Source organism: Oncorhynchus masou, chromosome 1, assembly GCF_036934945.1.
Source record: "Oncorhynchus masou masou isolate Uvic2021 chromosome 1, UVic_Omas_1.1, whole genome shotgun sequence".
In the NCBI taxonomy this organism is placed as follows: domain Eukaryota; kingdom Metazoa; phylum Chordata; class Actinopteri; order Salmoniformes; family Salmonidae; genus Oncorhynchus; species Oncorhynchus masou.
The window spans coordinates 28146265-28258109 of NC_088212.1; the positions used below are offsets into that span (position 1 = coordinate 28146265).

Sequence of the window (111845 nt, forward strand, 5' to 3'; positions counted from 1 at the left end):
GAAGCTGCTATTCAGTCTCTCGGTCCCAGCTTTGATGCACCTGTACTGACCTCGCCTTCTGGATGATAGCGGGGTGAACAGGCAGTGGCTCGGGTGGTTGATGTCCTTGATGATCTTTATGGCCTTCCTGTAACATCGGGTGGTGTAGGTGTCCTGGAGGGCAGGTAGTTTGCCCCCGGTGATGCGTTGTGCAGACCTCACTACCCTCTGGAGAGCCTTACGGTTGAGGGCGGAGCAGTTGCCGTACCAGGCGGTGATACAGCCCGCCAGGATGCTCTCGATTGTGCATCTGTAGAAGTTTGTGAGTGCTTTTGGTGACAAGCCGAATTTCTTCAGCCTCCTGAGGTTGAAGAGGCGCTGCTGCGCCTTCTTCACGATGCTGTCTGTGTGAGTGGACCAATTCAGTTTGTCTGTGATGTGTATGCCGAGGAACTTAAAACTTGCTACTCTCTCCACTACTGTTCCATCGGGGTACCGCTTGCCATGCGGTAGCAGAGAGAACAATCTATGACTAGGGTGGCTGTAGTCTTTGACAATTTTTAGGGCCTTCCTCTAGAGGTCCTGGATGGCAGGAAGCTTGGCCCCAGTGATGTACTGGGCCGTTCACACTACCCTCTGTAGTTCCTTGCGGTCGGAGGCCAAGCAGTTGCCATACCAGGCAGGGATGCAACCAGTCAGGATGCTCTCAATGGTGCAGCTGTAGAACCTTTTGAGGATCTGAGGACCAATGCCAAATCTTTTCAGTCTCCTGAGGGGGAATAGGTTTTGTCGTGCCCTCTTCACGACTGTCTTGGACCATGATAGTTTGTTGTTGATGTGGACACCAAGGAACGAAGCTCTCAACCTGCTCCACTGCAGCCCCTAAGATGAGAATGGGGGCGTGCTCGGTCCTCTTTTTCCTGTAGTCCACAATCATCTCCTTGATGATTGCTATGTTAAATGCTGCAAGTTACACATACTTCTCTCTCTCTCTCACACTTTCTCTTTCTCTCCATCTCCCTCTGCCATGCCCAAGTTTATAAGCTGAATATGTCTTGCTGGAGAAAGCATCAGAGGGGGTTAAACAGCACCCCTCTGTCTCAGTACGTGTATTCCATCTATCTGATGATGTCTGGTCAAAAATAGTATGACATTGTTGCCACCAGTAGCATTGAATTCAATAGCAAATAAAATAAACAGTTTTTGTCACATGCGCCAAATACAACAGGTGTAAGGTGTAGACTTTACTGTAAAATACTTACTTATGAGCTCTTTCTCAACAATGCACCGTCAGAAAGTATGAAAAATTACTAAAAACTTTAAAGGAAACAGTAACACAATAAAATAACAATAACGAGTTAATAATAATGGCTGTAATGGAGCGAATGGAAGGGCATCAAACATCAAACATTTGATACCATTCCACTAATTCCGCTCCAGACATTAACACCAGCCCGTCCTCCTCAATTAAGGTGCCACCAATCTCCTGTGATGTAGATAGGGGTAAAAGTAAGGCAAGCATTTGGCCCTTGATATTTAAAAAAATAAAAGAACAACCAATCTTGATAAGCTAAACTGAGTGAGCTCAGAAAGGAGAGAGGAGAGGCCTAACTCAGCAGAAAATCTCCCTCCAGCAGGTGGCGTGTTTTTCATTGTTTCACCCACCAAGCAAGGAGTTTTTGTATGGAGGTCAATGAGACAGTGTCGAATTTGGTCAATATTTTTTTAAGGGCTTATTTGCTCTTTGAGGTTTATTTTATCTAATAGAAGTGTTGTAATGCTTAAGTTGTTACAAGTGTACTGATATAAGTAGTACACGTGAAGTGACATCCTGACAACTTTGTAAAAAAACATTTAAATCGGAGTTGTCTCGAGATGGATATGCATATTCATGGTATGAGGCTGGTAGCATAGCATCTCTCTCCATTTAATACAGGCGGTTGACATCAACAACCCTCATCAAATATTCAAAAAGAGAATACAATAATGAGATGTGAACCGCTTTGTGAACAATGACTCCCAATTGTTAGGGCGGAGAGTCATGTATCGCCTATCCATAATCTTTGGTGAGCTGAACTGTGAATGGTCCTCACACACCAAAAAAAAGAGTCATGGGAAGCCAGTTTGGATTTGGCTTCACACCAATCACATCAAAAGCAAAATGTAATTGAGAGAAAAAAACGTGAATTTTTGCATCTCGTTGTGTTGTTGTCCTCTGTTGGTTAGCTAGCTAAAATCATCCCTTTCCTAAATTAGCTATGGATGGAGATATGGATTTGGACAATGATTATAACAGCGATTTTGATCCTACCATAAATTCCTGCATTGTGCCCCTGGACTAAGAGTATGGAAGTTCAATATGTAGCTAGATGTAGGAAAATAACATTAACTAACTAGCTAGCTGGCTCAAAGTTGCCCATGAAAGTCTACAATAACAAAAACACATAACATGTAGGCTACTGTATGACACAGAGTCATAGACCGTTTTGGCAACATGAAAGCGAGGAGGATGGTATTGGCATTTCTCTATAAGTAGGGTGAGTCAACATGTTTTTTCTACTCTGAGTCATGGCTGAACAAGGACATGGATAATATACATCTATCTGGTTCTTCTATTCATCGGCAGAACAGAACGGCGTGTGTCTCTTTTGTACCAACAGCTTGTTTGCAATCTCTAATATTAAGGAAGTCTCAGGGTTCTGCTCGCCTGAGTTAGAATACCTCATGATAAGCTGTAGACCATAGTATTTACCAAGAGAGTTTTTGTTTGTATTTCTTGTAACTTTCTATTTAACAAAAGATGCTGGCTAAGACCGCACTCAACGAGTTGTATAGTTCCATACGCAAACAAGAAAATGCTCATCCAAGAGGTGGCGTTCTTGGAGGCCAGTGATTTTAATGTAGGAAAACTGAAATGTATTTCATCTCATTTCTATCAGCATGTCACCTGTGCAACTAGAGGGGGAAAAAAACTCTAGATCTCCTTTACTCCACACGAGAGACGCATACAAAAGTTCTCCTTTACCCTCCATTTGGCAAATCTGACGATAACTCTATCCATAACTTAATCCGATGGCATTGAGGAGTACCACATCAGTCACAGGCTTCATTAATAAGTGCATTGGCAATGTCATCCCCACAGTAATTGTACATGCATCTCCCAACCAGAAGCCATAGATTACAGGCTAACATCCGCACTGAGCTAAAGGCTAGAGCTGTCGCTTTCAAGGAGCGGGACACAAATCTGGAAATGTATAAGTAATCCTGCATCGCCCTCTGACGAACCATCAAATAATCAAAGTGTCAATACAGGACTAAAATCGAATTCTACTACACTAGCTCTGATGCTCATCAGATGTGGCAGGGCTTGTAAACTATCACAGATTACAAAGGGAAACCTGCCCAGATGAGCTAAATGTCCTCTATGCTTGCCTCGAGGCAAGGAACACTGAACCATGCATGAGAGCACCAGCTGTTTTCCGGGCGACTGTATGATTACGCTCTCCGTAACCGATGTGCGTAAGACCCTTAAACAGGTTAACATTCACAAGGCCACATGGTCAGATGGATTACCAGGACGCATACCCAGATTATATGCTGACCAGCTAGTAATTGTCTTCCCTGGCATTTTCAAGCTCTAACTGACTCAGTCTGCAATACCTACATGTTTCAAGCAGACCACGATACTCCCTATACCAAAGAACGCCAAGGTAACCTGTCTTAATGACTACTGCCACGTAGCACTCACATCTGTACTCATGATATGCTTTCATGGCTCACATCAACACCATTAGCCCAGAAACCCTGGACCCACAACAATTTGCATCCCATCCCAACAGATCTACAGATGACACAATCTATATTGCACTCCACACTGCCATTTCCCACCTGGACACAAGGACACAACACCAATATGAGAATGCTGTTCATTGACTACAGCTTAGCATTCACCACCATAGAACCCTTCAAGTGCACCACCAAGCTAAGAAACCTGGGACTGAACACCCCCAGGTGGTGCGGATAGGCAACAATACATCCGCCACGCTGACCCTCTACACGGTGGTCCCTCAGGAGTGCAGGCTCAGTCCCCTCCTGTACTCTCTGTTCAACCAAGACTGCGTTGCCGGGCATGACTCCAACACCATCATTAAGTTTACAGACGACACGTGGTGGTAGGCCTGATAAACAACAACAATGGGACAGCCTATAGGGAGGTCAGAGACCTGGTAGTGTGGTGCCAGGACAACAACCTCTCCCTCAATGTGGGCAAGACAATAGGAGCTTATCGTAGACTACAGGAAACAGAGGGCCGAACAGGCTCCCATTAACATCGACAGGGTTGTAGTTGAGTGGGTCGTGATCAACAAAGTTCCTCAGTGCCCACATCACTAAGGACCTATCAACAAACACAATTGTGACAAGGGCACAACAACGTCTCTTCCATTTGGCATGGGCCCTCAGATCCTCAAAACGTTCTACAGCTGCATCAGTCAGAGCATCTCGACTGGCTGCATCACCGCTTGGTATGGCAACTGCTCTGCATCCGACCGCAAGGCACTACATAGGGTAGTGCATACGGCCCAGTAGATCACTGGGGCCGAACACCCTGCCACTGCCATCCAGGACCTCTATACCCGGCGGCATCAGAGGAAGGCCCAAAGAACTGTCAGTCTCCAGCCACGGAAGTCATGGACTGTTCTCTCTGCTACCGCATGGCAAGTGGTAATGGAGTGCCAAGTCTCTGACCAAAAGGCTCCTGAACAGCGTCTACCCCCAAGCCATAAGGCTGCTGAACAGTTAATCAAATGGCTGCCTGGACTATTTACATTGACCCCCTTTATTTATTATTATTTTATTTTTTTCACTGACTCTCTTGCAATTGCTCTATGCACACTCACTTGACTCTACCCACACACTCACACATACTACACTAGCACACACTCACAAAACACACATACACACATGCATATTGACACCACACACACTCACACATAGACACACTTTCACACTCTTCAGATGTTGCTGCTGTTTATTGTCCTGAAGTCCTGATTACCTCGTCAATTTTTACCCCTACCTACAGGTACATACTGTATTACCTCAACTACCTCATTCCCCTGCACATTGACTCGGTACTGGCACTCCTTGTATATAGCCTCATTATTGTTTTTATTGTGATACTATTTCCTTTTTTATTTAGCAAATATTTGTCTTACTTTTAACTCTGGACAGGGCCAATCAGGCAGGATATAACCCCACCCACTTTGCCAAAGCACAGCTCCTTCACCACCAACAGATCACATCCACAATGAAATTAATAACTTCACAATGCTCAAAGGGATATTCAATGTCTGCTTTTTTTTACCCATCTACCCACAGGTGCAGTTCTTTACGAAGCATTGGAAAACCTCCCTGGTCTCTGTGGTTGCAGTGGAAATTCACTGCTCGACTGAGGTTCCTTACGGAATATTGTTTGTGTGGGGTACAGAGTTGGGGTAGTCATTCAAAAATCATAATAACCACTGTTATTGCACAAAGAGTCCATGCAACTTATTATGTGACTTGTTTTGCAAATACTCGTGAATTTATTTAGGCTTGCCATGACAAAGGGGTTGAATACTTATTGACTCTAGACATTTCAGCGTTTCATTTTTTATTAATTTGTAAAAATGACTAAAACATTGTTCCACTTTGACATTATGGGGTATTGTATGTAGGTCAAAATCAGTCTGTAATACAATAAACTGTGAAAAAAGTAACTGTAACTGGGAAGATGGTCTCTGGCTCTTAAATACGCAGAGCTATTCAAAGTCTTGTTGGGCATAATTGTGATGGATGTGCGAGTGGGCCTGGGTGGCAGTGGAGGTGATTGTGTGTGTGTTTGTGCGTGCGTGCATGTATGGGATGTAGGGGTGCCCACAAAGATCCTCAGCCAGTAAGTTATTACTCTGAGCTGACAGACATCTAGATTGTCAGAGTGCTCTCTAGAGCTGACAACCAGGCTAGGACCTATACAGACAGAAAATAAAGAAATCCTGCTCTTGCTAGACACATTCTGAAAACCTCTGTATGGAGGCAAGAGATACAATACATAGTGTCTAATATCAGCATGCCATAGCTGAAAAGTGGAGGCCATATCAACTATCACAGTTCACCACAACCAACACAAGGACAAGCAAACAAAGTCAGGTCAACAACCACCAATCAAAAATATTTATTTTGCAAGGGAACTCATTTTAGGACTACTGTTAAAAGGTCAGCCCTTTGTTAGCAGTTTCTGCAACCCTGAAATAAACTCAGCAAAAAAAGAAACGTCCCCCTTTCAGAACCCTGTCTTTCAAAGATAATTCGTAAAAATGCAAATAACTTCACAGATCTTGTTTCCCATGCTTGTTCAATAAACCATAAACAATAAATGAATATGCACCTGTGAAACGATCGTTAAGATACTAACAGCTTACAGACGGTTGGCAATTAAGGTCACAGTTATGAAAACTTAGGACACTAAAGAGGCCTTTCTACTGACTCTGAAAACACCAAAAGAAAGATGGCAAGGGTCCCTGCTCATCTGCGTGAACGTGCCTTGGGCATGCTGCAAGGAGGCATGAGGACTGCAGACGTGGCAAGGGCAATAAATTGCAATGTCCGTACTGTGAGATGCCTAAGACAGCACTACAGGGAGACAGGACGGACAGCTGATCATCCTCGCAGTGGCAGACCACGTGTAACAACACCTGCACAGGATCAGTACATCCGAACATCACACCTGCGGAACAGGTACAGGATGGCAACAACAATTGCCTGAGTTACACCAGGAATGCACAATCCCTTCATCAGTGCTCAGACTGTCTGCAATAGGCTGAGAGAGGCTGGACTGAGGGCTTGTAGGCCTGTTGTAAGGCAGGTCCTCACCAGACATCACCGGCAACAACGTTGCCTATGGGCACAAACCCCTCCGTCGCTGGACCAGACAGAACTGGCAAAAAGTGTTCTTCACTGACAAGTCGCGGTTTTGTCTCATCAGGGATGATGGTCGGATTCCCGTTCATCGTCGAAGGAATGAGCGTTACACCGAGGCCTGTACTATGGAGCGAGATCGATTTGGAGGTGGAGGGTCCGTCATGGTTTGGGGTGGTGTGTCACAGCATCATCGGACTGAGCTTGTTGTCATTGCAGGCAATCTCAACGCTGTGCGTTACAGGGAAGACATCCTCCTCCCAAATGTGGTACCTCATCCTGACATGACCCTCCAGCATGACAATGCCACCAGCCATAGTGCTCGTTCTGTGCGTGATGTCCTGCAAGACAGGAATGTCAGTGTTCGACCATGGCCAGCGAAGATCCCGGATCTCAATCCCATTGAGCACGTCTGGGATCTGTTGGATCTGAGGGTGAGGGCTAGGGCCATTTCCCCCAGAAATGTCCGGGAACTTACAGGTGCTTTGGTGGAAGAGTGGGGTAACATCTCACAGCAAGAACTGGCAAATCTGATGCAGTCCATGAGGAGGAGATGCACTGCAGTACTTAATGCAGCTGACTGCCACACCAGATACTGACTTTTACTTTTGATTTTGACCCCCTTTGTTCAGGGACACATTATTCCATTTCTGTTAGTCACATGATTGTGGAGCTTGTTCAGTTTATGTTTCAGTTGTTGAATCTTGTTATGTTCATACACATATTTACAGATGTTAAGTTTGCGGAAAATCAACACAGTTGACAGTGAGAGGACGATTATTTTTTTGCGGAGTATATATACTGTATATTTCCCTGTTCCTGATGGTTCCGTTTTACCACTGTTGTTTTCACTATATATTCTACTTCTTGGTGATGTCATTCGGAAACACAATGTCAACTTTCACTGCTATGCAGATTACACACACCTGCACATTTAGATTAAACATGGTGAAGCCCCAAAATTGCCTACCTTGTTAGCCTGTGTTTCAGACAAAAGGAAGTAGAACTCGGATAAAACAGAGATGCTAGTTTTAAGTCCCAAGAAATGAAGAGATCTGCTGTTGGATCTGACAATTCATCTTGATGGTTGTACAGTAGTCGTCTCAAATAAAACTGCGAAGGACGTCTGTGTTACTCTGGAACCCATATCTCTCTTTTGACTAACATTATATTTCAAGGAGAGCTATATTTCAAGGAAAGCTTTTTTTCCATCTTCGTAACATTGCAAAAACCATAAAACTGTTTGTCCAAAAATGATGCAGAAAAGAAAATCCATGCTTTTGTCCCTTCTAGGTTAGACTACTGCAATGCTCTACTCTCCGGCTATCCGGTTAAAGGACTAAATAAACTTAGAATCTTGACTAGAACCCCAAAATGTGATCATATTACTCCAGTGCTAGCCTCTCTACACTAGCTTCCTTTTAAGGCTAGGGCTGATGTAATGGTTTTACTGCTAATCTACAAAGCATTACATGGGCTTGCACCTACCTATCTCTCCGATTTGGTCCTCCTGTACATACCTACACGTACACTATGGTCACAAGACGCAGGTCTCCTTTGAATTTCTAAGCAAACAGCTGGAGGCAGAGTCTTCTCCTATAGAGCTCCATTTTTACGGAATGGTCCATGTGAGAGGCGCAGACTCTGAACGGCAGGTCACTGGAGAGACGAACCGCCATTGCTGTCTCTACCTGTGCTCTTCCATGATGTCCTAGTACTCTTCCAGGGGTGCATCACTTGAGTGGGTTGAGTCACTGACATGAACTTCCTGTCTGGTTTTGCGGTCCCTCGGGCTTGTGCAGTGGAGGAGATCTTTGTGGGCTATACTCAGTGTCATGACGTTGCCCTGTTGATGAGGTTTATGACCCTCATAAATACCTTTCCCCCTTTCCTCTCTACTCTACAGATGTGACTCTTGGAAAGCCCTTTGTTAACATAGAGAGTGTCTGTTAACATCAAAAGGGTGGTGAACAGAACCATATTTCGGTAATCCAACCAGTTGAAAATATGCGTTGGTACTTAAAGAATATGATGTCAGATCAGTTGTCATCTGAGACATTATTACTGATGATAGGATGACATAAACTGTATCTTGGAAATTCTACACATTCTAGTTCATATTCACATGGAATTGTGCAATTTAAATGTTTAAATATTAAACTATTTGTGAGAAGATGAAATGTAGTTTTAGCTTCTAAATGAGAGTATTCTTTCCATAAGGTAAATTCTGGTCACTCCGTGTCCCTGCCCAAGTGAACAGACATTGGTTGTAAACTATGAAACACGCCCTTCTCTCCCCACTACATATACATATAACGAAATTAACATTGGTGTTCCCGAGGACATGAGGACGGCGGTCCATATGTTAAAAGGGCTAATATCAAACTACAGGACTAAGCCAACTTCAGTGTGAGCTTAAAGTATGGCAACTTGGTATGAACTTTGAACTCTTATTCACTAAATAAGGGATACCTCCTAGCCGTTGAGTGAGCAGCAGCAGCTGTAAACGTGGGCTAGGAAAGGACGGACAAAGTATCTCTTCTACCAAACACACAACGCTACCACAACACATTCGTTCTACCAGACATTCTGCAGAGGACAGGAAGATCTCTGTTGGGCAAAACAGCCTTCCATCTACGACCAACCTATTGAAGCACTGCTCAGAGTAAATATTTCTTGCATTTTCGTTTTCCAAATGGGGGGTTATTTAGAATGCATAAGATTCTGTATTTACGATAGCATAGCTTTACAAGGTCTGATCAGAAACCAAATTCCTTTGTTCCTGTCTTTCCACTCTTTCATTCAAAACCTAGCCCCCTTTATTTGTGTAACCAGCCGTCATATCTGTTCCGTCCATTAGGGACGTTTTCTTTTATGACAAAGTTAGTAATCAATGTATGACCCATCCTTTGTATGTGTAATTCTGTGTGATTGTTTAGGTATTTAGTAAATAAATAATTAAACCAAATGTTATATTGCTGATTCAACTTGTTAGCCAGTGTCATGACTTCTGCCGAAGTCGTTGCCTATCCTTGTTCGGGCGGTGCTCGGCGTTCGACGTCACCGGTCTTCTAGCCATCATTGATCCTTTTTTCATTTTCCATTGGTTTTGTCTTGTCTTCCCACACACCTGTTTTCAATCCCATTCATTACCTGTTGTGTATTTAACCCTCTGTTTCCCCTCATGTCTTTGTCAGAGATTGTTTTATTGTCAGTGTAGTGTGATGTTTGTTTGTTTATGCACATTTAGTGTTATGGAGCATACTCCGTGGACTTTATTAAAAGACTCCATTTTACACTCCATTTGACTCTCCTGCGCCTGACTTCCCTGCCACCTACTACACCTATGCATGACAGCCAGGGTTTGTGAAGATAACCAAGAATTCTACGACTTCAGATGAGACTGAATAAGGTGACAATTAAGAATTGACCGCTATTGATGTAAAAGATTACCAGGTCTTGAAGAGTTTATTCGGAAGATAACAGCTCTACAAACATTATTTCGTAGTGCCCCGACTTTCTACTTAATTACATTTACATGATTAGTTCAATCAGGTTATATTAATTACAGAGAAATTATTTTACAGAATAGCATGTCATATCATTTAATCTGGCATAGCAAAGACACGACATCAGCCTTGTCTCAGGATAGTAAGTTGGTGGTCTGTTGATATCCCTCTAGTGGTGTGGAGGCTGTGCTTTGGCAAAGTGGGTGGGGTTATATCCTGTCTGGTTGGCCCTAGGCCAGGGGTATCGCTGGATGGGGCCATAGTCCCCCCCCCCCCCCCCCGTCTAATCCTCCAGTATCTGGAATAGGGTCAGTGTGTTATATCTGGTGTAATTCTCCTGTCTTAGCTGGTGTCCTGTGTGAATTAAGTATGCTCCCCCTAATTCTCTCTCTCCCTCCCGGAGGACCGGAGCCCTAGGACCATGCCGCAGGACCATTCGGCCTGTTGACTCCTGGCTGTCTCCAGTCCACCTGGTTGTGCTGCTGCTCCAGTTTCAACTGTTCTGCTTATGGATACATAACTCAGACCTGTTCACCGGACGTACCACATTGTCCTGGACCTGCTGATTTTGACTCTCTCTCTCTACCGCACCTGCTGTCTAGACCTCTGAATGTTCAGCTATGAAAACTGACATTTACTCCTGAGGTGCTGACCAGCTGCACCCTGAACAACCACTGTGATTATTATTTGACCTTGCTGGTCCTCTATGAATGTTTGAACATCTTGAAGAACAATCTGGCCTTAATGGCCATGTACTCTTATAATCTCTTATCTGTTTGGGGTTTTAAGCTGGGTTTCTGTATAGCGCTTTGTGACATCTGCTGATGTAAAAAGGGCTTTATAAATACATTTGATTGATTGATTGACAGCAGTAGATATATATAGGATAATCCTTGACTAGAACACAGCATATACATAGAGTATAAAGTGGGTAAAACAGTATGCAAAGATGATTAAAGTGACCAGTGTTTGATGACTATGCACACAGGGTAGCAGTCTCTAAGGTGCAGGATAGAGTACCAGCTGGTAGCTGGTGTCATGACTTCCGCAGAAGTCGGTGTCACGGCTTCCCCCGAAGTTGGTCCCTCTTCTTGTTCGGGCGTTCAGCGGTCGACGTCACCGGCCTTCTAGCCATCGCCGATCCACTTTTCATTTTCCATTTGTTTTGTTTCAATTCCCCAATTACTTGTTCATTATTTAACCCTATGTTGCCCCGTTTGTTTGTGAATAATTGTTTGTATGTAATACGGTCCGTTATGTGGTCTCGCTTTATTGTATTGTATTTGTCTATTTTGAGTAAATTATGTTTATTTACTCATATCTGCTGTCCTGCCCCTGACTCCTCTACACAAGCTACACACAGACCTCATTACAGCTGGCTAGTAGCAGTGACTAAGTTCAGAAAAGGGTACTGGGCGGAGGCCGGCTGGTGGTGACTATTTAACAGTCTGATGGCCTGGAGATCGCTGTTTTTTCAGTCTCTCTGTCCCAGCTTTGAGGCAAGTGTACTACTGTCTCTGACTTCTAAAAGGGTAAACAGTCTGTGGCTCGGGTGGCTGAGGTCCTTGATGATCTGCTTGGCCTTCCTGTGACACCGGGTGCTGTAGATGTCCTGGTGGCATGCAGTGGGGCATTAATCATATCATAATTTGCACAATGCTCTTAGCAGAGAGGAGAAGAGGGGTTGTAGCCTATAATCTGTGACCAACATTTGCAATCTATTCCATTCTATAATTAAGATTAACAGTATGTCTGCGAGCTGGCAAAATATGATCGATGGAGATCCTTCTAGTGGTTTCCCTCTATTGTGACTCTGATTAGGTGACCCATGATAGATTCTGAGCCACAAAAAAAAGAAGGGAAAAAATCCTGGATTTCCGCAAGTCATAAATTGCCCTCTGTCAGGGAAATGTAAATCAATGTAGCGAGCTCAGATTGATGGGGCATTTTCTGGCTGAGCACACTTTTATTTCAGGCTCTGGAAATCACATCCAATGCCACAGTTAAAGAAGCAAGAGACCCAGAAGTACAGCATAAAAAAAATAGATGTGTTAAATGTAAATGTTAAATATATGTTAAAGATACAACCATATAGATATGATCTTAATGGCTTTCTTTGTGATTCTTGATTTACAGTGCAGTGTGCAAATTCATGGGTTTCAAGAATCCACATCCACAGTGATTATGTTCTGTTGATGGAGCCTATGTCCCAAACTACCTGGGGGTGAGATTGTAACATTATCCATTTCCTGCATGAAGTTCATTGTGATGCAAGAGCAGCCCTTGGATAACAAACTGTGCCTTGGTAGAAAGGCAGAACAGTGATGTGCCTGCTGCAGGGACATGACATCTACAGTCTTTCCATCCATAAATCCCCTTGACTCCACAGGGCACAGTCACACCTGTGTATTAGCCTGAAAGAGAGACAGCTGAATGAAATCTGTGCCATCTTGAAAAGACAGAGGGTGAACTGGGACAGGGTGAAGCACTGTAGACCTTTATCATCAACAACCTGTTTGTTATGTTTCCTGATTTTAAGAGTGTGAGGGGTGCTGGGGATGGTGGGCTTATACAATATGTGCTATGGTACATGGAGCCCATCTATCTGCCACTAGTGACTAGAACCATCGTTTAAACATTCTGCAACTATTAGTATCATCTGAAATATTTAAGAGAAAACAATGAAGTTACTGTACTACATTTTACCATTAGAAGCACTTTAGCTTCCAAAATGTTTTGGGGGGATATAGAGTAAAAAAAAAAACACAGACCTTTTGTTATTAGTAAAACTATAATTTTTTAACAGTTTACAATGGTTTTTAAAATCCACATTCTTTGTAAACAACAGGTGTAGACTAGCAGTGAAATCATTTTCCAACAATGCAGAGTTAAAAATCAAATAATCAAATCAAATAGTGACACGAGGAATAAATAGACAGTGAATAACGAATAACAATAATGAGTAAAAAATAACATGACTATATACAGGGAGTACCAAGGGTAAGATGTAATTGAGGTAGTTATATACACATAGGTAGGGGAAAAGTGACTAGGCAACAGGATATACACTGAGTGTACAGAACATTAGGAACACTTTCCATGACAGACTGACCAGGTGAATCCAGGTGAAAGCTATGATCCCTTATTGATGTCACTTGTTAAATCCACCTCAATCAGTGTAGATGAACTGTAGGTCCTGGATGTCAGGAAGCTCGGGCCCAGTTATGTTCAGGGCCAAACTCACCACCCTCTCTAGAGCCTTGCGGTCGGGTGCCTTGCAGTTGCCGTACCAAGCGGTAATGTAGCCAATCAAGATGCTCTCAATGGGGCAGCTGTATAACTTTTTGAGGATCTGAGGACTCACGCCAAACCTCCTGAGGGGAAAAAGGCGCTGTCGTACCCTATTCACAACTGTGTAGGTGTGTATGGACCATGTTGACCAGTTGCTCCGCTACAGCCCATTGACATGGATGGGGTTGTGCTCACCCCGGTAGTTTCCTGTAGTCCACGATCAGCTCCTTTGTCTTGCTGACATTGAGGTAGAGGTTGGTGTCCTGGCAACACTCTGCCAGGTCTCTGACCTCCTCCCAATAGGCTGACTCATCGTCACAGTGATCAATCCTACCACCGCCGTGTCGTCAGCAAACTTGATGATGGTGTTGGAATTGTGCGCAGCCACACAGTCGTAGGTGACAAGGAGTACAGCAGGGGAGTGAGCACACACCCCTGAGAGCCACCCATGTTGATGGCAGATGTGGCGGATGTGTTGTTGGCGGATGTGTTGTTGCCTACTTTCACCCCTTGCAGGCAGCCCGTCAGGAAGTCCAGGATCCAGTTGTTCAGTCCCAGAGTCCTGAGCTTGGTGATGAACTTGGATGGGACTATGGTGTTGAATGCTGAGCTGTAGTCATTGAACAGCATTCTTACATAGGTATTAATTTTGTCCAGGGGGGTGAGGGCAGTGTGGAGTGCAATAGAGATTGCATCATCTGTTGGTGCGGTATCCAAATTGGAGTGGGTCCAGTGTGTCTGGGATGATGATGTTGATGTGAGCCATGACCAGCCTTTCAAAGCATTTCATGGCTATGGATATGAGTATTTGTGTAAGGGGACTGGTACTACACTAGGCACTCTGGCCTGAAATTATTATGTGTTTTATAATTAATGGACATGTAGGAGGCGATACATTTTACGCAAGGGAAAATCAAGTCTGAAATTTCAAAGTGGAAATTACAAACTTAAACTTAAATACACTTCAATATTTACATTTCCTAAATTGTAAGAAAGTTATCCTGCAACAGGGGGAACAAATCCTACATCTGTTATTGGGACAATGAGATATCATTGCAGACATGTTTATTTTAATAACATCTATTTATAATCACATTAACAGAACCCATCAGAATATGTACAATTTACATACTGTACCCTGTTATGACCAGTGCTTAATTTGTCAATCGGGAGGTGCCGGAATAAAAAGTGAGCTGGAGAGGGGGTGACCTACTGTAGGGAGCTCCGAGGTACCGGAACGCAGCAGATAAGAAAAACTTAATAATAAAGCATTACATGCATATCATCGCATTTGCGTAGTGACATACATGTGGAACATTTGTAGTAGCTTAGGGTGAGGGAAAAATGTGGCCTTTTAAAAACACATTTCATGCAATTCTGCATCATTTTACATGATTGGAGACTGGCAGAATTTTTTTAACACCGTACAATTGATCGAAATGACAGTCTACTTTGACACTGACAAACTGAGAATCTGAGATCAATAATAATGACCTTGTCTTGAATCAGACATTTCTTAGCCTTGACGTACAGGTCGTGCTCCAACAGTCGACCAAGCACCTTGCGCACCAGGGACACATGCTCGGAGCGTGTAGCGGAGTATATCAGAATGTCGTTGATATACACCACCACACCCTGCCCGTGCAGGTCCCGGAAAATCTTATCTACAAAGGATTGGAAGACTGATGGAGCATTCATCAACCCGTACGGCATGATGAGGTACTCATAGTGTCACGAATCCCGTTTCCTGAGTCTGTTGTTTTGCCTGTGTTCTGTTCTGGAGTGTTTTTTTCCGGCGTCCTGGAACGCACCCTGTCTGGTTGCCGGGCAATGTAGCCAGTTGGGAGTTCTGATTACCCGCACCTGTATCCCATCAGCTATCTGCACACCTGTTCCTGATCATCATCTCTCCTCTTCATAAGCCCGGACCTGACATCCATTCCCTGCCGGATCGTTAGCCATGAACAGTATGTCATGCCATAGTATCAGCCTCAAGTTGGATCGAATTTGTTTTGTTGTTTTTTTACGTATTGCTTGCCTTAACCTCTTACACTTATGGTGGCGCTATTTCATTTTTGGAAGAAAAACGTTCCCGTTTTAAACAAGATATTTTGTCACAAAAAGATGCTCGACTATGCATATAATTGCTACTGTTCGAAAGAAAACACTCTGACGTGTCCAGAAATACAAATATCTTCTCTGTGCGTGCCCTTTAACGTGAGCTTCAGGCAAAACCAAGATGACTTGGCATCCAGGAAATGACAAGGATTTTTGAGGCTCTGTCTTTCATGATCTCCTTATATGGCTGTGAACGCAAGAGGAATGAGTCTGCCCTTTCTGTCGTTTCCCCAAGGTGTCTGCAGCATTGTGACGTATTTGTAGGCAGATCGTTGGAAGATTGACCATAAGAGACCACATTTACCACGTGTCCGCCCGGTGTCCTGCGCCGAAATTGGTGCGCAAAAGTCACCTGCCAGTATTTTTCCATGGGGCACAGAGAGAGAAGCAAGCTTCCACGAACTGCATGTCAATGAAGAGATATGTGAAAAAACACCTTGAGGATTGATTCCAAACAACGTTTGCCATGTTTCGGTCGATATTATGTAGTTAATCCGGAAAAAGTTTCACGTTGTAGGTGACTGCATTTTCGGTTCGTTTCGGTAGCCAGGCGCAATGTAGAAAACGGAACGATTTCTCCTACACACAGACGCTTTCAGGAAACACTGCGCATTTGGTATGTGGCTGGGAGTCTCCTCATTGAAAACATCAGAAGCTCTTCAAAGGTAAATGATTTTATTTATTTGGTTATCTGGCTTTTGTGAAAATGTTGCGTGCTACATGCTACACAAAATGCTATGCTAGCTTTGCATACTCTTACACAAATTAGTCAATTTCTATGGTTCAAAAGCATATTTTGAAAATCTGAGATGACAGTGTTGTTAAGAAAAGGCTAAGCTTGAGAGCAAACGCATTATTTTAATTTTATTTGCGATTTTCAGAAATCGTTAACGTTGCGTTATGCTAATGAGCCTGAGGCTTAGTCACAATCCCGGATCCGGGATGGGGAGTTTCAAGAGGTTAAACTTACCTCCGTTTGTTCTGTCTTCAGTTTCTCACTCGGATCATTTACCCCATTCCCGCCTGGTCGTCGGAGAATTCCGCTACCCCATTGGATCCACCTATTTACTCCGATCAACTCTCCACCGCTGCCCACTACGCCACCTGGATATATCTACCCATTCACATTCACTTGTAAATAAATACTCACCTTCTTCCTACTCTCCTTGTCCTGGTCTGCTTCTGGGTTCGATTTTGAAAGAACGTGACAGAACAATCTGGCCAAGGATGAACCCAGCGGACCTGGACTCCGTTTGCCATGCCATTTCCCAGCAGGGGAAGATATTGGAACAACACAAGACGGCGCTACAGGAGATAGCGGGTTCAATCCAGAACTTATCTGCTAGCTTGACACAAATCCAGGATCAGCTCAGTTTGCCGGCGATTCATTCACCACCTGTTTCACCCATCTCACCTGCCGTGTCTGGTGCGGTTTCCTTCCGTGAACCCAAGGTACCTACGCCTGATAAATATGAAGGGGATTTGGGAAGATGGCGTTCGTTTCTTATGCAGTGTGGGTTAGTGTTTGATCTGCAGCCCCATTCTTACGCCACTGACAAGGCTAGGATAGCCTTTGTTATCGAACTGCTGCGTGGAAGAGCTCTGGAATGGGCTTCAGCCGTTTGGGAACGACAGGAGACCTGCATGGCTTCATACCAGGAGTTCACGGGAGAGATGAGAAAGCTTTTTGACCATCCAGTCCGAGGTAAGGACGCAGCTAAACGTTTGTTCACTCTTCGCCAAGGAGCTCGCAGTGTGGCAGACTTTATGATCGGGTTCAGGACATTGTCTGTGGAGAGTGGTTGGAATGAGGAGTCACTACAAGCGGCTTTTTACCAGGGGTTGTCGGAGCAACTCAAGGACGAGCTGATATCCTATCCAGAGCCTAGTGACCTAGACAGCTTGGTCACTTTATCTATTCGGGTAGATAATAGAGTCCGAGAGAGAAGGAGGGAGAAGCAGTGGGCCCATCCAATCAATCAGCAACTCGGTTACCATTCGGTTCAGGAAGTGAACCAGAACGTATTGATCTTTATTCCCCACACGGGATTAGTGGAGGGGTTTACCACCAGATCCTGAACCAATGCAAGTGGGGCTAAGGAGGAGGAGTGCCAACGTAGACGTGAGACCAACAGCTGTTTCTACTGTGGTAGCTCGGGACATTACATCTCCGCTTGTCCAAAGCGCCCGTTAAACTGCCCGGCTCGCTAGTTTTGGGAGGAATTTTAGCGAGCCAGTTTCAACCTCTCAAAGATCCTGTCAGACCCTGTTTTCCTGCGACCCTTATGAATAAGGATCAGAGCTTAGAGATGAACGCTTTTATCGATTCAGGTGCCGATGGCAGCTTTATTGATGCCGACTTGGTGGAACAGCTGGGGCTTTCCAAGGAGCAACTGCCAGAAGCCATTGAAGCAACCACTCTGAACGGCAGTAGTCTGGCACGGATCACTATGAGGACTGAACCGGTTAAGATGTTGTTGTCGGGGAATCATTCAGAGTTTATCTCCTTCTTCATTCTGTCCTCGCCCCATGTTACTCTGGTTCTTGGTTACCCCTGGCTGAAGGAACACAATCCCTCGTTTGATTGGGTGACGGGTAAGGTAACTAGTTGGAGCATTGATTGTCATGCTAACTGCCTTAGGACTGCCTGTTCTCCTGCCGTTTCCAGTCAGGTCAGTGACTCTGCTCCTCCTGATTTGTCCCTGGTTCCATATCACGAGTTGGGTGAAGTATTCAGTAAACAGAAGGCTCTGTCCCTTCCTCCCCACCGACCTTATGACTGTGCGATTAATCTGTTTCCTGGAGCTGCCTTTCCCAAGGGACGGTTATACAGTATCTCTCGACCTGAACGTGAGGCCTTGGAGACCTACATCAAGGAGTCTCTAGCTGCAGATCTCATTCGGCCCTCGTCATCACCTCTGGGAGCAGGATTTTCTTTGTGAGCAAGAAGGATGGCTCTCTTCGACCGTGTATTGATTATCGGGGTTTGAATGATATTATGGTCAAGAACAAGTATCCCCTGCCCTTGATGAGCTCGGCTTTCGATTCTTTACAGGGTGCTATGGTTTTTACGAAGCTTGATTTACGTAATGCTTATCATTTGGTTCGGATCAAAGAGGGGGACGAGTGGTTGACTGGGTTCAATACTCCAATGGGACATTTCGAGTACCAGGTGATGCCGTTTGGACTGACCAACGCTCCTGCTGTGTTCCAAAGTATGGTGAATGACGTTCTGAGAGATATGATTGGTATTTTTGTGTTCGTTTACCTGGATGATATCCTCATCTTCTCGAAGGAGCTTTCTATGCACTAGATTGTAAGAGCTCCTGAGATCCAATTTTGTGAAGAAGCGCGCCCCGTGCATTGACTCAATCGCACTGGCTATGAGAGGCAGAGGGTAACTGTACCGCACAGTGATCTGATTGATACCTCAATAGTCAATACACGGGCGTAAATCACCGTCCTTCTTTTTCATCACAAAAAATAAACTCGAGGAGGCAGGTGAAATGGAAGGCCGACTGTATCCCTGCCCCAGAGATTCGGAGACATATGTTTCCATAGCCGCCGTCTCCTCCTGTGACATAGGATACACGTGACTCCTGGGAAGTGCTGCATCTACCAGGAGATTTATCACACAATCCAATGGGGTGGTAGTTGAGTCGCCTTCTTCTTACAGAAGGACCTGGTCTGGACTCCCCACTGTAGTAGCACCGATGGAAACACCTACACACCTCCCTAAGCACTTACGTGACCATCCCTTGAGAGCCCTCTGTTGCAACGAAACAGTGGGGTCATGATAGGCCAACCAGGGAAGGCCCAACACCACAGGAAATGAAGGAGAGTCAATCAGGAAGATACTAATTCTCTCCTCATGACCCTCCTGGGTTATCATACATAGTGGAGCAGTGGCCTCCCTAATCAGCCCCGACCCTAAAGGACGACTATCTAAGGCATGTACAGGGAAGGGCACATCAACAGGAACAATAGGGATCACTAATGTAAGTGGAAATGAACGGTCAATAAAGTTCCCAGCTGCGCCTGAATCGACTAGCGCCTTATGCTGTGACTGTGGAGAAAACTCAGGTAATTCTATACACACACATATGTGCGCAACAGGGAGCTCTGGGTGAGTCGTGTGCCTACTCACCTGGGATGATCTACCAGTGCCCTGCCTGCTGCCTCGACTTCCTGGGGAACCTCCCCAGCACCGACCAGCAGTGTGCCCTCTGCGGCCACATGTGGTGCAGGAGATAACCCCCCCTCCGGTCACCCTCAGAACAGCACCACCGAGCTCCATAGGTGTAGGATCGGAGGTGCTGGGGGATGGAATGGACGGGCCCGATCCGGACGTCCGCGGGTGGCCAACAGGTTATCCAGCCGGATGTATAAGTCCATCAGCTAGTCGAGGGTAAGGGTGGTGTCCCTGCATGCCAGCTCCCGACGAACGTCCTCCCGTAGACTACACCGGTAATGGTCGATCAAGGCCCTTTCATTCCATCCCGCGCTGGCGGCCAGGGTCCTGAAGTCCAGTGCAAAGTCTTGTGCTCTCCTCATCCCCTGTCTAAGGTGGAACAAGCGTTCCCCCGCCGCTCTCCCCTCAGGTGGATGATCGAAGACCGCCCGAAAGCGGCATGTGAATTCCTCATAGTGGACCAACCCTGTGCCTTCTCTTCCCCATATGGCGTTGGCCCACTCAAGTGCTTTCCCCGACAGACAGGAGATGAGGACGGACATGCTCTAGGGTCCCGAGGGAGCCGAGTGGACGGTCGGCAGGTAGAGTAGGAATTGGAGTAGGAACTCCTGGCACCCGGCAGTCGTCCCATCATATGCCCTCGGGAGCGAGAGCCGAATCCCACTGGGTCCAGGTGACGGAGGGGTGGACAGCGGTGTGGGTTGGGGTGACGTTGATGGGGGTGTAGGAAAACCCCCTCTCTCCCATCTCTCCATGGTGTGCAGCATGCGATCCATGGATGTGCCAAGATTTTGTAGCATTGTCACGTGCTGCTGGAAGCGCTCCTCCACAGGTAACGGAGGACTGGGTGCACATGCTGACTCCATAATTTGGGTGCGTGTTTCTGTTAAGAGTCCATGTGCAGCAGGTGGGACAGAGTCAGGCGCAAGACACAGAGAATGAGTAATAACGGACTTTACTCAACAAAACAACAAAATATTCCACAAAGGGAAAATATACCAGCTCACAAATATAAGCGACCGCTTAACACAGAACAAACACTCACAAAACCATGGGGGGAACCAGAGGGTAAAATAAGGAACATAATTATGGGAATAGAAACTAGGTGTGACCAATGAAGACAAAACAAATGGAAAATGAAAAGTGGATCGGTGGCGGCTAGAAAACCAGTGACGTCGACCACCGAACGCCGCCCGAACAAGGAGAGGGACCAACTTCGGCGGAAGTCGTGACATGCTGGTGATGGCTGATGTGTTGTTCTTGCCAAAAGCCTATATTTCTCTCTTGTTTACTTAGTAAAACAATATTTGGAAGTTGATCAAATATTTTGGTAGCCTACAGCAGACAGATTAGGGTCCTCCCTTTTAGCAAGAGCCATTTGCTTTCCAACCTGTGTTTTCTTGTGTTTGTATTTGAAATATTGGTTAAGGCCTGTTTTGTATGCATGCTGTTCACTGACAAATTTTCCTTGTGTTCCCGACTGTAGGCTATACCTTGTTATTAGGCTACACACAATCCACAGTTATTTTTTAAAAGAAGCTATTGATCCTATGTGGCTACATTTTAGGCCTTGTCATGGTGTTGTCAGCTATTTCGAATTATTTCTTTTCTTTCTGAACAGACAGCACTAATTCGATGACTTTGGAAAATTGATTCAAATTCATCAGGGGTGTTGCAGCTCCTCCAGAAACCTTTGCGCGGCTATGGTTCTGTAAGGAAAAAAAATATGAAGTGCAATGCTGGAGAGACGAGAGTTGCAGGCTCATAGAAAGTTCATCTCATTCTGTTTCTGTAAGAGATACAGGCGTGCTTCTCACACGGCCACGAAAAATTAACGAAGAGGCAACTCTAATGAACTTTGACCGCTTATATAATTTTTACATTGCAAAAAGTGACAATTATTTTTCATGCCACGAGAAGTATCAGATCTGGCCAAATAGATTCTGGCCAAATAGGTTCTGGAGTGAAACAGTCCAAAATGGAGGTGTGCCGGATCAAATTAAGCATTAGTAATTAGTAATTAAGCATTAGTAATGACCAGGTGTTGGTGGGCTACACTGGTCTTTTCCTCCTGTAAACTATTGTGTGTTGGGTGTAAAGGGAAGAGGTTAATGTGGATACATGAAACAGCTAATTTGTTTCACCCATTGCTTCTGTTTTCCAGTTCACTCTGGCATCGTCGTCCTCTCTGTCTCTCTCCTTCTCTCTCTTGCTCCATTTCTCTCTCTCTCTCCATTTCTCTCTCTTTCAGGATTTTCTCTTTACATCTTATACAATAATTCACTGTTTGAAACTTTTTCTTGGCAATGAGTGTGTTATATTGCCTAGCAATCTCTTTTGCACTACAGATGTCATATCTCTCTATAGCACAACCCAAACGTATCTTGTTTTTAAAATACTAATCCTCTCTTAAATGCATGCATACACCACCATTATAAAATGTAAAATGTTGATAATAGTATCCAGGCTAACAGACCTGACTCACTAAAACAATAGACCTACTTGTGGACGACAGTGCTGTGAGGTCTGAGAAGAAGCTGAATGAAGCATGAAATAATATAAACTATTAATGACAGGTGGATAGGACCTACTCCTCCGACTCCCTGTTTGATAAAAACCAATCAACACCTGCCTCTAACTAGTAGCTAGACAAGTTGCACTGGGAAATCTGCTACCTAGCAGGGAAAAAGCAGAAAATAATCTGTCCAACAAGTGATCCGGCATTATTTAGAGTTTCATTTCCCAGGTTCAGTTCAATGCCAAATTGGATCAAGTTCAATTCTGGTGAATTGGCTTGTGAAAACAAATGGAAGGAATATTTTTCACATTGTTAAACACATACTGAGTCTATTTATTATCATGACAAGGACGTGCCTCTGTTCACATGAGTGCCAAGCAAACCACATGCAGGGCTAAGCAACAACACAATACATGCTTAGCAAAAGAGCTGTTTAACATAATTTATTTGTATTTTCAACACTAAACCTGGCATTAATGAAGATGGATTCAGAAAGCATTTAAATAGCAGCATTAAGTTTGCATTAAGCTGCCTCTTCATGTGTCAGCTTTTTGAGTAAAAATAGCAGCAAAAACGGCTCTGTCCACAGCCTGTAATTTTACATCTGATTGTTTACCAGGGGATGTTACATTGAGAGCCATGTATTTTGAAAATGATTGCTCTCTTCCCACAATCACTGATATCTTTCATTGAAGCATCATGAGTATTGACTTTAATTTTCTTTCAAGAGCCTAGTATCGATCACAGAGAATATGTGCCTACTTTTCCAATGATTCACTTCTTATGGAGCTGTTCTTACTCAGCCCATAAAATTTGCAGATTCAAGGCAAATCTAAAGTTCTTATTGGATTTAGAGATGAACATTTAATCTCATAAATTCAGACGTCCACAGGGCAATTGTTTATAATTATTAGATATATTTTTTAAAGAAAGTATTTTCAATTAGATGCATTTTTTTGCTTCAAGTCTTTAGAGTGCTTACTGTGGGGATATGTCCATGCCTAAATCCACATTGAGCCCAGACAGTGATTGTAATAATATTAAGTATATTTTTGTATATAATGCTGGCAGTTGTGCATCTGCTCTACTTGCAGCCAAATCCCTTTTCATGAGAACTCATAAGGGGTGCTGACTCAAGACGGGTACGTTTTGAAGATGTTTATATACAGTACCAGTCAAAAGTTTGGACACACCTACTCATTCAAGGGTTTTTCTTTATTTTTACTATTTTCTACATTGTAGAATAATAGTGAAGACTTCAAAACTATTAAATAACACATATGGAGTAACCAAAAAAATTGCCTTGATGACAGCATTGCACACTCTTGGCATTCTCTCAACCAGCTTCATGAGGAATGCTTTTCCAACAGTGTTAAAGGAGTTCCCACATATGCTGAGCACTTGTTGGCTGCTTTTCCTTCACTCTGAGGTCCAACTCATCCCAAAACCATCTCAATTGGGTTGAGGTTGGGTGACTGTGGAGGCCAGGTCATCTGATGCAGCATTCCATCACACTCCTTCTTGGTCAAATATCCCTTACACAGCCTGGAGCTGTGTTTTGGGTCATTTTCCTGTTGAAAAACAAATTATTGTCCCAATAAGCGCAACCAAGATATGATGGCCTATCACTGCAGAATGTTGTGGTAGCCATGCTGGTTAAATGTGCCTTGAATTCTAAATAAATCACAGACAGTGTCACCACCAAAGCACCCACACACCATCACACCTCCTCCTCCATGATTTACAGTGGGGAGCACACAAATGCAGAGATCATCCGTTCACCTACTCCTAGTCTCACAAAGACACAGCGGTTGAAACCAAAAATCTAAAAAAAAAGACACAGCGGTTGAAACCAAAAATCTAAAATATGGACTCATCAAAGGACAGATTTCCACAGGTCTAACGTCCATTGCTCATGTTTATTGGCCTAAGCAAGTCTCTTCTTCTTATTGGTGTCCTTTAGTAGTGGTTTCTTTGCAGCAATTAGACCATGAAGGCCTGATTCACGCAATCTCCTCCAAACAGTTGATGATGAGATGCGTCTGTTACGTGAACTCTGTGAAGCATTTATTTGGGCTGCAATTTCTGAGGCTGGTAACTCTAATAAACTCCTCCTCTGCATCAGATGTATCTCTGGGTCTTCCTTTCCTGTGGTGGTTCTCATGAGAGCCAGTTTCTTCGTAGAGCTTGATGGTTTTTGCAACTTTACTTGAAGAAACTTCAATTTTAATTCCAGGTTGTAAGGCAACAAAATAGGAAAAATGCCAAGGGGGGGGGGGTGAATACTTCCACAAGCCACTGTATCACCTTCATTTAACTAGGCAATTCAGTTAAGAACAAATTCTTAATTTACAATGACGGCATACCATGACCAAACCCTACCCTAACCTGAACGACGCTGGGCCAATTGTGACCCACCCTATGGGACTCCTGATCACCACCGGTTGTGATACAGCCCGGGATCGAGTCTATGGTGATGCCTCTTGGACTGAGATGCAGTGCCTTAGACCGCTGCACCACTCTGGAGCCCAAAAGTATATACTATATTCTATTCAACTGTATTTTTGTCAATGCCACAACATTTTTTATCTAATATTTATATATTCCTTAATTCCGTTCTTTTACTTTTAGATTTGTGTGTATTGTTGTGAATTGTTAGATACTACTGCACTGCTGGAACTAGGAACACAAGGATTTCGCTACACCCACAATAACATCTGCTAAATATGTGTATGTGACCAATACGATTTGATTTGTACTTTGCTCCGTTCATCTTTCCTTCGATCCTGACTAGTTTCCCAGTCCCTGCCACTGAAAAACATCTCCACAGCATGATGTTTCCACTACCATGTTTCACCATAGGGATGGTGCCAGGTTTCCTCCAGATGTGACACTTGGCATTCATCAGACCAGAGAATCTTGTTTCTCATGGTCTGAGAGTCCTTTAGGTGCCTTTTGGCAAACTCCAAGCGGGCTGTCATGTGCATTTTACTGAGGAGTGACTTCCGTCTGGCGAATCTACCATTAAGGCCTAATTGTTGGAGTGCTGCAGAGATGGTTGTCCTTCTGGAAGTTCCTCCCATCTCCACAGAGGAGCTCTGGAGCTATGCCAGGGTGACCATCAGGTTCTTGGTCAACTCCCTGACCAAGGCCAATCTCCCCTGATTGCCCAGTTTGGCCAGGCAGCTGAGTCTAGGAAGAGTCTTGGTTGTTCCAAACTTCTTTCATTTAAGAATGATGGCCACTGTGTTCTTGGGGACCATCAATGTTGCAGAGATGTTTTGGTACCCTTCCCCAGATCTGTGCCTCAACACAATCCTGCCTCGGAGCTCTACGGACAATTCCTTCCACCTCATGGCTTGGTTATTGCTCTGACATGTACAGTACTTTCAACTGTTGGACCTTATATAGACAGGTGTGTATCTTTCCAAATCATGTCCAATCAATTGAATTTATCACAGGTGGACTCCAATCAAGTTGTTGTAGAAACATCTTAATGATGATCAATGGAACCAGGATGACCCTGAGCTCAATTTCAGGTCTCATAGCAAAGGGTCTGATAAGTTATATAAATAAGGTGTTTCTGTTTTATCATTCTAATAAATTTGCTAAAATTTCTAAAAACCTGTTTTTGCTTTGTCATTATGAGGTATTATTTTTGTTTTGTTTTAATCCATTTTATAAGGCTGTAGTGTAACACAATATGAAAAAAGGGAAGGGGTCTGCATACGCACTGTCTATGGATGTGTTCTCTTTTGAGAAAGACTGCAGCTCTATGTTTCCTCAGCCTTCAGCAAGGGCAATGAGGTGGGATCTGCGCCATACTTTACATAGGCATTATACGCCACTCCTGACAAATGCATTTCATCAGTCAGCTTTGCTAATTTCACATAGATCATGCTACAGTTCATTTACAGTACAAATCTCAAATTATGAAATAGTGTGGCTTTTTGGGGGCAGTTCTATGACCTGACAACATGTCCTGTTTATATTCCCTTATTTTATCGTCCAAACTGCCCATGAGTGTGTGGTGAGGCAACTCTGAGGACATGAGGCTGTAATTCAGAATAAGAACTCTGTCGTGGGCTTGCCTTGAGCTGCTACTCTTTTAATGGTGCAGACAAAAAAAAACTCATTTAGAACCTCCAGTCTTGCTGAGCACACAATCTAACTTAGAGTTGCCTAAGGAGGATGCTTGTCGTCAACAGAGGTACAAAAAAACTAATTTAGGTACAAAATAACTAATTTAGAACCTCCAGTCTTGCTGAGCACACAATCTAACTTACAATTGCCTAAGGAGGATGCTTGTCATCAACAGAGGAACAATATCCAATACTTGCTAAAAAAGCTTTGATTAAACAATCTCTTCCCCCCTAAGTTTGAATCCTTCAATTTATTTAGCTTTTTTTTTAAACTTCATTTAACTAGGTGTAGTAACTTGACAAGGAATGCCCACACACATTTCTATATTACTTTCCTTTCTTTTTAGTTAAACCTAAGAAATAAAAGGTGTACAGCCATGTACAAACAGTACCAATACAGAAAAATGATACAGTCCACTCAACATGTGATAGAGTTGCCTTGTACAGATCCGACTCTGGGTGATAACCTCATCAAAGGGGAAAGGTCACAGTCAATGAGAATGCCAATAATAACCATGCACACATGAATAGCAATCATACTATACTACAGGTAAGTACAATACATATTCAATGTGTTAGGTTCTTATTTTTCTGAGTAACTAACCCACCGACACTAGAGCAGCTTTAACCAAGTTTATTCTTCCCAAAGGTTCTGTACAGCTGAAAACAGACAGCTAAAGATTTCAGGCTTCACAGTTTATATGCATCCTACTTAAGACACTCCCCCTTTCTCTCCAATCCTTACATTTTATGGCTCTACAGGAAGCTAATAAAGAGGGTAACAGGATTCCAAACATTTATTACTCTCTTAAAAGAATCTGTCCTCACCTCAACACCTCAACCCCTCTTTCATCTAATACACAGATGTCCATCTGTCTCCCCTGTATCAACACATCGCTCTCCTCTCCTCCATCAAACACATTCCAAAGACTTCTTCTTTCGTCTGAGAACCATTAACTTCGAACATAACCCAGTCTCTTTCATTTCCTATCTTTCATTTAATATCTCAATGTTCAAAGTTTAGCACATTCCAACAAATGTAATTATTTAAATAGTGTCCACTCTATGACACTTCTCCCCCTTAATTTCAATCCCCCATGTAAGGAAAGAACACACGCTTAACCAGTCAACCACATCAGTGTTTCCTTTTCTCTTCTTCACAACACTTGAGAACTTCTGCTATTGTTACTGTAAATGTAAACAAAAAATATGACAATCCTTATTTCTTTTCAACTAGGTCTGCTGCTCCAAACAAACACTAACACCACAAGACTCTCAGTCTCAACTACAGAGCTAGTCTTTCAGGAGGCTTGTGACTAGACTAATCTGCGCAGTACTCCTCATGTGCCACAAGACACAGGTAAGGCGTGTCCCAGTGGAGCTGCGTCTGAGGGCATAGGAGCGAGAAATTCCATAACCATTTGCAGGAACCACTGAATGTCCCTGTTCCTCAGATAGTGTTTCCTGTGGGGTTTCAACTTGTATACTAAACCACACGGAGATGTTCTGTCTGAAAACATGCTATTTTCTTCGTCATAACGCAGGCGAATGTGGTCCTGGTGTCTGCGCATGACTCGACCATCAGTCAGTTTGACCATAAAGGAGACTGGGCCACTCTGACTCAGAATGTTACCTGGCAACCAGCGCTGGCTGCTTGTGAAGTTGCGGATGTAGACGGTGTCATTGGGTTTTAACTGACTTTCCCTCACGTGGTGGTCCTGTCTCTCTTAGTGTTTCTCCTGCTTCCGTTCCACTAGTGCTTTGATGTCCGGATGCAGTAGATCCATGTGAGCTTTAGGCTTTCTGCCCATCAACACCTCAGCTGGAGCCTGTCCTGTTGTTGTTTGTGGCGTGTTGCGATACTGGAAAAAGAACCGAGAGAGCTTATTTGTGATGGTTCCCCAGTCATCCTTTTGAGCCCCTCATTCATTGTCTGCACAGCCCGCTCCGCTAAACCGTTTGAAGCCGGGTTAAACGGCGCACTGCGGACATAGCGAATCACGTTTCTCCGCATTAATTCTTGGAAAGTTAAAGGTTGTTGCGTTGTCGGACACAACATAGTCAGGCAGACCATGGGTTGCAAACACCTGCCGAAGATTTTTGATGGTTGTGGTCGCTGTGATGTTGCTCATGTAACGAATGTGAAATGGCTAGCTAGTTAGCGGTGTTCGCGCTAAATAGCGTTTCAATCGGTGACGTCACTTGCTCTGAGACCTTGAAGTAGTAGTTCCCCTTGCTCTGCAAGAGCCGCGGCTTTTGTGGAGCGATGGGTAACGATGCTTCGAGGGATGACTGTTGTTGATGTGTGCAGAGGGTCCCTGGTTTGCGCCCGGGTATGGGCGAGGGGACGGTCTAAAGTTATACTGTTACACTCATGATGTGAGCCTCCAGCCACTTGGAGTGCGCGTCCACCATGACAAGGAACACGTGGCCCACGAAAGGGCCAGCAAAGTCTATGTGCAGCCTGGCCCATGGGCGGTCAGGCCACTCCCACAGATGTAGTGGTGTGGGTGGCCCATCTTCTGGTTGATCTGACACTCAGAACATGATTTAACTTTGTTTTCTACATCCTGATCCTTGTTAACCCAACATATGTAAGATCTGGCTAAACTCTTCATCTGGGAGGCACCCGGGTGAGCCTCGTGGTCCTCATCCATGACTTGTGAACGGCCAGGGGACGGAACAACCACTCTGGACCCCTAGAGTATGCAGCCATCCTGCACACTCAGCTCAGATTTGCACTTTGCATAAGGTCTCAGTCCATCATCCTCTATGACAGGAGGCCGACCCTACATGAGGAATCTTTTCACTTGGGCCAGGATAGGATCCCGGTCTATCCACTGTTTGATCTGTTTGGCATTCACAGGTCAGTTTAACAATCTCTCCATTAGGAAAATTGTCTTGGGAGGCACCTCAGTTGTGGCGGGGATCTCTGGTAGCGGGAGACTGCTGAGTGCGTCTGAATTTGAATTGTCCTTCCCCTCTCTGTACACAATAGTTTACTGGTAAGCTGACAGTGTGAGGGACCAGCACTGTATCCTTGCTGAAGCCATGGGAGGAATGCATCTTCATTCACTGAAAAGGCTCATCAGTGGTTTGTGGTCAGTGCATATGGTGAATGACGACCGTAGAGGTACTGATAAAAGCGTTTCACAGCAAAGACTATGGCCAGATCTTCCTTGTCTAACTGTGAATAAGAACTCTCAGCACTCGTCAGCATGCATGATGCGAATCCAATGGGTTTCTCTGACCCGTCCTCCATCTGATGAGAGAGTACTACCCCAACGCAATAGGGCAAGGCATCACATGACAGAATGATCTCTTTATATTGGTCAAAATGAACCAGCAGTTGTGCTGATTGTAGTAGTGCTTTCACTTCCTTGAAAGCTTTCTTTTGTGCTGGCCCCCACTTCCATTTACAGTCTTTGTGGAGCAGCTGAAACAGTGGAGCCATCCCTGTTGACAGCTCAGTGAGGGACTTACCATAGTATTTCACCCTGCCAAGGAACGACCTGAGCTCGGACATGTTCTTGGGGTTTGGAGCATCCTTGATTGCCCTGACTTTGAACTCCACAGGACACAGACACTGCACTGTGATCTTGTGACCTGGGTATGTCACACTCTGTGCTTGGAATGTGCACTTGCTACGCTTCAGGCACAGCCCTGCCTCAGAGAATCTCTTTTACATCTGGTACAAATGGTGGAGGTGCTCCTCCTCCGTCTCCCCTGTAACCAGGCTGCTACATGAGGCTGGACTGGATGCCACTCCGAAAACCAAGTGGTTGTACCTGAATAAGACTTTGTGCGTGTTGACTGGGACGTACTCTTTTGAGTCTTCGTCCAGGAGGAGCTGTTGCTAGACGTGACTCAAGTCAAGCTTTGAGAACATCTTGCCCCCTGCAAGCATCGCAAACAGGTCCTGCGCGTCCAGCTTAGAGGCTCTGTTGATGGTGAGTTTGTAGTCCCCGCATGTACGCACAGTTCTGTCACTTTTCATAACGAGAATGATTTGAGCTGTCCAGCGTGAGATCTGAATGGGAGTAATGATGTTTGTTACTTGCAGCCGCTCCAACTCATCCTCCACTTTCTTTTTCATGCCGTAAGGCACTGTCCTGGGCTTGAAAAAGCAAGGCTCGGCCTGAGGATCCACAAACAGCTTAACTGCAGTGCCCTGCAGTGTTCCCAGTTCATCTTTGAAAATCTCAGGGTACTTTTGAATGGCATCCTCAGTCACTCGTGTGTGTGATTTATCTCACCCCAGTTTAGTTGTATTTTGGTGAGCCAATCATGCCCTAGTAAACTAGGCCCATTCCTTTTCACCACCAGGAGCCATGTTGTATGCAATGTCCACCTCTAGAGCACCCAGCAATGGTATGCTCTCCCTGCTGTACGTACCCAGTCTGATCCCTGCCGGTGTGAATGCAGAAGCCTTTTTTGAGCCTCACATTTGTTTGTAGGTCTCCTCACTGATAACAGAGTCAGAAGCCCCGTGTCCATCTCCATCCTCAACTGTTTTCCATCTACCTCCACTGTAGCATAGATAGGCTCTGCGTGGGGCTCACTCACATTAAACATGTTGAAGAAACAATGCTCTTCCTCCTCTTCTGTGCTCTCTAGGTAATGTGCTGGTGACAGTGACTTCTTTGCTGTGAAATTTCCCTGTCCAGTCTGCCCACCCTCTGGCTTGCTCCCAGGACCCCTGCATTTTTTAGCTAAGTGTCCCTTTTTCTTGCAATTGTGACAGACCGTATCCGGGTACTTGCAGTTTGCGTAATGTGTTCCCCCACATCTGAAACATTCCACTGCTTTTCCACTGCCGCCTCTTTTGTCACCTGATGCACTGTACCACTTCCACTGTTGGGGCTATGTCCTCTTACATAGCCCCAAACTCAATGTTTTGAGAGTTCACGTAATTCAGCAACAACGTTAGCAACAGACTGACCTGTTTTCCAAAAATGGCAGTTAAACTTGAACCTCTGGACAATCACTGAAGGCTTTGGATTGTGGCGAGTCTGAACGAGAGCAACTAGATCCACAAAAGGAATTTCTCTCCGTCTCCGTGGTGTAGCCAAATTCCTCATTAGATTTTAGGTTTTAGCCCCACACACACTCAAAAGAATAGAGCCCTGCTTAGCCTCATCTGTAATTCCATTTGCCAAAGAAAAGTGTCCCAACCTTTCCACATATTCTGTCCAGTCATCATTCTCTTCCACAAACTCAGTGATAGTCCCAAACATCGCCATTATAACGTCAACTTGTTCTTGGTCCTCGTTAGTGATTTTCACTTGCTGCTGATTGTCACTGTCAGCGTTTCCCTCCAGCGGTGGCTGCTCTCAGTCGCTCATTAAGCTAGCTAGCTAACTGACTACTTCCACTGTTTCTTAGCTAGGTAGTGCATCGCCATGTAGATTTATACGTTTTATCCTTATTGCCAAAAAGATGTAGTAACTTGACAAGGAATGCCCACAAGCATTTTTATATTACTTTCCTTTATTTTCAACCTAAAAAATAAAAGGTGTACAACCATGTACAAACGTTACCAATACAGCAAAACGATACAGCCAACTCAACATATGATAGAGTCGCCTTGTACAGATCGAACGCTGGATGATGACCTCAAAGGGGAAGGTCACGGTCAATGCCAATAATTACCATGCACACATGAATAGCAATCATACTATACTTCAGGTAAGTACAATACATATTCAATGTAATTATGTATATAGTGTCCACGCTATACCACTAGGCAGGTCAGCTAAGAACAAATTATTATGTACAATGACGGCCTACCAAAAGGCTAAAGACCTGCGGGGATGTGGGCTGGGATTTTTTTAAATTAATCAAATATGGGACAAAAAACACATCATGACAAGAGAGACACCACAACACTACATATAAAGAGAGGCCGAAGACAACAAAGACATCACCCAAACAGTCAACAAATAGACATGCTCCATCATTAGAAATTAGTCAGTGCCATGATACACATGGTATTTCCACTGTGTGAAAATAGAACAATATGGGGGGAAACAAGGGACAGGCAGTAAAAAATAGAATCAATGATCTTATCTGCTCTTTCATTGTGTTACACATCTTCTCACACTGCTATTTTGCTTTGAGATTCCATCATTTACAGTTCTTCATTGAACACTGATCCGGTGTATAATATGAGAAATCACCTCATTCTTAGCCTTTGTAGAGAATAAGATTGAATATATAAAACCATGGGATGATGTAGCTTACCCTTGACCCTGCAAACCAAGGCCAAGGCAGAGGACTGCTTTAGAGAAAAAAACACCACCTGCTGAGAGGATAGAGGAGTTTAAAAATAAACTGGGTGCAGGACAGACGCCATACTGGGTGTGTTCTGTCTGGAATGGCAAAGGTAATCTGAAAGTGTTGGCATAGCAGTCCCAAAACATCCCAAGGGAAATCAGGAGCTTTCACAGCTGCCAGCCTGCTTGAAGTCTTAACACAACTCCAAGATGACAATACCCAGTACACAGGAACAAAGAAAGGGGCAAAGAAAAACTGAAGACCACTGTACTGAAGCACTACTTCATCTGTTACTGCTACGTCATCTAATCTCTTTATTTCTAAGAAGTTAGTTATGTCATTTGCATGATACAAAGGACAAACTAAATAAAGGGGATTAAAAATCACAGATGCCACAACTGTAATTCTAAGAAGCACAAGATAAGTAGGCTACTGCAGAGATATACTGGATGGGAATGTGTGTCTTATAATGTAGGCCATGCAACTACCTTCTGTTCTGAGAAAAAAATATTTATTCAAAAATTGTGTAGGATTTTAAGTTGCTTAACAGGAAACAGAGTGTTGGCCTGGATTTCAGATTCTATGTACATTCATGCTGACATGTTTCTAAAATGTTAAACACTTCCACAGGCCTTGTACAAATCTGATCATCTGTGCAAGCCTGCACAAAATGTGTCTATGAATGCATCCTTAATGTTATGCTTTGAATCACCTGTATTGGAGGTCACTCTTGGTTAGTGCACCATTTAAATGTAAAACCTTTTTGTCCCTTTTTCAAAAGGGTCAAGGCCTATTCTTCACCATCAGGAGTGAAGACAGGCTTCTCAGAGATGCCTCTCACACCACTGGACAATTTTCCCGAAGCAGAAACAGAAGAAAAGGACGTCCAAATGATAAAAAGTGCTGTGTGGCCTGGCCTACTTGTAATAGCTCTTAGGAGGAAGTTAAAAAAAACTCTATCCTTCCAAGAAGATAAAAAATCAGGGTGATGAATCTGCCTGGTCTCATAGACTAGAGGTAACATAGTAAATATAAATCCAGGTCACTCAAATTAGTATGATATGTTACATTTGGTATGGTTACATAATACAGAAGGTTACTTAAGGCAAGAAATAAAATAGGGTGGTTGGTCGGGGTGGATGGTCAGAAGTATAACGCGAACGTCTAGCAACCCAAAGATTGCGACTTCAAATCTCATCATCGACAACTTTAGAAATTTACCTAATTAGCAACTACTTAGCATGTCAGCTAACCCTTCCCCAAGCTCTTTAACCTAGCTCCTAAACTTAACCCTATCCTTAACCCTAACCCGTAGTCCAGCCACCTAGCTAACATTAGGAGTTCATACATTTAGCAAAATTTGTAACATATTGTATGAATTGCAGTTAGTAAAATATTGTACAAATTGCAATTCATAGCATATCATACGAATTGGAATTTGTAACATACATTCAAAATGGATGATGGACATCCAAAAATGGATACATACCATAAGAAACGTAACATATCATACTAATTGGAGTGTCATGGATTTACGGTTACTAAGTTACGTCTACCCTTGAGTCCAGGTAGGAAAAATAACCAACTTTTCTTGCTATTGCAGCAAACTTTGCACTTCTAAAAATTAGGTCCACAGTCAGAAAATGGAGCAAATTGAAAATGATTAAGTCTCAGAAAGAAGACAAAGACTGTTATTCTTGCATAGTCGAGAACAAAGACAAACCAGGATGTGGCAGCCTTGAAGAAAGTATTTCAGCCGAATTTAAGACTGAGAGAATCTCATTCTTCTCTCTTGATGATAGCGGTTATGCACTGTCAATGAATATTTCCCTGGGATGGGAATAACACAGAGGGTGAAGAATAATTGGGAAGTAAATGTTCTATGTATGCTATCCTGAGCATGCCACCAGATTGAGCTCAATCAGTGTATTTGATTGCTTTATAAAGTCAATAAATCCTCTTCAATACACTTTGCTTTTCATTATCTGAGTTTGAGTATGATGTGGAAAGTAGTCTCCTTCCTCACCATGCACACGAAAATCTCACAATTTACAAAAGCAAACGATACTGTTTAAAGATGTGACAATTAGGTAAATGGTGTTGCATCAGTTAATAATGATTTTACTTTGTTTAAATTATTCATACATTTTTCAGATCAGTGATGCTTTGATGCAGAACATAAAAATAAAAAAAAGTTATCATCAGCACTGTATTACTGGTGGTCAAGATTATCCCAAAACACCACACTCTCAGACATGATAAGCAGTGTAATTTCATGGTATGAAAATAAAAATTAAATCTCAGTAAATAAATGTTAAAAGTAATTTTAATGTTCACAGGAATATTTTCTTCAATGAGCATAAAAAAACATTTGGTCAGAAAATCTATTGAAATATCATTTTATCGTGTGACGACAGTTCAAGCTGATATTTTATATGGTTTAATTAACAGAAATCAGGATAACATCTTCTTCAAACAGCAAGCCAATATTGCAAGTCCTCGACTTCACAAAATGTCAGTCACACTCTCATACCCAGCCTGCGAACCCAAATCAGGGCATGTTCAAGTTCATCTGAACTTCAGATAAGGCTCCTCCTCTTCATGGGCAAATGGCCGTGTTCATGAACCAGCCGAGACACTTTATTTGAATTGAACAAGTTCATTGGGTTTTTGTTATTACATGTGTCCTTGAAGTGGAGTATGAGTATGAACCACATCCAAATGAGGCTCCTTGATGAAAACTGTAACAGTCACAGTAGACATTGGGGAAAAAGGATACAAAGATCTAATGCGTGACAGCTGGGGAGAGCAGACAGGCATCAATATTAGACAGTCTGGGTTAAGCTGTTACAACAGTTATTTCCACTATGAGTGAATTCACTGCTGATCTCTAGGTGAATGTCATTATCTGAGGTCACAAAGTCAATTAATGGTCACACTAAAATGCTTCCCTTTAAGTAACTACACATGGTATGTGAGAGACAATCCTACAATTCGATTGACGATTGACATGACATAAATATAAAATAAATTGTCATTACATTAATCATGAAAATGCAATGATGATCATGATGAACAAATCCATATCAACACAATAACAAATATGTATTTCTGACAAGATATGTCAGCTGTGGGCTACACTTGACATGAAAACAATTAGTCTATTACGCGTCAACGTTTTACTTTTCATCTTGGGGAAAAAAAAATGGCATTATATTAAATTGAACATAAAAATCACCAAAATAATAAAAATATTCATTAATGTACTTCTTTAAAAGAAATGTAATCTGTACACTTGACATGAAAACGGTGTGCCCATCACTTACCAAGTTTGCCCTTGTCGCTGTGAGTCATTTCATTTGAGTGGCTCACTTCTTGAAATGAAATAGCTACGGGGACTGGAAAATCTGTAAGGCCTCTGACTGGCAGCATTATTAGAAAAAGCAGCATAAAACCTTTCAGCTCTGTTAGTCTTTAATTTGTTCTGCTATTCCATTGCTCACCCTACTGTTTCCCCAGATCTATTATTGCATTTTGTAGATAATTACGTACCTAAAACAGTGAAGGTGCCGAAACTGTGAGCAGCAGAGTCAATAAGTTCAATAAGAGTAATGAATCATGTCATTTTTATATTTCTCCCCATGATGCTGGAGACCATTTTAGAAGCAGAAGGAATGTGATACTGTAACTGGACTATATTCAATTATAATGGATATCAAAGGGGCAGCTATCATGTAATATACTGTAACAGTACACTGCAATTTCCATTAATGAATATTTTCATTTTCATTAGTCAAGGTATATTCAGTGTAAGATACATGTATTCTCTCCATTAATAACAGATTCTCCAGTCAGAATGTTCTTCCTCAGTGCAGATTTGTATCTGTTTCACTCATTATCTGCTGTGGTATACAGTACTGTAACAACACCATGCTCAGTAGCCTAGATGGAGAGGGGAGCACTGGTCTGGTCTCCCCATCTGCACTGGTCACAAGTCACTGTTGGAGGGAATGGGGGTCCGTGCGTATGAGCAAGGTGGTGGGTGCAGAGGGGAGACCAGCTGTATGACCTGTACTGCAGCCCGGTGGTCTCAGACACCCCTGTGCCTGGGAGGGGGGCTCAAAGCCCATGTTGAGGTGCAGCACCCCTTGGGCCTGGCAGTAATCCACTACGGGCTGCTCATACCTGTTCAACGTCAGGGCACTCAACTGCTGTGGTACCTGAGAAAACAAAGGAAAAGTAGAGGGGGATGGAGAGAGAGTAAGATAAAAAAAAAAGAGCGGTTTAAACATTTTCCCTCTCAACTAGAGGATTTCTTTTTACGTTAGGGTGCAAAGTGAAATAGGCTGAAGATTTACAGATAAATTGCATGCAAAAATCTGGTCTCAATGTATTTGGATAGTCCATCTGTAGCAAGGATAAGGGTTAAGGTTAGGGTTAGTAGATAGTTTGTTGAAATGTTAGCCTAGATTTTTGAGGGATGTTAGTCTGTATTTGAGGGACAGGAATGGTTTTGCGCCAACATGTGTGAGAGGAACAGTATGCAGTGTGTGTCAGTTGTATCTTTTAGTGATTGAATTAGGGATGTTGAAATGAACATCTGGCTTTATAAATCTGATCATTGCATGCAATAGTTGTGGTATAATGCATGAAATACATTTAGATCACTGAGCTCATTTGTGAAAGGTAATAACTGAATTATCTCAATCTAAACACAAAAATGACATATGTATGTGCCACATTGCATGCAGAACCAAAAACTTGCATCAATAGTAAGAGAGTACCCACTCAGCTTAACTCAATTATACGCAAGATTAAAGCCTTAAGCAAGAGTGCATACATACTTGCTTTTACTCTTTTAAATGGAATCTTGACTCCATTAAGCAGAGGGCTCTTGTTACATTACAAGCGCTTGCTGATTCAAAGGCCTCTCTCTATGGTCTACAGTGCTTTGAACTATGTACAATTATACAACGGGTGGGTCTAATCCTGAATGCTGATTGGTTAAAACCGCACTCCAGCCAGTGTCTATTCCACAAACTACCACCGGCTAAATCTATAACGTTAAAATGCCTATTTACTCTGTTCCATCTGACTGCGCAATCCACTGTCTCATCAGCCCAGACAGGCAATTTATAAACTTGATCAACTATAAAAAGCATCTAGACATTATCTCACATATCTTTTGCACTAACATTTAGTCTGGACAGACAGACAGGCAGGCAGTGTTTCTCAGTCAGTCGAAATCATGAATCAGGTGCTATCATTTTTAGAAATATATACAAAGAAATGTCAATTGAAAAAAGGTCAAATGAAATGAAGTGCAGCTAGTTTGCAGTCTTTCCAGATTCAATTTGAAGCGATTGTGTTAGCTGTGTTCTTGGCTACCTCCTCTGAACAACAGTGTCCTGACATCAGAAAGAGTACATTTTCTCTGCCAGGTGAAATCGCTGTTATGGATGTATCCAAATAAATGTCAATAGAAAAAAGCTTAAACAAACAAAATGTAGCTATTGTTGTTATTTTGGCTGCACTGTTTGACGTGACTGTCAGTTAGCCGTAGTTGGCTAGCTAGCAAGCAAGGGATAATAACGTTGCCGGGCCTCGACTTTGTCTCATGCCTATAACAACACCTGTGCCAATATATTCTCCAAACATTAGCTTCTCAGGCATTATCACTTCATTAAAACAGATCAAATGATATTAATGTGCCATTAAATATTGAAACTAATATCACAATATTTAACTGATTCTGTTAGTAGTACACACACATGCACACGCACGCATGCACACACACAGACACACACACTGAAATCAAACTTTAGTTGTCACATGCGCCGAATACAAGTGTAGACCTTTTACCGTGAAATGCTTACTTTACAAGCCCTTAACCAACAGTGCAGTTCAAGAAGAGTTAAGAAAATATTTACAAAATAAACTTAAGTAAAAAATAATAAAAAGTAACACAATAACATAACAATAACGAGGATATATACCGTTACCGAGTCTGCGGGGGTACAGGTTAGAGGTCATTTGTACATGTAGGTAGGGGTGAAGTGACTATTCACAGATAATAAACAGCAAATAGCTGCAGTGGACAAAATAAATGAAGGGGGGTCAATGTAATAGTCCGGTGGCCATTTGATTTCACACTGGAAGCACTAACAGGGACTAAACAAAATATGTTAATGTTTAAATATGTTAATCATTCGAAGCAACTATTGTACACTGCTTATTTTTACTTCGGAGGTGGTCAGCCTTCCTTTTTAAAAGAGGCAATCCAGTAGAACTGAGCAGTCTCACAAGGGCCCCACAACTGAATGAATCACATTATTATAGCATTGATTATCTCTACAGCTAAGCTCTCAAAACCATTTCTTTAAAAATCATACACAATTGTAAATCTGGATGTCTGGGTACTGAATATAAATACAATATCGTCTCGATTTTGAATGTTTCCTTGGATTACAATGGGATTTTTTTCCATGAACTGATGGTGAAGGCTTGAGATATCTGTACTCAGAATTAGGTTATGTTGATTAAGCTGCACCTTCTTCAACTAGAAATAAAAGGCCTAAGATATACAGATATACAGTTGAGGTCGGAAGTTTACATACACTTAGGTTGGAGTCATTAAAACTTGTTTTTCAACCACTCCACAAATTGCTTGTTAACAAACTATAGTTGGTTAGAACATCTACTTTGTGCATGACACAAGTAATTTTTCCAACAATTGTTTACAGACAGATTATTTCACTTATAATTCACTGTATCACAATTCCAGTGGGTCAGAGCTTTACATACCCTATGTTGACTGTGCCTTTGAAGAGCTTGGAAAATTCCAGAAAAGGATATCATAGCCTTAGAAACTTCTGATAGGCTAATTGACATCATTTGAGTCAATTGGAGGTGTACCTGTGGATGTATTTCAAGGCCTACCTTCAAACTCAGTGCCTCTTTGCTTGACATCATGGGAAAATCAAAAGAAATCAGCCAAGACCTCAGGAAAACAATTGTAGACCTCCACAAGTCTGGTTGATCCTTGGGAGCAATTTCCAACTGCTTGAAGGTACCACGTTCATCTGTACAAACAATAGTACGCAAGTATAAACACCATGGGACCACGCAGCCGTCATCCTGCTCAGGAAGGAGATACATTCTGTCTCCTAGAGATAAACATACTTTGGTGTGAAAAGTGCAAATCAATGCCAGAACAACAGCAAAGGACCTTGTGAAGATGCTGGAGGAAATGGGTACAAAAGTTTTGATATCAACAGTAAAAATGAGTCCTATATCGACATAACCTGAAAGGACGCTCAACAAGGAAGAAGCTCCAAAATTGCTCCAAAATTGCCATAAAAAAGCCAGACTACGGTTTGCAACTGCACATTGGGACAAAGATTGTACTTTTTGGAGAAATGTCCTCTGATGTGATGAAACAAAAATAGAACTGTTTGGCCATAATGACCATCGTTATGTTTGGAGGAAAAAGGGGGAGGCTTGCAAGCCGAAGATCATCATCCCAACCGTGAAGCACGCAGGTGGCAGCATCATGTTGTGGGGGTGCTTTGCTGCAGGAGGGCGGGTGCACTTCACAAAATAGATGGCATCATGTAGAGGAAAAATGATGTGGATATATTGAAGCAACATCTCAAGACAGTCAGTCAGGAAGTTAAAGCTTGGTCGCAAATGGGTCTTCCAAATGGACAATGACCCCAAGCATACTTCCAAAGTTGTGGCAAAATGGCTTAAGGACAACAAAGTCAAGGTATTGGAGTGACCATCACAAAGCCCTGACCTCAATCCTGTAGAACATTTCTGGGCAGAACTGATAAAGTGTGTGCGAACAAGGAGGCCCACAAACCTGACTCAGTTACACCAGCTCTGTCAGCAGGAATGGGCCTAAATTCACCCAACTTATTGTGGGAAGCTTGTGGAAGGCTACCCGAAACATTTGACCCAAGTGAAACAATTTAAAGGAAATGCCACCAAATACTAACTGAGTGTAAACTTCTGACCTACTATTATTCTGACATTTCACATTCTTAAAATAAAGTGGTGATCCTAACTGACCTAAGACAGGGAATTTTACTAGGATTAAATGTCAGGAATTGTGAAAAACTGAGTTAAAATCTATTTAGCTAAGGTGTATGTAAACCTCCAACTTCAACTGTGTACTTTACAATGTTGCTGTGGGTGTCAGGACATTTATTTATAATTTCATAGCCTCTTTAATCATGTGTTTACTTTGTTTCCAGTTTTCAAGTTCCTGAACCTATCTTGATCTTTGGGGAACATAATATTCAGAATACCCAGAATGATAATGTGTTCAGAAGGGGGTCTGTATCTATGGCTTCACACAAATTGTCAGCAGAATGACTCGTTTTAGGACAACGTTTCCTTATTAGTGAAATTGGAGGAGGCAAATGTCTATGTGGAAACCTTTAAATTAGCTTATGGCCCTATTGTATTGAGCAAATTGCCCCTTCTCTCTGTTAACAACAGCACTAAATAAGGTGGGGGCCATAGCTTAAAACAGCTCTTTGATGGTCTCCTGTTATTTTCTAGTTTCTAATACGATTGTATTCTAGCAACTAAGCACCTGGGAATTCCCAACAGGACTGTGCACTTTTTAAGAGTGTTGAAAGACCTGCATCTGACCAATGTTTGTGCTCCTTTGTGAGAATAGATACATTACTTTATACTGTAACAGTTTGGACGCAACTACCAGGGAGGGCTAGTGAACATACTTTGCTATCAGTTTGGCGATAAGGGCTTAAACTTGTTGCGATTGACCTAACTGATCAGAAGTCCTACATGTGTTTTGTGTCAAACTCAGTTTACAACCATAATCTGCACTCTAATCTCTATGCAGTAATGGTAAAGAACATTTTGAAACAGCATTTAGCTAAATGGGATTTAAGTTAAACCACATGACTCCTGTCCTCAAACACAACAACATTGGGACCTCTGCTCTAGGATCTATTCAAGCAATAACCAAGACAACACTGACTAGACAGTCTTTTTTGTTATTTTACTCTGCAATAGAGTGAGGTGAGTGATTTGATGTTGTCTTATGAAAACATCATCCAGTGTACTCAGTTTGAATATCCCCTTCCCTGCACCCCTTTCTGAAATAGCATTAAATCCAGGTCTGAGTGACGAATATTTAACAAATAAAAGGCTTTTTGGCTTCCTGGTTTGATTGTCCATCCAGGTTTAATCGGGAATATTGTGAATAGCTAGCTATTATGTTGGGGGCTTTTAAAGGCATGACTCATAGGGCTAGCATAGCTTGGGCAACAGCCAACACCGTGCATTAAAGGCTGAATGTTGCAGACAGAGGAGTTTGCTTCAGGCCTCCTTGACATCTTCCCTCAACAGAACGTGGTCTTCTCCTATTCACATTTGAACACTGCAAAAACATAAACAGGCCTACTCACTCTGGAAAACTCTAAATAGAACACCCTCGAAAATTCTCTCTATCTCTATTAATAGCTCTGAATATCACAGCCTGCCTCTCCTTTTTATATATCAATTTAAGACATTTAATTTCAAAGTTATTTGAGTGGGGTACCGCACATTTGTCTCCTTACATTGGCCAATAGGCTACTCTAGTCCCCTAGTACACCGAATACTTTTTTCACTGGGCTTATCAAGATCTGTCCTATGTTATCATTACAAACAATATCAAATATCTAAATCCAAGCACTGGGGCGGCAGGTAGCCTAGAGGTTAGAGTTTTGGGCCAGTAACCGAAAGGTTGCTGGATCAAATCCCTGAGCTGACAAGGGAAAAATATGTCGTTCTTCCCCTGAACGAGGCAGTTAAACCACTGTTCCCTGGTAGGCCGTCAATGTGAGTAAGAATTAGTTCTTAACTGACTTGCCTAGTTTAAAAAAAAATAACTACAAGTTGCATATTGTAGGTAGGCTATAACAAGATCTGTTCACCGAAACTCAAACAATTTGCAAATAATCTGTAAGAAGAAAAGTTTGAAGATGTATTAGTTCATGGCCCATATCCACAAAGTATCTTGGAGTAGGAGTACTGATCTAGGATCAGGTCCCCACCTGTCCATATACTCTTATCCATTATCCTCAACTGACCCTAGATCAGCACTCCTACTGGGAGCCTTTGAGGATTTGGACCAGGGATTTTTCACAATTCAAAGTAATAACAGTTGATCATTATATAAGAAGGAAATCATATTTCTGTAGCTCCATCTTATATGGATTTATACAAAAACCTGTCACTCATTCCCCCTTTCCCTATTTGAAATGACAGATGTTAGAAGACAAGTGCTGAGGATACCAAAGAGAAAAGGCTATAAACACTTATGTCCCTGCGCACCGCAATTAATTCCATTTTCCAAGCTATTAGGTTTGGAATGCTTATCAAAGCATTCACTCAAGTCATTCCGTCTTTGCGCTGCTCTGAATTGGGGTCAGGCTGCAAAATAATGATTTCCCATTAGGAGACAGACAGCTGCAGCGTGCCAGCGTGGCACAGCCTCAATCTCAGCCAGCCATGGGTAGCATGAGCCCACATTGGCATATTAACAACATCCTCAGGCTGGGCTGCTCCCTATCAGCTGGATAATTCACTCAGTGGTGTATGTGGCCTGAACACTGCAGAGAGCATGGCCAGGCTGCTATTATCATCTCTGGCCATTACATGGGCACTTAATGGCATACTAATGACCCAAGGGCCTTTTCTCCACTGCTTGCTTTCCATAGATAGAGAGTATAATGAAATTAAGGTGGTCTAATTAGAAAGATGATAAAACTTGACTCGGCGTAGGACAAGAATGACCACAGAGGTTGGAACTTCACTAATTATCCCAGAATATCATGGGTCTGCTAACAATTCAGATTGTAGTTGATAAGATGATAATCAGTAGGGTAGGGCTGCATCCTATGAATCGAACTCAAATGATCTGCACTAATACATGCATTGACAACAATGCATGATTTATATTCAATTCTAAGATACACACAACCCATCTCAAGTAAGGATTATCAATTCACTACTTCATAATTATTAATAAACATTCTATTATACCTAAATATCCATAACTAAATACTATAATTGCTTTTGTCTGCCATCTATCCAGTAGTTAAACTGCTTTGCAATAAGGAAAAATAGAAGCAGAGACAAATCAACACAGCAACTTTTACGTTGCAATTTTTGGACTTGAAATTCACCATGTAATTACATTTTTTAAAAGCGTTTTACAGTTGTCAAAAAAAGCCATAATCCTTCAGATGTAGGGATTTATCCTCCCCTAATACTGCTCATCCCATTTTCAGCTCATCAATGTTGGCAATGCATGCTCAGATGATCTGGAGCTGACCATCGATGCTATTTACTGTTTCATTATGGGAATTTTTCTGATGTCTGAAGCCAGACATGCCAAGAGAGATAAACATGCTGATTTAATTAATGTATGTTGCATGCTTCTTGCATAGGTACATACAAATTATGCACACACCAACCACCGACCCCCTGAACATATGCAGGCACGCATGCACTCACAAATACACACACACTCTCAATACATATACTGTCGTTTTATCAATTGGTAATTAAAATAGCCTTAATCCTCAAAACCCTGATAAATAATTTATTAAGCAAGTCATGGTAGCTATCATTGATAGTGTAAAAGGGTCCCAGTGAAATCATTCCAAATGGGGTTCTGTAGGAATGAACGCTCCCTAACGCTGCTCATCCCATTTCCAGCTCATCAATGTTGAAGCTGACGATGGCTGGATGGATGTCTTTGCTACATTATGTATACTTTTCTGATGTCTGTCATCAATATACTGTATAGTAGGGGAGAGCGAGGTATGTTGTCGCTCTTTTCACGCTGTCTAACATTTACTGCGCACAATACATCACAATGGTATAAATGTCATACCAAATGAGAGAAGGAAGTGTTGGGCACATATTTTGCATTCATTACATCGTCATATCTTATTTCAGTACGGAGTTGTGGACCGTTAAATAGAGAGTGTGCACTTGTGACAATTTTCCCCATCAGCGGGTAAATTGTCACACTACATCGGGTAAGTTGTCACATAGGATTATCAACAAATATGAACACAACTAATTAATGGTGAATATTGATTTTAATTTCAAATTCAAAACAAAATTCAACTTCATTAAAGAACTCAAAATAAAAACAATCATGCCTAGTGTCATGACGTTGCCCTCTTTGGGTATAGCAAGCCCCACCCCCTCTCCCTGCCTCCCCCTTGCCTCCTTCAACTAGGCTGCTGTGGTCAGAGAGAGATCATAAATTCTTGAGGAGAAGACCATGCCACATGGCCACACAGTATAAGAGGCAGAGTGAATTTTCATAGAGAACAAAGGAATTTCTTCCACCTCACAGAACTTGAAGTACAAACAACGTTCATGTTCTGGAGAAAGTATAAAAGATCGGTGAAGAATCCAGCTACGAACTGGTCCGTTTGTTACAACTTGGGGAAGCTCATGGGAAACGGTGTGGCCACATTACCATAACGCTGTTTATATAATAGCCTCAGATATGAGGTTTACATCTAATTGTTGTATAAGGATGAACGAGTGAGTATGGTACTGCTTGTAAAATTGTGTAATATGATTTTGGAATGTTTAATGAAGGAAAATCCAATTCCCTTTTGATTTGAACTAAATCAGAGGACCGCCCCTGAGCCCAGTTAGGGTCAGGCATCCTGGAACAGCCCTTTTCTGCAATTCTGAATAAAACACAACTTTGAGAAATTATCACCAGACCATGTTTCTCTCATTCACTGGAGTACCAAGGTTGTAGACCATTGCTGAATCTTTTAACCATACCACGTGGTTAAACTCTTAGACTATCGATACCGACAGAATAAGAACAAGTCTTTGATATTAATTACTAGTCTGCAGCTAGGAAATCGGTATCATTGAACGCGAAACACCCATTCTATAACAAATGAATGAATGTCACTCTGAACTATCCCCTCTAACCAAGACAGAGACAGAGAGAGAGAGAGAGAGAGAGAGAGAGAGAGAGAGAGAGAGAGGACAAAACTCTCCAACAGAAACAAACTTTTAAACAAAGATCCCGACGACACACTGAGCGTAAATATATATATTGATTGCAATTGTTCCCAAATGAGTGAGCATTCATGTGCAAAGGATTAGCATTTCAATTGTTATAATTATCAACTTTGTAGTGTCTCATCTCAGTTGACCCCCACTTCCCCTTTTGTCTAACAAGCCGCAATGTCGGTTTAGCCCACTAGGGCACATTCTCCTATCATTTCTTGTAACCATATTTACAGTTTGCTTATGCATTTCTGTGAATTACTTAGTTAGTAATAAATAAATGATTTAAGACAATTGATGTATGGATGACTCATAGTGAAGACTGGGTTCGTACAGATAACCAACAATTTACAACGTTTGGAATGAGACTAACGTGAGGTAAAGTAAATAATTCCTTAATCAGAAGACTATTGATCAGATATGAAAATATCTGAAAGGTTATATTGGGAAATTATAACCTTGTAATCTGAATATTTTTCCTTGGTGCCCAGACTTCCTAGTTAATTACAGTTACATGATTAATCAGTTGATCGCGTAATACTAATTACAGAGAATCTTTGATAAAAACTATAAGTCTTCAATTTAATGATAGTAAGTAAAGACACGACACTAGAGACTCTGGCAAATCATGCCTTTCAATCAAAACAATAATGATGGCAGAGCACACATGAATCAAGTGGCACGACCACTTTACTTTGAACTTTGAAATCGAACCTTCTCTGGCGTGTACATAGATCCACGGTACTTGTTGGAATCGGAATGGACCGTAATGCTGCAGATAACTTGCTTAAATGTTTAAAGTCTTAACAAAACAGACGTGGTGTTTAAACACACTAACGCACTAATGTTTTGCAACAGCCTATACGACGTACATCCATATCTGGACTAATCAGACTCATCTTCAGAGTCACAGGTCTGGCACACATAAATTGCCTGGTCTGAGGTACAAGCATCATGGGCCCATTTGTTGCATCTCACACACTTCATCCAAGTCTCCTTTGGAAGGCTGTTTGAAAATGGCTCCACACAGACGAGGAAGAAGCATTCCTCTTCATCTGATGAATACTCTTATATGATTTTTATTTTTTTAGCTGCCTTCTTATTCTTTGCAGATCCAGATTTTGACTCCTCCCCCCTCCTTGCTTCCCTTTCTTCGGAAGCAGCCTTTTGCTAGATTGTGCCTTATTAGTTTCCATTTCTAGTGCCTGCTTCACTGGTGTGTCAGTTAGAATTGCTGTTTTGCACCATTTCTCCTTTGCAAGCTGGTTTTTGAGGGCCAGCTTTTGGATATGGCCGGATATCCTCTGGAGTTGGTAGTCCACTGTCAGCAATGGCATTGCTGTGCAAGGGTGAGCTGGTGCAAGCATAAGAACTGGGCAGTGTCTGAGCTCGTGCTAGGCAAGCCTGGAATGGTGATGGGGCCAAGCAGGCTGGTGCTGGGGCCTGGCAGGGCTGGAATAGTGCTGGGGCTTGGCAGGTTGGTGCTGGGACCTGGCTGGGCTGGAATGTTGCTGGTGCCTGGCAGGGCAGGGTTGGTGCTGGGGCCTGGTAGGTTTTGGTTTTGAATGGGGCGATCTGTAACGTAGGATGGCACAAATTCGGTTTCCAGAAATACATCCATGTTGTAAGGTTGTACCTACCCCAGCCACCCTAAAGCCAGCCTGAATGTGCAACGGGGTTGCAGCCAAAGGATAGGTGATTGCCACAATCCCAGGAATGTCATAAATTGACATTGTCTTCCCAGGATTATTCCTCATCCAGGCATCACATGCGGTGTTGATGTGCCTCTTTAGCAGCCCGTAGACAGACCTGTCTAAGGGTTGAAGCCGATGAGAGCAATAGGGTGGGAATGACAGCATAATCATGCCATTTTGTGTGGCATAATTGAGTCCATCAATGGACAGATGAGACTTGTGTCCAAAAGGAGTAAACGGGGCTTCTCCTTTGAGCACTTCGTATGCTCGACGAAATGTTTCAGGAAGTCAACAAAGTGCACATCTTTTATCCACACAGACGGATTTGCCCCTCCTTTGCTGCCAGGTGGCCCGTTGATCAGGAAATGATCACAGAAGTTTACATAGGGGAATATAAAATATGGATGTATACTATTCCCTGTGGCTGAGACAGCACAGGCCAGTCTGACAAGGGTTCCCCTTTCAGCGGAGGTCAGTGACCCTACTTGTTTGAATCCATGTCTGCCCACAACTTTGTCAGATTTATGTACAGTGGTCACCCCAGTTTCATCTACATTCCATATGTCTCCTGGTCCAAATTGATATCTATGTAGCACTTCTGCTACATTGTCGAAGAAAGCATTAACATTTTCTCTGTTGAAGCTACTTGCACTGGCAAGGCTAGTTGCCTCTGGCTTTCTCAGCGACAGCGTAGGGTGCCGCTTTAAGAAGCCTATAAACCACTCTGAGCTGCCCTTTTCTTTTTCTGCCCACATTGGTGTGAACTTCAGCTGGTGTGCCACAGCAAACTGGTAGGCAAGTCTTCTGACCTCACTTGGTTGACAGACCAAAATAAATGTCAGCCGACCTAGTAATATACTGAACAAGCTGCATCTCCAAATCAGGTGAAAAAAATGTCCGTAGCTTTGTATAGCTGTTGTTGGCATGGCTGTCAGACCTTCAACTTCTACTCTGGGAATCTTTTGACAATACTGGGTCAGAGTACGGTAATTTATGTCAAAATCCTTTGCTGTACTCCTGATTGATTTGTTCTGCAACTTCACCTGCCTCACTGCCTTTAACATTATGCCAGGTGGTGTGCTGCCATTCTCTGTCTTTCGTTTATCATTTCTAACCATCTTTCCTTCCTTTCTTCTTTCCTTCAAAAACACATTTCCTCATTGCAATCGCATATTCATTACAGGCTTATTACACCCACCTCCCTGTCTACTATCCTTGTTGCCACTGTATGAAGTAGTGTGTGTATATACTGTCTCATACAGTAGGCATGTAGTGTGTTAGTAGACACACACACACGCACACAAACACACACACACACACACACACACACACACACACACACACACACACACACACACACACACACACACACACACACACACACAGGCCAGAGCCTGTCTTGTGTAGTCCAGGGATATGTCTACTCCTCTAAACTACATGTATACATATAATAATACATTTACAGTAACATTTAATACTATTATCAGAGCTGATTACACAATATCCCAGACTGACATGTGTGCTAATATTGGCTAAATCTCAAGGTTAACTCAACATAGGACTGCAGCTAAAGTATCAAAAGGCACGTTATTGTCTCCACTACTCAATGCAAAAATTATAATTTTGAACATTCATACCTAACCAAGTTTTATTACATAAAATGTCAAGTGCCATTTTTTTACTTTTGAAGGGGAAAAATAAGAAACACCTCAGATTAGAGTGACCATGACCACATGAACAGGAAGTTGACCATAAAACATGTCACACAAAGTAGCTATTTGATTTTTGAGATCGCACCGCTAGTGTTGGGGGTATGAACAGTTTGACAACTTACCCATGTGACAACTTACCTCGCTCTCCCCTACGTATTAATATTTGAAGCCAAATCCTATATACTGTACAGTACGTATTAAAGAGCAGCTGAACCAAAAAAAGCTATTTCTCTGGTTGAAAATGGTCTGTGTTGAATCGATATTAGTAAGAAACATTGATTGGTGTCAAAATTGACAACAAAGAGTAAATATCATAATTTTGGTAATTTTTACATTTTTATTTCACCTTTATTTAACCAAGAAGGCTAGTTGAGAACAAGTTCTCATTTACAACTGCGACCTGGCCAAGATAAAGCAAAGCAGTGCGACACAAACAACAACACTGTCACGTCCTGACCTTAGAGATCCTTTTATGTCTCTATTTTGGTTTGGTCAGGTCGTGAGTTGGGGTGGGCATTCTATGTTGTGTGTTCTATGTTTTCTATTTCTGTGTGTTTGGCCGGGTGTGGTTCTCAATCAGAGTCTATCGTTGTCTCTGATTGAGAACCATACTTAGGTAGCCTTTTCCCACCTGTGTTTTGTGGGTAGTTTTCTGTTTTTGTGTCTGCACCAGACAGAACTGTTTCGGTTCCGTTCTTTCTCTTTGTTATTTTTGTTATTTCAGTGTTCAGTTCAAATAAAATAGGAACACGTACCACGCTGCACCTTGGTCCTCTTCTTCAAACAGCCGTTACAAACACAGAGTTACACATAGAATAAACAAACATAGTAATAATACAATAGAGAAAGTCTATATACAGTGTGTGAAAAGGAGGTAGGATAAGGGGGGTGAGGCAAAAAATAGGCCATAGTGGCAAAAATATTACAGTAAGGAAAATGAAACACTGGGGTGATAGATGTGCAGAAGATGAGTGTGCAAGTAGCGGTACTGGGGGGCAAAGGAGCTAAATAAATCAAATAAATAACAATATGGTGATGAGGTAGTTGGATGGGCTATTTACAGATTGGCTATGAACAGGTGCAGTGATCTGTGAGCTGCTCTGACAGCTGGTGCTTAAAGCTAGTGAGGGAGATATGAGTCTCCAGCTTCCGTGATCTTTGCAGTTTGTTCCAGTCATTGGCAGCAGAGAACTGGAAGGAAAGGTGGCCGAAGGAGGAATTGGCTTTGGGGTGACCAGTGAAATATACCTGCTGGAGTGCGTGCTGCGGGTGGGTGCTGCTATGGTGACCAGTGAGCTGAGCTAAGGCGGGACTTTACCTAGCAACGACTTGTAGATGACCTGGAGCCAGAGGGTTTGGCGACGGATATGAAGCAAGGGCCTGCCAAAGAGAGCATACAGGTCGCAGTGGTGGGTAGTATATGGGGCTTTGGTGACAAAATGGATGGCACTGTGATAGACTGCATCCAATTTGCTGAGTAGAGTGTTGGGGGTTAATGTGTAAATGACATCGCCGAAGTCAAGGATCAGTAGGATAGTCAGTTTTACAAGGTATGTTTGGCAGCATGAGTGAAGGAGGCTTTGTTGCAAAATAGGAAGCCAATTCTAGATTAAATTTTGGATTGGAGATGCTTAATGTGAGTCTGGAAGGAGAGTTTACAGTCTAACCAGACACCTAGGTATTTGAAGTTGTCCACATATTCTAAGTCAGAACCGTCCAGAGTAGTGATGCTGGATGGTTGGGTAGGTGTGGGCAGCGATCGGTTGAAGAGCATTTAGTTTTGCTTGCATTTAAGAGCAGTTGGAGGCCACGGAAGGAGAGTTGTATGGCATTGAAGCTCGTTTGGAGGTTTGTTAACACAGTGTCCAAAGAAGGGCCAGAAGTTTACAGAATGGTGTCGTATGCGCAGAGGTGGATCAGAGAATCACCAACAGCAAGAGCGACATCATTGATGTGTACAGAGAAAAGAGTCAGCCTGAGAATTGTACCCTCTGGCACCCCCATAGAGACTGCCAGAGGTCCGGAAAACAGGCCCTCCGATTTGACACACTGAACTCTGTCAGAGAAGTAGTTGGTGAACCAGGTGAGGCAGTCATTTGAGAAACCAAGGCTGTTGAGTCTGCCGATAAGAATGTGGTGATTGGCCAGGTCGATGAATAAAGCTGCACAGTATTGTATCTTATTGATGGTGGTTATGATATCGTTTAGGACCTTGAGCTTGGCTGATGTGTACCCGTGACCAGCTCGGAAACCAGATTGCATAGCGGAGAAGGTACGGTGGGATTCGAAATGGTCGGTGATCTGTTTGTTAACTTGGCTTTCAAAGACCTTAGAAAAGCGGAATAGGATAGATATAGGTCTGTAGCAGTTTGGTTCTAGAGTGTCTCCCCCTTTCAAGAGGGGGATGACCGCGGCAGCTTTCCAATGTTTGGAGATCTCAGATGATACGAAAGAGAGGTTGAACAAGCTAGTAATAGGGGTTGCAACAATTTCGGCGGATAATTTTAGGAAGAGAGGGTCCAGATTGTCTAGCCCTGCTGATTTGTATGGGTCCAGAGTTTGCAGCTCTTTCAGAACATCAGCTATCTGAATATGGGTGGAGAAATGGTTTGGGCAAGTTGCAGTGAGGGGTGCAGGGCTGTTGACCGGGTCGGGGTAGCCAGGTGGAAAGCATGGCCAGCGGTAGAAAAATGCTTTGACATTCTCAATTATCGTGGAATTATCTGTGGTGACAGTGTTTCCTCAGCGCAATGGACAGCTGGGAGGAGGTGCTCTTATTCTACATGGACTTTACAGTGTCCCAGAACTTTTTGGAGTTAGTGTTACAGGATGCTAATTTCTGCTTGAAAAAGCTAGCCTTGCTTTCCTAACTGACTGAGTATATTGGTTCCTAACTTCCCTGAAAAGTTGCATATCGCGGGGGCTATTTGATGCTAATGTAGTACACCACAGGATGTTATTGTGCTGGTCAAGGGCAGTCAGGTCTGGAGTGAATCAAGGGCTATATCTGGTCCTGGCTCTACATTTTTTGAATGGGGCATGCTTATTTAAGATGGTGCGGTACGCACTTTTAAAGAACAACCAGGCGTCCTCTACTGACGGAATGAGGTCAATATCCTTCCAGGATACCCGTGCCAGGTTGATTAGAAAGGCCTGCTCGCTGAAGTGTTTTAGGGAGCGTTTGACAGTGATGAGGGGTGATCGCTTGACCGCAGACCCATTACAGACGCAGGCAATGAGGCAGTGATCACTGAGATCTTGGTTGAAGACAGCAGAGTTGTATTTGGAGGGCAGGTTGGTTAGGATGATATCTATGAGTTTGCCCATTTTTACGGATTTGGGGTTGTACCTGGTGGGTTCATTGATAATTTGTGTGAAATTGAGAGCATCAAGCTTAGATTGTAGGATGGCCGGGGTGTTAAGCATGTCACGGTTTATGTCACCTAGCAGCACAAGCTCTGAAGATAGATGGGGGGCAATCATTTCACCTATGGTGTCCAGGGCCCAGCTGGGGGCAGAAGGTGGTCTATAGCAAGTGGCAACGGTAAGATACTTTTTTCTGGAGAGGTGGATTTTTAAAAGTAAAAGCTCAAATTGTTTGGGCACAGACCTGGATAGTAAGACAGAACTCTGCAGGCTATCCCTGCAGTAGATTGCAACTCCGCCCACTTTGGCAGTTCTATCTTGTCGGAAAATCTTATAGTTAGGGATGGAAATTTCTGGGTTTTTGATGGTCTAATTCAGACACTGCTAGGACATCCAGGTTGGCAGAGTGTGCTAGGGCAGTGAATAAAACAAACTTAGGGAGGAGGCTAATGTTAACATGCATGAAACCAAGGCTTTTATGGTTACAGAAGTCAACAAATGAGAGCGCCTGGGGAATGGGAGCTAGGCACTGCAGGGCCTGAATTAACCTCCACATCTCCAGAGGAACAGAGGAGGAGTAGGATAAGGGTACGACTAAAGGCTAAAAGAACTGGACGTCTAGTACGTTCAGAACAGAGAGTAAAAGGAGCAGATTTCTGGGCACGGTGGAATAGATTCAAGGCATAATATACAGACAAGAGTATGGTAGGATGTGAATACAGTGGGGTTGAAACTGTGCATAGAGTGACGATGAAAGAGATATTGTCTCTAGAAATATCATTTAAACTAGGTGATGTCACCGCATGTGTGGGAGGTGGAACTAAAATACTAAGGGGTATTGAGCAGCTCTAGAGGCTCTACAGTGAAATAAGGAAATAATTACTAACCAAAATAGCAATGGACAAGGCATATTGACGTCAGGGCGATGCATGCGTAGTCGAGTGATCATAGGAGTCCAGTAAGTGGCTTCAGGCAGCTAGCGGGCCGGGGCTAGCAATCTAGCAGAAGGGCCTTTGAGGGACATCGTGACAGAAGAAAGTCTGTTGTGGCCCCCTCGTGCAGTTACGTCGGCAGACGGATCAGCAGGGCTCTGTGTGGTAAACCAAGCCAGTTGGCAAAATAGGTATAGTGGCCAAAACATTTGTCCAGTGGGCCTCTTAAGCTAACAGTCCGATGTGCTCTAGACAGCTAGCGGGCCGTGGCAAGCAGGCTAGCGGATGGGCATTCAGGTGACGTCGCGACGGAGGAGCCAGTTAAGACCCCTTAGGGCGAATCACATCGGTAGTCCAGTCGTGATGGGTCGGTGGGGATCCAGGCCAGTCGGTAAAACACGTATCAAATAATAAAGTCAGTATCTTCCAAAAGAGAGATTTGCGAGATTTATGGAAGCTGTTACGTTTCTAGATCGATTGGATATTTAAGGGTTGGGTTTTGATTTCGATCATACCCACTTGCCCACTAACACAGGATGGTAACACCTAGGGAGAATTGTTATGCATAGAGAAACAGCTGCGCTGATAGCTCTCTATCCAATCTTACAGCAGAACCTACAGATAGTGAGACAGACCACTGCGCCTCAGACTTGTTTACATAAGACAACACTTCGCCAATATTATGTTGAAAGAACACTTGGCTCCTAAGCCCTTTATCGAGTGGACTCTTACTGATGTGTTTCATGGTGATCACTCGAGTCTGCCACTGTTTTGGGCAAAATGGGAATTGAGATGATGCACACTTGCATCTCAACTGACAATTGTCAATATAACATTTTCAAACCCCTTCGCAAGCACCGAGCAACTTGTTTTGTAATATGATTCTGTAATCGGCCTGGGTGTAGCTGGTGCGGAGGAGTCAGGTGCAGGACAACAGAGATGAGTAATACACGTACATTTACTCAAGACTTTCAAATACAAGTCGATAATAACGAGCCCACATTACGGACCGTAAATACAACAAACAAACACTCACAAAAACCATGGGGAAAACAGAGGGTTAAATAATGAACATGTAATTGGGGAATTGAAACCAGGTGTGTAAAACAAAGACAAAACAAATGGAAAATGAAAAGTGGATCGGCAATGGCTAGAAGGCCGGTGACGTCGACCTCCAAATGCAGCCCGAACAAAAAGAGGGGCCGACTTCGGCGGAAGTCGTGACAGTACCCCACCCCCTGATGCGCGGCTCCAGCTGCGCGTCGACACCAACCTCGGGGACGACCCGGGGACGAGGAACAGGGCAATCCGGATGGAGACTGTGGAAATCCCGCAGCTGGGTGCCGTCCTCCAACGGCATCCAGCATCTCTCATCCGGACCATACCCCTCCCACTCCACGAGATACTGAAGGCCCCTCACCCAACGCCTCGAGTCCACTATGGCTCAAACAGCATATGCCGGGGCCCCTTCATGTCCAGAGGGGGTGGAGGAACCTCCCGCACCTCAGACTCCTGTAGTGGACCAGCCACCACCGGCCTGAGGAGAGACACATGGAACGAGGGGTTAATACGGTAATCTGGGGGAAGCTGTAACCTGTAGCAAACCAGACCCAGCTTCCGGCAGGGCAGGTGGAGGGGCAGGTTTCGGGTCGAGAGACAGACCCGGTCCCCCGGTGCGAACATCAGGGCCTCACTGCGGTCTGAAGCACATGAGCGGCGTCCCAGGTCTCCTCCGAGCGCTTAAACCATTCGTCCACTGCAGGAACCTTGATCTGGCTCTGATGCCAAGGTGCCAGAACTGGCTGATACCCTAGTACACACTGAAAGGAAGAGAGGTTAGTGGAGGAGTGGTGAAGCGAGCTCTGTAAGTAACGCCCGCTCGATGTCCGCATCCAGCTCCCACACCACCGGTGTCACCAGGCAAGAGGCCGGAAGTATGGGAGTGTGATCCATGGACCGCTCCTCTGTGTCATACATCCGGGACAGTGCATCTGCCATAGCGTTCTGGGAACCTGGTCTGTAGGACAGGGTGAAAACAAAAACGGGTAAAGAACATGGCCCACCTTGCCTGGCGAGGGTTCAGTCTCCTCCCTGCCCGGATGTACTCCAGATTGTGGTGGTCAGTCCAGATGAGAAAAGGGTGTTTAACCCCCTCAAGCCAATGTCTCCACGCCTTCAGAGCCTTGACCACAGCCAACAGCTCCTGGTCACCCACATCATAATTTCGCTCCGCCGGGCTGAGCTTCTTCGAAATGAAAGCATTTGGGCGGAGCTTTGGTGGCGTACCCGAGCACTGAGAGAGCACGGCTCCTATCCCAGCCTCGGAAGCGTCCACCTCCACTATGAACACCAGAGAGGGATCCGGATGAGCCAGCACGGGAGCCGAGGTAAACAGAGCCTTCAGGTGACCAAAAGCCCTGTCCGCCTCAGCCGACCACTGCAGTCGCACCGGTCCTCCTTTCAGCAGTGAGGTAATGGGAGCTGTTACCTGACCAAAACCCCGGATAAACCTCCGGTAGTAGTTGGCAAACCCATGAAACCGCTGCACTTCCTTTACCGTGGTGGGTGTCGGCCAATTACGCACGGCTGAAATGCGGTCATTCTCCATCTCCACCCCTGAAGTGGAAATGCGGTACCCTACGAAGGAGACGGACTGTTGGAAGAACAAACATTTCTCAGCCTTGACGTACAGGTCATACTCCAACAGTCGACCAAGCACCCTGCGCACCAGGGACACATGCTCAGCGAGTGTAGCGGAGTATATCAGAATGTCGTCAATATACACCACCACACCCTGCCCGTGCAGGTCCCGGAAAATCTCATCTACAAAGGCCTGGAAGACTGATGGAGCATTCATCAACCTGTACGGCATGACGAGGTACTCATAGTGCCCTGAGGGGGTACTAAATGCCGTCTTCCATTCATCCCCCTCACGGATACGCACCAGGTTGTAAGCGCTCCTGAGATCCAGTTTTGTGAAGAAGTGTGCCCAGTGCATTGACTCTATTGCACTGGCTATGAGAGGCAGCGGGTAGCTGTACCTCACAGTGATTTGATTCATACCTCGATAGTCAATGCACGGGCGCAGACCTCCATCCTTCTTCTTCAGAAAAAATAAACTCAAGGAGGCAGGTGAAGTGGAGGGCCGAATGTACCGCTGCCCCAGGGATTCGGAGACATATGTCTCCATAGCCGCCCCATCTCCTCATGTGACAGGGGATACACGTGACTCCTGGGAAGTGCTGCGTCTACCAGGAGATTTATTGCACAATCCCCCTGTCGATGGGGTGGTAATTGAGTCGCCTTCTTCTTACAGTAGGTAAACAAAAACATACAGTAGTATAAACAAAAACATGTGCGCAACAGTGTTCCGACTCACCTGGGGTGACACGAGAATGCACTGCCTGCTGCCTCGACTCCCAGAGGAACCTCCCCAGCACCGACCAGCAGTGTGCCCTCTGCGGCCACAGATGGTACAGGGAACGGCCCCTCCTCCGGTTGCCCTAAGCGCAGCACCTTCCAGCTCCATGGGCGTCGGAGCGGTGATGCTGGGGGATTGAACTGACAGGCCCTGACCTAGACGTCCGCGGGTAGCCAGCAGGTTGTCCAGCCGGATGGACAGGTCCACCAGCCTGTCCAACGTGAGAGTGGTGTCACTGCAGGCCAACTCCCAAAGGACGTCCTCGCGCAGACTGCACCAGTAGTGATCGATCAGGGCCCTGTCGTTCCTTCCCGCGCTGCTCGGCCAGGGTCCAAAGCGAACTCCTGTGCGTTCCTCGTCCCCTGCCTCAAGTGGAACAGACATTCACCCGCCGCTCTACCCTCAGGCGGGTGGTCAAAAACTGCCCGAAAGCATCGGGTGAACTCCCGTAATGGTCCAACACCGCTTCTCCTTCCTTTCCCATACGGCATTGGCCCACTCCAGGTCTTTCATTGAGAGACAGGAGACAAGGGTGGAAAAGCTCTCATGTCCCAAAGGAGCCAGGTGAGCAGCCGCCAGGTAGAGTTCCAGCTGGAGTAGGAACCCCTGGCATCCGGCAGCCGTCCCATCATATTCCGTCGGGAGCGTGAGCCGAATTCCACTGGGACCGGGTGAAGGAGGGGTGAACTGTGGTGCCTGTTGTAGTGGTGCCGGTGGAGGCACTGGCAGAACTCCTCCTCTCTCCCATCGGTCCATCGTTTGCAGCACGCAATCCATGGCAGTGCCGAAATGTTGCAACATAGTCGCATGCTGCTGGACGCACTCCTCGACCGCCAAAGGGGGGCCGTCTGCTCCTGCTGACTCCATTCGTCGTGGTGCGTGTTTCTGTAATAGGTCTGGGTGTAGCTGTTGCAGAGGAGTCAGGGGCAGGACAACAGATACACGTAAATTAACTCAAGACTTTCAAATACAAGTGAGATAATACGGAGCCCACAATACGGACCATAAATATAACAAACAAACACAAAAACCATGGGGAAAACAGAGGGTTAAATAATGAACATGTAATTGGGAATTGAAACCAGTTGTGTAAAACAAAGACAAAACAAATGGAAAATGAAAAGTGGATCGGCGATGGCTAGAAGGCCGGTGACGTCGACCGCTGAACGCCGCCCGAACAAGGAGAGGGACCGACTTTGGCGGAAGTTGTGACAGATTCGCTATGAAACACTACAAGATAGATACACACTTCGATAATAGATAGTCAGAAAGTTGTTAAAACAAAACGGCACCGAAGCACTTTGCCACTCGCCAGTGACTTGATAAGCTGATTTAGCTAACGTGGCCTGCCTGCTCAATGTGCCTGCTAGCTTCTAGCTAGCTTAACTGACAATCACAGAGATGGAACTAGATAGTGATTTTGAGCAGTGATAAACAGTGTGTTGCTTGTGCTTTATTTACAATAGTTTGACAGCTTGCTGATAAAGTCGTAGACATGTTCTCAGAAATCAGTCCCGAGTGCAGGCAGGAGCTGACTCGAAACTGTCTGCAGTGCACTATTAGTTTTGTAGTTTTCATGACTAAGACTTCCTCGGCAAAATCGGCAAAATGAATTACACATTTCTTTAAAATCGGCAAAATGAATTACACATTTCTTGTTTTATCTTAGATTAATTCACACTATTGTGAGGGTGAAATGTTGTTACCGTGTCTCAAGAGGGAAAAGCAACAATAACTGCCAAGGTGCGAGATAACGATAATAATATGCCCACATTGAACCACACCCCCAAGACGCAAGTCTCGTTTTTTAAATGAACAACAGAAATACACATGCAGAATCAGTGAGTTCAGCCCCTCTTTATATTTATATATATGGCTCTCTCTCTCTCTCTCTCTCTCTCTCTCTCTAGCTCATGCTACTAGAAATGAGTATTCTGGGAATTACATTTTGGAAGGATTGCAACTGGAAGGAAGATTGCCACTGATTAATATAGTGGAGAATGGGAACTAAAAACCAATACAAACTAGGGCAATATATCAAGTAGACTAAGCTTTCAACAGGTGCATTTCACACCTTCCTAATCACCTTTCAGAAGTAGAATCTATATTTGAGACAGTTTGTTATAGCAGGAAAATAATCCCGCAGCAACAGGAAATGTGAATTATTATGTGGATTATAATTAATGGACATTTTTGTAGAGGTTGGTACATTTTTCGTGAGGGGAAATCAAGCTTGAAATTTCAGAGTGGAAATTAAAAACTATTTTTAACTTCATATACACAAATGTTTAATGTCTCCTGCAACAGGGTGATCAAATTAATATTCTACATCTGTATACATTATTAAAACTTACAACAAATATTAAATTAAGAAAGCTGGTAGATCCCTGTGGACAACAATTTCAGTACTATTTAGCCAATACAGTATAGCCTGTATAAAGCTATTTTCCATTATTCAAACATGATGCACCATGTGTTGTAGGATTAAGCTGTGGACAGTGATGATAACAGAATATATACTCAGTAGTACTGTGAAGTGAATGCCCATAGAAGCGTTCTTACAAATTTACAAGCCTTGTTGCAATTCCAACAAGCGTTGACAAAATTAATTAAATTTCCACTCAAAGAATGTTTAATGTCCAAACATAGAACAGAGACCTTGTACAGCACCCGAGATGCTATTCCTGCCCCTACCCTCTCACTGTCACTGAGAACTAACAGAGTACAAGAGAAATCAGTGTGCCATAAAAAAAAATTACGCAAGGACATGCTGTTAATTTTTTGGGGGGCTTATTGCTGTAACAGCATGAGCCATCTGTCTTTAGCTAAGTGTTTGTTTTCATATTACACAATGTTGAAAGACATAAGCAAAATCCTTTGACATTATTATTCATGTTATTAATTGTATTCATATGCTGAATAGACAGTGATATTTTAGTACATTATACCAAAGAGAAAAACAATGACATGATACAAAAGATTTGAAATAAGTTCAAAGAGACAGTAATATTACAGTACATGGTTAGAGAACACCTTCGTTTTTCATTCTCTAGAAATTGTACTCCTCCCTCTCTCACTAAGAAATAGAGCCAGTTTCAATACCTGTGTACATATGGATAGAGACTCACTATGCAAGGGACAGACCATTTAATTCCCTAATGTATTTATTTGGTTTATCAGGCTGGCTGTCTCTGGATGGGATATCAAGCTAATGTTGCAAAACAGAGATACTTTAGTAAGTGCAAAATGATAAGAACATAACCAGTAGAAACATTAACTTCTAAGGAAAATAATAATGCAATCACCCCAGATCTGACTGAAAGGGCACTGGTTGTGGTTGACTAATATCTGTTTAGTACTTGTTCACAGAAACAAGGCAATATCTCTCATATGATAAAACCTTCTCCAACACAGTATACAGATATCAGCCAGATCTCTAGTTCCTCACTGATAAAATACATGCTGTTTAAACAGCACAGTCAAGCACCCTCTGGATAAACCTTAAAGGCTCTATGTTGGTCAGCAGGCAAGGTTTATGAACTTGTATAAACACATGGGTCAGATTATCTTGGGAAAATCCATGAACATCAATGTGTTCCGAAACAACGGAAAGGCTGCTGATTGAAAATAGAGAAAGGTGAACAGATAAGATTGACTACAAATATAACAGTTCTTCCCTGCAGGCCAGACAAGCTGAATGTTGAGAGCTAGAAAATAGCAGCATTAAGAGCACACTATCTGTGGATCGGTGTGTAATTGAATGGTGGTACTGAAGATGTTCTATTTTGTCTCAATCAACATTTAATTGGAATACAAGGCTGGCCGCAGTTACCACATGTCTTATCAAAATGTATTCAAAAACAGTGGTGCCCACACACGCCTCCTTTGAAATAATTCCTTAAACAGAGTCACCAGCTCTTAACATATCGCTACACAACCAGTAATCTCACAGTGTGACACACTCAGACAATTCCTCAGCCTAGTAACAGATATTATTTACAGAGCATAGGGGTACTGTATGCAAACTAAACTTTTCTGCTCTGATTTATATAGGATAAGGCATGCAATCCCCCCAAAAATATCTACTACCAACTAATTATCATATTGCAGATACTGCGTGGAACCGATCTTGTTTCCATTTGCTTGCAAAGTGATATCTACATGAATTAATCATTGCAAACTTGTTTAACAGATTAAATAAAACAAACTATTTCAGGGGCCTCCTGAGTGGCGCAGTGGTCTAAGGCACTGCATCGCAGTGCCAGCTGTGCCACCAGAGATCCTGGTTCGAGTCCAGGCTCTGTCGCAGCCGGCCGCAATCGGGAGACCCATGGAGCAGCACACAGTTGGCCCAGCGTCGTCTGGGTTGGGGGAGGGTTTGGCCGGCAGAGATGTTCTTGTCCCATTACACTCTAGTGACTCCTGTGGTGGGCCGGGTGCAATGTACAATGGTCCTGGGGCCCACCCTGGGTGCACTTTTTTTTTTTGCCCTAGCACTACACTGCCGATTCAAAAACCAACTCTTAATCAAGCTTTAATTATTTGAGCCAGCTGTGTAGTGCTAGGGCAAAAATCTAACTGTGCACCCAGGGAGGTCCCCAGGACCAATTTTAAGAAACCCTGCTCTAGTCGACTAGAGTCTAGTAGAGTACATTCTCTAGCCTGCGTGTCACTATGTTGAAGGACTAGAGTTCTCGTAGAGTGAGCAACACAACTGTAGAGAACAAATAATACAATATTTGAGGAGAGTTGGGAGAAAAGTTTGTGTTCAAGAAATCCCTCTTTCATCTACATGTGTCTTTGGTCTAAGCCCCAGCATGTTGTGATGCCATTGTCAGCTCCCCCACACCAGCAGGCCTTTCACTATGCTTTAGTTTCCATGGTGATAACAATACAGGCCGATTCTAACTCTGAGGCTATATACAATTATATTGTTGTGTGACAGGGGATGAGGGTAAAACATATTCGTAGATTCTCCTCAGCTTTTAAACTCAGATGAACTGACCTTCACCTAAAAGATTCAGAAATTATTATGGTTATTTGGGAAATTGCCATAATTTGCTGTGTAAAACATGCTGCTGGTTCACATTGTAGGATCTTTTCTGTTACATCATAGATAATAAACATTTGCAGCAAACAACGTAAAAATGAATCACTCAGTAAGATCAGATTTAGATGATCCTGAGGCGACTTTGTTGTGCAAGTGTCTTATAGAAGGAGCAGGAGGCTTACCAGCTGTGTAAGTGATATAAGATGGGCCCTGAACTTCAAGCGCACTCTCAATATTGATGTGGTTGGAAATGTGAGCCGACAAGGAGATGAGGCAGCCAGATGTTGGCCTTATATGAACTTACCACAGAATACTGAGAAGAATGGTCTGACACGTTGAAATTAGTTACCAGCCATACTACTGTGGAAACTCAATTGAAACAGTATAAGGACAACACCTAAATAATTGGCTACAAACCCACAATAAGGTTGACGTTTGCATCTGCTTGAAGAACTGTGGTTTCAGTGTAACTTCAAACACCTGACAAATCAGTATTCTGGCACACAGAGTGGGGGGTTCAAAACATTTTATTTTTAGAGTGTAGAATAAGCTACGCTAGATGAAAACACAGCCAGCAGTTTGTCAACAGGTAGATCATCACACGGTTCAGTGTTGGTGTACTGCTGAGAACAGAGATCTCATATCATTGAATAAATCCCCATGGGCCTGCCATTATACAAACCTCCTGTGAAGGTGTGGCCTTTCACCTTCATCTCTTTGCATTTTTCTGCTCCACTAACAACTCTGAACCACCACTCCAATATTACATGGAACCAGATTATTAAAATGAATGAACCTTGCCCGTGTGACTAGCCCCCGAGTAACGCTGTATGTCAGTGATCGAAATGTCATTTCTGTGGAGAATTATCCCTTGTTCTTCAGGCATGAGCAGGAAGCCAACTGTCACCTAGCTAGGGTAGAGTTGATAGGATCTCCCCAGAGGTTCTACAGGCACTGAGTTGACAAAGCCAACCGCTCCAGAGTGCTTGTCACAGTCCCTGCATTGTAAAAAAAGTTTTGCTATTAAGTCAACTAAATATGGAGAATGTGTTGATTTGACAAATCATGTCAAGTTAACTTCAACTCAACAAAAGCTGTAAACTGAAAACATCAAGTTCAGTTAGCAAAACACAATTTGCTCAGTCAACTTTCAAATCAGAACTAATAAGTTAACTAAACTAAAACAAGATCCTAGTTGTGTTGACGAAAAATGGCAAGTTATAATAACGACAAGTCATTACATTGTCTTAACTTGTTGAATCAGCTATGAACTGTGTTCCCTCAACTTTCAAATTAGATCAAATAAGTCAAATGAACTAAACAGTCAACAGTTGTCTTGACTTTAAATGTCAAGTCAGGATAACTACAAATCTGTACATTAACATAACTTTTAAGTTAAATCGGCTAAGACCTATGTGTTCATTTAACATTCAAGTTAGAACCAAGAAGTCAAATCAGTGGTCTGTGCAACTGCCTCCGGTGCACATGTACTGTTGTGTGGGTTTGAGTCTGGGTTTGAACATTTTAATTATTGCCCTAATAGTGTACCTATCTATCATTGTTTAATTAATAGTGGAAACCATTTTTCATTTTTAATTTTTGAGTGTTTTTGCCTTTCCACATTGTGATTGATGAAAAATGCATATTCCGTGTGTGTTAACCTTATCTTTATACCCCAGTTAAAGGGAGCAATGGAAGGCCACAATACAGTTAATTTATTCATAAGTAAGAATCCCTATGGGGTGGGAGCCCTCTCCTGTACTCCCTGTTCACCCATGACTGCTGTGGCCATGCACGCCTCCAACTCAATCATCAAGTTTGCAGACGACACTACAGTGGTAGGCTTGATTACCAACAACGACAAGACGGCCTACAGGGAGGAGGTGAGGGCCCTCAGAGTGTGGTGTCAGGAAAATAACCTCACACTCAATGTCAACAAAACAAAGGAGATGATTGTGGACTTCAGGAAACAGCAAGGAGCACCCCCCTATCCACATCGACGGGACAGTAGTGGAGAGGGTAGAAAGTTTTATGTTCCTCGGCGTACACATCACGGACAAACTGAATTGGTCCACCCCCACAGACAGCGTGGTGAAGAAGGCGCAGCAACGCCTCTTCAACCTCAGGAGGCTGAAGAAATTTGGCTTGTCACCAGAAGCACTCACAAACTTTTACAGATGTACAATCGAGAGCATCCTCTCGGTCTGTATCACCGCCTGGTACGGCATCTGCTCCGTCCACAACCGTAAGGCTCTCCAGAGGGTAGTGAGGTCTGCACAACGCATCACCGGGGGCAAAATACCTGCCCTCCAGGACACCTACATGACCCAATGTCACAGGAAGGTCAAGATCATCAAGGACAACAACCACCCGAGCCACTCCCTTTTCATCCCGCTATCATCCAGAAGGCGAGGTCAGTACAGGTGCATCAAAGCAGGGACTGAGAAGCTGTTTTTCAGTTTCTATCTCAAGGCCATCAGACTGTTAAACAGCCACCCCTAACATTGAGTGGCTGCTGCCATACATGTAAAAAATGTATCACTAGCCACTTTAAACAATGCCACTTAATATGATGTTTACATAACCTACATTAGTCATCTCATATGTATATACTGCACTCTATACCACCTACTGCATCTTGCCATCTTTATGTAATACATGTATCACTAGCCACTTTAAACAATGTCACTTAATATAATGTTTACATACCCTACATTATTAATCTCGTATGTATATACTGTACTCAATACCATCTACTGCATCTTGCCTATGCCGTTCTGTACCATCACTCATTCATATATCTTTATGTACATATTCTTCATCCCTTTACATGTGTGTGTGTGTATAAGGTAGCTGTTGTGAAATTGTTAGGTTGGATTACTCGTTGGTTATTACTGCATTGTTGAAACTAGAAACAAGCATTTCGCTACACTCGCATTAACATCTGCTAACCATGTGTATGTGACAAATTACATTTGATTTGATTTACAGGATTACCTAGACAGCACTTATATCTTGAATGCCTAATCAATTTCAGAATAAATTGTTAATAATTAACATATTAACTAAAGTGAATAAAAAACATTTATTGAAACATCCTTTTTTAGATTCTTGGATCTCCAAAAGCATTATTCCTTCAATGGATGAAGTACAACTGTAAGTATGTAAGTACTGCATATTTGACACATCAAATCAACGCATCCTTATTAGACATTACAAATTGAAGCGTGGACATTATGCAAGAACATGTCCATTACCATGTATCTATCAAGATTGTCCGTGCACCTTTCAAACAGAAATAGCACTCAAGAAGCATTTGACTCAACACCGAAGAAATGTTCATGAAACAGTTACTGCTTGTATAAAATGTGACCTCTAATTTTTCTGAGCCCTGTAATGTTAAGCAGTACTTTTCTCATTTGAGAAGTCATTTCAATAATAAGGAAACAGTCTGATGCCATTTTCAAGATTGCAGCTTTAAATCTGTTGTGCACACCTCTTTCAAGTCACACAGAAGTAGGAAACACTGTTTCAGTACGCCAGAACATTGTCGACTTTAAAACAAATCACACTGCACATGTTTGTGCCAGTATTGAGGATACAGACACTGAGGACATATCCGATCTTGACGTTTCCATATCAAACTGCGAGAATGGAGGTGATGAAGATTTAGAGGAGTCACTGCTCCAGTTTCAACTGTTCTGCCTTATTATTATTCGACCATGCTGGTCATTTATGAACATTTGAACATCTTGGCCATGTTCTGTTATAATCTCCACCCGGCACAGCCGGAAGAGGACTGGCCACCCCACATAGCCTGGTTCCTCTCTAGGTTTCTTCCTAGGTTTTGGCCTTTCTAGGGAGTTTTTCCTAACCACCGTGCTTCTACACCTGCATTGCTTGCTGTTTGGGGTTTTAGGCTGGGTTTCTGTACAGCACTTTGAGATATCAGCTGATGTACGAAGGGCTATATAAATAAATTTGATTTGATTTGAAACACAAACTAGCATCATTGTTTCTTCGAATGCAAATTATTTTGCATGTCTTCAAGGCAGCAACCCAGAAAATAGTTGAGGAACTTCGTAGTATTGTCTCAGCTTCCAGCGAACTTACCAAAAAGGCAATTCAAACCGTATTAGTACAGAATAACTGTACTTTAGAGGACTCTCTCATTACAGCCATAACTGTCACGAATCCCGTTTCCTGAGTCTGTTTTTTGCCTGTGTTCTGTCCTGGAGTGTTTTTTCCGGCGTCCTGGAACGCACCCCGTCTGGTAGCCGGGCAAGGTAGCCAGTTGGGAGTTCTGATTACCCGCACCTATATCCCATCAGCTATCTGCACACCTGGTCCTGATCATCATCTCTCCTCTTCATAAGCCCGGACTTGACATCCATTCCCTGCCGGATCGTTAGCCATGAACATTATGTTGTGCCATAGTATCAGCCTCAAGTTGGATAGAATTTGTTTTGTTGTTTTTTACGTATTGCTTGACTTAAACTTACCTCCGTTTGTTCTGTCTTCAGTTACTCACCCGGATCATTTACCCCATTCCCGCCTGGTCGTCGGAGGATTCCGCTACCCCATTGGATCCACCTATTTACTCCCATCAACTCACCACCGCTGCCCGCTACGCCACCTGGATATATCTACCCATTCACATTCACTTGCAAATAAATACTCACCTTCTTCCTACTCTCCTTGTCCTGGTCTGCTTCTGGGTTCGATTTTGAAAAAGACGTGACAATAACAGTTCAGACTACAAATCCTTTGGCCACCCTATCAAAGGCGGGTCTTCTTAGTACCAACTACAGGAGAAAATCTTTTTACAATAATAATTTTACCGTGATTGAGCCAGTGGAGTATGTTCTTAATGAAGCTCTAAAGAGAACCTATACATGTGTCCCAGTTTTGAAACTTTTAACAGAGCTCTTGAATCAGAATGATGTCCTAGACAAAATCCTACAGACAGCGGAAGTTGAAACACAAAGGCAAAATGGTCTGTTTGAAACATACAGAGATGGACAATATTATAAAGATAACCAATTACCATCTTCAGAAGAACTAAGCATTGCTCTTGGATTATACATAGATAATTTTGAAGTGTGCAACCCATTGGGTACGTCTAGGAAAAATCAGAAAGTGTGTGCCATATACTGGGTCATCGCAAATGTACCTGTAAGATTTAGGTCATTTTTGCAATCCATCTATCTTGCTATTTTGTGTAAGAGCAATGATGTGAAAACATATGGTTATGATACAATTTTAAAACCACTACTAAAAGACATTGAAGTTCTTGAACAACAAGGGCTATTCGTGCAAAAATTGGGAGTAAGTGTTAAATGGACTGTGCTGTATGTGACGGCAGATAATTTAGGTGCCCACTCCCTCTCTGGCTTTCAGGAAAGCTTTACTATTGACAAGTTCTGTAGGTTTTGCTTAGCAAGTCGGGTAGAGATACAAACTTGGGAAGTGAGAGAGGGACTCTTTCCACATCAAACAGTTGAGTCACATTAGAAAACAGTCTTCGAACTTCAGAGAAATTAAGATTTGCACACATTGAATGGAGTGAAGTGTGACTGTGTACTCAGACTTGCACATTTGACCACCATTAAAGGAATTCCTCCTGATTGCCTCCACAACCTTTTTGAAGGCATTTGTACCAGTTGAAGTAAGTTTGTGCCTAAGGAGATTGATATCGAAACATTATTTTAGTTTTGAGGAGTTAAATGCTGCAATTTATTCTTTTTTCATACACATTCTCAGATAAAACGAACAAACCAAAGGTAATTATAAAGTATTTTCAGTTAAAGGGGTCAATCGGAAGCAATGGTCATGAGAACTGGACTCTTTTGAGATTACTGCTCCTAAAAATTGGTGACAAGATTCCTGAAAATTAGAAATATTGGGAAATATTATTAGACTTGAAGGGTATTGCTGATATTCTGGCTTCAACCCACGTTACTACTGAAACCTTGTTACCTTGAGTCAAAAAATATCTGACCATAGGAACGTGTTGAAAGAGGAATTCTCAGACTACAAACTTTGTCCCAAACACCCTTTTCTTGAGCATTATGCTCAATTGATTCACAGCTTTGCCCCATTGATAGATTTTTGGACCATACATTTTGAGGCAAAGCAAGTTTTTTTTAAAGAATGTTGGATGACCATGGGCCTTTGTGGCGCTATAGTGGACAATCAATCATTTTTTTGCAAATAGGAAAAGAACAGGCATGTTTTACCTCAACTAAGAACGAATTCTATCTAGACCTGGGAGTAAACATGGTTGACTGATGTGCTTAAGGACCATGCTTGTTTACTGGCGCAAGCCTCTTGACCACTAGGCTACCTGCCACCCCATTTGCCTGCATCAATATGCAACAGTACATCTGCAGACAGCTTCACAGAAAAATTGTATTGGAGGATGTTTTGTAGGGCAAATCTTTGCCTATTTTTGTTCTGTTTTTCAGAAGACAACTGATTCTGAGGAAGTCACAGCTGGAATTCCAGCTGACAATGTGGATGTTGCCCTTGTGATAGAAGAGCAGGTGATCATACATGACCTTCACAATGTCCCAAATACCTTTGCCACTTTGATTGGACTTCTTTATTGTCTGAACATGGATTACCCAAAATGTTTGAGGTATACTTTTTAGGTACACTACCGTTCAAAAGTTTGGGGTCACTTAGAAATGTCCTTGTTTTTGAAAGAAAAGCACATTTTTTAAATCCATTAAAAGAACATAAAATTGATCAGAAATACAGTGTAGACATTGTTAATGTTATAAATGACTATAGTAGCTGGAAACAGATTTTTTGTGAAGTATCTACATAGGCGTACAAAGGCCCATTATCAGCAACCATCACACCTGTGTTCCAATGGCACGTTGTGTTAGCTAATCCAAGTTAATCATTTTAAAAGGCTAATTGATCATTAGAAAACCCTTTTGCAATTATGTTAGCACAGCTGAAAACTGTTGTCCTGATTAAAGAAGCAATAAAAATGGCCTTCTTTAGACTAGTTTAGTATCTGGAGCATCAGCATTTGTGGGTGTGATTACTACTCCCCTCACAGAACAGCGCAAACTGGCCCTAACCAGAATAGAAAGAGGAGTGGGAGGCTCCGGTGCACAACTGAGCAAGAGGACAAGTACATTAGTGTGTCCCAAACTTTTGAATGGTAGTGTAGTGTTGTTCAGAAAATATTCTTGAAGATTGGTGCAGAAAACTGTGCATGGGCTGAAGAACCGTCTTCTTCGTTAAGACAACTAATTGGTGTGTTTTTGTTTTACTCACAGTAGTTGAGTTAATTCCACAGACAACGATGTTATTTGCCTAAATCTTACAAATCTCAGTTTTGGAAAGACTTAAGTTACCCTATTTTTACGTGTGACCTTCGGTCTACAAACTACAGCTGTCTTTTGTTAGAGATCATTGATTTGCTATTTGCTATTTGTTATCTCTTCCCATTAACTACAGTGCATTCTGAAAATGTTTATAGCATGTTAGAAAAACATTTCACACTCAACACCAACTTGTCTTAGAAACCTTTCTAAAGGCTGTAGAATCGCCTATATCACCTAATTTAGAATTGCCTTTAGAATCGGCGATAAAATGAGGCAACTGATTTAAATGGAGGAAGTCAACCTCCAGTGAAAATTGGTATTCTAGTTGTAGTGGAGGGCAGTCGAGCAGACAACCCATTGCCAGCTGGAATTGTAAACATGTCTCTTGTGATAAAGCATGTCATCATACATGAGGTCAAGAACACACCAAACGGCTTGCTCTGCACTGACGTAATGAGCATTTAGGACATGTTTATTATTACATGGTTACAATAACTAAATTGAAAGTTGACTTAACAAAATGTGAAATTAATTCAACTATAAATGGTCGGTTATAGTGACATGATTTTTTTTATTTGTCAACATAAATGTTGCTTTAGCTATGATAACTCAACATTTATTGTTGATGTAATAAATGTTTAAGTTGATTCAAATGAGAATAGTAAGTTATACTGAAAAATGAATCAGTGGACTTAACTGTCTTTTATTTGTCAACAAAAATGTAGCTTTAGTTATTAGAACTCCACATTTCTTGTTAGGTTGACTTAGGTTTATTTGATTAGTTAAGATTAGTTAACATTTGACATTACAAAACTGGAAATGGATTAAACTCAAAATAGTAGTTACAACGACAAACGTTTAAAGTTGACTTAACTTATTTTATTTTTTAACCTAAATTTTGCTTAATTTAAAATAACTAAACTTTCCAAATGTTTTTATGGAATAATGCATCAAATTAAGTGTCTATGGTTAGTCGAAATAAATGTAATAAAAGCTAGGATAACGTTAAATGTGAAGTACTCTGAGCTTGAATAAAGGCCACGCAACTAGATGACTGGAAATAATAAGTTGAAACAACACATCATTTTTTACAGTGTGTCACTGTGATAACACTGACAGACTAAGACAAACAATGTATTTCAGGAAGGTGCAAAATAATGAGAAAACAATAATTTTATGCATTTCATTATGTCTCCAATGACTGTATATTGTTTATGTGTGCAGCTTCCTTCCAGGAAGAATATTTGTGAAACATGATGGCTAATACCATTTTGTTATTAATTGTTAATAATATATGCCATTTAGTAGACACATTTATCCAAAGAGATTTACAGTCATGCATGCAAACATTTTATGTATGGGTTGCCAGGAGAATTGAACCCACTACCCTGGAGTATAATGCCAGAGGAACAGTCTATTGACAGAGCAATGGAGGAGGAAGAAGCAATAGAATAGGAAAACACATATCAACAGGGGAAACAACAGTATACCTGCCAGTGGACTACAGCCCAATAGACAGCTCAACAATGACCGATCCTAGAGCGTTGACTGTTGTAACCACTGACGAGGAGGAAGGATCACGCTCCTCAGTCAATTTCATAAAAATAAAATGTTTAAAACATTTAAAAAGTTATCCTTTTTAGATAGTTTTATCTTAAATATTTAAATTCACGTCTCTGCTAGCTTACGTCCTCCTCTGGGTACATTGACTTCAATACAAAAGGTTCAGAGAATGAATCTAGTACTGAAAGCATAAGCTACAGCTAGCTAGCACTGCAGTACGTGCAGTACAATAATCATATTTAATTTACAGCTAAGACTTGAAGCTAGTCCAATTGGGCACCTTCTACAGCCGTCAAATTCAACTCTGAACCCCGGAGCCAGTATCACTGATTTGTTGTTCCACTCTAAAATCAGGGACTGATTTTGTAGTAGTTGACTCAGAGAGAAAGACAGCAGTTTTGAACAAATCATTTTTAAATGGAGAAGCAAGAGAGATTTCATATATTTTTAACCTTTCAGTTTCACTTAATTACTGTAGCTAACAAATGCAGCTAGCTAGTTTAGCCTATTCAAACACCCTGCTCAAACAGAGGGATGCTATGTTAGCTAGCTGGCTATGACTATCCAACACAACACTGGAACTCTTCCAAGTCAAGGTAAGCTCTTGGTTTTACTAATGTACTGTAACTGCTAAACTGCTTACTGACTATACACTAGCATTACTGCATGATTGTAGCGTGTTTACACACGTGTTAGTTATCCTGTTGAAACTCTAGGGGCGCAATTTCATTTTTGGATGAAAAACGTTCCCGTTTTAAACAAGATATTTTGTCACAAAAAGATGCTCGACTATGCATATAATTGGTAGCTTTGGAAAGAAAACACTCTGACGTTTCCAGAACTGCAAAGATATTTTCTGTGCGTGCCCTAGAACGTGAGCTTCAGGCAAAACCAAGATGAGACGGCATCCAGGAAATGAGCAGGATTTTTGAGGCTCTGTTTTCCATTGTCTCCTTATATGGCTGTGAATGCGAGAGTAGTAAGTCTGCCCTTTCTGTCGTTTCCCCAAGGTGTCTGCAGCATTGTGACGTATTTGTAGGCATATCATTGGAAGATTGACCATAAGAGACCACATTTACCAGGTGTCCGCCCGGTGTCCTGCGCCGAAATTGGTGCGCAAAAGTCAGCTGCAAGTATTTTGCCATGGAATTTAGAGAAGAATGCAGGCTTCCACGAACGATATATCAATGAAGAGATATGTGAAAAAACACCTTGAGGATTGATTCCAAACAACGTTTGCCATGTTTCGGTCGATATTATGGAGTTAATTCGGAAAAAGTTTGACGTTGTAGGTGACTGAATTTTCGGTTCGTTTCGGTAGCCAAATGCGATGTACAAAACGGAGCGATTTCTCCTACACACAGACGCTTTCAGGAAAAACTGCGCATTTGGTATGTAACTGAGAGTCTCCTCATTGAAAACATCAGAAGCTCTTCAAAGGTAAATGATTTTATTTATTTGGTTATCTGGTTTTTGTGAAAATGTTGCGTGCTAAATGCTACTCAAAATGCTAAGCTAGCTTAGCATACTCTTACACAAATTAGTGAATTGCTATGGTTCAAAAGCATATTTTGAAAATCTGAGATGACAGTGTTGTTAAGAAAAGGCTAAGCTTGAGAGCAGGCGCATTATTTTCATTTTATTTGCGATTTTCAGAAATCGTTAACGTTGCGTTATGCTAATGAGCCTGAGGCTTTAGATCCGGGATGGGGAGTTTCAAGAGGTTATATTAGCTATGTTGACTATGACATTACTTTAGCTAATATGGTGACAACAATATAGGCTGTGTGTAGCAGTTATGATATGGTTTGACTTGGAAAGTTTTTTTGCCTGGTCACATACAGCTAATGTGTTGTGAATTTAAGACGAGGAAAGCATATAGATGCAAGAAGGAATACAATGTGGCTGCTATGAAAGTGAACTGTGTTTATGCGTGATCAGGGGTGTATTCATTCCACCGATTCTGTTGAAAAACGTTTCTTAGACGGAAGCAAACGGAACGAAACAGGGATAAACATACCTGAATTTGTCCAATAGAAACTCTCGTTTGCAACTGTCGGACTAAAGATTAGCCCTAGATCAGTTAGATGCAGGCAAGAGTGTGTGAGGCGGTATTGAATGGGTCACTGTCTGTCTGTCTGTGTGCCATTCATTAAAATCACAATTTAACCAACATCCATCTATTTTTGTGACTACCAGGACCTACCAATTGGTTTTTAAGTATTGAAACCAAAACATATAGATTTTGAAAACTATTTGAGTAAACATGAAAAGGTGAATGTAAGAAGCGAACATGATTTAAAATAGGCTACATGTCATATTAAACATCATATAAACACTCTAAATAGGTCAGGAGCCAGACAGGGAGACTAAGAAGGAACAAAAATGAATTATTTAGTCAATATTATTTCAATTATTTCAAGGCTATAGCCTACAAATGAATACATTGTGAAGTATTTGCAAGTGCTCTTAAATGCAAGTAAAACTAAATGCATGCTCTTCAACCAATTGTTGCCCGCATCTGCCCGCCCATCCAGCATCACTACTCTGGACGGTTCTGACATAGAATATGTGGACAACTACAAATACCTCGGTGTCTGGTTAGACTGTAAACTCTCCTTCCAGACTCACATTAAGCATCTCCAATCCAAAATTAAATCTAGATTTGGCTTCACCATCGCATGTGCCTGAAGCCACAGACTGTCCAAACTCATTTTTCTAAAAATGTAATCTAAATTCAAAGGCATTAATGGGTCATTGTTTTGTTTAATTTGTATTTAATTCTAAGTGAGTCACAGCATGTAGGCACAATTAATAGACTACAATGATCTAATACAACGAAAGGTTGTTTAAATGCTTGTCAGAGCCGTGTGTATGGGTGGCAGGGAAGTCAGGCGCAGGAGAGTCAAACGGAGTGTAAATGGAGTCTTTTAATATAAGTCCACTTAACATGCTCCAAACACTAAATGAATGAATGGGATTGACAGGTAATGAATGGGATTGAAAACAGGTGTGTGAGAAGACAAGACAAAACCAATGGAAAATTAAAAATGGATCAAATCAATGATGGCTAGAAGGCCGGTGACGTCGACCGCCGAGCACCGCCCGAACAAGGAGAGGCAACGACTTCGAGAGAAGTCGTGACAATGCTGAGCGCATTAAGTTCCTTTAAAAAAAATTCTTTCACCTTTACTCAACCAGGTAGGCTTGTTGAGAACAAGTTCTCATTAACAACTGCGACCTGGCCAAGATAAAGCAAAGCAGTGCGACACAAACAGCAACACAGAGTTACACATGGAATAAACAAACATACAGTCAATAACACTATAGAAAAAGTATATATACAGTGTGTGCAAATGAGGTAAGGCAATAAATAGGCCATAGTGGCGAAATAATTACAATTTAGCAATTAAACTCTGGAGTGATAGATGTGCAGAAGATGAATGTACAAGTAGAGATACTAGCGTGCAAAGGAGCAAAAAATACAAATAAATAACAGTATGGGGATGAGGTAGTTGGATGGGCAATTTATAGATGGGCTATGTACAGGTGCAGTGATCTGTGAGCTGCTCTGATAGCTGGTGCTTAAAGCTAGTGAGGGAGATATGAGTTCCAGTCATTGTCAGCAGAGAACTGGAAGGAAAGGCGGCCAAAGAGGAATTGGCTTTGGAGGTGACCAGTGAAATATACTTGCTGGAGCGTATGCTGCTGGTGGGTGCTGCTATGGTGACCAGTGAGCTGAGATAAGGTGGGGCTTTACCTAGCAAAGACTTATAGATGACCTGGAGCCAGTAGGTTTGGCGACATGAAGCGAGGGCCAGCCAACGAGAGCATACAGGTCGCAGTGGTGGGTAGTAAGTGGGGCTTTGGTGACAAAACGGATGGCACTATGATAGACTACATCCAATTTGCTGAGTAGAATGTTGGAGGCTATTTTGTAAATTACATCGCCGAAGTCAAGGATCAGCAGTATAGTCAGTTTTGAGGGTATGTTTGGCAGCATGAGTGAAGGATGCTTTGTTGCGAAATAGGAGGCAGATTCTAGATTTAATTTTGGATGTGCGATGCTTAATGTGAGTATGGAAGGAGAGTTTACAGTCTAACCAGAGACCTAGGTATTTGTAGTTGTCCACATATTCTAGGTCACAACCTTCCAGAGTAGTGATGCTAGTCAGATGGGAGGGTGCGGGCAGCAATCGGAAGGCGTGTTGTATGGTGTTGAAGCTCGTTTGGAGGTTTGTTAGCACAGTGTCCAAAGAAAGGCCAGATGTATACAGAATGGTGTCATCTGCGTAGAGGTGGATCAGAGAATCACCAGCAGTAAGAGCGACATCATTGATGTATACAGAGAAAAGGGTCGACCTGAGAATTGAACCCTGTGGTACCCCCATAGAGACTGCCAGAGGTCCAGACAACAGGCCCCCCGATTTGACACACTCTATCTAAGAAGTAGTTGGTAAACCAGGCGAGGCAGTCATTTGAGATGCCAAGGCTATGGAGTCTGCCAAAAAGATTGTGGTGATTGACAGAGTAGAAAGCCTTGGCCAGGTCAATGAAGATGGCTGCACAGTACTGTCTTTTATTGATGGTGGTTATGATAACGTTTAGGACCTTGAGCGTTGCTGAGGTGCACCCTTGACCAGCTCGGAAACCAGATTGCAAAGTGGAGAAGGTACGGTGGAATTCAAAATGGTCGGTGATCTGTTTATTAAATTTACTTTCAAAGATTTTAGATAGGCAGGGCAGGATAGATATAGGTCTATAACAGTTTGGGTCTAGTGTCTCCCCCTTTGAAGAGGGGGATGACCGCGGCAGTTTTCCAATCTTTGGGGATCTCAGACGATACGAAAGAAATACTGAATAGGCTAGTAATAGGGGTTGCGACAATTTCGGCAGATAATTTTAGAAAGAGAGGGTCCAGATTGTCTAGTCCAGTTGATTTGTAGGGATCCAGATTTGGCAGTTCTTTCAGAGCATCAGCTGTCTGGTTTTGGGTGAGGGAGAAGCGGGAGGGTTGGGCAAGTTGCTGCAGGTGGTGCTGAGATGTTGGCCGGGGTAGTGGTAGCCAGGTGGAAAGCATGGCCAGCCGTGGAAAAATGCTTATTGAAATGATCGATTATCGTAGATTTATCGGTGGTGGCAGTGTTTCCTATCCTCAGTGCAGTGGGCAGCTGGGAAGAGGTGCTCTTATTCTCCATGGACTTTAGTGTCTCAAAACTTTTTGGAATTAGTGCTACAGGAAGCAAATTTCTGTTTAAAAAGCTAGCCTTAGCTTTCCTAACTTACTGAGTATATTGGTTCCTGACTTCCCTGAAAAGTTGCATATCGCGGGGCCTATTTGATGCTAATGCAGAACGCCACAGGATTTTTTTGTGCTGGTCAAGGGCAGTCAAGTCCGGGGTGAACCAAGGGCTATATCTGTTCCTAGTTCTACATTTTTTGAATGGGGCATGCATATTTAAAATGGCGAAGAAAGCACTTTTGAAGAGCAATCAGGCATCCTCTACTGACGGGATGAGGTCAATATCCTTCCAGGATACCCGGGCCAGGTCGATTAGCCAGGCCTGCTCGCTGAAGTGTTTTAGGGAGCGTTTGACAGTGATGAGGGGTGACTGTTTGAAGTTGAAGACAGCAGAGGTGTATTTAGAGGGTAGGTTGGTCAGGATGATATCTAAGAGGGTGCCCATGGTTATGGATTTAGGGTTTACCTGGTAGGTTCCTTGATGATTTGTGTGAGATTGAGGGCATCTAGCTTAGATTGTAGGATGGCCGGGCTCTTAAGCATGTCCCAGTTTAGGTCCCATAACAGTACGAACTCTGAAGATAGATGGGAGAGATCAATTCATATATGGTGTCCAGGGTACAACTGGGGACCGAGGGGGTTCTATAACAAGCGGCAACGGTGAAAGACTTGTTTCTGGAAAGGTGGATTTTTAAAAGTACAAGTTCGTATTGTTTGGGCACAGACCTGGATAGTGTGACTGAACTCTGGAGGCTCTGCAGTAGATTGCAACTCCACCCACTTTGGCAGTTCTATCTTGTCGAAAATGTTACAGTCAGGATTTTTGGTGGCCTTCCTAAGCCAGGATTCAGACACGGCTAGGACATCCGGGTTGGCGGAGTGTGCTAAAGCACTGAATAAAACAAACTTAGGGAGGAGGCTTCTAATGTTAACATGCATGAAACCAATGCTTTTACGGTTTCAGAAGTCAACAAATGAGAGCGCCTGGGGAATGGGAGTGATGCTGTGGGTTGCAGGGCCTGGGTTAACCTCTACATCACCAGAGGAACAAAGGAGGAGTAGGATAAGAGTATGGCTAAAGGCTAAAAGAACTGGTCGTCTATTGCGTTCAGAACAGAGAGTAAAAGGAGCAGGTTTCTGGGCGCGGAAAAATAGATTCAAGGCATAATGTACAGACAAGGTTATGGTAGGATGTGAGTACAGTGGAGTTAAGCCTAGGTATTGAGTGATTATGAGAGAGGTTTTGTCTCTAGAGGCACCATTTAAGCCATGTGTGGGGGGTGGAACATAAGAGCTAGCTAGCAGGGCTGGAGGATCTACAGTGAAATAAGACAAAAATTACTAACCAAAACAGGAAATAGACAAGGTAATTGACATTAGGGAGAGGCATGTGTAGCCAAGTGATCATAGGCTCCAGTGAATAGATAGGCGAGGTGGAGGCACGGCGATTCTGACAGCTAGCAGGCCGGGGCTAGCAGCAGGCTAGCAGATGGGCCTCAGGGGGACGTCGCAATGGAAGAGCTTGTTGAAACCCCCTCGGACGGTTACGTCGGTAGGCCAGACGTGATGGATCGCGGGGCTCCGTGTCGGCAGCAAAGGGTCCAGGCCAATTGGCAAAAGAGGAAATTGAAGCCCAGGGATTGCTAGATGGATCTCCTCGGATAGCCAGGAGCCTAGTTCGAGGCTAGCTCCAGGCTAACTGGTGCTTGCTTCGGGACAGAGACGTTATACAGGAGTAGCCACTCGGATAGCAGCTAGCTAGCTGTGATGATCCGAGTAAAGGTTCAGAGCTTGCGGTAGGAATCCGGAAATGTGGTAGAGAAAAGCAGTCCGATATGCTCTGGGTAGATATCACACTGTGCAGGCTGGCAGGAGTTGCCCGGGCTGAGGCTGGCAGTCCAAGTTAACGGTGATGACCGCTAGCAGTGGCTAACTGAAGACTAGCTCGTAGCTAGCCTCTGAAGGGGGTTCCGGTTCAAAAGTGTAAAAATAGCAGATCCATAACACATTGGGTGAGACATGTTGCAGGAGAGTATTTTCAGTCCATAGATGGAAAATGAGATTTAAAATAATAAAAATATTGTCAGGATTTGGCCAGGGTTGTTCCGGGTTTTGGTCACTAGATGCCCCCATTGTGCTTTTTGACCTTATGTTTTTTCCCTTGTTCCCCATTATTATTTGCACCTGTGCCTCGTTTTCCCTGATTGTATTTAAACCCTTAGTTTCCCTCAGTTCTGTGCTCTGTGTTTGTATGTTAGCACCCAGCCCTAGTGTTCTGTGTATTCTTGTCGTTTCCGGTGGATGCTCTTGTGGAATTCTGTTTTTGTTTTCGAGTATCTCTTGAGGCTTTTTTTGTGCTATTCCTACCACCTTTTGGATTTGCCATTTTTTGTATTGAAGGACTTCTCCTTTTTACTTTATTAAATACACCGTCTTAAGTACTGCTGTGTCTGCCTCATCTTCTGGGTTCTGCTGACTATTCGTGGCTCAGTTGGTTAAGTGACTGTTTCTCACTCCGGTGACCCAGGTTCGTAACCGGGTCCTGACAGAAACACAGAGCCAAAAATGAACCCAGAGGCAGCCAGTTCCCAGGACCTTTTGCCATGCTGTCCCACCACCAGGAGACTGTCCAACGCCACGAAGCCGCCCTGGTTCAGCAAGAGGCCTTAATGGCTAGACATTCTCATCTTCTGTCGGAGATGCTGACTTCCATTAAGCAAATATCTGATCGTCTTACCCCGGCAACAGTTCCCGTCCCAGTACCTCAGATTCACGTACCCATGGCAGTTAACCCCCTGGCTGAACCTCGTCTTCCACCTCCCCAACGGTTCTCAGGTGATCCAAGTGCTTGTAAAGGGTTTCTCACCCAATGTTCTCTCTCCTTTGAGCTACAACCCTCGTCGTTTCCCACCAACCGGTCTAAGATCGCTTATATCATCACCCTGCTGTCGGAAAAAGCCCTGGCCTGGGCTACTGCTGTGTGGGATGCCCATAGTTCCTGCTGTGCCAGCTACTCTGCCTTTGCTGAGGAATTCAAACAAGTGTTTCAAGGCCCAAGCAGTGGTTCTGACTCAGCCAAACAGCTCCTGACTCTCCACCAAGGTTGGCGCAGCGTGACGGACTATGCCATCCAGTTCCGCACGGTGGCAGCAGCAAGTGGCTGGAACAACGAGGCGCTCACGGTGTGCTTTCTGAAAGGCCTTTCCGACACTATCCAAGATGAACTGGCCACTCGGGAACCACCGGACAATCTCGAGTCCCTGATCAAGTTGGCCTCACGCATTGACCAGCGTCTGAGAGAGAGAGAACTCAACCGTAGACCTCTAGCCCCTATCAGTCCCAGCTCCGAGTCCCCACCTTTATCCTCGCTGGCTCCATCGGAACCCATGCAGATTGGACGCATCTCCCAGGCTGAGAGAGACCGCCGGATGAGGGAGCGACGCTGTCTATATTGCGGCAAACCGGGCCATTTCCGTTCCACGTGTCCCGGGCTCCAGGGAAACGCTCTGTCCCGTACAGACCGGGGGGAACTGTAACGGGAAACATAACCTCCTCCCATCCGTCCAACTCCCGTCTGCTCATTCCAGTCACCCTCTCCTGGGACAACCACAAGCTTCACCTTCAAGCCTTGGTAGACTCTGGAGCCGCAGGTAACTTCATGGATGGTGTCTGGGCGAAGGAGAATGGCGTTCCCTCTGAACCTCTAAGTGAACCCATGAGGGTCACTACATTGGATGGAAGCCCTTTGGGATCTGGACTTGTCACTCATGTCACTACCTCCTTGCGACTTTCAGTTTCACAACACCAGGAATTGATGAACTTTCATTTGATCTCCTGTTCCGAGTTCCCTCTCGTCCTTGGATACCCCTGGCTTCACAGCCATAACCCTCACATCGACTGGTCTGTGGGCACTATCAAGCAGTGGGGTCCTACGTGCCAAGCTACTTGTATTTTCCAGAATTCCCCGAGTTCTACTCCCGAGTCTTTAGAATCCATCGACCTGACCCGAGTTCCCAAGTGTTACCATGACCTCAAACTGGTGTTTAGCAAACAGAGGGCCACCATGCTACCACCCCATAGACCTTACGATTGCCCCATCGACCTGTTTCCGGGCACTTGCCCCCTAGGGGTCGGATCTTTTCCCTATCTCCACCCGAACGAGCTGCTATGGATACCTACATCAAGGACGCTCTGGAAGCAGGCCTCATGCGTTCATCCACCTCCCCGGCGGGAGCAGGGTTTTTCTTTGTGGCCAAGAAAGACGGTGGATTACGTCCTTGCATCGACTACCGGGGACTCAATGCCATAACCGTCCGTAACCGTTACCCGCTACCCCTTATGGCCACAGCCTTCGAGCTGCTCCAGGAAGCAGTTGTTTTCACTAAGCTTGACCTGCGGAACGCATACCATCTTGTGCGGATAAGACCTGGTGACGAGTGGAAGACCGCTTTCAACACGCCTACTGGTCACTATGAATACTTGGTGATGCCCTTCGGCCTGACCAACGCCCCAGCGGTGTTCCAAGCGCTCATAAACGATGTGCTTAGGGATATGCTTAACATATTTGTGTTCGTTTACTTGGATGACATCCTCATCTTTTCGAGCTCCCTTCAAGAACACACTAAGCATGTCAGACAAGTACTCAAACGCCTCCTGGACAGCCATCTGTACGTTGCCGGAAAAATGTGAATTCCATTCATCCCGAGTACAATTCCTGGGATTTGTAGTGGAACCCGGTCGAGTCCAAATGGACCCCAGGAAGGTAGGGGCGGTAGCGGATTGGCCCACCCCCAAATCCGTTAAGGAAGTTCAGCGTTTCCTGGGCTTCACAAACTTTTACCGCAAGTTCATCAAGAACTTCAGCTTGGTGGCAGCCCCTCTCTCAGCTTTAACCAAGGGTGGCAATGCAAGGTTTTTGTGGGGAAGAGAAGCTGAGACGGCCTTCCAAGGACTCAAGCAGCGCGTTCTCTCTGCTCCCATCCTGATACTACCGACTACGGATGAACCATTTGTGGTGGAGGTAGACGCATCAGAGGTTGGTGTTGGAGCTGTCCTGTCTCAGAGGGGTGAAGACAAGAAGCTTCATCCGTGCGCTTTCTTCTCACACCGGCTTACCCCGACTGAGAGGAACTACGATGTGGGGATCGTGAACTCCTAGCGGTTAAGATGGCATTGAAGGAATGGAGACACTGGCTCGAGGGGGCTTCTCACCCGTTTCAAGTGCTTACGGACCACAAAAATCTGGAGTATATCCAGCAGGCGAAGCGGTTGAACTCTAGACAAGCTAGATGGTCTCTTTTCTTCAATCGATTCCAGTTTATCCTCACCTATCGGCCCGGGTCGAAGAATCTCAAACCGGATGCCCTGTCCCGAGTCTACGCTCCTGCCATTCGAGATGACACGGACATGCCTGTCCTTCCTGCTGCTAAGATTGTGGCTCCGATCTCGTGGCAAGTTGAGGATACCGTGAGACGTGCTCAAGCTAGCGAACCGGAAAAGGAGGTCCTGCCAATCGGTTGTTTGTCCCCAAGGCAGTGAGGACTCAGGTCCTTCTGTGGGGGCACTCCTCTCGCCTCACCTGTCATCCGGGCGTAGGTCGCACCTTGGAGTTCATCCAGCGTAAGTTCTGGTGGCCTACCATAAGAGAAGACATTGACACTTTCGTCAATGCCTGTCCCGTGTGCTGCCAGGGCAAATCTTCTCACCTCCGCCCTCAAGGACTCCTTCACCCTTTACCTGTTCCCCACAGACCCTGGTCCCATATCTCATTGGACTTTATTACTGGACTTCCTCCATCCCATGGCAATACTACTATCCTAGTCATAATCGACAGGTTTTCAAAGGCGGCCAGGTTCGTCCCTCTGACTAAGTTACCTTCTGCCAAGGAAACGGCTGAGTTGGTAATTAATCATGTGTTCCGAGTCTTCGGCATTCCTCAAGATATGGTTTCTGACAGAGGTCCCCAGTTCGCCTCAAGGTTTTGGAAGGCCTTCTGCCAACTCATGGGGGCTTCTGCCAGTCTATCTTCAGGGTACCATCCGGAGTCCAACGGCCAAACAGAGAGGATGAATCAAGAGCTGGAAACCACCCTCCGATGTATGACTCGTGACAACCCGTCCACATGGTCATCCTTTATTGTTTGGGCCGAATACGCGCACAACACCTTGCGCTCTTCCTCCACTGGTATGTCCCCGCACGAGTGTCAGTTTGGCTATGCTCCTCCATTGTTCCCGGACCAGGAGGCAGAAGTCAGAGTGCCTTCAGCCTTGAAGTTCGTCAGACGCTGTCGGCTTATGTGGAGGAAGACCCGTCTTAATCTTATGCGTTCCTCACAGAGGTACCAACAACAAGCCAACAGACGTCGCCGTCCCGGGCCTACCCTGCGCCCCGGCCAGAGAGTCTGGCCAGAGAGTCTTACCTCTACGGGTGGAGTCTCGCAAGCTGTCCCAAAAATACATCGGTCCCTTCAAGGTTGCCAGGAGAGTTAACCCAGTTTCTTATCGCCTACACTTACCCAGATCCCTTAAGATTAATCCCACATTTCACATTTCATTGTTAAAACCTGTTGTTTTTTCTCCCCTTGTCCCGGCAGACAGACCTCCCCTCCGCCTCGTGTCATTGGAGGCCAGCCGGCTTATACCGTCCATCGGATACTGGATTCCCGCCGGGTGCAGCGGTCCTGGCAGTATCTGGTGGACTGGGAAGGCTACGGTCCCGAGGAGCGCTCCTGGGTTCCTGCCAAAGACATCCTGGACCCTGACCTCATTCGTCAGTTCAGGGCCCTCCACCCTGAGAGAGCTGGTAGGAATGTCAGAGCCGTTCCTAGGGGGGATTCTGTCAGGATTTGGCCAGGGTTGTTCCGGGTTTTGGTCACTAGATGCCCCCATTGTGCTTTTTGACCTTATGTTTTTTTCCTTGTTCCCCATTATTATTTGCACCTGTGCCTCGTTTCCCCTGATTGTATTTAAACCCTTAGTTTCCCTCAGTTCTATGCTCTGTGTTTGTATGTTAGCACCCAGCCCTAGTGTTCTGTGTATTCTTGTCGTTTCCGGTGGATGCTCTTGTGGAATTCTGTTTTTGTTTTCGAGTATCTCTTGAGGCTTTTTTTGTGCTATTCCTACCACCTTTTGGATTTGCCATTTTTTGTATTGAAGGACTTCTCCTTTTTACTTTATTAAATACACCGTCTTAAGTACTGCTGTGTCTGCCTCATCTTCTGGGTTCTGCTGACTATTCGTGGCTCAGTTGGTTAAGTGACTGTTTCTCACTCCGGAGACCCAGGTTCGTAATCGGGTCCTGACAAATATATATGAATAAAAACGATATATACAAGGGACGGGACAAGACAGTCAAAACAAACCTCCCACTGCTACGTCATCTTGGATTTGTTTTGTTTTTAAGATAGCTTCATACGGTCCACCACCTAACATTGGGTATTACTATTGGCCTTTTTTATCATTTGAATAATCCTTGAATAATCCTCAGCATGCTTTGCAATTGCTAATATTTACAAATACATTTATATTTAGTATTACACCATAGTGCTTCTTCTGATGGCAATACAGGGTGAAAAGGGGCCACAAAATTGTGGACAGATGTCATTTCTTTATAGAAAAGTATTTAGTATTTTGAAAATACAAATTATAGCTCTCGAAGGTATCTTGTTACAAAATACATTGGAGTGTAGTTCAGTCACTTGTAATAAAAAAAAAATTGCTAAATACTCAGGAGAAATTTAAATACATATTTCAAATACATGTAAAAGAAATAGTGCCCATCTCTGCTCCTGACCAGACCTGGTCTGGTTATCAATAATCTATAGGAGTTATAAGGGAAGGATGAGAATAGCTATCTTGTGAACAAGTCATTTCCTATTGCATGTATAATTTAGCTGTGAAATAGGAAGGGATGGAGAGGAATTCACAGCCACCAATAAATCAGATGACAAAGGGGGGGCTTTATGGCTTTATGGCGAGGAGAGATATAGAGAAGAGGAGCACCTGGTAATCATCTTCATAAAGCTCCCTTTGAAAATGCTGATTCAGGAGCTGTGTATTCTGATGTGGCAGTACTGGTGTGGCTCAGGATGCTGACAGGAGTTTGGGTGGTGAAATACTAGCCTACATCTGTTCTTTCAGCCATGCAGGATTGAGGGCACTACATGTAATTGATTATAAGGTTTAATGGATCCATTTTGCCACAGTTTGATTATCCAACAGGGCTCTCTTTAGAAATAAATAACACAAGCAGATTAGGGTTTAACCATTAATCTCCTCAGATGGACCACTCCTCTATCACTCCCACACACACTGAAGTCCCCGTCACAAACGGCATGTGGTTTTAATGTCATTATCCTAGCCTATATAGACAAATAAATATCCCTCATTATACTGTCATTTCAAAAAGGTTAGGAATGCCTCTCCATGACATCCTTATTGGTTGTTACTGTTGTGTCCATGCTGTAGAAATGGCTCTATTGAAGAGATTGCTACCAATGAATCCATTTCAACATATCATATCTAAGCAAAAAACCTTCCACAGTAGCCTCCCCCAGGCAGTAGTCAGCCACTTCATTTTGTATTTATTGCTCCATGACAACTGACGTCAGACAATCTCCTACTGTACATATAATACATATTACACCTAATATACCACCCCCTGTGCAGTCCTTTCAATTGATGCATAGAAGGGCTTTGACCGTCTTGAATGGTCCTACCTCTGGTATACTACAGGAGGCATAGCCGCGAGATGTAGTTTGGGGGTGCTGCGACTACTTCCCCACAGCTAATATGGAATGTATGGGATTTGGCTAAATGTTTATGACTATGTTAAAAACACTGTCTAGTAACCCCTCTGCGATGGTCTTGATGGGTCACCAATGCTCCTCACAGTTCGCCATCAAATGGGGAACTTGCCAAGGCTGTCCAGCATCCAGCCTCCTATTTGCCCTATCACTGGAGACTTTAGCTAAAAACAAATATGTCAATCCCAAGGTATAGGGCAAATATCAGTTAAGGGCACATGCCACCAAGTCGCATTATATGCAGATGACATATTATTGTACCTTGACAATGTACCACAATCCCTCCCTAATTCCCTAATGCATTAAGTATATTCAGACAATTCAGCAGTATATCAAGTGTTAAGATCAACTTCATTAAACGACATCACGCTACCACGTTCCCCAAGGGCACCCCCCCCCCACGCTCAACTCAAAAGATGGCGCACAGAATGCTAAAATATTCTTAGAAATATTTAACCTCCACACATTAACAAGTCCAATAGCTGAAATGAAAGATAAACACCTTGTTCATCTACCCAGCGAGTCAGATTTCTAAAATGTTTTACGGCGAAAACATAGCACATACAGTGCCTTGCGAAAGTATTCGGCCCCCTTGAACTTTGCGACCTTTTGTCACATTTCAGGCTTCAAACATAAAGATATAAAACTGTATTTTTTTGTGAAGAATCAACAACAAGTGGGACACAATCATGAAGTGGAACGACATTTATTGGATATTTCAAACTTTTTTAACAAATCAAAAACTGGAAAATTGGGCGTGCAAAATTATTCAGCCCCTTTACTTTCAGTGCAGCAAACTCTCTCCAGAAGTTCAGTGAGGATCTCTGAATGATCCAATGTTGACCTAAATGACTAATGATGATAAATACAATCCACCTGTGTGTAATCAAGTCTCCGTATAAATGCACCTGCACTGTGATAGTCTCAGAGGTCCGTTAAAAGCGCAGAGAGCATCATGAAGAACAAGGAACACACCAGGCAGGTCCGAGATACTGTTGTGAAGAAGTTTAAAGCCGGATTTGGATACAAAAAGATTTCCCAAGCTTTAAACATCCCAAGGAGCACTGTGCAAACGATAATATTGAAATGGAAGGAGTATCAGACCACTGCAAATCTACCAAGACCTGGCCGTCCCTCTAAACTTTCAGCTCATACAAGGAGAAGACTGATCAGAGATGCAGCCAAGAGGCCCATGATCACTCTGGATGAACTGCAGAGATCTACAGCTGAGGTGGGAGACTCTGTCCATAGGACAACAATCAGTCGTATATTGCACAAATCTGGCCTTTATGGAAGAGTGGCAAGAAGAAAGCCATTTCTTAAAGATATCCATAAAAGGTGTTGTTTAAAGTTTGCCACAAGCCACCTGGGAGACACACCAAACATGTGGAAGAAGGTGCTCTGGTCAGATGAAACCAAAGTGGAACTTTTTTGGCAACAATGCAAAATGTTATGTTTGGCGTAAAAGCAACACAGCTCATCACCCTGAACACACCATCACCACTGTCAAACATGGTGGTGGCAGCATCATGGTTTGGGCCTGCTTTTCTTCAGCAGGGACAGGGAAGATGGTTAAAATTGATGGGAAGATGGATGGAGCCAAATACAGGACCATTCTGGAAGAAAACCTGATGGAGTCTGCAAAAGACCTGAGACTGGGACGGAGATTTGTCTTCCAACAAGACAATGATCCAAAACATAAAGCAAAATCTACAATGGAATGGTTCAAAAATAAACATATCCAGGTGTTAGAATGGCCAAGTCAAAGTTCAGACCTGAATCCAATCGAGAATCTGTGGAAAGAACTGAAAACTGCTGTTCACAAATTCTCTCCATCCAACCTCACTGAGCTCGAGCTGTTTTGCAAGGAGGAATGGGAAAAAAATTCAGTCTCTCAATGTGCAAAACTGATAGAGACATACCCCAAGCGACTTACAGCTGTAATACTTTCGCAAGGCACTGTATGTATATCAAACCACCACAAAGAGACATACAATATGTAGCCATTTTGTCAAGCAAAAGATGCAATCACAAACGCAGGATTAAAAGAAAAATAATTTACTAACCTTTTGAAAATCTTCATCAGATGACAGTAATAGGACATGTTACACAGTACATTTATGTTTTTTTCAATAATATGCAATTTGTATCCATAAATCTCCGTTTACATTGAGCCATGTTCAAAAAATGCTACAGAAATGTACGGAGAAATTATAGATAGCTCCGCCAGATAACGCCAGATAACAGCAATACACATCATAAACTTTGACTAAATATACATGTTCTACATTTCCTTAGAAAGATACACTGCTTCTTAATGCAACCGCTGTGTTACATTTATTTTTAACGTTACAGAATTCGTTCACTAGGCAATAATCTGAGGCGGCGCTCAGACGTAACCAATATTTCTCTGCTATGTTGGAGTCAACAGAAATACAAAATTACAACATAAATATTCCCTTACCTTTGATGGTCTTCGATCAGAATGTAGTGGAAGGAGTCAAACTTACCCAATACATTGTTTGGTTTCAAGTTGTGTGTCTCTGTATAAGCATATGCAAACAGCTTCAGCTGAAATGCACCCAAAATGACTTCTGGTCCCGCACAGTTGCGCATCAAAACTTCAAAATGACATATTATATGTCGACTAAACTGGTCAAACTAAGTGCAGAATCAAGCTTTAGGATGTTATTAACGTACAAAACAATTGGCGATTCAACCGGACAAAAGCAGCTCCTCTCAGGCAATCTGGAACGAAGGAATGATTGTGAACCACTCGCGCCAGAACGCGTGTCTATTTTATCGCGACACCTAGTATTTTGGCTGCCAAAAGGTCAAAGCTCGCGGGATTTTCTCCATTACTCGCCCTATTGAAAGAACACATCCCGCCGAAGACACAGAAACTGATCCCAGATCCGTAGCTGGTTGGGAAGGGTGGGGGCGATGACGTCAAAGTTAGCCCAACTTTCCTGATGAGAGAGAGAGTTTGGGAGAATGGCTGCCCTGTGAGTTCTGCTTTACATACAGACATAATTCGAACGGTTTTAGAAGCTTTAGAGTGTTTTCTATTCAATAATTATTATTATATGCATATATTAGCAATTTTGGACAGATTTCTTTTCTGTTTACTATGGGCACGCAATTCCTCCAAAGGGGGCAGTATTGTGCGTAGCCTTAACAGGCTAAATCATGTCTGCTCCCACTTAGCAAAGCAATGTTAAATCTCAATATAGAATTGAAGATGCCAATTGTGATCCATTTTAAATATCTGGGCATTGACATTTTTCCCTCTCTAAATAAAATTGTTTTAGAGAACTACAAAATGTCACAACTGCAATTATAGCAAATCTCGCCAGATGGTTTAAACGAACATTAACTTCATCAGGTCGAATTTCGATAGTCAAAATGAATGTCTTGCCGTGTCTTGCCAATTTCTTTGTTAGCATGCTTCTTTTGTCCTCGCCATTAGGATACTGGGAAAAGATCCAAAGTTTAGTCTTGAATTTTATATGGAAAGGGAAACGTCACAGAATTAAAATGAGTACACTCTTTTGGGGGTTTTGGGGGTCTAGGTTTACCCAACTTGATCAAGATAAAATTTCTTCCTTGGTTGGAAACAGAGGAAAATATAGTGTCACCATTTACATTGAAAGATGTACTATTCTCTGCCTTAACTCCTATATTTTGCCGTACTCAGTTTGGACCAATCATCGCCCACTCAATACAGACCTGGCAACAAATTGAGAAACTGGGTAATTGGGAAGTGCAATGGCATACCCAAACAACAATATTTAGGAATAACTCCCTACCTTTGGGAGGGAAACCTACTTTTTTTAAACAATTGTCTGAACAAGAAATTAAACTTTTGGACATAATGAATGATGAAGGTTTATTAACCTTTCATGACCTAAAAAATATGTATAATTTATCTCGTTCATCATTTTGATTTTTTTTTTTGCAGTTAAGAGCCGCTATGCACACTTATAGAGTCAACCACTCCCATTCCATCCACTCACTGAGATTTTAGTCAGTCAAAACAGAAGTGGAGGTTTTGTATCCAATCTATATATTAAAAAACTACTAGAAGCCCTCTGTAAACCAATATGAATAGTTATGGTATGGAATAGAGATATTAAAGACTACAAACAAAATACAGATTGGAAAAGAGTCTAAAACAATATCTCAATGTCCTCCCGGAATTTGAATCATCAACTAATACACTACAAATGAATTCACAGATGTTATTTGACTCCGGAAACACTGCCAATTTAAACTTGCTTCTATTCCAAATTGCCTGTTGTGTTCTCAAAAAATATTGGAGCCTACATGCACATGATGTGGGACTGCCCCAGTGTGAAGACATTTTGGTCACAAGTTGCCAGGTCTGTGTCGAGTATAGTTGGTGCTGCCATTCCCTATCTCAACCAATATATTATTGTTGAAGTATGACTCTTCACTGACTCTCATAGTACCACAGAAACGAGTATGGTTGTCTGGACTGACTGTAGCAAAAATAATGTTAGTGACCAGATGGAAGCCTCCACATAAACTCAGCATAACTCGAGGGGTACACAACTTCCTTGACATTCTTTCACTAGAGCACTCCATAGCTCTTTTAGACAGCGCCAAGGAAACAATATTAGATACATTCAGTAGAGGAATCGAAAAGGTCAAAAGCTTATTATGAGTTCATGTAATGTAATCATGTTTGAACGTATCAATTGTATTTTTAATATCTGTATCGAATATCGATGTATGCAGGTTGATTCTATTCATGTGTGCCTTGGTCCCACAAATAATTATACAAACATAAGATGAGTTGCCCATGACGTTTTGTTTCATGCATAGATATGTCCACAACATGAGCCAGTGGGGGGAGAGAGAGAGGGAGGGAGGTGGGAATAGGAATGGGTCACATCTACTGAGAATGGGGGGAGGAGATAGGACAAATAATGTTTGTTTTTTTAATCTACTGTTTTTTGTTTCTTTATAGATGTACAATTTGAATAGTATTGCCTGTCTGGAATCTGAACCCCTCACAAAAAAATAGTAAATAAATAAAAGTTGGTCACACAAAAAAAAGAAGGGATGGAGAGGACGTCACAGCCATCAACAAATCAGATGACAAAGGGGGGGCTTTATGGCGAGGAGAGTTACAGAGAAGAGGAGCATCTGGTAATCATCTTCATAAAGCTCCCTTTGAAAGTGCTAATTCGGGAGCTGTGTATTCTGATGTGGCAGTACTGGTGAGGCTCAGGATGCTGACAGGAGTTTGGGTGGTGAAATACTAGCCTACATCTGTTCTTTCAGCCATGCAGGATTGAGGGCACTAAATGTAATTGATTACAAGGTTTAATGGATCCATTTTGCCACAGTTTGATTATCCAACAGGGCTCTCTTCAGAAATAAATAACACAAGCAGATTAGGGTTTAACCATTAATCTCCTCAGATGGACCACTCCTCTATCACTCCCACACACACTGAAGTCCCCGTCACAAACAACATGTGTGGTTTTAATGTCATTATCCTAGCCTATATAGACAAATAAATATCCCCCCATTATACTGTCATTTCAAAAAGGTTAGGAATGCCTCTCCATGACATCCTTATTGGTTGTTACTGTTGTGTCCATGCTGTAGAAATGGCTCTATTGAAGAGATCGCTACCAATGAATCCATTTCAACATATCAAGTGAAAAATCCTTCCAGTTAATGCCAAACCTGAGACTTCCCCCTCCTCGTCGTCCAGATTCAGACAGAAATGACATTAGTATTCTGAAGCGGCCTCCCCCTAGCAGTAGCTGGTGCCAGCCACTTCATTTGTCATTTATTGCTCCATGACAACTGAAGTAACTGAACCTCTACCCAATGGAACATCTCTGCCAGCCTGGTGGCCTTTTTCCTCATTGTGGCCGAGGCAGTGTTGAGAGGACCTTGGTGGAAATAAGGGCACACATACAATTTTGTGGGGCAATGAGTTGGTTAGTAGGAACCCTGGCCACTAATCCTTCTGAGCTGTTTATTGTATGCACTCCCATGAAGGCTGGCTGAGCTTAGTGGGAGATAGGAGAAGGGGGAGGAACGAGGGGAGAGGAAAGAAGAGAAGAAAGCAGAGGGAAGAAGAGAGGGTGGTTTTTCCTCACTAAAAACTACATCAGACCCCCATTGAGGACAGATGTACAACTGCTATACAAGCATTCATGTTGTCAAAATAACCAAGCCAATGCAATACAAAGTCAATTCAAGCGAATGAAATTGGCCAAAACAACTAAAAGAGTCCTGAAAAACACATTATAGGTTTTGTATTCAGATGCTGATTCATTGCAGTCTTGTTTGAGAGGCAACAGTGACATGGGGGTCCAAACATCAAATATCAGTGCAAGTGCTTTTGAAGTGTGTAAAAAAATATGAAAACAAATGTAGCCTTCTAAGTCAGGCTCACACAAACACAATCCAATGTCAAAAAGCACAGTGTTTTCTCAGATTTCAGCCTGTTTGAACTCCCTCTGCTTGTCTGACACATAATATTTGTGCGCCCCAGTGTAAGACATGAACTCAGCATCTCTCCAGAGCCAGCTACAGGCCCCTGTTTGTAGAGCTGCTCTCTGGGTGCTGTCTGCTGATTCACAAGGCATGACCTTCAGAGGGACTGGGCCACAGCGCAATGTATGTGTCACCAGCAAATGATTAATGAGAGGCAGAGATAGGAAGGTGAGAGGGAGAGAGCGAGAGAGAGGAAGGTGAGAGAGGGATAGGAGTGAGAGGGGGGGAAGGTGATAGAGAGAGAGCTATAACTCAGTTGGTCTAAAACCAGGCAGGTTGTCAGTGCCCTTAAATCTTTACACAACCTTACCAATATTTACCTCCCCATCTTTCCACCATAATATGTACTGCAGGCTTCAGATTTCGACACCCAGATTTCTGTAATGGCTGTATAATGGGTGCTAGCTGATGAGTATTCAGTAATTCATACACATAATTCTGTAATACAACAACAGGCCTACAATTAGTCTGTGAGAAATGGGTTTTTATCAACATATGTTTGAGGTGCTTTAATTCAGCTATAGTCAACCTGACGTCTCCAACTACAGTTTGTTTTGATCAAAAGAGTTGAGAACAAGGTTGCCATGAGCAGTGTGAGTGTGATGAAATCAATTGAACCTACGAGGGTGGTATACCCAAAAAGTCAAAAGTCAATCAGTCTCATGGTATCTGACAGCTTTTTGTGCAGCATATTGTTTCTAACTTCTCCCAAAGCAATTCTGTATAAACTTCAAGGCTACCCCCTGTCTCATGAGCCATTACCCATCTTCATCTCACCTCAGACACTGCTAATTTGGCATGTCTAGACAACCTTGACATCAATCACTGGATAACGACCAATTAACCTTTTAGCCTGGGCTCTCACAGGGCTCCATTACATATCTGGGTTGGCAGCTCTGCCAATTTGTTACAATACATTTCATTCAAATAGTTTCTAAGAATATCAAAACAATGCCCACTCAACATATGTTCAAGGATTGGCCTTCAATTGTGAATGAAACCAGACTCAATGTTAAGATGACACAATAAAGACTTTTCCATATGCAGAGCCTTGATTCAATACACAACCATAAATATAATGTGTCAAATTTAGTTAATTCTCAAGGATGCACACACACACACACAAGTTTGTGTCTTGCTCATCATATTCTTGGTCGTTAGTACACAGATGGTCACATTGTATTTTATAAACGCCTGTTTATTTGGGTACAAATGCATTTATTTAAACAACTTAACTTCTGTCACTCATGTAAACACTGGATAGTACCATTCTCTTGCTAAGCATGCCCTCCAGCATACTCTCTGGACGTTGGGCTTCAATCACTACAGAAAGAGATTGACTGAGATCGAGAAGAATTGCCATAAACGGGGGGATTCAATAATGTCAAACATGCATGGGGAGGGAGATTGATACACATTCCTGATCTCCAATTGATGAAATGCTTCTGTTCTCCGGTCAAAGGATAATCTCACCCACTGATTTATCTGTGATGAGAATGTTTTACAGAACATTGATCTCTCTCCCTTTCCTCCCAATCCACTTACTCTCTCTGTCACACAAAATGTATTGTAACAACAAAACAAAATGGAGCACATGACAATGACATGGATGCAGCGCAGAACAGAACAGCAATAACCTCACATGAAGTACTTGAGCTTTTTTTAAAGCTGAAGATGTCAGCACCACTGATATGGACAAAACCTTATCAAACTAAATCATAATGGACCTGATTACGATTTTTCCATAGAAAAAGAGTTGGAAATATCATGTTTTCCATTGACAAACTTCCATCTATTGAAATACTATAGGCTACAAGAAGCTGTAGCAGAGATGATAAATGAGGTAAGAATGGTATAAAACCATAGGAACCTGTAAACAATTATCAGTCAAATATATTTCCATTCAGAAAATGGAGGGAAAATTGATCAGTATAAAGGACTGGGTCATGGCATCTCTATTCCAATTAAAAGATGAATCTGAATAATGGTTTCATGAACTAGCAATTGAGTACTGTTGAGGAATATTGGGGGGGATGCTGTCCACCTGTTAAACCAAGGACATTACTCTATGTCTGATTCAGCCATACTCATATCTAATTTCTATAAATCAAATCAACCTATACAGAAACTCTTTCCTTGATTTCAAAAGAAAGGGAGTGATACTTGAAACATAAACAGACCAGGGGAGCCATAGAGGAAGGAGAGATTCTGGGCTTTACTATATCATTACATCTCCCTCTGTACTGAATGACTCACAGACATGCAGCCTGGTCTCATAGAATATATGTAACATAGAAAATGTAAATATGGGCCACTCAAATTAGTATGATATGTTATGTTTGATATGGTTACATACACAGAAGGTTACTTAAGGCAAAAAGGAAAGTAGGGTGGTTGGTTGTGGTGGATAAGTAGCCATATAACACAAACGACTAGCAACCCAAAGGTTGTGTGTTTGAACCTCATCACGGACAACTTTAGCATTTTAGCTATTTAGCAACCTTTCAACTACTTACTACTTTTTAGCTAGTTTAATTAGCATGTTAGCTCACCCTTTCCCTCAACCTAACCTTAACTCTTTTAGCTAACCCGTCCTCTAACTCTAACCTTAACCCTTTAACCTAACTCTTAGCCTTAACCCTAACCTTATCCATAAACCCTAGCCTAGCTAATGTTAGCCAGCTATTCAAATTTGTAACATATTGTACATTTTGCAAATTTGTAACATTGTGTACGTTTTCAAATTCGTAACATTTCATACAAAATGGATGATGGACATCCACAAATGAATACATACCATACGAAACGTAACATATCATACTAAATGGTGTGTCTCGGATTTACTGTACCAGTCAAAAGTTTGGACACACCTACTCATTCAAGGGTTTTTCTTTATTTTGACTATTGTCTACATTGTATAATAATAGTTAAGACATCAACACAATGAAACAACACATGGAATCATGTAGTAATCAAAAAAGTCTATACATTTTATATTTGAGATTCTTCAAAGTAGCCACCCTTTGCCTTGATGACAGCTTTGCACTCTTGGCAACCATATTTTGATTTGTTTAAAACTTTTTAGGTTACTACATGATTCCATATGTGTTACTTCCTATTTTTGATGTCTACACAATGTAGAAAATAGTTAAAAATAAAGAAAGACCCTTGAATGAGTAGGTGTGGCTACATTTTAGGCTGGTACTGTACATACAGAATAATACAAAATTCTCTGAGACCAGGTTGTAACATGAGATCACAGCTTGAAAACACAAACTAACAGCTTTTACATTACAAAGCAAGAGGGAGGGCAAAATGAGATTGTAGAGACAAGAAAGTAGGGCTATTGGGGCTTGAAATGTTTCCACCTGAAAATGAAATGTGACCAAAAATGTAATTCAAATGTTAATTGTCTTATATTCAGAAGACATGTTTAAGCTTGCTCTGCATTCTGATGTTTGACATAAAAGAGAACTACAGAAATCCTATTACATTTCCAACTGCTCTGACTGCTCATTGAGGAAGAGAGGACAAGGGATAATAGAGATGAGGAAAACCTCTGCTCTTTTCATCTGCAAGGCTATTAGTTATTCTGCCAACAGAAAACAGATGAAGTATTCCATTTAGTGCTCTCATATACTACATTGGACAAATCCAAGCCAGGACAGCCCGAAAATATTTTTGGGATCTCTAATTGTTCTGGAAATTGTCACATAGATACTTCAGTGGGAGGACTGACCAGGTAAAAGCTATGATCCCTTATTGGTGTCACCTGTTAAATCCACTTCAAATCGGTGTAAATGAAGGGGAGGAGACAGGTTAAAGAAGGATTTTAAGCCTTGAGACAATTGAGACATGGATTGTGTATGTGTGCCATTCAGTGTGTGAATGGGAAAGACAAAAAAATGGAAGTGCCTTTGAACGGGGTATGGTAGAAGGTGCCAGGCACACCGGTTTGAAAATATTTTTTCCTAACAACTAGAAATGAACAAAATCAAAAGGAGTTCATTGAGATAATATAATACCTTAAAGCACACTGTAAGGACTATAATGACACCAAGATTTGTCTGTATCATGTGCTGTTCACGGATCATAGGATTTTACAGGATGCAAGGGTACTTTTAAAATATTAATCTAAATATGTTTGATGTTGGATAAATTAATGTAACATTTTGTGAGCATAAATATATGATATATATAAATATAAGATGTTGTTTGTATCAGGTACGGTTCACGGACAATAGGGTCTTACAGGAAGCATGTATAGGTCTAAAAAGGGCCTAAAATGACAACTTTCATCTTGCTTGGCTACCCAAACTTTTTTGTATAACACCCCTTGTGCCCATCATCACCACAAATGACTTCAATAATGGCAGTCTCAGACTAATGTATGCAGCGAACGATAGAGCGGCAGAAGGATTTTAATGTGAGTCGTCAGGCTAACAAGTTATTATTATTATTTTTATTTAACCATCGTATAACTAGGCTAGCCAGTTAAGAACAGATTCTTAACGTTCATCATGATTTTCTAAAAACAAATTGTGACACAAATGTAAAAAGCATGTCAAACATCCTCTGTCCTGGTTTGGAATCGCCTCATTCTCATATAAGAGCAAGATAGACAGACTGCCTCAGTTCTTCTCACCTCAGCTTTCTCCTGCAGACTGTGGTTGAGAAATGTTCTGCAGAGGACGTCCTCCTGACTAGAAACTGTTCTGCACCTGTGCACTTAATAATGGATGACATTACTGAGAACATGCATCTAAAATACATTTGTGCTTTCGCCTTCGGTGTGTTATGTGGGATTTGAGATACTTGAGGAGGAAATGAAGAAAAACATACTATAACGAGGCAAAGCACTGGTAAGTGGTGCTAAAATATTATATGAAATAGAAACTACCTTCTATAATATTGGTGCAATTCATGAGCAACCTTTCTCCACTCCAATGTGTATGGGCCTTTTGGCTACCAAAGGGAACACTGAGTCAGAGAGAAAGATGCAGACTTAAGTGGCCCTGCTATATCTCCCTCAGCAAAGCATGCCCTGTTAATCATTATCTACTATTCTGCCAAAGGCCAACCAGCCGCAATACAGGGGAAGGCAGATACATGGCATCAGGGAAAGAGGGCACACGCAAAAGTGCCTAATTAAGCATGGGCAAATCAATAAGTATTTCTGTGCGACTTCCTCCCTCAACCCCTTAGCATCTGTCTGTGGTCCTGAGAAGTGGTCATGTAAAAAGAAGCTATGCAGCATGAATTTCCATCTTCAGTAGTCAAAATATGAATGCCATTGCTTTACTTTTGATAAGTATTATTTCAATGTATGCTACACTGTAATACTGCAGCTGTAAGGTCAAATGTGCGAAATAGACTGGCTTAATCTGATTAGATGGCTTGTAATTAAGGGGGCCAGAGGGCCACAATATCAGTTCACATTATTGTTATGCTCAATTTGTAAAGCTTAACAGTATGAGATCTGCTGGGGCTCCCTGTGTCAGATTTTTTTCATCTGGTGGCGCAATTACGCAATGTCCCCTCTCTTTCCAATAATTATTTTGGCTGGGAAACAAATCAATGAACTGATGACCATAAATCCGCTTAATCTTTATCAAATGAGGCTTTGAGAGACATCAGAGGAAACACAGGTGGTTGGATAAAATAGTGGTGATATGTTAAAGGGTAAAAGTAGTAAAGGGAAAACCTTTCTAGTCCATGAACCTTGTTTCCACTTTCCTTCTCTGCCTTTCCCTTCTACCTCAGTGGTTTCCAACCTTTTTTGGTTATTGTACCACCAACGGAATATTGCTCTGCCCGGAGTACCCCTGAAGTACCTTACCAGTAGTCCTATGGTCTCATGAGTCTTCTCAAGTACCCCCTTTAGTACCCCTGGTTGGGAAACACTGCTTTACAGTATACATTCCTCTGTTACTCAGTTCTAAACCACTCAGTGTAGCTCGCTACACAGCCTCTCACTCAGTCTCAGATCTCCAATGCAGACTTACAATGTCCTGTTTAGAAACTGTAAGAAAACAGCCTGATTGCAGTCTCAAGGGCATCTGCTTACTGTGGTACTACATTGTCAACAAAAACCTGCCTGGTTTTGCACCTCTTTGGCTAGAACCAGAAACATCGAATGAAAGAGGCATTGAGAGAGAGAGGCCAGGTTTGAGATAATACTTTAGATCGAACTTATCCTCTACTGAGGATCTCCTGTACTTGATAATTCAATACCTTTACTGAGCTTTAATGTCATGTAATATACCAGCCATTACACCCGAGAGGTGATAAAGGTATAGCCTCTGTCAATTTATCACAATCAAGATAGTATGTAAGAGAGTGAGAGAGTTCAAATAAGACAATAGTGACATTTTACCACATAAAAAAAGCCATCGGCAAGGTTTGCTGTTGTAGCGAATATACACGATAGGCAAAGACTCACTGCACAGTGACTTGATATGGTATGTAAAAACAAAAGTAATCATTCTATTTTGCCTCCAGTAAGATATATATTCAAACAGGAGTGCAGGAAAGCTCAAGCTTCACTCTCTCTTAATCAATTCATGATTTTTTGACTGAAAGAGGCACTGTACTTTACAACATCATCTGGGTTTACAAATGGATCTGAACTAGCCTGGCATGTTATGACTCAAGTCACAATGTATTGACTCATATTTCCTATCCAACAAACAAACAGAGCAAGAGGATAATGTAAAAAATATTTTTATCCCCAAAATCACTGAGAAATTTACCTCTGGTGCCCCGCAGTGGAAATGGATCATACCTCACATTCTCTGGAGCCTGAGATTGTGTATGTGTAGGGTCCAGTCCCATTAACCAGCACATCCATAGTTGCAGAGTTTGCAGGTTTGTAGTCCACATAATACTCTTGCAGAGGTGAGCTGAGAGTGCTTTCTGTTTCCCGCACATTCTTTCGCTGCTTTTTGACCATGGAGCGCTGCTGGAGCTGCTTAATGCTGTTGGGGTAGCGCTTCCAGGACACATAAATAACCAGGAGAATTATAGCCACTGACAGGAAAAGTGCCACACAGCCAGCAATAATCTTATGGAGAGACACATACTCAAAGTCTTGCTCTGGGGTGGTAGGGGAGACCCCTGAAGGAGACGGAATGGTCGTAGCACTGCGAGTCAACTCCTCTTGAACCCGAGATAACGTGGGAAGGGGCAGGAGCTCAGGCTGAGATGGAATGTTGAGGGAGGCTGTGGTTGAGACAAAAGGGGTGGTGGGAGTGACCTTACAGATACTAAATGTCTCTACTGCATCGATCACTTTCTCTCCTTGGGCCTCCTTAGGCCCAGCACAAATCATAGTGGTCTCCTTGTTCCCCTTGAAGTTCCTCAGCCAGGCCACTAAGGGGCAGATGGTAGGGCTACAGTACCACACATTACCAGCTAGGCTGATGGTGGTGAGGGAGATCCAGGCATCCACTGTCTCCTGGGACATGTTGCGAAGCTTATTGGAGTCCAAGTTCAGGGTCTGTAGGTTGGGGAGACATTGGTACGTACTGGCATCCACAACTTGCAGTTCATTTCCAGAAAGGTCCAGTTTTTGCAAGGACGTCCACGTCCAGGTTAGACCCTGGTTTATTGACTTAATTCGGTTCCATTGCAAATAGAGTGCCCGCAGGTTGGTGAGGCGGGGAAAGTGAGAGAAGTTGATCTTTGAGAATTGATTGTGTTCCAAATGAAGCTCGATCAACTTGAGCAGCCCAGCAAAAGCATTTCGAGTCAGGCTTCGCAATCGATTGTAGCCTAGATCGAGGAACTCCAAATTGCGCAAATCCTGAAAAACACGCATTGGGACAGTTTTCAGGGAGTTAGACCGCAAGTGGAGACTAAGCAACTTCCGCATGCCCTGAAATTGACTGGGCTGGAGGGCCTGCAGCTTGTTGTAAGAAAGGTCAAGATTGCGTAAGTTAGGGACAGTATGGAAAGTGTTGTTTTGTAGCTGTGTGATCTTGTTAGAGCTCAGAATCAATTCCTTGAGCCTCCGTACCCCATGGAAGGCTTGGCTGTCCACTGTGTTAATGTAGTTGTGGTCGAGATAAAGCCAAACAAGCTGACTGAGGCCTGAGAACTGACTAGCTCTGAGATTCACTAAACTGTTGTAGCGCAGAGAGAGGCCCTGGCATCCCACAGACACATTGTTTGGCACATCCCGGAAGGCATTGGACTCACAGTATACTATTTTCCCATCACATCTACAGCTTTGAGGACAGGCTCGCTCACTGATTGGAGACGCTAGCAGCCAGCCCTGCACCAACAATGGGATCATGAACCATCTACGTCGCATCAGGGATCCTGCAGACATGGGGAAAAAAGATAAGGACACTCAAAATGTGTATATGTTTATGTCAGTATCTGTTAAAATGATCATGCTGAGAATAAACATGTTGACACTATGAATGAAGTGGGAGGGAAAATGTTACCTAATTTTCCACACTATTTTCTTAAACAAGCTTTATCAACTTGTTTTAGGGGACCAGCAGGCTATAGTCCTTCCCGCTTCTAGAACCGCTTACATTCAAACTAGCACTTGAGATGAGAATAAATCGCTTTCATCCTAGGGACCAGTGCCTATCCACGGTCAGAGGTTGAGAAACACTGATCTGAATGAAAGCCCCGTACCTAGGGGTTGTTTAGGGGAATAGTGGAGAGTGGTACTGTGTGGTAAAACATCTAACTTACACTGAACAAAAATATAAACGCAACATGTACAGTGTTGGTCCCATGTTTCATGAGCTGAAATAAAAGATCCCAGAAATATTCCAAACTCACAAAAAGCTTATTTCTCTCAAATCTTCTGAACGAATTTGTTAACATCCCTGTCAGTGAGCATTTCTCCTTTGGCAAGATAATCCATCCATCTGACAGGTGTGGCATATCAAGAAGCTGATGAAACTGCATGATCATTACACAGGTGCACCTTGCGCTGGGGGCAATTAAAGGCCACTCTAAAATGTGCATTTTTGTCACACAACACAATGCCACAGATCTCTCAAGTTTTGAGGGTGTTCAATTGGCATGCTGACTGCAGGAATGTCCACCAGAGCTGTTGTCAGAGAATATAATGTTAACTTATCTACCATAAGCTGCTTCCAACCTGCTTCAGAGAATTTTGTAGTACGTTCAACCGGCCTCACAACCGCAGACCACGTGTATGGTGTCAAGTGGGTGAGCGGTTTGCTGATGTTAACGTTGTGAACAGAGTGCCCCATGGTGACGATGGGGTTATGGTATGGGCAGGCATAAACTAGGGACAGAGAACACAATTGCTTTTATCGATGGCAATATGAATGCACAGAGATACCGTGACAAGATCCTGAGGCCCATTGTCGTGCCATTCATCCGCCACATCACCTCATGTTTCGGCCCATGTCGTAAGGATCTGTACACAATTCCTGGAAGCTGAAAATGTCTCAATTCTTCCATGGCCTGCATACTTTCCAGCCATGTCACCCATTGAGCAAGTTTAGGATGATCTGGATAGACAGGTACGCCAGCATGCTCCAGTTCCCGCCAATATCCGACAACTTTACACAGCCATTCAGGAGGAGTGAGACAACATTCCACATGCCACAATCAACAGCCTGATCAACTCTACGCGAGGATGTGAAGGATATGTCGCGCTTCATGAGGCAAATGGTGGTCACGACAGATACTGCCTGGTTTTCTGATCCACATCCCTACCTATTTAAAAAGGTATCTGTGACCAACAGATGCATATCTCTATTTCCAGTCATGTGAAATTCATAGATTAGGGCCTAATGAATTTATTTAAATTGACTGAATTCCTTATATGAACTGTAACTCAGCAAAATCTTTGAAATTGCTGCATGTTGAGTTCATATTTTTGTTCAGTATAAATACAAAAGCTGCATGTTGCAATAGTTCAGCTGCTGGTGTGCTTTTATAGATTAATTAGCAATCACATCCATCAATGTTGTATTCCTGTGGGTGATATTGAGAGTAATGTGAGGTAATATTGAAGGTTAGTAGTTCAAGCGGTATAGCAGCTATAAAGCATTCATGCTCTTGATTTTTTTGGAATGAACTACTATTAAAATGGCCAAGCAGTAATATTTGTAAATTAAAAGAGAATTGATGGGGATTTGTAATTTGAGAAAATCTATTAGTGACCCATGCATGTGAGCTCAAGCCACAAGAAGTCTATGTGGCATAAAAGCTGTTGTAAAAGTGGTGAACTTCCGTCTCACATATCATAATACTTTCATTGCCGTAGTTGGACATTTAGTGGAGTACTATATCATGGGGCAAGAGAGGTATCTGAAAAACAATTGGCCAGCCCAGTTGTGGGACTGTGAACAATGTATGCATAAATGCAAATAAAAACTGAGACAGAAAAAGACTAAAGAGTCAGTGGTAGGCTAGGCTATGTTTCTGGTTGGCAATTCTACAGAAAAAGCCATAAGAATCAGCCCATGATTCTCTTGCCCCGTTAATTTCTCTGTCTCTATGAAACACATTGCCCTGGATTTTTTTTTTTTACCCACAACGTTCACTTTAGAGTCTAATTTGGTCATGAACTAACGTTTTCATAGAAATGTTCCTGTGATGTTTCCAAGAGACCATTCCCTTAATGTCAAATATAACTTACCCAGAACGTTGTTACCATGTTCTCAGAACATAAGATATTCATGTTCTAGACAAGTTTCATGGGAACGTTGCAAAAATGTGTCCAAAAAAGATCATTATACATCATGTCATGTTACCAAGCCCATCAAGGCCCTGATTGGTGAACCACTCATCGTTCTTTGTCTCTTCGAAATGTTAGGGATACTCACACACAATGCTTTTAACATAGTGTTTTCAATTGACATATTTGACAAACATGATAACACTGTGCGTGTTCAATTCATCCGAAATTATTATTCAACATGTCCTCACCTGGAATTTGAACTCACAACCTCTCGGTTCACATTACTTCGATCTTCCTGAATCCTGCTATACCACCATGTCTGTGTAAGGTACTGTATAAATTACTCTGATTATTCTCACTTCAATGATTTTATTTACTTATTTCAGCTATTTAAGATCTTTCAATATTGTTGTCTGATGTCGGTGGGGCATGTTAACCTGTTTTAATGACACTCATGAATCACTATGATCGATAAAATATTTTCTTGAGTGTACTTTTAACAGAGCTGAGATTTACTCAGCACATTCACCCTATTGCTTACACCTATCAAGTTGTTTCAGATATACACAAGTGCCTAAGGGAGGAGGGGTTAGGGCAGCGGTTCCCAAACTAGGAGTCACGATCCCATGTGGGGTCACCTGATATTAAAATGGGATTGCGGGAGCATTTTCAAAGTCCTGGTTAAAAATCTTTACTTTTTAAAAATAATATGGTCTTTGTCTCTCGAAATCATTGTAATGTGGTTAACCTTAAAAATCTAAATTAAAATGATTTAAATCTGGCTGCTTTTCCTTCACTCTGCGGTCCAACTCATCTCAAACCATCTCAATTTGGTTGAGGTCGGGTGATTGTGGCGGCCAGGGTGGCAGTTAGCCTAGTGGTTAGAGCATTGGGCCAGTAACCGAAAGGTTTCTTGATCGAATCCCTGAGCTGACAAGGTAAAAATCTGTTGTTCTGCCCCTGAACAAGGCAGTCAACCCACTGTTCATAGGCTGTCATTGTAAATAACAATTTGTTCTTAACAAAGCCTAGTAAGTTAGAATTCAACCAGAGAATGCCCTTAGATTGTGGGAAAAGGCTGCACTTCAATCATTTGGTGAATGACTAAGCTATGAAACCACACACTATTACAGAGACTTTGATATTATCAGCTGCAATTGATATGATGAAAACAATGTATGGGGAGGTAGAGGCACAGGAACTCACATCAAAACCTTTGTCAGATAACCCTGTGAAACTAAGAATTGATGCTATAGCTAGTAATCAAAAGGCAACTGACTGAATGACTCAAAAACTCCATCTATCACGAGACGGCTGGCAGTCCTCTGCACTCTAGTTATGAATGTGTCTCCCTCTGCCATATGGACGCATTGTATGGTACACCCACTTATCTATAATGGATACACCGAGAGAAACGGGTGGAAAAAGAGCTGAGTGCAAAACTCTGAGATATTCAGAACGTAACTTTGATTGTAAACTTCATTGCACACGCCTGTTCGCAAAACTATGTGGAGATATGGGATCAGATGTTCTATTTTCACACCGAGAGGGGGAGTGTTGGAAATATTTTTCGAATTGAGAGAGGTGCTGTTGTCATCCGGAATGGATGTAAAAAAACAGTCTTTGTAGACTTTCTGTGTAATGAAAAGAAATGTGTCTCCTTGCCTAGGTAACAGACATATTTGGGAAACTCAACAAACTGAACCCAAGCATGCAGGGGAAATACCAACAAATTCTACAGATGAGTGACTGAATCAGCTAAATCCACCTGACTGGAATCCTGGCTCATTTGACATGCTGGTAAGTGAAATCGAACAGCTGATCGAGCTGTCATGTGACTGAATGCTGCAGACAACCCATTCACGGCTTTGGTTCCTGACTCAAAGAGAATACTGTGCCGTTTCCCCCCAAGCATTAAAACTTATGGAATGCTCATTCAGTGCTCTCGTCTGCATAAAAAATAAATATAGATCCAGGTTGAATGTTGACCACGCCTCCTGACTTTGAGAAGCTCCGACGCAACATGCATCAAGCACACCCATCTCATTAGTGGTGGTAAGATAAGATAAATATGTCAGACTAATTTGCAATTGATTGTCATAGCCCCACATTAAAAGTATATGATGGTGAGTTCAGAATACAATCAGAAATACTGTTTTGCAATTGACTGCGATAACCCCAATTAAAAAAGTAAACATTGGCTATCAATAACATGGTTGGGGTCGCAAGAATTTTCAGATATCAAAATATTGTTTGCGAACACCTGCGTTAGGGTTTCCTCTGGACAGGGCCTAACTATACTGGCCCAATAAGCACATGCACTAGAGATATCCCTTATTGGGAGAGTGGTTAGGGAGCTCGTCATTGGTGCTGATAGCCTGGGTTTGAGATCCGGTAGGGGAATCTTCTTAATGTCACATTCTTAGCTATTTATATTAATGTCATTATTTGGCAACAGTTACAACACACTCATCTGATCTATTTCAAATGAGTGTCTCATTGAAAGATTGGAATATGTAGGATTACCCCTTGAGCACGAATTATGACCACATTTCCACTACCTTTCATGAATTATCAATATTTATTAATTCTATATAGCTGAGCATCGCTCCATTTTCTTCTTGACATCCACACCACATACCATCTATATCATGAATTTACAAGTTCAAGAATGGATGTTCAACTGCAGATTGCACCCTTTAACAAATTGTGATGTCTGTGATTTGTCCCAAGTGATTCTGTCATAATGTCTGTTTTTACACGTTAAAACTTGGAGCTGCAACTCTGTGTTGTATATTGTTTTGGTATAACTGGCATCATCATTGCTTAAATGGCAAATGTGAGAAAGTACAGACTTCTGTAAATATACACATTTCTGATATTCTGAGAATATGGCAACCATGTTCTGGGCATGTTTCTATCAGACGCAACACTACCACTTGGGCCATGTTTTGGCAACAAATTATGAATGTTACAGATAGAAATGCACAGTAGCGGTGCGTGAGTAGACTCACCAGGGAAGCCAGAAAAAAAGGCATATTACAATCTTTGTGTTGCGATAATTGCACTGTTTGCTCTATAACCTGTTAGTTCATATGCCTTGACACTGTGGTATACTGTATAGGCCTAAGACCAAGACAATAAGAAGACACAGAGGCTGTCTGGTGAAGTGCATAAAACATATTGCATTGAACAAACAGTTACAGGTCAAGCAAGGTAATGTTTCCAACATTTTCAGACAACTAAACAACTATTTATTTAGAACCACGGAGAGTTACCGCAAGTTGCAAAGAAAACAGGAGCTGCCTCCACTATTTCAGCACCATTTCAACATCATCTAATCACCTATGCTTAGTCTAAAACAGCGAAGATAAAAAAGATACCAAAAACTATTTAGTGTCCAATCAATGTAAGATAAATACACTGCTCAAAAAATAAAGGGAACACTTAAACAGCACAATGTAACTCCAAGTCAATCACACTTCTGTGAAATCAAACTGTCCACTTAGGAAGCAACACTGATTGACAATAAATGTCACATGCTGTTGTGCAAATGGAATAGACAACAGGTGGAAATTATAGGCAATTAGCAAGACACCCCCAATAAAGGAGTGGTTCTGCAGGTGGTGACTACAGACCCCTTCTCAGTTCCTATGCTTCCTGGCTGATGTTTTGGTCACTTTTGAATGCTGGCGGTGCTTTCACTCTAGTGGTCGCTTGAGACGGAGTCTAGAACCCACACAAGTGGCCAGGTAGTGCAGCTCATCCAGGATGACACATCAATGCGAGCTGTGGCAAGAAGGTTTGCTGTGTCTGTCAGCGTAGTGTCCAGAGCATGGAGGCGCTACCAGGAGACAGGCCAGTACATCAGGAGACGTGGAGGAGGCTGTAGGAGGGCAACAGCCCAGCAGCAGGACCGCTACCTCCGCCTATGCGCAAGGAGGAGCAGGAGGAGCACTGCCAGAGCCCTGCAAAATGACCTCCAGCAGGCCACAAATGTGCATGTGTCTGCTCAAACGGTCAGAAACAGACTACATGAGGGTGGTATGAGGGCCTGACGTCCACAGGTGGGGGTGGTGCTTACAGCCCAACACCGTGCAGGACGTTTGGCATTTGCCAGAGAACACCAAGATTGGCAAATTCGCCACTGGCGCCCTGTGCTCTTCACAGATGAAAGCAGGTTCACACTGCGCACATGTGACAGATGTGACAGAGTCTGGAGACGCCGTGGAGAACGTTCTGCTGCCTGCAACATCCTCCAGCATGACCGGTTTGGCGGTGGGTCAGTCATGGTGTGGGGTGGCATTTCTTTGGGGAGCCGCACAGCATGTGCTCGCCAGAGGTAGCCTGACTGCCATTAGGTACCGTAATGAGATCCTCAGACCCCTTGTGAGACCATATGCTGGTGCGGTTGGCCCTGGGTTCCTCCTAATGCAAGACAATGCTAGACCTCATGTGGCTGGAGTGTGTCAGCAGTTCCTGCAAGAGGAAGGCATTGATGCTATGGACTGGCCCACCCGTTCCCCAGACCTGAATCCAATTGAGCACATCTGGGACATCATGTCTCGCTCCATCCACCAACGCCACGTTGCACCACAGACTGTCCAGGAGTTGGCGGATGCTTTAGTGCAGGTCTGAGAGTCGATCCCTCAGGAGACCATCCGCCACCTCATCAGGAGCATGCCCAGGCGTTGTAGGGAGGTCATACAAGCACGTGGAGGCCACACACACTACTGAGCCTCATTTTGACTTGTTTTAAGGACATTACATCAAAGTTGGATCAGCCTGTAGTGTGGTTTTCCACTTCAATTTTGAGTGTGACTCCAAATCCAGACCGCCATGGGTTGATAAATTTGATTTCCATTGATAATTTTTGTGTGATTTTGTTGTCAGCACATTCAACTATGTAAAGAAAAAAGTATTTAATAAGAATATTTCATTCATTCAGATCTAGGATGTGTTATTTTAGTTTTCCCTTTATTTTTTTGAGCAGTGTATGATGTTGGCTGTCCATGGTACTGATTTCTGTGTGTGTGTGTGCCTGCATGCGCGCGCGCGTGTGTAGAAAAAACATGTTGACTCACCCTACTTGTAGAGAAATGCCGATGCCATCCTCTTCTGTCATTTTGTCTAAATGGTTTGATATTTTGTATTACTATTATTATTATTTTTCGGGCCTTTCGAAGTAAAAAAAAGTACCTTGTTTGAACATTCTACACACATTTACATACTGTACATGTTTTTTTAATATATTTTTTTACAGTAGTTACATAGCAAGAATAAAGTAATTTGATTTCTCCATAAACCGCCTGTTTATGATTTCCATGTGCCATATTTTTCAACTGTTCTGTGATGTTTCACATAAATTCTGAACTGGTCTAGTTGCATAGTATCAACAGATTCTAGGTTAAAGATATCTTTTTACTAAAAGTACCGTTTTTTGGTTGATTGATTGACTATGGCTCACAACAGTGCTATTTGTAGGGTTCATTGTAGATAAATGTGGTGTTTTTTAAGCCATTCCTAAACCTGTGACCGGAAACAAGCTATAGTACACGATTCTAGTTTTATGTTGTCCTAGGCTACCTGGCTAAAATGCTTGCTTGCTAGCCTAACTTCCTTTCATGGGCAATGATACCCCAGGCCATCTAATTAACATTAGCATACTACATCTAGCTACATGCCGAATTTATAGTTGGATCAGAATCGTCGTTATAATAATTGCTTAGACTAAATCTCTATCTCCATCCATGGCTGATTTAGGAAAGGGACAACTAGCCACCGGAGGACAACACCACGAGATGCAACAATTCAAATTTTTGTTCTGTCAATGACGTTTGGCTTTTGATGTGATTGGTCTGAAGCCAAATACAAACTGTCTTTCCTTGACACTTTTTTGGTGCACCAGGACCATTCACAGCTGAGCTCACCCAGTTTAGCTCAACACTGATTGGCTATTATTATTATTTTTTTTATCAAGGGAGGCCAAATGGTCACTGGCTTCCCTTGCAGTCAATGCTACTGGCGGCAATAATGGCATTCTCTTTTTGACCAGACAGCATCAGATAGATACGCTACACATACTGAGACAGAGGGGGGCTGTTTCATTTGCTCAGATGCTTTCTCCGGTGAGATACATTCAGCCACTTGTGAATTGAAGGAAATTTATGAAACACAGAGAGACTAAATAATAAATCAGTTTGTTCATTTTTTTCTTGGTACATTTTTGGGGGAAGCCTGGCTTTCCTTGGCATCCATGAATACATGCCACTGGAAATGCAATGAGGAGAGCTGATGTGATCCTAATGAGAGACACACGTTAGTTCTACATAGTATATTTGATGTGGATTTCAAAAAGAAGATAGAGTTCTCTTTGAGATGCTCAGCTATCTAGAATTCTACCGATTCCCATCTTTCAATGAGAAACTAATTTTAATTAGATCAGATAAGTGTTTTGTAACTGTTGCCAAATAATGACATTCTTAGCATATATTGCTAAGAATCTGAGTGTAGGGTGACTCCCCTAGCAGGTCTTGAACCCAGGCCACCAGCACCAATGACAAACACCCTAACAACTGTCTCAATAAGGGATATCTCTAGGGTATGTGCTTATTGGACCAGTATAGTTAGACCCTAACCAGAATAAACCCTAACCCCTAAGCACTTGTGTAGATGTGAAACAACTTGATATGTGTAAATAATATAATTAAGTAAATCTCAGCTCTGTTAAAAGTAAATCTCAAGAAAACTTGTATTAATCATAGTGATTGAGGAGTATCATTAAAACAGCTTAATGTTCCCCACCAACAATAAATAACAATACAGAAAGCGCTTAATTGTTGAAATAAGTCAATCAAATCAATGATGAGAGAGTATAGTCAAACTGATAAATGACATAGTAGCGTAGCAGGAAGATCTGAATGCTGTAAACCAAGAGATTGTGAGTTCAAATCCCAGGTGACAACATGTAGAATAATATTTGCTCTATAAATGATCATGCACAATGTAATTGTGTATCAAATATCTAAGTTGAAAACACTATGTTAAAAGCACTGTGTGTGAGTATCCCTAACCTTGCCAACAGACAAAAAGAGCTATGAATGGATCAGTGATTCACCAATCATGGCCTTGGCAACAGTAACAATGCATGATATGTATGGGGGGGTCATTTATTTGGGACCATTAGGCTACTTCCTATCAACTGATGCAACGTTCCTATGAAACGTGTTGAGAACATTTAAATTGTACATTCTGAGAACATTCCTATCAACTGATGCAACGTTCCTATGAAACGTGTTGAGAACATTTAAATTGTACATTCTGAGAACATGACAACCATTTTTTTGTGGGACATTGATAGACTATTCTCCCAACCCTCAGAAAACTGGACACATGAATGTTCTTCCAACTTCCCATGAAACGTGTCTAGAAAATGTATATCTTATATTCTGGGAACATGGCAACCATGTTCTGTGTATGTTTGGTTGGTAAAATGTTCTAAATTTAATAGCAAAACATGCAACAACAAAAAAATGTCAGGTTTTTGCTAACATAGATAGAATGTTCCTCTAACAGGAACACTGGACACTCATACATTAGGGGAACATTATGGGTAACATTACAAAAACGATATATCTTCCTAGATTTGTTAGCTGGGGCATTATGCTCAGGAGAACAGTGTCAAAACATCATCCAATGAAGGCAGACACTGATAAAACCAAAAACATAGCAAACCTGTTGATCAAAGTGAAAACGATTTATCTAGGCTATTATATATAAAAGCTGTATTATGTGTAGTGACCATAGTCTGTCCTCGCTCTGGTTACAATCTCGAGACAAGGAATAAAGTTATCAAAGCTATAACTTAATAACAAGACATTTGAGATACAAGATCGTTTCTAACCTGCTGTCTGCCTGGTAGGCTAATTTCATAAAGGCTGCTACCCTAGTTTACCCCTGAGGCACATTCGTATTGGCATGCGGCAGATTGATAATGGTGTTCCGTTCAATGTGTGAGGGTCTGCATGGCATTATGCCTCTAGGGATTTTCTCTATTTTGTGAAGAAATTATAGGCCTATCAATATATTCCAGTAGCATAGGAAATACATAACACTTGGGTTATGACACAATCATGTAATCAATGACGTGATTCCTTCGTCTCTGAGCTGTTGTCTTGCCTAACATGAGCACAATGTATATGGGCAAATGGAACACATTCTTTCATATTGTCTTCAACATACCCATGTCTGCGTGCTGTCGACTTCTTTCCACAGGTTAGAGCCTTCTGATGCTTGACTCCAAAGCCCGCATGTCACGCGCAGTCCTCATTTGGTTGGACAAATAACCAACACCGCTCAACTAACCAATGCAACGAAGTCAGTGCAGCCAATTTGCTCCACAGCCAAAGGCACTGCACTGTGCACACCTGCCGCTGTGATCAAAAGTCTTGTAAGTATGGAGTAGCCTTATTTAGCGCTCGTATCCTTATATTAGTTGCATACCACGACTCCAATTACATAAGCAGAGCAAAGCGTTGTACTCTAACAGATGATGATGTAAAAAGCCCATAAACAGAATTCCACCCATGGAAAAATACACTTTGAAAATAAGTTTAGGCCTATGTGTGGGTTAACTCAAGAAACGCCAAATTAATAGCCTATCAACTAACAAAATACGCTGATATTCCGAGCAGCAAGCGTGTAATCCAGTCAGCAAGCGCCAGTTAAAGCCTATGTTGGTGGGATTTAGCCAAGCAGATCACTGGCATTGGTTTTCGCTCCATAGTCTAGTCGCAACTGGTCCTGATGAGAGAAATACATACAATTATACAGTTCTGTCGAATGCCAGTGCGCTCAGCCTCGCCAGACAAGGCTATTAAGGATGCCCTCTCCTGGCCATAACGCGTGCCAGCAGTTGCCATCAAATGGATGGATGAATATACACAAAATGAATATACCATGTTTTATGTCTGAACAATGAACTGTAAGGCTACTACACAATAACATAATGTTGCTGATTATTTATTGATTTCAGCAAGTATAGAAGGTTGCAGGCCTAAACTTAAAGCCAAGGCTAAAAACATCTAGCCCATATATCAAGAAATAAAGGCATCAGGTGTAGGCTACACTAGTAATTTCAGTAGAAATTCTCTTCATATGCAATATGTTCTGTCGTTTATTGCGTTCCATTCATCATTTCAACCATGCAGGAAATAAAAGGCTTTGAGGCACAGTAAAGATACACTACATGACCAAAAGTATGCGAACACCTTCTCGTCGAACATCTCATTCCAAAATCAATGGCATTAATATGGAGTTGGGCCCCACTTTGCTGCGATAACAGCCTCCACTCTTCTGGGAAGACTTTCCACTAGATGCTGGAACATTGCTGTGGGGCCTTGCTTCCATTCAGCCAGAAGAGCATTAGTGAGGTCGGGCA

General features: G+C 42.7%; 1 protein-coding gene across 1 annotated transcript; it reads right to left on the reverse strand.

Annotated features, from left to right (window-relative positions):
• Nucleotides 1-36964: 36964 nt before the first annotated feature.
• On the reverse strand, nt 36965-100039 carry LOC135550480 (leucine-rich repeat transmembrane neuronal protein 4-like). Its single transcript, XM_064981372.1, has 2 exons — nt 98510-100039; nt 36965-37199 (listed from the first exon to the last, which is right to left on the reverse strand). The coding sequence occupies exons 1-2, from the start codon at nt 100037-100039 to the stop codon at nt 36975-36977; spliced, it is 1755 nt and encodes a 584-aa protein (XP_064837444.1). The 3' UTR covers nt 36965-36974.
• Between the last annotated feature and the right edge of the window lie 11806 nt (nt 100040-111845).

Bases quoted from the DNA above. Each gene is read 5' to 3' on its own strand.
- LOC135550480 (XM_064981372.1), bottom strand. From the start codon at position 100,039: ATGCGACGTAGATGGTTCATGATCCCATTGTTGGTGCAGGGCTGGCTG. The intron at 37,200-98,509 runs GTATGATCCATT...TTGTTTTCTCAG, and splicing joins CAGGCTCCAGAGAATGTGAG to GTACCACAGCAGTTGAGTGC.